Genomic DNA, 120,054 nt, shown 5'->3' with positions numbered 1-120,054 from the left:
GTGACCACCTTCCATCATCAGACGAAGAGTCCTCTTCATTTTGTAATCATTTATCTTTGTATAATTTATCTGTGTCATTCACCTTTTAATAATTTTCCTGTCCTTTTTATTTTCCTCTTTATTTCCACCTTTAATAACTTGGTCTCTTTTTTTCTCTAATTTGTTGTTTTTCTTTCAAAGCTTTACTTCTGTCTTCCTGCTAGATTTTAATCTCACAATTCCCTCGAGCTATGGGAGTTGACCTTCCCCCTCCCTTTCTATCTCTCTCTTTCTCTCCTTCTCCCTTTGAGCATTTCTTTGTCTGTTAATTATCTCCTCTTATCTTTCATTAGTTTATATTTTTATTTAATTGTATTTCTCCTCACACAATGCCACATCAAATGTTTCCTCATTTGAACTCCAATTATTTTATTTTCTAATTCTCCACACAACAATTGTTTAATCCTTATTTTTTCATTAATATGACTGCCATAATCTTTTCTTTGCAATATAACACACCTTATATTTTATAATTATTTCTCATTTAACCACTTCACAAACTTTTTATTTATCCAATTTATATATTCTCCAAATAATTACTTAGATTTCCAATGTGTCTTTAAAATAAAATTTCCTTTATAATATTTTGTAGTGTTTTGTCAAATAGAATCAAATACCATCACCAACATCTGTCCTTTTTTGGACTAGCAATCTTTTCCTATTGAGCACAATTTTTTTATTTTAATCAATCATTTAAACGAATTATTTAATTTCTAGAATTAGCTGTAAACTTCACTGTAATAACTAATATTTTTGGCTACAATACCTCAGAACCACAATGTCTTCAATTCTAATCTTTAATACCCAGCATTTATAACTGTCTCTTATTCATACTCTTACTCATATTTTCAAACTTTATCTCCTTTTTTTATAGTTTTAAACAATCTTCACTCCTGTAACACAACACCTCTCTGTGGGCTCTCCACAGAGCAGCAGAAGAAAGACACACCCACTGCTCACTCAGCCCCCACTCTTTCCATCTCATACATTCACACACACAGACTCTTTCTAGCACAGACACATTGCATTCTCACACAAATAAAATAAAACAACTCTATCTAGACTACCTGTCCAAATTCATCTTTCCACTACACTTCAGTCGACATGGAAAAGATTCACTTACACAATTTACTAATCCGACATGACAAATAAAACAAAAACAATATCTTTCATCAGCCCGGGCCTTCCAAAACAACAAAACAAATAACACATAGACCGTACCTGACCTGCAGGACTTAATAACTCTTTTCTCCGAACCCCAACGTGTCTGCCCCGACACGGTAACACTCAGGTTCGTGAAACTTCTTAGGCATTTTCTCAACTTAACATTAAATCTTTATCCAAGCCACTCAACGACAAAAATAAAACAATAAAACTCATTCACACAACAAACCATCATCTGTCCTAGCACACATTCCTTTTGAAAATGAAACCCTTTATTCTTATAATTTAATCTCGTAATCTTTAATTTCCCCTTTTTATTCTTAAATTTGGAAGAGCATTTGTGATTTGACCAGCACTTGTGATTTGACCACCCCGAGCCATCTCAGGTGAACAATACAATCTTTTAACAAGCAAAACTGCTCATCTCTGTAGGTGGCCACCTGATTGCATTGTCCATTGAGAAAGCCAGCTGTGGTCTCAGGTTCTGCGCTCTTTTTGATGTCCCATCTGGTGTCAATTATTTTTACCAAACCTTACATTTCAAATGTATGTTTGATAACTTATAAACCAAATTGTTAACCCAACCATTTTTCAGTAATAACCCATTAGCATTTATTTATTTATTTATTTATTTTTTAGGGCTCATTCTTCCCCACTCTAACACAGTAGTCATCCCCCATACACTCAAAGGACAGCACTTACACCCCCCTTAACAGCCCACAGAGAGACTGCCTAAGGGAAACTGTCTCCCTGCCTGCCAGATTCACGTTCACATTTCTCTCACTAACAAACAAAATTCTGCAGCTGCATACATACACACTCAAACACAAATTATTAAATAAATACACAATCGTCAGTGCACCTCCCCGACGTGACGACTTTTGCGTGTTCTTTTTTGTTTACATTAACCAATTAAACAATCATTACTGCACCTCCATCAACGTAATGATTTAAAATTTTAACTTCAAATTAAACCAAATTAAACTTCCTCGACAAACGTAGCATATGCAACCTTGCATACAAAACTCTTACACGTTCTCTTAACTTAAACCTCTACGTCATCCTTTTCCCCGATAGACGCAGCATATGCAACCTTGCATACAAAACTCTTACGCGTTCTCTTTTACTTAAACCTCTACGTCATCCTTTTCCCCGATAGACGCAGCATATGCAACCTTGCATACAAAACTCTTACGCGTTCTCTTCACTTAAAATCTGTTTCAATTCACCTTGATCATCAAAGCCAAAGTAACAGATTCCTGCATGCATGCCTTAATTAGATTGTACCCTTGAAATCAAAACCCAGTTCACATCTATGGTTCTTAAATTTAGAAGAGCTTAAATTTCTCACCACGTTGAGCAAAGTCTGCCAAACAACACAAACCTAATTTAATAAGCAAAAAGTGCTTACCTTCTGTATATGGCCATACGCTGTTTGTGTTGCTCGTCAGATTTGCCCAGGCGGTGTGACTGTCCAGCTCTTTTCTATCCCGGGTTTCGGCACCAAATGTTGTGGTTTTCCTTTTCCTCAAATGAAACAATCTTCAGTCTTAGGTTCTGATTTCAAGAGATAGACTTTTATTTTCCGGACAAAATAATAAGCCGAGCCTGCCTGATGAATCTCCCCAGAACCCGAGTGAAGTTCTGGGGACATTCTCCAAATCAGTCTGAAGCTCTGAGCCAGGCTTGGTAAATATATATGGTCTTTCTCCCTCCCCTCCATATGCTTTAACAATATGTTTCTGTTCAGGCTTGTAACTTGAAGAATCACATGACAGTCCCCAGACCAGACCAGTGTCTCCTTTCCTTGACCTATTTGACCCTTGGCTATTTGCTAATACTAAAATCCTTTGTGCCCTGAAACATGAAGACACACAGCTGGGTTCCAATAGCAATCCCATGGCAAACAAACTCCTGATCCACAACATAACACATGACCTGCATAACTTCATAGTAAACAAATTACGTGTGATTATAATGGTAAACTCATATTCATCATATTAATGTAGATTGGGATTAAAATAAAACTTCTTCACTCTCAGCTTTATACTGCCTGTTTATCCAGTCCCGGCGCCATGGGCGGTCTCCCTTCACCTGTTCACCAGCTCCATGTTTTTATCAATAGGCCACTGTTATTAATTAAAAGTTATTGTTTTGTACACATATAACTCATGAATAAAAATAAAAATGTGTTTGGTCTGATTTAAAAAAATATATATATTTTAAACGAATTTGATTGGTTTGTCAGTAGTGAGCGCGGAAATGTTTGGTTGTTTGCTAAGCGCGCCACCGCTTAATGTTAAGACACATTTGAGTGCTGCCTGCAGTGAGACTGACACGTTATGGATCTGCTGTTATCTTTCACTATTTTCGCTGCTGAAACAACAAAAACAGTCAACATTGCGTCTAAAATGTAAGTGGTCAATATTAATTACTTGTAGTGAACTGTCATTAAATCTGTCACATTTTCAACCGTGATATGATGCTGCTTAACTGTATCATGTTATTAAACAATCCACATTTTTACCGCAGTACGTTTAACCCACTTTGTTAACACACTTTGTGTTTGCTGTGCTTATTTGTTTAACTTTGCGTTTTTACATTATGGACTTTCGGTCGCCTTTGATTAAAGGATGCAGAATCATCATCCTGTTTTGGTGATTGTTATTGGCGTTTTTTTAATCAGACTAGGCTACTTGTTCGGTCGAGCAAGTAAAATTCTCTTTCACTTGGCCTTTTAAAAAATCCACTTGTCTCTGATATTAACCGGACAAGCGTTGATGTCGAGCCCTGCAACGTGTTTTATTTGCGTTTAGATTGCTTCAGTAAGCTAGGTCCAATCTTTACGACTTCTCCGTATTGCGTTAATGGAGAGGTATGTTAGTTCTTCCTCGCTTTTTTGTCCACTTAATGCATAACTAATGATATTATGCATTGCAGTGACGTTGCTCTCATTTGTGCCCCCCCTAAAAAATGAAATGCCCGTCCGTGAATTTGTGTCTGGCGCCGGGTCTGTGTTTATCAGCACCAGCAAGTTCATGAACTTTCCAGGTAATACCACATTCATCCACTGGGTGGAGCATAGACTGAGTTCATGACATCAAAACAGTGAGGCGTCATATTAAAACATATTAACCTTAAACAAGTAAACTATTTATTTATTTAAAAATGTATATTGCTTTTGTGGCATGTAGAGATCGGGAGGTCATTATTGGGTATTAGTTTATTCATTGGTTGGGGCCGATAGAGGGGGTTGGATTACGCATATATAAACAGCATACGTGTGTGTGACCCAGACGAGCGTCACTTCCCGGTATCCCGTTTCGCTTCCGGCGTATGGACTGAGGGCTGTTGTTATCTTGGGTATGTGAAACTATTACCGCTATGTGCATCTCTTTAAAACATGGATTATACATGTCGGTTTTCTGCAGCTGTGCAGGACGATTGCTGCAACTGTAAACATCTCTGTGGCTGCAGATATTGTGGCTTTGACTTGTCGGCAGCGTGTCTCATCTGTTTATGCAATCACATTCAGGTAACGTTGTGTTCTAATGGCGTGTTGACTGACTTGCATTTCATTAGTAACTTATGCCTTTATCATAGTCAATTCGATGCTGCGTATGGGCGGATGACGACTGTATACGCCAAGTTATTCTCCTTGTGTATCCTGAGCTCCACCAGCTGAGTGATTAAACTGAAACTAAAACTTTGCATTGCCACTATGGAGTATTATCTTCACCTCCACTGATTCCCGGGTCCCTGTGCCTGTTATTCGGTATGTCTCACTCATGTGGGTTTATTACAGAAATGTATTGTGACGACTGATTAACATGATTAGTTTTCCCCTATGTTATAGAGTGATAGGGGTATGCAGTGACGTCACCGCTGTCTTGTTCCGGGTTGAATATTCGCGTTCGTGAACGTGAATCTCATTTTGATACGTTTGTGAATCCGCTAATGCGGTGGGAGTGCTTTTGCACTTATATGGTCCAGTTATGTTTTCAGTTGATTTACTTGTTGTTTTGGGTTAATTTTTGTATTATTGCCAGCGTACTGGCGTGAACATGTTTTCTTTCTGTTTGTTTCAGTGACAATTGGTTTTGTTTCTTTATTCTTTAATTCAATTTAATTTGGTTAATTTTGTTATTGTGTGTTTGACAGGCATTAAGTGTCAGCTGTGTTGCCTGCCTGAATTTTGTAAATCCTTTTTGTTTCTGTTTGAGTGTGTGTGTGTGTGTGTGTGTGCTGTGTTGTTTTGTTTTACAGGAGCTGCAGACCTTTGATGAAGAGCAGGGCTAAATAAAGTCTTTCTTTAGGTGGTGATGGTGTTTCCTCACGGAGTGCTGTGATTTGCCGTGTGCACTGGGGCTTTTGGAGTGGTGTGAGTTTGCAGTGTACGTAGAGGCTGCAGCTCCTTGTGTCGTCCTTCTGGACCATTTGTGTGATTATGGTCCCAGTTTATGCATCTTGTGAATACATTTTAAATTTCTTCTGACTTTGCAAATACAATAAATACTCTATTTTTATACCAGTACCTCTGTCTCCATTGCCTATTTGCCACAGAGTGGGGAACCTGTGCATAATGTTTTCAATCAATTCCTTGGGTGAGATTCCCAGGGTGGCGTAGTCAGGCATTATTAACCCTTTGGGTAATTAACTTATTCAAATTTATTTAATTCATATCTTCCCTCTGCCATCTGGCCACAAACTGGCGTAGTCGGCAGGGTCCTGCTTTTGTGGTTTTTCTTGTTTTGGAGACATTGGTATTGGTTGGGTTTAGTGTGTATATGTGTATTTGTTTTTGTAACGTGTATGTAGGAACAAGACAGCGGTATATGTTCAACTGTTTTCTCAAATCTTATTTTTGCAGGCAATTTAATTGTTTGCTTACTGTTCAAGATGGAGGGAGAATTGCAGGAGCTACGGGACCTGGTGACTCAGTTGAGAGTGGAGAATGAGAGGTTAAAGCAGGAACAACCTTCAGTAAGTTCCCTAGCGAGTAACACCACACAGCAGCGGTTAGGCCTACTTTGCCAGGTGCTGGTGCCACATCAGCAGATAGGTTTGTTTTTGTCCCTAGAGACTGGAAATGTCCAAAATTTAGTGGAACGTCAGGTATAGGTATTGATGAATGGGTCGAAGAGGCACAGGCTTGTATCCTGGCCCATCGCTTAGAGGGTGAGGCTCGGGAGGAAATTAGGCATCGTTCTGACGCCGATAGAAGTAATCCAACTCTTATAGTCGAGGCCCTACGTGAATTGTATGGCTGTTCGTTGTCATATGTGGCTTTGCAAGAGGCCTTTTTCTCACGGAGGCAGCGGGAGGGGGAGACCCTTTTGGAGTTCTCCCTTGCCCTGATGGGCCTCCAGGAGAAAGTTAAGCAGCAGTCGTCCTCCGCCATGCCAAATGCAGAAATATTGTTGCGCGACCAATTTGTTGAATTTGTGTTAGATCCGGCATTGCGTCGTGAACTTAAAAAATTGGTGCGCCGGCAGCCATTATGTACCTTTTTGGATGTCCGGGGTGAGGCGATACGTTGGGAACGGGAAGGGATGCCCGGGGGAACGAGACCTAGGAGCCAATCACTTCCGGTAGCATATGGGTTTCAGTGTGGGTTACAAGGGGAGCCACAAGCTGAAAGCAGTAGTTCACGTTCAGAATTTGCAGAATTGCGCGAGATGCTTAAGTTGCAGCAAGAGCAAATAGGTCAGCTTACACAAGGGCTTGCCCGATTACAGAGCTTTCAGTCCCGAAATGCCTCTCCTCGTCGTGGTCCAGTAATATGTCGGCGATGCCAACGTGAGGGTCATTTTGCTAGGGACTGCGATGGACAGCGTGCTCCCCCTAGGTCGAGGCCTTCTTCCAGGTTTGTGCCTGCAACCCGGGAAGAACCAGCTCATTCTGTACAGCAGTCGGAAAACTAGTACCCACCGAACTGCAGAGCCACTGTTCGGTTGGGGAGTTTGATGGCTCTATTTTTACTTCCGTGCCTCAGTTAGTTTCGTCTTGCCCTCATCTCGTTGCCCTTTTTGGGGGTGTTTCAGTTCCCTGTTTGGTGGACACTGGATCGATGGTGTCCACCATAACAGAGAGCTGTTTACGTGAGTATAGCGACCAGTGGGGACAGGGAGGGATGAAGACATATCACTGGTTACAACTTCGTGCCGCTAATGGTCTTGCAATACCATACGTCGGGTATATTGAGTTGGATGTGGAGCTGTGCGGTAGGCTGGTACCAAAGTGCGGGGTCCTGGTGGTCAGGGATCCTTCGGGTGGGCCGTGCACTAGAGTCCCAGGAGTGTTAGGGATGAATATCCTACGGCGCTGCTACCAGGAGCTCTTTGGGCAGCATGGCCCTGCCTTATTCAGCTTGCCGTCAGTTTCACAAGCCCCAAGTATTATGGTTCAGGCCCTTCAGCATTGTCAGCAAGCTAGTACCCAGCCCAGTGAGAGTAGTGTGGGCAAGGTTAGAGTGCGTGGCCGTCGCACATGTCGTATCCCTGGTGGTACTATAAAGTTAGTGGCTGCAACATGTTCTAGGCAGTTTGCAGATACCACTGTGCTTTTCGAACCCTTGGAGGAGGGTTTGCCTTCTGGATTGTTGGCCTCTCCTGCGTTGATAAAAGTCATTCATGGTACGGTTTATGTACCTGTAGTGAATGTAGGGACGCTGGATGTGTTGCTTTACCCTCGTAGCATTTTGGGTAGTCTGAATAGTGTCTTGGTGGTTAGCTTGCCCACTGAGGTGGTAGAGGTACAGTCTGTTGCTGCCACTGATGCCCAGGGCTCCCAAGTGCTCTCTGCTAGTGGTCAGGGCTCTCAGGTAAGTGCCGTATTAGATCAGATTGAAGCCATTGACTTATCTATGCTCAGGTGTGAGGAAGTCAGTCAGGTTAAGGCACTGCTTTGGAACTATCATTCAGTGTTTTCTGCACACGAGGGTGATCTGGGGTGTACCAATTTGATTACCCATGAGATCCCTCTGGTTGACGATATCCCAGTGAGACAGCGTTATCGACGAATACCTCCTTCAGAGTATGAGGTTGTTAAAGCCCATATAAATCAGCTGCTTGAGGCACAAGTGATCAAAGAGAGCAGTAGCCCTTATGCCTCGCCAATAGTGTTGGTGAAGAAAAAGGACGGTAGTCTACGCATGTGTGTAGACTACCGTCAGTTGAATTCAAAGACTCGTAAGGATGCATTTCCTTTACCGCGCATTGAGGAGTCTTTAGATTCCCTAACTGGGGACCGCTGGTTTTCCACCATGGATTTAGCCAGCGGGTACAATCAAGTCCCGATGGCTGTGAGAGATCAACCCAAGACTGCTTTTTGTACCCCCTTCGGATTATTCGAATACAACCGTATGCCCTTTGGGCTTTGTAATGCCCCTAGCACTTTTCAGCGGCTGATGCAACGATTATTTGGTGATCAGCAAGGTCAATCGCTGCTGTTATATCTTGATGACATTGTTGTGTTCTCGTCATCTGTGGCCCAACATCTGATGCGGTTGGAAGTTGTTTTGAGTCGATTAGAACGGGAGGGGTTAAAGGCTAGGTTGGAGAAATGCTCGTTTTTCCAGAAGTCGGTAAAATACCTTGGGCATGTGATCTCCTCTGAAGGGGTGTCTACAGACCCCAGTAAAGTGGAGGCAGTGTCACAGTGGCGTCAACCAGAGACTGTTGGTGAGTTGCGTTCCTTTCTCGGGTTCGCAAGTTACTATCGTCGATTTGTCGAGGGCTTTGCAAAATTTGCCGCTCCATTACATCGGCTAGTCGCTGAATTTGCAGAGGTAAGGCCCAGAAAGCGAGCTTCCCAGGACTTCAGGGCGGCATGGACCGATCAGTGCCAACAGAGTTTTGAGGGGCTGAAAAGTAAACTTACATCAGCACCCGTTTTGGCATATGCAGACTTCTCCCAGCCTTTTATCCTGGAAGTGGATGCCAGTCATGCAGGACTGGGGGCTGTCCTTTCCCAGGAGCAGGGAGGCCAGGTGCGGCCCATTGCCTACGCCAGTCGCAGTCTTCGGCCCACTGAGCGCAATATGTCAAATTACAGCTCAATGAAATTGGAGTTCCTTGCGCTCAAGTAGGCCATGACTGAAAAATTTAGGGAATACCTATTAGGGCAGAAATGTGTCGTGTTTACAGACAACAACCCCCTAAGTCATTTGGCGTCAGCTAAACTTGGCGCTACAGAGCAGCGCTGGGCTGCACAACTGGCCTCCTTTGATTTTGAGATCCGGTATAGGTCAGGGAGAAGTAATAAGAACGCAGATGCCCTCTCATGACAGAACCCACCATGCTCCCTTAATTGGGGTTTGGGTATTGAGACTTTGGGCACTAGTGTGCCTGTGGAGGTACATCAGGCTTTGGAAGATAGGGTGGTCCTTCCGGTTACTCAGGCTGTTATGATGTCTTTTCCCAGTTATTTAGATGAGGAGATGCAGTCTTTACAGAGGACTGACCCTGTGTTTAGTGAAGTCCTGGGGTTGTGGGAAAGTAAGAGGTTCCCTAGTGGGGAAGAGCGCAGACTGCTGTCAAAGCCAGCCTTAGCTCTCCTTTGTCAGTGGGATAGGTTAGTGGAACAGGATGGGGTAGTCTATCGTCGAGTTCTCCGTCCTAATGGTGGGGAGGAGTTCCTGCAGGTATTGCTACCTAGCGCACTGCGTATGGAGGTGCTGGCCATCAAGGAATTGAGCGCACCACGGAGCTAGTCAGGCAGCGCTGTTATTGGCCTAGTTTGGCTTTGGAGGTAGCTCAGTGGTGTAGGGAGTGCGAGCAATGCCAAGTGGCTAAGGACACACAGCCCGCTGCCCGGAGCTTCATGGGTCATTTACTGGCATCTAGGCCTAACGAGATTTTGGCAATCGATTTCACGGTCCTTGAGCCGTCTCGGACCGGGATAGAAAATGTATTGGTGATGACGTCTTCACCAAATACAGTATGGCTGACCCTACTCGGGACCAGAGGGCCGAGACCGTTGTTGGAACATTGGTGGTGGAGTGGTTTTACAAGTTTGGGGTTCCTGGTCGGATTCATTCAGACCCGGGCCGCAATTTTGAGTCTTGTCTAATGCAACAGCAGTGTGCCTAGTATAACATTCAAAAGTCTCGCACTACACCTTATCACCCAGCGGGAAACGGTCAGTGCGAGAGATTTAACCGTACGTTGCATAATCTCTTGGGTACCCTCCCAGTGTCATAGAAACGAGATTGGGTGTCTTGTCTTCCACAACTGTTGTTCTGTTATAATTCCACTCCCCACCAGTCCACCGGTGAAACGCCCTATTTCTTGATGTTTGGGCAGGAACCCCGGCTCCCTGTGGATTTCCTCCTTGGTAGGGTCCAGGTACTGTACATGACTGGGTGGTGGAACACCAAGCCCGACTTAAGGTAGCTTTTGAGGGGGCTCGTGAACGGTTAAGGCAGGCTGCGGACCGCCGTAAGGCCAATTATGATCAAGGTGTTCATGATGTCCCGTTAAAGGAAGGCCAGCTGGTGTACCTCCGAGATTATGCTAAGAGGGGTCGTCAGAAAATTCAGGATTTGTGGAGCTCTGTTGTATATCGGGTAGTGAAAACACCCAAGGCGAGCGGCGCTGTCTATTCAGTAGCACCACTGGGTGAGCCAGACAGGGTTAAACATGTTCACCGGTCCTCATTAAAGGCATGTGTTCAGAGGGAGTCACTGGTATTTGAGGGTAATCAGACCCATCAAGGTTCTGAAATTAACCCTCCACTGGAACAAACGAGTGTGCAAGAGGACGAGTCTGAACCAGAATGGTTGTTGGTTATTCCAGGGGGAAACCAGGTACCAGGAGTATCACATTCTGCTGAACTAGCTTGTGTAGAACCATCGTCCATAGGTTTGTTAGCACCTTCAGGAGTTGTGCCAACATCTTCCGTTGCGCCTGATTTAGGGGTAAGAGAAGCCAGTGAGTTATCTGCAGACTTGTTGGTAAGCGTTCCGTCTGTTAGGGATGAGAATGAGGGTCGACGGCCGCGACGAACCACCGCTGGCCACCACTCTAATGTTTACCGCCTTCCTCGGCCTGTAGGTAGGATGGTGTCGGAGGCCCATACAGCTTCTACTGTAGCCTCAGCAATTTTTAGGCCATGGGATTAAGTTGATCGTCGGGGCGACGATGCAAGACCTTGGGGGTGGACTGTGGCATGTAGAGATCGGGAGGTCATTATTGGGTATTAGTTTATTCATTGGTTGGGGCCGATAGAGGGGGTTGGATTACGCATATATAAACAACATACGTGTGTCTGACCCAGACGAGCGTCACTTCCCGGTATCCCGTTTCGCTTCCGGCGTATGGACTGAGGGCTGTTGTTATCTTGGGTATGTGAAACTATTACCGCTATGTGCATCTCTTTAAAACATGGATTATACATGTCGGTTTTCTGCAGCTGTGCAGGACGATTGCTGCAACTGTAAACATCTCTGTGGCTGCAGATATTGTGGCTTTGACTTGTCGGCGGCGTGTCTCATCTGTTTATGCGATCACATTCAGGTAACGTTGTGTTCTAATGGCGTGTTGACTGACTTGCATTTCATTAGTAACTTATGCCTTTATCATAGTCAATATGATGCTGCGTATGGGCGGATGACGACTGTATACGCCAAGTTATTCTCCTTGTGTATCCTGAGCTCCACCAGCTGAGTGATTAAACTGAAACTAAAACTTTGCATTGCCACTATGGAGTATTATCTTCACCTCCACTGATTCCCGGGTCCCTGTGCCTGTTATTCGGTATGTCTCACTCATGTGGGTTTATTACAGAAATGTATTGTGACGACTGATTAACATGATTAGTTTTCCCCTATGTTATAGAGTGATAGGGGTATGCAGTGACGTCACCGCTGTCTTGTTCCGGGTTGAATATTCACGTTCGTGAACGTGAATCCAATTTTGATACGTTGGTGAATCCGCTAATGCGGTGGGAGTGCTTTTGCACTTATATGGTCCAGTTATGTTTTCAGTTGATTTACTTGTTGTTTTGGGTTAATTTTTGTATTATTGCCAGCGTACTGGTGTGAACATGTTTTCTTTCTGTTTGTTTCAGTGACAATTGGTTTTGTTTCTTTATTCTTTAATTCAATTTAATTTGGTTAATTTTGTTATTGTGTGTTTGACAGGCATTAAGTGTCAGCTGTGTTGCCTGCCTGAATTTTGTAAATCCTTTTTGTTTCTGTTTGAGTGTGTGTGTTTGTGTGTGTGCTGTGTTGTTTTGTTTTACAGGAGCTGCAGACCTTTGATGAAGAGCAGGGCTAAATAAAGTCTTTCTTTAGGTGGTGATGGTGTTTCCTCACGGAGTGTTGTGATTTGCCGTGTGCACTGGGGCTTTTGGAGTGGTGTGAGTTTGCAGTGTACGTAGAGTAAAGGCCTGTACGGCCGGTCATTTAGCCGAGGCTGCAGCTCCTTGTGTCGTCCTTCTGGACCATTTGTGTGATTGTGGTCCCAGTTTATGCATCTTGTGAATACATTTTAAATTTCTTCTGACTTTGCAAATACAATAAATACTCTATTTTTATACCAGTACCTCTGTCTCCATTGCCTATTTGCCACAGAGTGGGGAACCTGTGCGTAATGTTTTCAATCAATTCCTTGGGTGAGATTCCCAGGGTGGCGTAGTCAAGCATTATTAACCCTTTGGGTAATTAACTTATTCAAATTTATTTAATTCATATCTTCCCTCTGCCATCTGGCCACACTTTGATGGACAGTACTAAAATGTTGGTCTATATTTTTATTGTTGAGCATTTAGAGTGCCAAATTACCTTTTGGACAAATAGTGCAAGTCAATATGAAACGCACAAAAAATAGCATACCGGAAGATTCGTCAGTGGTAAGGCGCGAAGATTGACAGGACTGAATGTTTAGGCTTCTCCCGAACCTACGTTTAGAAGTAGGCCTACATTTAAATAAGTATTTAGCAAAAAGTTTTTTTCACATTAAATTCTAAAACATCCCAGTAATATTTCAATCATGATTTCTTTTTTTAAACAAGTTGCTACATGTGACTACAGATGTTGTTGTAAGGAACTTTAAATGTCAAAAAAAAAAGACTATATGACTTTAAACTGTGGATATTATTTGGAGGTTATGATGGAGATAAAAATCCTCTACATTTTAAACTGAACCTAGCGAAACTCACTCCCTGGACTGCTGATCTTCTGTATATTCATGTGATCTTCAATGCATTTTCAAAGGTCTTAAGTTGTCATGAATTACATTACATCATAACTTGTTTCTATACCCTGTGAAACTGCTTTCTATAAATACCTTTAAATGCACGCCAACTTTTGCAGCTTGATCACACTTTGACCACTGAAACATCTTATGATGGTGTTATCTTTGCTGATGAAACAGAAGAACAAAACAGCAACCTTAACAAACCAAACTGAAGCACTGGCACTAACCTACAGCACTGGCACTGTGTTAAATTATTCGACATTAAGAGATTAAAGATGTGTGAGGTTATTTATTATGATATGATCAGACCTGAGACTCTGAACATGGACAGAGGAGAAAGAGAGGAGATGATGGTAAACATCTATGAAGATTAGATTCAGTAAGAAGTGATGTAGTGATGATAAACACAGAGAAGATCAGAACAGAGAGACAGCGAGCGCTTCAACATACAGGTACACACATTCATTTATCAGTTGATTTATTGAAGTGAGACAGAAAAGACAAATAATCTGATGTGTGTGATTTTCAGGAAGAGTCTCAGTGAAGAACAGAAGACACAGATCAGTTCAAGTGTGTTTGTGTTTACTGTCTGTTCTTCTGTTCACTGCTGTAATAGTCATCTGTGTCTATTTCAACAATGAAAGAAAACAACTACTAACACACAACTATAACTTGACTAATGGAAGAGAAGAATTACATACAAAATGCAGTAAGATACTAAACCAGAACAAAATCTTGACTGAAGAACGAGACCAGTTCAAAAACAAGATGGATGAACTCTTCAATGCCTTAACAGGTAACATTTATTTATTATCTCTTAAACATTAGAAAATATTATTAATTATTATGAAACCTGAATTAGTAAACGATAACCAACAAATAAGGTAAATAAAGATAAAACTGCAGAAAAAGAAATACTTTCTTTTTTATCCAAAAACTGCTTTAGGATAAAAATGTATGTATGTGATTTAGAACATAAAGTAAATACAGAAGCTATTTATCATTTACATTATATTTATACATTTGGCAGACGCTTTTATCCAAAGTGACTTACAGCGCATTATAAGATATACATTTTTCAACAGTATGTGTTCCCTGGGTTACGAACCCATGACCTATCACTTTATTTAAACCTAATAAACAAATGTACCGCAAAGTTAAGTGTCTTGCTTGAGATACATTAAATACATTTTTACTTTTGCTGTTGAACTTTTCAATAGTAAATTTTCTGTTTCCCCAACATTGCTTGTAGGTAATAATTGATCAGTATTAAGGCATTAACTAGAAAAAAATATTTTAACACTTGAATGTAAGTACAACATGAAATAAACATTTATGTTTTGTGCATAAATCAAACTAACAAACCAACTGGTTGTATTAACAGATTTGCACTTCAATAGCTCTACATGGATTTACTACAAGTTCAGTTTTTATTACATTTCATCCGATTATAAGAGCTGGAGTGACAGCAGACGAGACTGTAAAGAGAAAGGAGCAGATCTGCTTATAATAAACAACGAAGAGGAAGAAGTGAGTAAAAGAAAATCATTAGATGTCTATACACACTATAATAAATTGAGCTAAAGTGGATCAATGGCTCGTAATCATTGGGGATCCACTTTAAGTGTTATATAGCTTTTATTTTAGTCAAATGGTGCTGTGTAGATTCATAAGTGGTTGTGCTATAGCATCACTTATAGATCCCCTATGATAACAAGCCAATGAACAACTTTTAGTGATATCAAGCACCATTTTTAGATTGCAGTGTAATTTGACACAAGTAAGTATGTTTGTGTCTGTTTCTATCTGGTCAGCAGAATGTGGTTTGTTAACATTTATTGTCATTTATAGCTTAATTGTGTTATTGTTTCAGGTGTTTTTGCGTAGGCGTACTGGTTATAATATTTGGATCGGTCTGACAAAAGAACAGGGAGTCTGGAAATGGGTTGATGGCACCACACTGACATCTGGGTAAGAAATCATTGAATTTAAAGGATTAGTTTATTTTCTTAAAAAAAAATCCAATTTAGGGACCGTTCGTTATTTATGGAAGGGGCCACCGGAGGAAAATATGAGAGGGTCATGTCTTTTTCTCTTTGTTGAGGGGAGGGTCATCCAAATTCTTTTAGTCTATGGGGAGGGTCACTCAAAACATAAAAATTTCAAAGTGGCTTGTTCAGTGCATATTTATGTAGCTCGACGTATCTCCCTCAGTCCCCCCTCCATCTCTAGCAAATGGGTCTTTATAAATAATATTTTTTAAAGGAACAGTATGTAGGATTGTGGCCAAAACTGGTATTGCAATCACAAAACTTGTGGCTAAAACTGGTACTGCAATCACAAAACTTGTGGCCAATACACAACATGACAACATAAACATCAGTTGAGGGCTGCAACTCCACTTTTTAAATGACAATGTCCTGGCCAGACCGTTGCTGTCAGTGATATAAGTATTTGAAAAGAAAATGATTTCTTAATGTCTAGAGACATATCAGGGCCATTTAATGATTAATTGATATACTTTTCTTACATACTGTTCCTTTAATAATAATAGTATTGATAATATTATTAAACTTTGAATAGAATTACACTGAAAAATCTTTTTTAAATACATGCAAAATAAATACTCCATATGTCACATGACCCACATACAATGAATCAGCTCGTCACTCAGAAAAAGTTTGAAAACCATTTGAGAGCAGCAAATAGCGAATGTGATTTCTGGCGCCAATATGTAGGCAACTCTTTAAATATCTTTTCTGTCCCGGTGATTTGAAATTGTGCAAACGACAACATTTTCGTGGCATTTGAGAAGAAACTGGATGCAAGTTCCCAAATTTACACTTTTCTGAGTTCTGGATAATGTTCAGCTTCGGCAGCTTTTAAAGGTAATAGCTGATATAATAAAATGCTAAAATATACAATGACTGAGGAAGCCTAGTGACGAGTCTATAGCAACCAAATGTGTTGAGTTATACCCACTCCCTGCTGAAAAAAAACAGCATCAAACCAGCATGGACCAGCATGGGAATTATGCTGGTCTATGCTGGTTTAGCTGGTGGTCACCAGAATACCAGCACCAAAACATGCTGGTCTTGCTGGTATGACCAGCATGGGATGTTGGTGCTCATGCTGGTTTGTTGTTGGTTTAGCTGGTGTTCACTGGTAAACCAGCACCAAAACACAACATATGCTGGTCTTGCTGGTATGCTGTTTTTTTCAGCAGGGCACTGTGCTTTGTTAAATGGTTTCAATGTTTAATTGTTATATTTCATGTGAACACTAGTCAACGTTAGATGAGGAGTAACTGCAGGAAGTTTGGCTTTATAACGGCCTCATACACACTGCAAACTTTCGGGCGTGACAACCACATTTAAATGCGGGAGTGAATGCCCTAAATGTTCATTTCATGTATGTACAGGACATAACGAAAATCTGATGATTGACACAAAGATAACCTAAGCAAGGTTCTGCCGTCTCGCATGCTTATAACTCACAGCTTTGACCAAAATAATTTGTATAATAACAGGTAAATTATCTTTTTTTTTTTTTTAAAAAAAGAAAATGTACTAATCCTTTAACCAAACAAAGTTTTCTAAGACTTAGTTTCATGTATTAACACATCATTATTTTTTTTTCGAAATCTCATTGCTGCTGCAGCTACTGGGCGTTTGGATATCCCCAAAATTATGATTGTGCAGTCATGACTGCATTTGGATGGATTAATAATCCGTGTTATCCAAAGTATAGATGGATATGTGAAAGAAGAATTCCTTAAATATGTCATGATATAATGATGTTTATATAAATAAACCATGTAGATATGTTTGTTTAATATGGCAGTAAATTAATTCGCTAAGAGTTCATATTTTAAGTTTTGACCATAACTGTCATATTCATAACATTGGATTTGTCCACTGATTGTAAATGTATTCATAAACTGAAGTTTAACAAACACACAACATTATAACGATGTGTGACCATATATTGTTATTGGTGTCATAACTAAATCAAGTTGGGTAAAAAATAGCTCTTGCATTTCCTAGTATGTGTGTGGTGAAGTTACCAACTCTGAGCTCATTGTGGTTTTATCTGTTGTATGCCAGCGGATGTAAAAAATAAATTGTGAAAATGACAAGCGGATAATATACCCAGAAAACATCAAACTATTTCTAACATTCATGCTGATTATGTATGTATGTGTATGTGTTAAGCTTGTGTCAAATGATTATAGCAGCTTTGGGATCAGGGCCTCTGCAGATTTAAGCTGATTATAAACTTTTTAATGATTAATGAATATTAATGATATGATGCTACAGTCACACGGTTGTTCTTGCTAAAGGTAGATAAATAAACATGTTTTCTGAATTATTCTATGATGAGCTTTAGATGTATTTTGATGCTTTGTTCCTATAAATTGTTTTGTACTCTTTCAAAACATGCAAGTATTAACTTTACAGAAAATAATGTTTGTTGTTTACACGGTTTTTACTGTTTTCTTTTGTACATTTATAGCAGCCTGTTTTGCTGTAATACCACATTAAACTCTGAATATAATACTGCAGTTTATCATGGCTCTCTCTCTCTCTGAGAAATTCAACTACAGTGCCCATCAAAACAATACGTAAGGAATAATTGACGACGGGCCATTGAATTATAAGAAAATAATGCACACCAAGGTGGCAATGCGGCACGACGCGAAGCGGAGGTGTGCATTATTTTCAAATAATTCAAAGGAGTCAATTATTCCGCTTATACCACGGTTACCACAGACATTGCTCTGGTAGCAATTTTTAAGACATTTGACAAGTTAGGTGTGCGGTTTACAGAAAAATAATCAACACCCATAGAACATTTCTCAGCCAATCAGAATGCAGCATTCAACAGACCCGTGGTATAATGTACAATATTTCAAATAATAAGCAAGAATATAAGTAAATAAATAGATTTCTGTTAGGTGATTAAGTTCAGAGTTGATTCTTCATTATACAAAATTTGAAAGCATATGATGTGACATCATCCCCTCAGTCCACGCGGCCACCATTCAAGCTTTGTCCATCAAATAAATTCAAGCTTTGTCCATCAAATAAATTAGTTAAGTTAAAAAGTTAAGTAAACACTAAATAGCTAAATAAAAAATAAAAAAAACGGCAAAGTCAGTTCAGAGTTGATGCGTCATTTCACAGAAAGACACTGGTGTGACGTGTGAACACTCAAAAAAATGATTCATTGGATAAACTCAATAAAATTGTGGGCAGGATTTCCATCCAATATGAATGTGTACACCTAACTCATAAAAAATCGCTTTACACAATTAAAATAAATTGAGTTAGTCTAACTCAATTTAAATTAAATGGCAATCCTCTATTAGTTGCCTCAACTCAATTTAGTTTAGTCTGAATAACTCAATTTAGCGTAGTTTGAATAACTCAATGTAGTGTAGTCTGAATAACGTCTCGGTTACGTATGTAACCCTCGTTCCCTGAAGGAAGGGAACGGAGACGTCACGTCGTGACCGACGAATTGGGAACCGCTTCGCGGGTGACCTATCTACTTCGAGAACTATCAGAAACGCCAATGAACTTGGCATGCAGGTATTTGCATAATGCCGGCGCCGCCCCGCCAGGTGCGTATATAAGGCGCAGGTGCATAATACCAAATCAGCTATATTATTGCTGAGAAGCCGAGCAACAGTGACCGGCCTGAAAACAGCAATGGAACAGCAAACTGTGGCGACGGGACGTGACGTCTCCGTTCCCTTCCTTCAGGGAACGAGGGTTACATACGTAACCGAGACGTTCCCTTTCAGTCGGTCACTACGACGTCACGTCGTGACCGACGAATTGGGAATCCCTACCAAAACGCCACTGCAGCTGAACCCTTCCAGTGCCTGCAAAAGCCCTCTGCCCTCCACATAAAGGGGCGGAACCTAAGGCAAAATGCAGAAGGCCGGTCACTACCTGTTCCTTAACCCACGATAGTGAAGCAGCGAACTGGGCAAGCGTCTAAACTGAGCGGAGCTAGAACACTGCGGAAGCCATCCCCTAAGAAGGTTAAATGGATGACATAAAAATATATGAAACAACCGACAGGTTGCTCAAAAAGTCTCTGAACAATACATGGTATGTTGAGAGATGCAGAGCAGGCTCTGCTAAGGAAAAACGTGGAGGATTAGAACCCCACGGACTTTACACACAAATGAACCCCACGTAGGGGACAAATGTGGACGCCTAGCCTACACAGGTTTACAGAAATACATCAGTGATAGGTTGACAGCGGATGCTCCGCAACACCAGCTATCAGGGCGGTGGAGGAGAGGCAAAAACAGTTTTTGTGACGTTTTTGCCCCGATGGCCTTCCATATTGGTGCAAATGTACAGCACCAAAATAGAGGCTCCAAGCCGACACACGAGCCGACCCTCGGCATTCTTAACTAGTTAGTAGAAAGAACCCGAGTGGAAACCGGTTCGACACGAACACTATAGAATCGTGTGAACGTATTAGGTGTCGCCCACCCTGCAGCTCTACAAATATCTGTTAGCGAGGAACCGCGAGCCAGTGCCCAAGATGATGCCACACTGCGTGTAGAGTGAGCATGTAAATTAAATGGACAAGGCACATTCTGCTTTTGATATGCAAGGGCTATAGTATCCACAATCCAATGGGACATCCTCTGCTTGGTGACAGCTTTTCCTTTCTGCTGACCACCGTAACAAACAAAGAGCTGATCTGAGGTCCTAAAACTTTGCGTCCTGTCTATATACACACGTAGTGCACGAACAGGGCATAACAAAGCCATGGCTGGGTCTGCACAATGAGGCTCACCGGAGGGAACGCGTATTTGCGCATGTTTCGCGGCCAGCTGTGTGCCAATGCATCCACGCCGAGCGAGTCGTCGGCTAGTGAATAGAACAGGCGACAATGGGTCGTCTCTGGGGAAGCAAACAGATCTATCTGCGCTTTGCCGAAACGTCTTCAAATCTGCTGAACCGCAATGGGGTGGAGCCGCCATTCGCCGGGACGCGCAGCCCGAGAGAGCGCATCCGCCTCTACATTGAGCGTGCCCGGAATGTAAATGGCACGAAGAGACCTCAAATTCTTCTGACTCCAAGTGAGGAGGTGACGGGCGAGATGCGACAGGTGACGCAAGCGTAAACCGCCTTGACGATTGATGTACGCCACGGTCGCAGTGTTGACCGTGCGAACTAATACATCTTTGCCGCGTAACTCGTTGCTGAAACGGACGAGCGCAAGATATACAGCCCACATTTCCCAGCAGTTTATGTGCCAATGCAGCTGGGGTGTCGTCCAGACCCCCGAAGCCGCAAGCCCATCGTACGTGGCCCCCCACCCCGTGTACGAAGTATCTGTGCATACTATTGCATGCCTGGAGACCTGTCTCAGAGGCACACCGGCTCGGAGAAACGCACGGTGCGACGACACGCAGGTGTAATGATAACACGGTGAATGCCGCGCAGCCACGCTCTCCTCGGGACTCGATCGTGAAGCCAATGCTGAAGCGGTCGCATATGAAGCAGTCCGAGCGGAGTTACGGCTGCGGCTGCTGCCATATGCCCCAGGAGCTTCTGAAATTGTTTCAGCGGGACCACGCTCTTGCTCTTGAATGTATTCAGGCAAGCCAGAATTGACTGTACACGCGCTTCTGTTAGACGAGCTGTCAAATCGATCGAGTCCAGTTCTATCCCGAGAAAAGAGATACTCTGCACGGGGCAAAGCTTGCTCTTTTCCCAGTTGACCCGAAGACCCAAACGAGCGAGGTGTTTTAAAGTTAAATCTCTGTGATCGCACAGCGTCTGACGTGTTTGAGCTATTATTAGCCAATCGTCCAGATATGCGAGAATGTGCACACCTCTCTCTCTCAGGGGTTTTAAAGCCTCCTCCACTACTTTGGTGAATACACGGGGCGACAGAGAGAGCCCGAATGGGAGGACTTTGTACTGGTATGCTCGCCCCTCGAACGTAAAGCGGAGAAACGGCCTGTGCCGGGGGAGAATCGATACGTGAAAGTACGCGTCCTTCAGGTCGATAGATGCGAACCAATCGTTTGGACGAATGCATGGAAATATGCGTTTGGGCGTCAGCATTTTGAACGGCATTCTGTGAAGTGCACGGTTCAGCGAACGCAGGTCCAGGATCGGTCGCAAGCCGCCGCTTTTCTTGGGTACAATAAAGTAAGGGCTGTAAAACCAGCAGTGTTGTGTGTGATAACACTCACCTGAGTCCGTTGCTGGGTGGTTGAGTAAGGGAGGCTCTGCTGAAGACACCTCACACCACTCGATGCACCCTCTGGCGAAGGAGGAGGGAGACGATGGGTTATGAGCCCGTAGCTGTCTCCTACCGACTGAGAAGTTGGAGAGCGCGGTGGGGTTATGAGCCCGTGCGTCGCTCTCGTTCTCCTCTGATAAGTCGGAGAACGAGGGGGGGTTATGAGCCCGCTCGTGTCTCCGGCGCTCATCTGAAGACCTAGAGATGGAAGTGGAATTTGCTCTTTTTGTGAAATTGTGGGTGCCGACTGAAAAGTCGGCGGAACAGAAAATTGAAACAAAAGATTCCCCAACCGGCCCTCCTCCGGTGGGGGGAGTGGTGCCTTCACCATCTCCCGAAGAGCGATCCCCTCCATCTCTAGGTCGCCTGTCTCAGGGCCGCTTAGATCTTCTTTTTCCACCCTTTGAAGCGGGCTGAGCGGGCGGGGCGGGCTGCTGACGACCGGTTCCTCGCTTCTTAGAAGAGCCCCGGGGAGGAACGGAGCCGGCCGCCGCAGGACGCCCTCGGCGAGGAGCAGGCTGAGGCGCCGACGTGGACGGGGCAGGCGCAGGACGCTTCCGACGTGGCATGATCTGAGCGATGGCCTCAGTCTGCTTCTTGGCCGCGGAGAATTGCTGCGCAAACTCCTCGACCATCTCGCCGAACAGGCCGGTCTGGGAAACCGGAGCATTCAGGAGCCGGGTTTTATCGGCGTCCTTCATGTCCGCCAGACACAGCCAGAGATGGCGTTCCTGGACTACCAGGGTAGACATCGCACGCCCGACGGCGTGTGCGGTGACCTTGGTCGCACGAAGCGCCAGATCCGTAGCCGCACGCAGTTCGGAGAACTCCGCCGAGTGGTGACCTCCCGCGTGCAGGTCCCTCAGTGCCTTAGCCTGGTGAACCTGCAGCAATGCCATGGCATGCAGGGCAGAGGCTGCCTCCCCACAAGCCTTGTAAGCAGCACCGGACAGCGCCGAAGACTTACAGGCCCGTGAGGGGAGAGTAGGCTGGTCCCGCCAGGAGGAAGCGACACCGGCCGGACACAACTGCATTGCGACCAACCGCTCCACTGACGGGATACCAGTGTACCCCTTGGCATCTCCACCCTCGAGAGAGGTGAGGGGTGAAGGCTGAAATGGCCGGTTCCGGGCGGAAAACGGGGTTTTCCACGACCGCGTCAGGTCTTCATGCACCTCGGGGAAGAAAGGCACCGGGGGCGAGGACTGAGAAGCCCTGGCACCCCCGAAGAACCAATCATCAAGGCGGGACGGTTCGGGTGGGGGAGGTTTAGTCCACTCCAAGCCGACCGCCTCCGCCGCCCGAGCGAGCATGGCTGCCATCTCAGGGTCGAACGCAGAACCCGCAACCTGGCCCGAAGGCGGGAGCGGATCCGGATCGACTTCCGAGGCTGACAACCCCCCCTCCGACGTTACGGTGGACATCGCATCAGGTGGAGGCTCGACAGAGCGCGAGGACACCGTAGAACACGGGGCGCTCGTCTCCATCGGGACCTTCGCTGGCAACGAATCAGGGCGCTGGGAGCTACTGGACGAACCAGCAGACCGACCCAGCACTGTTATACGGAGGTCATCCTTCGCAAGTTTGGTAGCTGCGCCCTTAGCAACACCAGACTTGGAAGGCGGGGGCCGTTGCCGGAGGAACGACACCCGTCTCCGCAGATCCGCCATAGTCATGCCCTCGCAGACGGAGCATGAACTATCACGCAACGCTGCCTCTGCGTGCTGGAGCCCCAGACACGAAAGACAACGCTCGTGGCCATCCCGGGGGGCGATGAACACACCGCATCCAGAAACGGAGCACGGACGGAATTCCATCTTTAAAAAGACGAACCCGACCGTGACACGAATGAGTGGCTGTCTTTAAAAAGACACAAAGCTCAAACGTGCTGCTCTTTTAGGGAAATCACTCGTTATGCAAGCTGGTGAAACACACAGGGAGAGGCAAACGCACTCACTCGAACTCAAGTCCTAAATTAAAGAGACAGAGAGAGAGAGAGAGAGAGAAAGGGTGGAAAAAACACTGCGAGCCTCCGCTGAGGTGTCTTTGCCCAACCAACTTCAGCAAGCTGAGATCTTATTTTCTTCCCTTCACAGAACAGGATCTACGAAGATCAGTTTAAAAAGCTTCTCGAGAGCAGATGTCTGCCGGCTTCGAAGCAATAAAGCTGATTTGGTATTATGCACCTGCGCCTTATATACCCACCTGGCGGGGCGGCGCCGGCATTATGCAAATACCTGCATGCCAAGTTCATTGGCGTTTCTGATAGTTCTCGAAGTAGATAGGTCACCCGCGAAGCGGTTCCCAATTCGTCGGTCACGACGTGACGTCGTAGTGACCGACTGAAAGGGAACTCAATTCTTTTATTTCATATAAAACGTTTTTGTATCATACTAATTAGCATAAGCACATGTTAGCATGCTAATAATAATAATATATGATACTTTGGATGAGCATGTGAGAAAAGACTGATCTCCAAACAGGCATTAACACAGTTAGTGCTCATTGAGAGAAATATGTCACATCCACAACCTAACCACAAGCGCCACTCTTCTGCATGATGGTAACCAAACAATTTAAAAAAATATAACACAAACGCTTCTAAATCAATAAGATTAACGGACATTAAACACTATTAAGTCTTTCTCTTTACCTAAAAATGCATAAAATAACACCTAATTAAAAAAAAATACTCTCCAAAAGCAGTTGCATGCAAAGCATGCTGGGAAATTATTTTTCCAGAACCAAAACTCAAACTAATTGTGTTAACACAATTAGAAAGAAATCAATAGATTATAGTACATTTTCATTTTGTGTTAGACTAATTAAATATATATACTTATTGCTCTTAAAGAGGTATTTTACATTAATTGAACACAATATTAATGTGTCACTTCTAAGAAGGGCTTGAATCATTTTTTTGAGTGAACTCAGTCTACGCTCCACCCAGTGGATAAATGTGGTATTACCTGGAAAGTTCATGAACTTGCTGGTGCTGATAAACAGGCAGTATAGAGACAGAGCGCAGTTATGCAAATTTGAAAACCACGCCCACCGGGGGGGAATTCAATCCAACCGTCTCCATTGACTTTGTATTGCGAGAAGCCGCCTCCTTGTCATTTCTGGCTTATAACAAAAAAAAACGAATAATGCCTAAAAGCTGCTGTGTGACAATATGTGCAGCTAACAGGCCAAGGAACCCAGAAATACGTTTTTATAAGCTGTCGAGCCGTAAAACCCAGCCTTTAAGGAGAATAAAGTGGATCGCCGACTACGTTTCCCCCTAGTGGACGCAGTTCTACTAATAGAAGTACTATGATAAGTTGCCTGTATCCATTTTTGTGTCTTTAAACGCTCGTTTTTTGGGGTCGACAGCTTATAAAAACTTATTTACAGATTAAACTTAAAAACAGAATAATACCTAAAAGCTTCTGTGTGACAAGGTGTACATCTAACACGCCAAAAAAATAAATAAATAATTTTTTATAAGCTGTCGACTTCAAAAAACGAGCGTTTAGACACAGAAATGGAAACAGGCAACTTTTCATAGTACTCCTATTAGTAAAACTGCGTCCAATAGGGGGAAACGTAGTCGGCGATCCACTTTATTCTCCTTAAAGGCTGGGTTTTACGGCTCGACAGCTTATAAAAACGTATTTCTGTGTTCTTTGGCTTGTTAGCTGTACATACTGTCACACAGCAGCTTTTAGGCATTATTCAGTTTTTTGTTATAAGCCAGAAATGACAAAGAGGCGGCCTTTTGCAATACAAAGTCAATGGAGACTGTTGGATTGCTTTCCCCCACGGTGGGCGTGGTTTTCAGGTTGTGACGTGCTGCGCTCTGTCTCTATAAAGTAGAGTTCATGACGTCACACCACTTGCTTTCTAATTCTGTGTAATGAATCATCATTCCCCCCAAACTCGCTCCTCAGACATAAAGGCTAATCTTTTGTATATTCATGTGATCTAGACTGTACATTTCATATATCAATCACAATGTCTATTTTCTGTTCAGGAAGATTTTCAAAGGTCTTGAGTTAACATAAATTCCATTACATCATAACATGTTTGTAGACCCTGTGAAACTGCTTTCTATAAATACCGTTAAATACACGCCAACTTTTGCGGCATGATCACACTTTGACCACTGAAACATCTTTTGATGTGGTTTTATCTTTGCTGATGAAACAGAAGAACAAAACAGCAACCTTAACAAACCAAACTAAAGCACTGGCACTAACCTACAACACTGGCACAGTGTTATATTGTTTGACTTTAAGAGATCAGAGATGTGTGAGGTTATTTATAATAATGTGATCAGACCTGAGACTCTGAACATGGACAGAGGAGAGAGAGAGGAGATAACAATGGTCATCTATGAAGATTTAGATTTAGTAAAAAATGAACTCATAAACACAGAGAAGAGGAGTACAGAGAGACAGCAAGCACTTCAACATACAGGTACTCACATTCATTTATCAGTTGATTTATTGAAGTGAGAAAGAAAAGACAAATGTAATCTGATGTGTGTGATTTCAGGAAGAGTCTCAGTGAAGAACAGAAGACACAGATCAGTTCAAGTGTGTTTGTGTTTACTGTCTGTTCTTCTGTTCACTGCTGTAATAGTCATCTGTGTCTATTTCAACGAGACAAACCAACTAACACACAACTATAGCAAAATCTTGACTGAAGAACAAGACCAGTTCAAAAACAAGAGTGATGAACTCAACGATGTCTTAACAGGTAACATTTATTTATTCTCTCTCATACATTACAAAATATTATTCATGATTATGAAACCCGAATTAATAAAAAATATCCAACAACTATAAGGTGACTAAAAATTAAACGGCAGAAAAAGGAAAACTTACAAACAAAAACTGCTGTAGGATAAAAAAACTAAAAGTACAAATTAAAAGAAGTAAAAGAACAAAAGTAAATAGAAGCCATTTATCATTTACATTATATTTATACATTTGGCAGACACTTTTATCCAAAGTGAATTACAGCGCATTATAAGATATTTTTAGCAGCATTTGTTCCCTGGGTTATGAACCAATGACCTTCTGCATAGCTATAGAGGAGCATTTATCACCTTATTATTTGAACCTTATAAACAAATGTACTACAGACTCAAGCGTCTTGCTTGAGATACATTAAATGCATTTTCTTTTGCTGTTGAACTTTTCAATTGTACATGCGTACAAATGACACGCAGTGTGATTATCGTGCAATAGATAATGGAGTTGGGTTAGGATGTCATTTTTATATAACAAAAAGTTGTTCTAACCCTAAACTCAAGCGACAATGGGAAAAAAAACAGAAAACAAATGAGAAAACAATAAATAAAACGACACGAAACGATTCGCCATATAAGTGAATGGGAAGGACTGGCGTATCATATGCACGCAAAATTGGAATTTGGCGTATTGCACGACAATCACACTGCGTGTCATTTGTACGCTTTTTGGTGCGAATGAGTTGACATTTTCTGTTTCCCCAACATTGCTTGTATGAACTAATTGATCAGCATTTTTTTAACATTTGTATGTATGTACAGCAAACTAACAAACAAACTGATTGTTTTAACAGATTTACACTTCAGTAACTTTACATGGATTTACTACAAGTTGAGTTTTTATTACATTTCATCTGATTATAAGAGCTGGAGTGACAGCAGACAAGACTGTAAAGAGAAAGGAGCAGATCTGCTGATTATAAACAACAAAGACGAAGAAGTAAGTGAAAAAAAAATCATTAGATGTCTATACTACACTCTCTTAAATGTTGCTAAATATCATTAAAAGTGGTTCATTGGCTCGTAATCAGGGATCCACTTTAAGTGCTATTGTATATAGCTCCTATCTTAAGTCAAATCCTGTAGATTCATAAGTGGTGTTATAGTCGTGTATCACTCATGGATTTCTATGATTAACCAAATCTCAATGCTACTGAGCACCATTTTTAGACTGCAGTGTAACTTGACACGAGTGTGTTTACTTGTTTGTGTCTGATACACGGGCGGCAGTGGCTCAGTGGTTCATGTAGGTTGTCTACAAACCGGAAGGTTGGTGGTTCAATCCCCGGCTCCACCGGACCAAGTGTCGAGGTGTCCTTGAGCAAGGCACCTAACCCCAGCTGCTCCCGATGAGCTGGCTGGCACCTTGCATGGCTGACACCGCCATCGGTATATGAATGAGTGTGTGAATGGGTGAATGTGAGGCTAATTGTAAAGCGCTTTGGATGGCCATAGGTCTGTTAAAAAGCGCTATATAAATGCAGTCCATTTACCATTTACCATTTTCTCTGAACTGGTGAGCAGAATGTGGTTTGTTGACATTTGTTATTGTCATGTATAATTTAATTATGTTATTGTTTCAGGTGTTTTTGCGTATGCATACTGGTTTTAACATTTGGATTGGTCTGACAAAAGAACAGGGTGTCTGGAAATGGGTTGATGGCACCACACTGACATCTGGGTAAGAAATCATTGAATTTAACCAGTCAAAGTTTTCTAAAATTTAGTTTCATATATTAACACATCATTCATTTTATTCAAAATCTCATTGCTGTTTCAGCTACTGGAAAGGTGGATATCCCCAAAATTTTTATTGTGCACTCATGACTGCCTCTGGATGGATTAATGATCTGTGTTCTGATGCAAAGTATAGATGGATATGTGAAAGAAGAATTGCTTAAATCTCTCATGATATGATAATGTTTATTTAAATAAACCATGTAGGTATGTTTGTTCAATATGGTAATAAATTCATTGTTTATATTTTCTTTTGTGACAAAAAAACAAACGGTGCTATATAGCACCAAAACTGTTGCTTTGGATCGTGACCGTGGAGGAGCCGTTTTTGGTGCCGTGTGGCACCGGTGAGGCACCAGTGACGCACCTGTGTAGAACCATATAGGGGCCATATAGCACCACTATAGCACCAAATATGGTTCTACATAGCACTATTATGGTTCTAGCTCCAACCCTGATTAAACCTCACCTGTCTGAAGGTTTCTAGTAACTCTTTAGACCTTGATTACCTGTTCAGGTGTGTTTGATTCGAGCTGGAGCTAAACTCTGCAGGACTGCGGCTCTCCAGGACCAACGTTCACCACCCCTGATCTATAGTTTTAGGCCAGTGTATGTTAAATGTGTTCATTAACTTCAGCTTAATAAACACAACAGTACAATGATGTTTGACCATATAATGTTGTTTTTCTTGTCATAACTACAAATCAAGTTGGGTAAAAAATAGCTTTTGCATTTTCTAGTATGTGTGTGGTGAAGTTGCCAACTCTGAGCTCATTGTGGTTTTATTTGTTGTATGCCAGCGGATGTTAAAATAAACTCTTAAAATGACAAGTAGATAAACAAAAAAACTTTTTATATTCATGCAGACCGTATAATACATATATATACTCACCTTCCTAAAAAACATTATATAAAATAAGAAGTAATTTTTTCACAATTTTTTTTTTTTTTGCATAAGTCATCTCCTCATGATCCTGGCCACGTCTGGTAAAATTGTCCACGTCCTCATTTGAACAGATCATGCTATTCTACCCCTGTAGGATAATATATTAAATTGGTATTTGACAAATAAGTTTGGGTTACTTTTTTGTTATATGATTAATTCTGTTAAAGATAATAAACATGTTTACTGAATATATGATGATGATCTTTAGATATATTTTGATGTTTTGTTCCTAATAATTGTTATGTACTCCTTGAAAACATGTAAATGTAAAACAACAAACATTATTTTTGCATAGTTAATTGTGTTTTTTCTGAATTAGATAAAATGCTTAACATGAGATTTCTTCTTTTATACATTTATAGCAGCCTATTTGGCTGTAATACAGATTTGGATTCTGAATTTAACCAAAACTTTCCTATTTTTTTCATGTCTTTCGCTCTGAGAAATCATCTACACTGTCCATCAAAACAGTTATATAATTGTAAGCGTATAAATAAATAAATAAATGTGTTTTTCTGTTAGGTGATTAAGTTCAGAGTTGATTCTTCTTTACATAAAAATAGAAAGCAACTGGTGTGACGTCATCAGCTCAGTCCACGCGGCCACCCAGTGGATAAATCTGGTATTAACTGGAAAGTTCATGAACTTAAACATACAGTACTGATATTAATAAAATATTTCTTGCATTGTTTCCTAAATATCACTGTAAAAGTTATGAAAATGGGAAAAATAAAAAAGAAATCATGATAAATATTTTCGTATATGCCTCCTTTTACAAATATGCACACATCACATGGAAACCAAAGTTTTGTGTAAATTACGTTATTTTAATGTTACACCTAAAAATTATGGAGTAAATTATTTACAATAATTGTAAAGGTTGATATAAAGAAAAGCTTAGTATTTTAGGAGTAACTTAATTTAATATAGGCTTTCATCAATCAAGCTTTGTCTATCAAATAAATAAAAATATTTTACATAAATAAGTCAGTGAAATTATTAAATCATAACTAAATAGATAAGTATAAGTATTATTTTTTCTGCTAGGTGAGTTCAGAGTTGATGCCTCATTTCACACAAAGCAACTGGTGTGACGTCATGAACCCAGTTTATGCTCCACCCAGTGGATGAATGTGGTATTACCTGGAAAGTTCATGAACTTGCTGGTGCTGATAAACAGGCAGTATAAAGCTGAGAGACTCACAGCACTCGAGTCAAACCTAAACACACAACCAGAGAGAGACACAGAGAGATTAAGAAGCAAAACAACAACAGAGAAGACACTGAAAATGTTGAGCCTGCATGAATTTCAGCCTTCCCTCCTCACTCCATTCATGAGGATTCACTGGCCAGTGTGCAGTCTGTGGCCGGAGATCAAACCTCTTTACAGACACACTGACCTACTGCAGGAGATGAAAAAACTTCAGCACAAGATCTCTGAGGAGATCCAGCAAATGTCAAACTCTGAGGAGATCCAGCCGCTCACCTGTACAGTGCAGGAGAAAGAGGGAAGTGGCTTTGCGTTGACACTGGACACTAAAGACTTTTCCCCAGAAGAACTGTCAGTCAAACAGGTGGGCAGGAAGCTGCAGGTGAGCGGAAAGACAGAGAAGAAGCAGGAGGATGGGAAAGACTCATACTCGTACAGAATCCAAGAGTTCAGACGTGTGTTTGATCTGCCTGAAGGAGTGAATCCTGAGACAGTGACCTGCTCCATGACTGATGGAAAGCTCTACATACAGGCATCAGTCAATCAGATATCTGAAACACCTGAGAGGATGCTGCACATTCACTGCCCTCAAACTGTGAAGACAACACAGACAGAGACTGAAAAGATTCAAAACAACACCACTGAAACACACAAGACTGATCAGCAATCTTAAAAACTCTCAACAGAAGATCAACTCAACAGATTTGGACTGTGTGATTTAATTTATTACACTTCGGGATGAACTTTAGCTTTATATTACTAATCTTTATATAATAATTGTTTTGTACTTTTTAAATAATATGTAAATACAACAACAACAATATTTTGTACAATTAAATGTATTTTTATGTACTGAGCTGGATAAAATAAAATGGCCTAACAAGAACTTTCTTTTTGTTTTGTATTTTTCGTCATTCTTTAATTAGAGACTGGATTTGTAAAAATGCTTCCTTTTGAAAATGACAGTATATATAATTTATGTGTAGTGAACAGCAGACAATCAGGCATACCAGGACCCCAAGCTTTATGGTGGGGCTCCTCTCCAATTGCCAGTCAGACACTAACTATAAATATATTATTTTAATTAAATAAGATGATTGAAATAACAAATAGATTGTGTGACTTTATATGTTACTGCTATAGACCTTCAACATACATGTAATGTGTACATCTTTAATATTGGGAAGTATCCAAAAACAGTATATCAATAAACAGATCTGTGTGTCCCTCATTTCAGTCCCTCATTTCAGTAAAGTCTGTTCACACTTCTGAATGGCTGCTGCTGTCAGTATGTAATATGACAGAGGTGTAAAGTACTTGAGTAAATGTACTTCGTTACTGGACTTAAGTATTTTTTGGGCTACTTTGTACTTGTACTAAGTACTTGTTACTGCATACATCTGTGCTGTCCTTCAAGGCCTCTTGTTTTAACCATATGCAATCAGTATCTGGCCCTACAAGTTAGGGCATACACTTGATCTTGTACTATCCTTTGGTTTTTCATCAAAGACATTTATACGGTAGCCTTGAAGGGCAAAAATAAATTACAATGGTAAATTACTTATTTACAAGATTAAAAACAAATTTACAAGTTTTTTTATGAAATTTACAAGTTTTTACCACATTTACAAGTTTTTTAACAAATTTTACAAAATTTACAATGAGCGAACAAAATTACAAGTTTTTTTTAACAAATCTTCAATACGTGAAAAAATGTACAAGTTTTTTTTTTAAACAAATTTACAAGTATTTAAACAAATTTACAATGAGCGAACAAAATTACAGGTTTTAAAACAAATTCACAATCTCAAATTTACAAACTCGTCACTCTTCCCTGTTTCAGTCTATGTAACCCCGGGAGCAAACGAACAATGCAGTCCTGATTAAAAAGTTTAGAGTACCCAAACATTAGTAATCTAATGAGAAAGTCAGTGAATTATTTTGATAACTGCCATCCAAAACATGTAAAACTTGGAAAGCTACCGTTAGCTAACTAAAGCTATTTCACTTACCTGAAAATCCCTTTGAGTCACTCGGGAAGCGATGAAAAGATATATATATATATATATATATATATATATATATATATATATATATATATATATATATATATATATATATATATTATACAACAGTTCTTTCTGGTTCTTGAATCTGATTGGCTAAGAGGCGTGCAATATTCTACTGATAACGGCACAGTAACCGCTTCACCTTTCGTATCATTCCGCCACCTATTGAATGGAGGTCCTCTAAACAGGCTCATCTCTGAATGGAAAAACTGCAGACACACACAACCGCGCTGTTTTGAATCACTCTCCGTGTGTCTCATTAGTTCACTAACTCATAAATCAGTCTGTGAATCCCCAATCGGAAGTTATTATTCCGTCAAAGATCAGCGCTCTTGGATGTTACGTTAAAGTTAATGGGAGTAATGTCTTGTCACATCGTGTGGACGATTAACACTTGGAAAGAGGAATATAAACACTCATTTTTTTTCTGGAGCTATATCTGTTATCAGAACGCGAAAACACCGTGGAACTGCAGGTAAGCACCGCAGCTTTTAAATGTGGACATTGATCATTTATTTAATCGCGATGTGACTATTAAAACATGTTATGAGATATCGCCACTGGTATATTTATTAGAGTTGTTCCGATTCCAATATCAGTATCGGAAATGCGGCCGATACCACAAAAAATTCTGGCATCGGAATCGGCGAGTAGGCTACTTGAACCCATGTACCGATCCGATACCATTTTCCTAATAAACCTAGTTATGCCCGTTATAGCTAACACTAAAGCTAACGCTGCAAAGCGAAACTCATTTCTTCTTCGCTGCTCTGAATGCGAACACCAGGAAGTTACCACACGCGTGACGCAACCATTGTTTACTTAGAGCGGCAAAGGAATGAAAGCATGCAGCCGTATGTCCGCTGTTTGTAAGTTTTTCAGACTAATAAAACATTGACATGTCTCAACGGAATACACGCCCGCAGATTTCCACGGAGAACTCCGCAGATTTAATGCCCGTGATTGACAAGCACACATACCCCGCGCTTGAGATTTGAGATGTCATTGACAACAAGCACACATACCCTGAATGCGTTTGTGAGCAGCATTGACAAGTACATGAACCCTGCGCGTGCTGTTTGCTGTGATTGTTTTTAATGATAAGAGTATGAACCCTTTGATATATGAGATGAAATAAAACTTACCACTGAGTTTAACCGCAGATCTTACTTGTCTCTGTCGTCTATGTGACGCAAAAGTCAGCACACATCATCATTTCAAATCAGTTTACAAGACTGCTCTTCTTAGTTTACATTGCGTTGTAAAAATGATGAAATTATCTTCATACGTGCTTAATTCATAATAAGAACGTAGTAACACAAGCTTTTATTTTGCTATAATATATATTAACAATAATATATGTCATTTTAGGCTACAAACTATAATTCTATATTGACAAGCACATTATCTGGTTCATGTTGGTCCAGTTTAATTCAGAGGACTCATTGGTTTGGTGTATTAATTTTAATTGTAAGCCTATAAAAAGTAATTATTTTAGATGCAATTTTGTACTATTTAATAGCTTAAATTCTTTAATTTAAAACCATCCCAAAGAATTCCACAGATTTTTCCAATAATTCTAAAACTAAAACAGCCTTTCAGTTTACAGTGTTAGATTTGTGGCTGATTTTCTCATAAGAAAAATAAATATTACTGTTAAATGTCTTTCAGATAATAAAAATACTAGTTCACCGTATGTATTTGTTAATGTTTTATACAGGAATAAGTCTGAAGCACACCATAAAACAGTTATATCCATTCATACAGGGCTAGTAGTATGTACAGCTGTATATTATACAGAGACACACCCAGGTATCGGATCGGTACTCGGTATCGGCCGATACCCTGAGCCCAGGTATCGGAATCGGTATCGGGAAGAGAAAAATAGTATTGGAACATCTCTAATATTAGTTAATTGTTAAAAAAAACGTGTAATTTTTTAAATCTTGTAAATAAGTAATTTACCAATGTAATTTATTTTTGCCCTTCCAGGCCACGGTACACTTATGACAGATACCGGTTTGTCAGATCATTGGCCTGTTGTGTTTGACAGTGAGATTTCTTGCTGCTTCTCTGTATATCAGCCATCTATTTTTCTTGTTCGTCCTTTAAATGTATCTACTGCTATACATTTTAAAGATTTGTTTTTAGCTTTGGCAGCTGATAGTACCATTTTGGCCTCACATGGCATGGATGTTGAGGACATGGTTATCAATTTTAATGCAACTTGTACTGATGTATTAAATGCAGTTGCTCCTCTTAAAGTTTAGAAAACTAAATAAAATAACAGCCCTGGCTAAATGAAGATATTAGAACTATAAGGAAAAATGTAGAAGAGCAGAAAGAATATGGAAATGAGACAAACTGCAAATTTCTTACTAACTTTTGCAAGCTAGTATGTTTCAATATCAGGAAGCTTTTTCTTTATTAGAGCCAACTATTTTTCCAGCCTAGTTGCAAAAAAACTCCCATTGTCTGAAGATTTTATTTTTTGATAAATCCTCATTTTATTTGGTTTAGTAGCACGTGCAGATCTGTGTGAGAAGTTTTGCAGATTCTTTATAGACAAGATTATTGGTGGTATTCGATGATTTCATCATCTTCATCTAAAAGTTGTTATATTTTACAGAGTTCTTCTAATCTTTATGCCTTTCACACTATGGGCCCTATCTTCCACCCAGCGCAATTGACTTTGTCAGTGACACATGCATCATTCGTATTTTGCACCAGCGCACAGCGAGGTTTTTCCCTCCACAGACGCATGTCGGCAAACTAGGGAATGAACTTCAGCGCAAAAGAGGAGGCGTGTTCTGGCGCAAACCATCCCTGATGCTATTTTGCAGTTTCAAAAAACAATTGCGCCACTGACCAAAAAAAAACAACTAGTCTAAAGTCAGTGACGCGTTGCGCGTTGTTCATTATGCTATTTTAAGGGCGCATGCTTGACCATAATGTATAGCATGCACAACGCGCACACAATTTGCTTATCTAATCTACACAGATGCAACAGTTATTTTTGCAAATCATAAATTGTTACAATAAAAAATATTAACACATAAGGGAAATCATAGTGGTGAGCATTGTGGTAATAGTTTTTATTTATTGTGTGGCTGCGTTAAAAAATTCTCATGCAAATAATGGTTAAAATATTTTCATAAGTTTGTTGTGTGGCTGTATTACGTTTATTTTATGTAAATAAAGTAATTAAAATGTTTTCATAAGAAACCTTAATGTATATGAACTTGATTTGCAAGTGTACTTTGTGGTTGGACCTTGCTTGCGTTTCTTGGGTCCGATTTCAAAGCCCCCAAACCCTTTCAGCGGTGAGGGTGGACGCAGCGATGTCCTCTGCTGGCGTCAGGTCCTGTGTAGAAGCACATCCACCTCCCGTTACACGGCGTGCCCGATTTATGCTGGCAAGCTTGGGATTCCCCTGTCTCCTGACATCATTGTAGCCCTTGGCGCAACGATAGGGATGCCAGCTGATGAGACAATTGTGGCTATATTTCCTCTCACGCCTGTTTAACCGACGCTGATTTGGGCGGGTTTCTCCTATCCCCATACAAAACAACTTCTCTGTCTTTGACTGCTCTTACAAGAACGTGGGTCTCCTCGGCTGTGAACTGCTCCTGGCGTGCGCCTGGTAAATCCGTAATCATAATAGCAACCCGCCATGGAACTTGCGCCCTTGCGTTTAAAGGGAATGTTGGATAGCGCTCTGATTGGTTTATTTGACGTTACACCCAAACCACACCTATGAATAATGAACCCACTTCAGACCAGCCCCTTATTGATTTGCGCCTCGCGCAAGAGTCATTTCTCCCGCTGGGAAAATAGCAACAGCGCCCAAGATCCGCCCATAAAGTCACTTGCGCTTTGCGCTTCGCACTTGCGTTTCAGATCGTTAAAATAGGGCCCTATATCTCATTCTGATTTGCTGGCTTTGATTTCAAATATGAAATTAACTACTTGCTCTCTTGATATTATTCCTGCTGCCCTATTTAAGGAGGTATTAGATGCTGTACTACCTAATGTACTTTCCATCATAAATGCCTCTCTGCATAGCAGTACTGTCTCCATTCTGTTTTAAACATGCTGTGGTTAAAAAACGAATCTAGATTATTCTAAACTTCATAACTACAGACCCATTTCTAAGCTGCCCTTTTTGTTGAAAGTCTTGGAAAAAGTGGTGTTAAGTCAACTTATACCATACTTAAATCTTAAATAACATCCGGGATCCCTTTCAGTCTCCATTTAAGGCTAAGCACAGTACTGAGTTTGTCCTATTAAGAGTGGCAAATGATTTTTGCTATCAGTCAACTCTGGAAACTGTGCAGTCCTTGTTCGGCTGGATTTAAGTGCAGCTTTTTTTACAATTTGGACCATCGTATCCTGTTGAAAATATTAAATTGCAAGGCTGGTATCTGTGATGCGGCCTTAGACTGGTTTGAGTCTTACCTTTCAAATAGGACTATATATGTAGAAATTTGAAAATTTTCATAATCCCCAGTGTCAATTACCTGTGGGGTACCACAGGGTTCAATTCTGGGTCCAGTTTTATTTTCTCTTTACATGCTTCCATTGCGCTCGATTTTTGAGTGTTATAAGATCTCCTATCACCTTTATGCAGATGATAACTCTCTTTACCTTTAGACTTGGGTAGTGACTCTGTTTTTCCCTGCTGGCATGTTTAAAGGACAGTAAAGTATGGATGGATGAAAATTTTCTTCAGTTGAATGAAGATGAGACAGAGGTTATCCTGATTGGTTCTATGCTGCAGACTGACATTAAAATGTCCCTTTTCCCAAAAAAAGAGGGACCACATTTCACATAATCAGGCCTCTTTTCATTGACTCCCTGTGAAACAAAGAATTGATTTTAAAGTTTTAACTTACATGTTCAAAGCTCTACATGGACTTATTTATATATCAAAACTTTTAAGTTTTTATTCTCCTCAGAGATCACTTAGATCTTCAGTCCAGCTGTTATTAAACGTTCCAAAATCTTTTTTGGTCTATGCTACATAACTTCAAACACACTTCTTTTTACAATAAGAGCTTCTCCCACATTAAGTGTTTTGAAGCATCAATTAAAACTCAACTCTTTTCTCAGACCTGCTCATAATTGCTTTTTATATTGAATGCATTTCTTTCATCAGTTACTCAACGGTCCATTTGTTTATAAGTGTGAATGCCTCCTAACAACCTTATTTAAAGAGACAAACGAAAAACCGTCGCTAATAGTGCACGCAGCATTAATAATTTCAAAACATAACATTTTAGTATTGTCAGTGTTTGCCAACATTTTAATATTAAAAATTATTCAAACTAAACTGAAATGGTTCCACGAATCCATCCTAATAAATTATGTCTATAATAGTGGTCCCAACATGGTTGCCCACATGTGAGCCTTCCTTTTATCCATTGTAGTATCCCTTGCTTAGAAAAAAGTTGGTTTATAGCATATGTACACTAACATTATATTGCATTGTCATATATTACACATAGGCTACAGTATACAGCATTGCACATACAGTATGGTTTTTTGCATATTATACTCAGTGGTTAAATTGGGCCGGAGCTCACCGGAGCTCAGCTCCGTCTCCTTCAGCAACAGGGTTTAGATTGGACTGGGGCCAAATATTTTTAATGACATTCGGGTCGCGGTCGGTCGGGTTGTTTGAAATAAAGATGCAATTTAAACCTTTGTAATTTTGGATCATGCTTCTCAGAGGTCCACTGTGTTTTTAATCCTGTCCTAATCGGCCATGTCTTTGTTTTTCTCTGCAACCTCTGTAAAAATTCCAGAGCAATTTACCTAATGTTTTTCGCCAAACTCAGAGGTCCTTTGATAAATGTAATCCCGTCCGGATGCAAATGTCTATGTTTGCTCGCAATATCTTTTGAAAATGCAGTTCTTTCGTGTTTTGGCCAACGTGATCTGCCATAGGTCTTGATTCCCATTCATTCAGATTTATGTTTTTTCCATTCTGCAAAATAAAATAATTACAGTTTTTCTCAAATGCCAAAACACATTTCACGAACGTTTCCTCCATGTTCCCCAATGTCTAAACACAACCACACCTTCTCACTTCAAAACTCAAACTTTCACACCAAAAGAGCAGCTCGAAGCTTTCAAAAATGTAAACACTATACACATCATTACACACTACAGCAAAACAATTGAAAACACAATGCTCAATTTGTGAGAAGGTTCTTTGTTTCATAACTGCCAATGCATATTTTTAGAAACTTTACCGTAATGGATGTTCTCAGATCTCTGCAGAGGATTAGGCATTTAGATTTGTGAGTTTCATATGAAGAGTATAAATCTATAGTAAATTTTGCATGTACACTACTGTAACACAACTCAAGGCAAAAACATAATCTATTGCACACAACAATACTCTTGAAAACATGATCAGGGTGGTGTTGTTGGCGGTCCAGGAGGATGTCTTTTAGCTCCTCTAGGAAGGTGAGGAGACGTTGGGTGTTGTAAGACCCAAGAACAACATGCCGGTGGACAAGCCCCTCCAAACCCATGGCCACACAAAGAGTAATATTACCCCCCCCTCCGTTGGCCAGGAACCTCAGTGATGGCTCTTTGGCCAATGATGTTACGGCATCTTTGCCTTCGTTTCTGAGGGGGGAAGCCAGCCTCATCCAGGAAGAGGTACTCATAAGGTCTAAGCATCGTGTCCAATTGTAAAATCCTCTGTGAAAATGTGAAAGTGCACAGGTGTTCAGAACAACAGTCAATCAGGTAGTACAGTATTGTCCAGAAGTAATGTAGGCCACTGAGCGACACAGTATGTCCACTAACTGTACTGTGAACATGGATGTATAATTACTTGCACATACTTGTAACGTAGGTCTTTGTGTCGCGCAGAGTTGCGCTCAAAGGGAACCCTATAGAAGCTGACATTATGCTCTCAAAGTTGACATTATCGGCAATGACTTTGTCTCTGATCTCCCGGAGTCTAATGAGGTTGTTCTCACAAACCATATCCACAATGGGGGTTTCTTGTGCCGCTGTAAATATGGCAACCCTCCAACCTCTATGTGGCATTCTTTCAACTCCAAAGAAAGAAACATGTGTTGTCAATTGACATGCTTTATAATTCAGTAACACCTGATTTGAAACCAATAGACTACTTTCAAAGGCTTGTAAAATTGTATTGTGAAAAGGAAAGCAATAGAGTACAATACCTGTTGTGTTGTCTGAATGCCCTGATAATGGTGGCCACGGTGAACCTACTCAGGTTTTGCTTTTATACATGTAGTCACAGCATTAGCAACAAGTGTCTTCAATATTGAGTCGTTGTGTGTAATGAATGACGCCAGGTGTGTTTATTGTGTTCAAATATTGCTGACTGTGGCAGGCATTTTGCATCACATGAGCTTTCATTTGAGAATATGAGCAGAGTTCTTTTGCAACCTGTGTTTTAGCGAGAAAAATGTGTTAAGATTTATGAGAACAGAGGATTGTGTTTTGTGAATTGTGTCTTCATGTGAAATGTGTTTATCATATTGGGAAATGATGGCTAGATTTAGTAAATGTGTTTAGACAGATGGTCATTTGGTTTAGAGGATTGGATTTTGTGTTTTAGCATTTGAGAAAAACTGTAAACTTATCATAGCTGCAGAACAAAAACGTATATGTTCAGGCAAGAGCCAAAAGCCCGTTATTAAGGCACACTAAAACAGTGGAGTCGGGATGGTCATCCTAATGTTTCACATGGATTTTGTTGTTAATAAAAAGCATGCGGGTGAAAGTCAAGTTCAGGTAAAGTTACACCGGCTGAAACATTCATCCGCGGAGCGGACGCTGCAGATCAACATAGATAAAACCTTTAAAGCTAAAAATATAAAGCTTAAAATGTAAATCACGGTTGTTGGGGTTGCTAGTTATTCTCCGCTGTTTGCTTCTCAGTAGAACTGTACAATACGGGAGTGCGGTTACCGTGACAACCCTAAATCATTTGGTTAAAGCCAGTTGTAGCCATTTGTGATTAACAGCTATTCATCCAGCCCGTCTCCTAGCACGGGATCGATCACACATCCAGATACAGAAGCCACTTTGATGTTGATAAATGTAAACGCGCTGTGTCCTGATATACTGATGATACGCCAGATGTGAAAAATGCGAGATTTCGTATGCAAATAAACCCTTGCCTGAACTTCACCACCTTCCTGTTTCGGTGTCACATGACCAATGGAGCGTAAATGATTAACTGGATGTTGAATGATTTGCTACAGGGATCGATTGCTTTTCCTTGCTTCCCCGGATGTTGACTCTGAATATTTTTAAACTGAATTTTTTGAGACGCTGGTCACAGGTCGGAGCGGACCACAGGTATCGAGAGTCACGCCCCTTCCTAGTTTCCACCTCGAGGAGGTCCTAAGAACACCCCAATGACTAGACACACAGAGAGCGTAAGTATAATTAAAACAGACTTTATTAAATTACTTAAAAAGGGGTAGGGAAAGGGGAAAGGGGTTCGTAACTGGAACTTGGCTGGGACTACAGGTGGACGTACAACACAGTATGCAGACTTTAACCTTTGGCATGCGGTAAATACGAGGTAAGTAAGTGGGCTTTGCTATAACTTCAGACGGGCGTACAACGCAGTATGTTAACTCTGGCTCTTAGCACCAGATGGGTGCTTCACACAACAGAACAATGCGGGGCGGTGGACTTATGGTAAGTATACCAAGGAGCAAAAAGTAAATCAACTCACAGACCTTATGAGGAGATGGACGTCAGGCGTTGACCTACTTTGGGACTTCCACACAAGGCCGTTAGGGAGTGAGAGCTGCTGCGTTGGACCGAACACGGCCTCCGCCGATGTCACCACACAAGTGGGCTTAGATGAGAGGTTACACGCTGGGCGTGCTGCATGGGGTAATAAAACTGTATTACCCCCCCGTTGGCCAGGAACCTCAGTGATGGCTCTTTGGCCAATGATGTTACGGCCTCTTTGCCTTCGTTTCTGCAGGTTGAAGCCAGCCTGATCCAGAAAGAGGTACTCATGAGGTCTGGCCATCGCGTCCAACTGTAATATCCTCTGTGAAAATGTGAAAGTGCACAGGTCTTCGGAACAACAGTCAATCAGGTAGCACAGTATTGTGCAGAAGTAACATTACATTGACATTATCGGCAATGACTTTGTCTCTGATCTCCCAGAGTCTGATGAGATTGTTCTCACGAACCATATCCACAATGAGGGTTTCTTGTGCCGCTGTAATTATGGCAACCCTACCACCTCTATGTGGCATTCTTTCAACTCTAAAGAAAAAAACTTGTGTTGTCAATTGACATGTTTTACAATACAGTAACAACTGATTTGAAACCATTAGACTACTTTCAAAGGCTTGTAAAATTGTATTGTGAAAAAGAAAGCAATATAGTACAATACCTGTTGTGTTGTCTGAATGCCCTGATAATGGTGGCCAGGGTGAACCTACTCAGGACTCCTCCTGCTTCAGCCATTGTAATGCCACGGACAATGACATGGTCAATGACTGTTGCTCGCATCTCGTCCGTAATGATGGTGCGAGGTTGTCTTGCTCTCCCTCCTAGACCTTCTCCTCTCCCTTGTTGGCCTCCTCCTCTCCCTTGTTGGCCTCCTCCTCTCCCTTGTTGGCCTCCTCCTCTCCCTTGTTGGCCTCTTCATCTCCCTTGTTGGCCTCCTCCTCATCTTCCTCCTCTGATTTGAACTCCTCTCCCTCGTAGGCCTGCTCCTCTTCTTCCATGGCCAGCTCTTCTCCCTCCTCTGACTCGAATTCCTCTGCCTTTATCTATTGTGTTTGTTTGGAATCTTCAGCAAACTGTGCACTCTGAACTTGCTTTTATACTTGCTCTTACATGTGGTCACAGCATTAGCAACAAGTGTCTTCAATTTTGAGTCATTGAGTGTAATGAATGACGCCAGGTGTGTTCATTGTGTTCAAATATTGCTGACTGTGGCAAGCATTTTGCATCACATGAGCTTTCATTTGAGAACATGAGCAGAGTTCTTTTGCAACTTGTGTTTTAGTAAAGAAAAACGTGTTAAGATTTATGAGAACGGAGGATTGTTTTTGTGAATTGTGTCTTCATGTGAAATGTGTTTATGATATTGGAAAATGATGGCTAGATTTAGTAAATGTGTTTAGACAACTGGTCATTTGGTTTAGAGGATTGGCTTTTGTGTTTTAGCACTTACGGAAAACTGTAACACTGAATTTCATTTTGCATCTAAATCAGACTTTGAATTTTAAAAGCCATCGAATTTCTAGCACTGCTTTTTTGCCTATGACATTTTTTTCAATGTTTTAAAAAAATTAAGTGTAAAAAAAATTCAATGTCTAAAAAAATTCAGTGTAAAAAAATTCAATGTCTCAAAAGATTCGATGTAAAAAAATTCAATGTCTCAAAAATTTCAGTGCAAAATAATTCAGCGTGTCACGGAGTGACTTTCTAGGAACTAAAGGGACGGAGATTGGTTCCGCCCGGACCGAAATTCCCAAACACCAGCAACTTCCGGGAACTCCGGGCAAATGAAATCAGGGTTTTATCAATCAGAGGTGTACAGATGAGCGTGGCAATCGCGGATTGGGCAAATCAGAGAAGAGGAGGCGTATAAAAGAGGCATCCGGGGAACAGCAAGAGGAAGCGGATTCGGGAGCCGTTTCCGGCGGTCGTGTTTCTGCCGCTCGCGCTGGGCGGCTGTGGGGATGCAGGGAGAGTGAGATGCCGCAGGCCGAACACCCGAACACCGAACGCCGCAGCTGTGTGTGACGCCAAGGGCGAACCGGAAAAAGGACGGGGCCGAAGAGAAACTACGATAGCGCGCATCCGGTGAGAGAGTCAAGTGTTTGGGCAAGTACAGAGGTAAGAAGGCGAAAGCTATCATTGACTGGGTGAAGGAAGATTTCGGAGTGCAGTGACTGGGCTGAGTATAAAAACGTTGAATGCTTACTTGTGTAGCAAACCATGCAACGTATACCAAATTCTGAGTGATTGCAAAACAGGAGTACTCAGTGGAAGCGTCATCGAGGGAGGCCATCCGGCGAGTGATACTCGATAGTGGGGAGGTTACCCGGCAGCTGGAAAGAAGAGGAGACAAAGGATTAGTATTACCGCTGTGTGTGAGTACCGGAAAGCATTGTGCAGTCAATAATAACGTTGGAGAGTAAATCATTGAGCGAGTTCTGTGAGTTCTAGCGTTGCATGTGAGCGGCCCCACAGTGGAAAGGAGTTGTAGGTGAGCCGGAAGTAACGAGTAGAGGAAGACGCTGGGGTGTCGCGGCGGCGACGGCTGCATCTTGACCCTTCGCTGCATCAGTGGCCAGTGAATCCCAGGACGAATTCCCAGTCAGTCGTGGTTGTGACCCTATTTCACCTAGAGTGTGTGGAGTGCAGTGGGTGAGTCTTTGTCCTTGCTGTAAGTGTATACACCTAAAAAATTTGCAGTGTTGTGCTGTGTCTGTGTTGTCAGTAGCCACCTCTAGGCTGGATGAGCCCTGGCGAAGGAAGTGGACATTGAGGCTGGTGAAACAAACATCTACATTTACATGCCATTCGCGACATCCTGAATTGACATCCTGAATTGACATCCTGAAGTTTCCTCTCCCCACGGAGGCGGTGGTGAAGCAATTAAAACTGAGAGCCAGCATATTGTGTGTACGCCCGCCTGTAAGCCCAAGTAAAGCCCCAGTTATCTGCAATATACTCACCTTATGCCAAAAGCTATTAGCCTGCATATTGTGTTGTATGCCCGCCTGTATGCCCAAGCAGAGATCTAATGCCCCCCCTCCCCGTCATGTTATGGGAAACTGAGGACTGAGACCTTTTTTTAATATTTAATCTCCCCATATATGTCTTTTTAACATTTAACCTCTTGAAAAGCACCCCCATTCTGGCCCCAAACCATGAAAATACCTACTTTCACTAAAAGGGCTGTTTTTACTAAACCATTTATAGTATAAGCATAACTGGTATCATTAGATAGAAGACACTTTGAGCTTCATTTTCCATGTTTCAAAATTATTTTAAGATAAAAAGTAAAAAAGTTAGAGAGGCTGAAGTACATTGTAATAATTTTTTTTGCATAACATCTTTTTTAACACTAAAAATCTTAATGATAAATATATGTGTGAAACCTAGAAATGCAATGATGCCAAAGCCACAAGTCTAAAGAAGTTATATTTCACGTTTGAAGTCAATAGACCCAAAAATGAGGTTCTTGCAAGAGTTTTTGTAAGACTAGTGCCTTTTCTAAGTGCCAGTCAGCCACAAAATAAAAGTCTTTTGTTTACATGCATACACGTTTATTCTTTTTATTGTTTATCCTTATATAAGCATATAAAATGCCATATCCACACCAGGAAATAAAGCTTCACCCAAAGATCGTTGAAATCGTTATCTAATTGGCTACACGTTCTGTCTATCAATATTTTCCATGAAGTCATTGGAGGAACGCGCGAGTCAGATGACGTCACGATATTTGACAGCGCTGTTTGGATATTATGTATTATACTCCCGCCTACTTTTAATAACAAAGTTTGTCCGCTGGTTTTGAACGTGAGTGTAATCTCATATACAAGTGTTACGTTGTGAATAGTCCTCAGATTGTATATTATAATCTATTACAAGACGTGCATGTGAAATCTGATGTAAACAATGGACAATATATTATATTTCACGGATTATACGCATTTGTGGACAAAAATGGTCATTGGATGTACTTTGTTGGAGAGTTTTTATGAGTTATTCACACATCTGAAACAGACTGGATTCGATTCACGTTCCTTATACCAGCACAAAGGTAAGGAGTCATCTTATTGGCAGCATTAAAAAAAACTGACGTCTTTCCGTCCAAGAGCTAGTGCGCGTCGAGAGGTTAATAAAAGTTGTTATTTTTTATTCCTTTGTCTGCCTGGTCATTGGGGTGTTTTGCGACCTCCTCTGGGTGGAAGTGAAGGAGGAACACGAACCACGACAAGGGTGGTCCGCTCCCACCTGTGACAGATTTTGGCGTATATGGCAGGATTCCACCTCGGGTTGAGTGACCAAAATTCCCCAATGGCCATCAAACGTTTTAAAGACCCCAGTCATGCCCGTTTGGCGGGGGAGGATGTCACGGAGTGACTTTCTAGGGTGGAACTAGAGTGACGGAGATTGGTTCCGCCTGGACCGAAATCTCTGAACACCAGTTACTTCTGGGAGAAGAAATCAGGGCTTCATTGAATACAGGTGCATAGATGAGCGTGGCGATCGTGGATTGGGCAAATCAGAGAAGAGGAGGCATATAAAGGAGGGGAACAGGAGGGGAGAAGTGGATTCGGGAGCCGTTTCCGGCGGTCTTGTTTCTGCCGCTCGCGCTGGGTGGATGCAGGGAGAGTGAGAAGCCGCAGACCGAACGCCCGAACACCAAACGCCGCAGCCGTGTGTGACGCCAAGGGCGTGTAAACTGCACGAGAGCGAACCGGAAAGAGAACGGAGCCGAATAGGAACGACAATAGCGGGCAGTTATACTAGCCGATCCGGTGAGAGAGTTCGAGTGTTTGGGCGAGTACAGTGGTAATAAGGCAGAAGATATTACTGACTGGGCAAAGAAGGATTGAGGAACACAGTGATTGTGCTGAGTATAAAATGTTGAATGATTACTTGTGTAGCAAACCATGCGAACGTATACTAAATTCTGAGTGATTGCAAAACAGGAGTACTCACCGGAAGTGTCATCGATTTACTTTCTGCTCCTTGGTATACTTACTGTAAGTCCACCGCCCCGCATTGTTTTGTTGTGTGAAGCACCCATCTGGTGCTAAGAGCCAGAGTTAACATACTGCGTTGTACGCCCGTCTGAAGTTATAGCAAAGCCCACTTACTTACCTCGTATTTACCGCATGCCAAAGGTTAAAGTCTGCATACTGTGTTGTACGTCCACCTGTAGTCCCAGCCAAGTTCCAGTTACGAACCCCTTTCCCCTTTCCCTACCCCTTTTTAAGTAATTTAATAAAGTCTGTTTTAATTATACTTACGCTCTCTGTGTGTCTAGTCATTGGGGTGTTCTTAGGACCTCCTCGAGGTGGAAACTAGGAAGGGGCGTGACTCACGATACCTGTGGTCCGCTCCGACCTGTGACAAGCGTCTCAAAAAATTCAGTTTAAAAATATTCAGAGTCAACATCCAGGGAAGCAAGGAAAAGCAATCGATCCCTGTAGCAAATCATTCAACATCCAGCCAATCATTTACGCTCCATTGGTCATGTGACACCGAAACAGGAAGGTGGTGAAGTTCAGGCAAAGGGTTTATTTGCATACGAAATCTTGCATTTTTCACATCTGGCGTATCATCAGTATATCAGGACACAGCGCGTTTACATTTATCAACATCAAAGTGGCTTCTGTATCTGGATGTGTGATCGATCCCGTGCTAGGAGACGGGCTGGATGAATAGCTGTCAATCACAAATGGCTACAACTGGCTTTAACCAAATGATTTAGGGTTGTCGCGGTAACCGCACTCCCGTATTGTACAGTTCTACTGAGAAGCAAACAGCGGAGAATAACTAGCAACCCCAACAACCGTGATTTACATTTTAAGCTTTATATTTTTAGCTTTAAAGGTTTTATGTAGATCTGCAGTGTCAACCCATCCTCACCCCATGTCGTCAATATTTGACGACACTTGACCATTCGTCAATATGTGACGGGGAGGGTATACCTTTCGCGTCATTTTTTGACGAACTGGGGACTTCAATACTATTACGTCCGTTGCATTCTCTTTCCTATTTTCTTACCATTTTCGCGTCGGTTTAGGGTTAGATTTACATAATGACATCCCTACCCAAACCTAACTCTAACCCCAACGCCAGGTGACAACTGTCGTACCTAACTCTAACCCCAACGCCAGGTGACAACTGTTTAATTTCGCGTACACTGTTTAATTTAGCGTAATCTAACCCTAAACCGACGCGAAAATGGTAAGAAAATAGGAAAGAGAATGCAACGGACGTAATAGTATTGAAGTCCCCAGTTCGTCAAAAAATGACGCGAAAGGTATACCCTCCCCGTCACATATTGACGAATGGTCAAGTGTCGTCAAATATTGACGACATGGGGTGAGGATGTGTTGGCAGTGTCCGCACCGCGGATGAATGTTTCAGCCGGTGTAACTTTACCTGAACTTGACTTTCACCCGCATGCTTTTTATTAACAACAAAATCCATGTGAAACATTAGGATGACCATCCAGACTCTGTTCACTGTTTTAGTGTGCCTTAATAACGGGCTTTTGGCTCTTGCCTGAACATATACGTTTTTGTTCTGCAGCTATGATAAGTTTACAGTTTTTCTCAAATGCTAAAACACAAAATCCAATCCTCTAAACCAAATGACCATCTGTCTAAACACATTTACTAAATCTAGCCATCATTTCCCAATATGATAAACACATTTCACATGAAGACACAATTCACAAAACACAATCCTCTGTTCTCATAAATCTTAACACATTTTTCTTTGCTAAAACACAGGTTGCAAAAGAACTCTGCTCATATTCTCAAATGAAAGCTCATGTGATCCAAAATGCCTGCCACAGTCAGCAATATTTGAACACAATAAACACACCTGGCGTCATTCATTACACACAACGACTCAATATTGAAGACACTTGTTGCTAATGCTGTGACTACATGTATAAAAGCAAAACCTGAGTAGGTTCACCGTGGCCACCATTATCAGGGCATTCAGACAACACAACAGGTATTGTACTCTATTGCTTTCCTTTTCACAATACAATTTTACAAGCCTTTGAAAGTAGTCTATTGGTTTCAAATCAGGTGTTACTGAATTATAAAGCATGTCAATTGACAACACATGTTTCTTTCTTTGGAGTTGAAAGAATGCCACATAGAGGTTGGAGGGTTGCCATATTTACAGCGGCACACGTTTAGTTTAGTTTAGTTTAGTTTCTTTATTTGTCTCCCTTGGGAGAAATTTGTCTTGGACAGAGAGTCTGCCGCACAGGATGTACAAAAAAGACACTTACATTTACATATATGTGTAAAGCAATACTTTGAGGTGCAATACAATTTATACAGATAAACCTATACAAACACAACCCCCCCCCCCCTCGATCCACCCACCACCCACACACACATTCATTTTGTACTGTTTAAATGTTTAACTGACAATGGGATAAAGGAGAATTTGTACCTGTTGTACCTACACAAAGGTACCCTAAATCTCCTTCCTGAGTTCATCAAACTATATTCAGAGTAAAGCACATGTGTGGTGTCCGATATAATACATTTTGCTTGTCTCTTTATGGCTTGGTCAAACAGCTCCTGTGGAGAAAGGGGATGGGTACCCATAATTTTCTTCGCCGTTTTAACCAAGCTGGAATTCTGTGCTTTTGATTTGACTGTAACATTTGCAAACCAACTACATATACCATACCTCAGGATTGATTCAATCATTGCTCTGTAAAAAATCACCATAATACTTTTACACACACCAAAAAGTCTTAGTCTCCGCAAGAAATGAAGACGCTGGTGAATTCTGGTGCAGACACTTGTCACATGAGTATGCCAACTTAGATCTCTATCAATGTTGACCCCCAGATATTTAAAGGAGCTCACCTGTTTGATCTCATGGCCATGGATGGCCACAGGTTCATAATTTCCCACTGAACCAGGATCCACCAGCATCTCCACAGTCTTATTTGTATTAATCTCCAGTTTATTTGCGTCACACCAAGCCACCAGACTTTCTACCGCTGCACAGTAGGTGTTCAGATTGGATCCTTTTGTTTGCAGACTAAGTAGGACGGTATCATCAGAAAATTTCACAATATATTGATTTGGCTCAGTACTAACACAGTCATTTGTATAGAATGTAAACAAGAAAGGTGAAGATACACATCCCTGAGGGGCACCAGTACTACATACTGCCATTTCAGATAACTCAGATAAGAGTTAAATCTTACCTGCTGTTGCCTTTTTAGCAGAAAAGAGCAATACCATTTTACTAAAAAAGGAGGTAACACTTTATTTTACGACCCGCAAAGTACCGCGTAATTAAACCGAATTTACAGCGTACCTATTTGTAACAACAGGGTACCTATACAGTACGTACTTGTAGGTATAAGGTAATAATATTTTAAGTTTGGGGTAATAAGGGGGCAAGAACATGAAGAATTATAAACTATTTACACTCTAAGTATTTCATAACTACAGGGCACCCACTGCAATATTACGTGGTATGTATGACTTTGTCAAGTCTATGGGGAAATTATGTTTTATTTTTTTATTGTGAATTTTTCATATTGACTACTGAATGTTGTATACAGTCAATGTCTACGAGCCACATCGGCAAATAAATATAACAGCTCATCATTTTTATTTTAGTAGCCTATATTACTTGCTTTTAATAACAAAAGTCCAGCTGATTTAATGTGGTTATCTTTTTTTTTAGGTATAGCAACTTATTCCCTATTTACCAGGAAACTCCTACATTTGCGGACATATTTGAAGTGGTGCTTTGCGGACATATTTGAAGTGGTGCTTTGCAATTTATTTACTGTAAACACAAGTATTTTAGCCAAATATAATTTATGCAATGGCAAACCAGAATGAAACAACAGCAGATATCAGCTCCCGCTAAAGCAAAAGACGACTACATGCGTAGGCTACTGTGCAGGTGTAAAGCGCGCGGCCGTCTGCAGGAGGTTTGCTGGAACGCGATCCTGAGGTGAAATTTCTTTAAGAGGTTTTAGAAACGTTCTACACTGTGGAGTACGGCTGCGAGTGATGTTAGCAGGATCCGCATGCTGGATAAGGTGACTTTTGTTACATGACTCACGCATTTCAAACAATGTTTTTTCAAGAAAGTTGCCAACGGTAGCAGGTTAGCTAGCACATAAGTTAGCCTTAAATTAACGTAACTGGCTCAGAAAACTCTGTTTCTGTCAAGGCACAGTGAAGAAACATTTACTGAAGGCTTTCATTTATGTTTTTTATATGTAATGCAGAACAGCATTTGTGAGACGACATCAACTCATCATCCGAGTGGACAAGAACACCAACAGAAGAAGCCAAGCCGCAAAAACAATAAAAAATTGTCATGATTTTTTATTTTAAATAAAAGTTATGTGATAATAAACATTAAGTGTTGGCTTAATTATAGTGTTTTAAAGATGTTTTGAAATAAGTTGTTTTAAAACAAAAATAACAATATTCTGTATGTTTATGGTATTTACCCTATAACATTTATAACAAGAGGTGAACAAAGCACCACTTTAGTTTACAGCCCGCAAATATGAGAGTTACCTAGTACATACACAGAACAAGCGGGGAATAAGCCCAACTTTAGTTTACAGCCCGCAAATATAAGAGTTACTTGGTACATACACAGAACAAGCGGGGAATAAGCCCCACTTTAATTTACAGCCCGCAAATATAAGAGTTACCTCGTAACTGCTGTATACATATACAGATCAAAGAGGTACAAGTTGCTATTATTTGTATTGTGTGTTATATTTTATTTGCCGACGTGGCTTGTAGACATCAACTGTAGGCTATACAAAACACTTCATCAGGTAAGTAGCAAATATGAAGAAAAAAAACATATTACACATAGACCATATTACCCATAGACGTAAGTCATACATACCACGTAATATTACAATAGGTACCCTGTAGTTATGAAATACTTAGAGAATAATTTTCCATATATTCTTACCCCCTTATTACCCCAAACTTAAAATATTGTTCCCTTATACCTACAAGTACATACTGTAGAGGTACTCTGTTGTTACAAATAGGTACGCTGTAAATTCGGTTTAATTACGCTGTACTTTGCGGGTTGTAAAATAAAGTGTTACCAAAAAGGATTTACCCCTGCTATGCTCAGTTTACGTAAGAGAATGTGTGGCTGTATTAAGTTAAAAGCCGAACTGAAATCCATAAAGAGTAATCTAGCATATGCAGTTGGACATTCAAGATGCTTCAACATAAGATCTGTTATTGTTACAATTGCATCACTTGTGCTGCGATTTTTTGTATCAGCAAACTGATATCTGTCCAACATTGGCTCTACCTCTGTACGTAGCTTTTCCAACATAATCCTCTCGAACGCTTTAAATACATTTGAGGTAAGTGTCACCGGCCTGTAGTCATTATCCTCGACAGGGCACCCTTTTTTGGGTACAGGGATGATGACAGATTTCCGCCCCAGTATCGGCACAGTATGCGTATCAATAGAGAACTGAAATAGTTTATACCAGGCAAAAGACAGCTCTTCAGCGAAAGTCTTTAACACAAAAGCGGACATATTATCCGGTCCTGTGGCTTTGTTTGTATGCATTGGTTTAAACACCTTAGTAACAGCTTGTGGTTCAATTAAGATTCTGTCTAAGTTCAAATCACAGTTAACATTTTCCAGAACTTCCATACATTTCTTAACATTATCATTTTCCTTATCAAAACGCAAATAAAAGTTGTTCAGCTCATTTGCCCTACTAGTGTCATTTAAGGCAAATAGCGGCTTCCTTTTTCTGTCCATATTTGTCATCTGCCTCATTGAATTCCACAGTCTCCTCGTATTAGATGTGGACAATTCCAGTTCAGCCTTCTCCCTAAAATTACTTCTCGCCTCTCTCATTTGTAAGTTAAGATCCTTTTGGGCATTTCGAACACCTGCCCGATCACCAGATGTGAATGCAGCCCCCTTTCTCCTAATAGATTCCCGGATACCTTCCGTTATATACGGTTTATTATTTGGGTATCGCTTTCTGGGGAATAATAGAGTCAACACAGAACGAGATGTAATCTGTAATTAATTCCGCTGCCCTGTCAATACTGGCATCCTCAAAGAAGATATCCCAGTCCGTACAGAGGAAACAGCCCTTCAGCTCCTCTGTTTTTTCCAGTGACCAAATCTTCATCTTTTGTATTTCAGGCTTGGAGGTCTTAAAAACTGACCGATAAATTGGGAGCAGATGGATGACATTATGGGTCAGAGTTACAGAGGGGTGGTCTGATTTTTGCTGTATAGGCATCCCTAATATTCCTGTAACACTTATCGAGGATGTTGTTATTCCTAGTGTTACCTTTTACATACTGGTAAAAGCCAGGCAGTGTTTTTGTCAAACTGCAGTGATTGAAGTCCCCAAGTATCAGCATAGGTGCGTCTGGTTTACTCTGGAGGAGGTGGTGAACGCAGTCTGTGATCTGCTTCGCTGCTCTGTTTGCATTTCCACTCGGTGGAATATATACAAGGCACACAAAGATGTTTGAGAATTCTCTGGGCAGGTAATGCGGTCGCAGAGTAACGCAAAGCAGTTTGAGGTCGGGATTACATATTTTCTTTCTGGTTGCAATATTTTGACACCAGCTATCCCTTACGTATAAACACACAACCCCTCCTTTGGTTTTACCTGAATTTTCGTCTCTGTCCAGTCGTACATGGGAAAACCCCTCGATTTGTACAAGATTGTCCGGTACGTCCTCTCCAAACCAGGTTTCCGTAAAGGCCATTAAACCGGAATCACGAAATTCATAGCAGGCTCCCACCTGCTGCCGCAGGTCATCCATCTTATTTTTTAAAGAACGAGAGTTGCAAAGAATCATAGGTGGCAACGGCAATCTGCCCGCTCTCCGCACCCGTTGTCTGATGCCGCCCCTCCGCCCTCTCTTCCTGGGTTTTTCCCGACGATAGCCGCCTGGTGCGTCGGTGCTCCGAAGCAGCTCTCGTGGAACGTTGTTCAGAAAACCGGGCAGCGACGGTAATCCACTGTGCTGTAGTTCTAACAGCTCACTCGCACTGTATGTTAATTGTCCGCTGTTCGTAGGCCCTCCGGCACAGCCCCGGATGACCCAGTCCGACAAGACTAGCCATGCTAGTCCTAGCAAAAGGCCTCGTTTTCCTTTCCTTGGCCTCTCGTGTCTCTCATAGTTCGCAGAGCGTGTCCCGTCCCGCAGATACACTGTGCGAAAAGTTCCCCCGAAATAAACAAGGCATTGCAGGCTCCCAAACACCATTAACAAACAAACAAACAAGACACACAGTGCAGACACAACCAGTGCAGTACCTCTTCCTGGATGAGGCTGGCTTCCCCCCTCAGAAACGAAGGCAAAGAGGCCGTAACATCATTGGCCAAAGAGCCATCACTGAGGTTCCTGGCCAACGGAGGGGGGGGGGTAATATTACTCTTTGTGTGGCCATGGGTTTGGAGGGGCTTGTCCACCGGCATGTTGTTCTTGGGTCTTACAACACCCAACGTCTCCTCACCTTCCTAGAGGAGCTAAAAGACATCCTCCTGGACCGCCAACAACACCACCCTGATCATGTTTTCAAGAGTATTGTTGTGTGCAATAGATTATGTTTTTGCCTTGAGTTGTGTTACAGTAGTGTACATGCAAAATATACTATAGATTTATACTCTTCATATGAAACTCACAAATCTAAATGCCTAATCCTCTGCAGAGATCTAAGAACATCCGTTACTGTAAAGTTTCTAAAAATATGCATTGGGAGTTATGAAACAAAGAACCTTCTCACAAATTGAGCATTGTGTTTTCAATTGTTTGGCTGTAGTGTGTAATGATGTGTATAGTGTTTACATTTTTGAAAGCTTCGAGCTGCTCTTTTGGTGTGAAAGTTTGAGTTTTGAAGTAAGAAGGTGTGGTTGTGTTTATGTAGCTTTAGAAAAGGATGTTGTGTTTAGACATTGGGGAACATGGAGGAAACATTTGTGAAATGTGTTTTAGCATTTGAGAAAAACTGTAAAAATTTGATGTAAAAAAATTCAGTGCTGAAAATTTGAATTCAAAATCCAATGGCACAGATTTCCTTCCATAATATTGATCCTATCCAAACAGTGAGGGTAAAATCCTCTTGCATGATCCACCCCTGGCATTCATCTACTGATATGTCGATATGTATGGAAGGCAATTTTACAGTTTTTCTGAATTGCTAAAACACATTTTTTGAAATCATTACTAACTTTCTCAAAACCTTAAACACAAATCCCAAATTTACAGAACCCCTGACTCTTCTAGCAAAATCAAACAATTCCTTCAAAACCATTTCACTTGTACTCAAAATCAAACTAAGCTTTCAAATCATACACACACAAGTCTATAATATAAAACACTACAAAGCATCCATTAGACATACCTTAAAAAATGGAAAACACAACATTCAGACATCTGCTTACAGGAAAAATACATGTTTATTGTACATAACAACACACTTGACAAATACTGTTAAAAAAATCTATATTACTGTAATCACAAGTTTAGTTCAGTGAATATAGTGAATACTTTACTGTAAGTACTGCAAGTAATAGTACGTTTTCAATATTACTGTAAGCAGCACTTGTATTTTGTAAAAAGTCAGCAATCTAACTGCAAATTTTGCCAATTGCATCGTCTTTGGTGTCCTTTTCTTCCTCATACTCTTCATCTGCCTCTCAGACTGTTTACAATTCACACCATTGGTAAAAAATACCATTAGATAAAAGTGTGTAGAATTTTAAGTTGTTGTGTTTACTCAATGATAACGGTGTTGTAGTTGTGTTCAACTTTTGCCTGCCTGTGTTTAGCATTTATAAAACAAGTTCATTGCAGTGTGAAATGTGTGTTTTAGTGAGAAGTTTGTGTGTAGAATTTTGCAAAAATAGTGCATGATTTGACAACTGGGTTTAGGTCACTATGAATTTGGTTCAGAGATTGGGGTTTAGTGTTTTAGCAATTGAGACAAACTGCAATAAAAATGTGCTAATGCATACATTGATTGTGTCTTTTTTGGTCATGTTAAAAGGTTTTTGAGGGGGAGAACCACAGGCAACTTTCCAGTTTTGGATATATTGTTTTGATTTTATTGCACCAGTGTTTAACACTATGTTGTAGTGTGTGTGTTTTTGAAAGCTTGTGTGTGATGTCTGAGGGAAAACTTTGGTTTTTCAGGAAGAGTGAATGGTTTTGAGTGTAGAGCTTCATTTTGACTTGAAAATATGATGTTTGGAGAATTGGGTGAGATGTTATGGATGTCTGTTTACTGTTTTGAGAATATGAGGCATAGTTTTAAGAAATGTGTTTAAGCAACCGAGAAAAACTGAAATAACTTAAACCCCATTCACACAGACCTTTGGTCCCAGAAAAAACCCATAAAATTGCCAGACAAGCGTCTGTGTGAACACAAACTCGTCCAGTTGATCTTCTGGGATTGTTGCCGGAAAGAGGACCTAGTCAGATATACGGAAAACCCTCTGTGTGAACAAAAAGCCGAAAGAATGCCGTAATGGGCGTGTCGTAGTGAGGACGCGCATGTCATCACAACAAAAGTTATGGTTCAGCTCTTTAAAACGAGAGATAACATGCATATAAACATTCACCACGAGAAATGTTGCAAACTAGATTGAAGCAGTTATCAGGAAATTATAAATGAGACGCATAAACAATGACGCACGTGCCGTAGTCAGGATGCGTGTGTCATGGCAACATGAAGTTGGTTCAGCTCTTTAAAATGAGGGATTTACAATATTCACGACGTGAAATATCAGCAAACTGGACTGAAGCAGATATCAGGTAAGTTAGCTCGTCACTTACTGCGTTGAAACGGAGATCATTCAGCAGCATAAAAGAATATCGCGTCATGTGCTCATTTGAGCTATAATAAACGAAAATACCCACGCGTCATCCCAACAAGATATATCGTTCAGCTCCTCAAAATGCGGGTTTTAACCCTCTGGGGTCTAAGGGGTTTTTAGGGCCCTGGGGAAGTTTTGACATGCACTGACATTTGTGCTTTTTTCAGTTGCTTAAAAACATATAAATGGCAACAATCTCATAACACTGCGTTCAGCACAAACTGGGCTACAATATTATATGATCAACATGTATGTACATTTTTGTATTTTTGAGACAAAAATGTTTATGCGTGGTTTTTGAAAAAGCAAAAATTTTAAGTCACTGTTATAAGTCCACAAAACTAATTCTAAACATGTTTTCCCAAGACTTTTCAAAACAGGATCTAGTAGTCTAGAGTTTTTTCTACAAAATGATGTGAAAATCATTCTGCCTACTCGTTCACATAAAGCAATACATTGATTTACAATTTCTAAGACACTTTTTCCTGGGAAAGGCTGTATGCGTGGAGGTGGGATAGCTCCTGAATAATCAGAGATTGACAGCTGAGGAACAAAAGAGTTGCATAATGAGCCACATAATGAGCCTTGTTGGGATGTTCAACAGGAATGTAACATTCTCTGTAGTAAAACCATGATAAGGTTTACTTGGGAATTTATAACAAAAAATTATATATATAATGTGTGTATATATATATAGAAATATTTTCTATTAATTTCACAAGTATACCTTTAAAAACCATAGTAATCATAGTAAAGGTACTGTTTAGGCCATCGTAAAAATGAACACAGGGTAGTGTTTGGTTGGCCAACGAGAGTTTTACTTTTGTGCAGTAAACAGCTCAAAATAAAACTGCCTATCGTTGTCTGGACTCTTATTTGTGTTTTTGTTATCATTATAGTAGAAACACAACAAGGGACAAGCGTGGAAAAACGTATCAATGTTTGTTTACAGCCGCCGCCATTACTCCCTCACGTGTTGATTATGAAAGCAGTATGTGTGCACACGCGAGTGATCCTGTGTTTAACAAACTTGCTGTGCGGAGATACACGCTTAGATGCAACTAAATAAGGATTGTATTGTTTGCAATTGCGTATTTTATAAGAATACCAAAAACCGCGTCGAGTTTCCTGACTCGTGTGTTTGTTTATGCATGTTCCCCTCGCGTGAAATGTTTGACGGAAGAACAAAGAAAACACTCGCGTCTGGAGATACTGACACACATACACAAGTAAATAAGGATTTAGATGTCGTGTTTGGTGCATTCGGATGAAACAACAAGGAATGGAGAGACTGGATTGTGAATTGCGTATCCATTGACTGCAGGAGGCACGAGTTATGCACATGGATTTTTCTGCTCGTTCACTTCAATGGCGCGGGGGTGTGGTGATCTCATCTCATTACAGATAATCAGGTAACAAGAGAGAGACGGGACTTGTCCTCCTTCTTATACAGTCTTATACGAATGACAATATATGTTTTCGATCTCACTTACATAATTTAAAAGCTGACATTCCAAGCATTATGTAGACATTTATCTTTTGTTTCTATGACATGTATTCGTTAAGTTACAGTTTATTTTTCTGACGCGTTTGAGAAAGGACACTCAGGGAGAGAGAACAAAATGCGCATCATGTTTATTTTCTTAATTTTGCAAAAAGCACAACATTCTGTTTTTATTGGGAGTGGGCAGAAAAAAAGACACTTTAACGTTTTAAATGATGTATAAATCATATCTGTATGTCCAAAATCAGCAGAGTTATCTAAGTCTCTTTGCGGAGTAAATGAAAAATAAAGAGCTTGCGGCGCCCGCGCCGCAGTCGACCCCAGAGTGTTAAATGCATATAAACAATCACGATGAGAAATGTCTGAAAACTGTATTAAAGCAGAGATCAGGGAGCTCGTCAAATATCCACTCTGAAGCTGAGATCATTCACCAGCATAGAACTGTGCGTTCACGCGCTCCTTTATAGTCATATCATAAACAAAAATGCACGCTAGTGATTTCTGGAGAGAGGAATAATAAATAATTTGCAAACTTCAGACGCTGCGTAGAAGAGAGGACGGGACTTTCAACAGGTCACTGGTCTTTCCGGGATCATCAGATGCCGGGTAATCATGGCAGTGTGAATGAACAAAAAATGTAACGATTCCGGAAAAATCCAGGATGCCTTTCCCATGTATTTTACAGAATGGCTGTGTGAAAAGGCCTTTAAGCTAATTCAACTTTTATTTTAATATATAGCAATTCCTCAGTAGTCAAGAAAGTTATTTTTTTGCACATTTAAGTGCAACAAGGATTTTTTTTGTGTAATTTTATTATCCACTGCCTTAGATTTGTAATATGGTCAACCAAAAGACAAACTATAGAGTTAGATTGTCTGTGGTAGATTATTATGTGTAGGCCTATTGTTAAATTTTAAAAATACTTTAACTTTTGTCAACATTTAAGGCGTGGTGCTGTTTTTAAGCTGAAGGTTCATTGTCATTACTATATATTCCTTACCCTCTCACTGCTGTCATATATCATTAAAATAACAATGTATGAAAAACAGATTCCATTGAAGAGTAATATGTTCTATGATCAGCACAAAGAACATGACTCCTAAACAAATTATCTTTCAAAGCATCAACTGCAGTTTCCTAAATGTCATGTGATTACCTGGAAATCTCAGCAATAGTTTCTTTCTGATTGGCTGACATATGTATGACTACAAAAAGCACACCAGAACAGATAAAAACCAAAGAACAGAGTGTGACTACATTTTAAAAAATAGACAGAGAACTTTGGTGTGTGGAAACCGGAATCGCTCACAGGTTTGACTCAATTACATGTATCTGTTTATTTAACACTTTTATTTAAATGTGGAAGAGCAAAGTGTAATTTCAAAAGAGTAGAAAGAGGAGAGAAAAGTTGTGTCTTTATTACACAGAAACAGTGTTATATTGTAAAAAATGCTCAAAGTGTTTTTTCAAAAGTTGGTGATGGTTTAGCTGATTGTGCTGAAGGTTAGAATAGGAAGGTAAAAGCAAGGTAAATCCGTAGCAAAATGTGAGAGTTTGTAGATTTGAATTTGAGAACTTTCAAATATTTAGTATGCTAAAATGTACACTGACAGCCCCTAATGTAAAAATTTGCACCTGACCTAATAATCTACCCTCCATCCTCACTGTCCGATGTATTTAATTTGAACAATTCTAGGTTATTTAAGCAGATGACAGCTATGGAGATGTGCACCAATGTAAATATGAGAAGATCTGAGTCATCATATTCATCATACTTAAACAACACGAGTAAGATTATACAGACATGTCCAATATGCTCTATAACAGTATTAGTATTTTACAGTGTTTGTTTTTCCTAACGCTCTTATTCTTTCCGTCATTACAGTGGCAGGAGCAGAAACTTTGCAGTTACCCTTGTCAGCAACAACTTGGAAGCAAGCAACACTAACGATAGCAGTAATAACAGCAGCTGTCGCAGTAGTAGTAAATGTTGCAGGAAGAGCAGCAGCAGCAGCAGGTGTAGCCATTTTACGATTGCTAAAATGGGCTATAGATAAGCTACAATGGGCAATAAGTCTAATAGGAAGAGCAGTACAGTGGGTGGTAAATATTCCTAAATTATCAGTAGTATCGAATGCACCAAGACCAGCAGTAAAAGCAGGAAGAACGTCTGGATTAGGAGCAGCAGGAATGGTGGAAAAAGCAGGATCACAACAGGGAGCACAATCAAAGACACAAGCACCAAGAATGGTAAGAGGACAGATTTTACTAAAATAACTTATAACATTATTGATAATAATCTTCATACACATTGAGAAAAACAAAAATAAAAAATACATACATTTTACATTAAAAACAACAAAAAACACAACATTCTTAAAATTACCTAATGACAGTGGTTTAACTTTGTCATGGTAACACACAGATAGTAAAGTTGCCTAATCACAAGGCCAGGGCTGGGTTTCCCAATAACGATTGAACTTAGCACTTAAAAGCGCTTTCTACAAGCTACTTAACTTTGCAATCCTGCTATATTTTGCAAAAACGCCTAAAAAAAACATACCCAAAGTAAATTGCATACTGTTCTTGAAGTATTTGGAGTATATGCATGGTTTTGATGTCTTTTGAAAGGTGAGACTCTGAGGTTTGTTTCTATACAGTCAGAATCACTGCAGGTCTTACTGTTATAAAGTAATAGAATTTTAAACACACTGAAAGAGAGGAAAAAAATATTCCGCCTACTTTTTTTTTGTAAACAGTTGCCTGCAGAGGACTAATAATGGGGAGCTATTAGCTGGAAAACACATTGGGATCATAGCATGAAGCCTTACAAAGCTTTACCAAGCAAATTTGATTACAATATCTTAGAAAATGTGTCTTTTTCACATGTTTATCCAAGTTTATGTCTAGGCGGCCTTCTATAAAGGGCACTTGGAGACACCAAATGGCCCTTTGTAACCATTGACATAAAATGCTGTTTTTCTTGAATGCTTCAATGTACAATCATATGTTTGGGCTCTAATGAAAGTTTACACTTAGAGCTACTCTATTTCATGTCCAAATTCACTGTCAATAATTGCTGACACATAGTAAATGAAGCATAAACACTTTATAGTGTTGAAAAAAACTATATTCTTGAAACTATACTTGTAAAAATAAAGATACAAAACAAGTTCTATAGTAATAAAATACTTTTAATATTAGAAAAACCACAATCTAAATATATAAATGTATATAAAAAACTATTTAGAAATTTTACAATATTACAGGTTATTGGCAACATGCCACTCGTTATTACAATCACGGCTTGGCAAAAAGCACAAAGGCTCATCACATGAAGAACATTTTACAGTAGTCTTTGCATGGCAGTGCCTGCACCTTAGACGAACTGTGGTGCCGTCTCCACTAATATGCAAAGGCTTGTGATGTGCTCTGTGTGAAGTGGGCGATGGAGCGGGTATGTCAGCAACCGCTGCCAGCTACTCACTAGTGTCTCCCTAAATGCCTTCTGGTGCATTGGCACCTCCCCTTTACCTTTTGTGATATGCTTGTAAATCAGTAAGGCATTCACAGTGGCAATGTCTTAGAAATGATAAAAAAGGTCTTATACCAATTCTGGGTTTTGTGGATCAGTTTATAATAGCTGATTAGGGCATTGGAAAGGTCCACTCCAGCATGCACCTGTAAGACAGATACAACAACATTGAGTCACATATTTTTTTCATTTATAATCTATATTCTACTATTTTACTTGCATAAAGTAACGTAGAAGCACAGGAACACACACACACGCGCAAATACGGGCACAAATACCTGTGCATGAGCGCATACAAACACACTCTTGCAAGAGCCCACCTAACAAAACACGCATCCACACTCAAACCTCAGTACCAACAGTAAAATGTTTCATAATACAATAAAGCACTTACTTATAATCTATATTCTACTATTTTACTTGCATAAAGTAACGCAGCAGCACACAAAGACACACACGCAAATACGGGCACTAATACCTGTGCATGAGCGCATACACACTCGTGCAGGGGCTCACCAAACAAAACACGCATCCAAACTCAAACCTCAGTACCAACAGTAAAATATGTTTTATAATAGAGCACTTACTTATAATCTATATGTAACGGCATGAATGAGGTAAGTGGTGGTGAGTGACACCCGTGATGACCAATCAGCAATGAGTATCGGCTATATTAGAGCTGGTTGGCTTTAGCTTGGTATGCGTCACGTCCGGACCCTCCCCTTGTCGCTGTGTTGATGGTGGCTTACGGTATGTGTTGTTGTTGTTACGTAGCATGCTGCTAACTCTTCACTGTACATATAACACTAACGATTTGCGCGCTATATTGCAGCTTGGCTTTCCATCCGTGCAGTGGTTTTGTTGCTACAATCTAGCCCTCCTGTTCTTCTTGATGTAGTTTTACGGTTGCTTTAGCGAGGAGCTGTTGACTGCCCTTTCCGGTAAGTGAGCGCTGTTTTTGTATCACAAGGTCAGGTTTATTTAAAAAGGGCTGGATGATTAAAGGGTGGGTTTTTGGTAATGTGTAGTCCCTGTATTCCAGCGTAACCGTGGGTGATCTGAATGCTGTGCATGCTTGGCCGTGGCTTGATACTGAAGCCTACCTAAAACTTTTTATCTATCTGCTTGTGGTAAGTCGAGGTAAGGGTATTAGTGGGGAATTTTAATTGAAATCTGGGATCTGCAATGATACAGGCTATGTTTGTTTATATTTTGTAGGATTCTCCCTTTCACTTTGGCTGATTATACATTTCAGCTTTAGTTTCATTTTCTACCGCCGCTGTGTGCTGCATAAACTTTGCTAAGTTGCACAGTATTATGCTGGGAACTGTTGCTGCTGTCTGGTTTCTGTAAAGTGTTCAGTTATATGAAAACGTCCTGCTGAGCGGAGAATCGCGTAGCATACTCGAGCTAAGCGTCTGTGTTGTCGGTCTCAATTGTAGCCTTACTGCTGCTGCTTAACTTTTGTTTTCTTTTCTTTTTTTCTGAATAATTGTATGTGGATTTTTGCATTCGTTATTAGTTAGTTTAAATTGTATTTCTTTATTTTGTTCTTGTTTAAATATTTGTGTAATGGAGTGTGTTGTGACTTTTGTGATTTATTTTGTGTATGTCTGACCAATATTATTTTTGATATTTATTTTGTGTTTAATTTTCTTTCAGGAGCTGAGGTCCCCACGGGTGAAGGATCTGGTGGTGGTGGTTGTACTATCCCAACATTTGCTGTGTTACACCTTTTTGGAGTGTATGATTTGTAATCTAAGTTCACGGTGTGGTGTGTATATGAAGTGTGCTCTTTGACAACGTGCGCCGGTGATCACTCCTGTGGGTAACCTCAGCCCTGTTTTGTTATATTTGTTTTGATTTATTCTGTATCCAGCTGCCACTTACCGCATCATTTGCAGTAAGAATATTGTTGAGATCTGAAGTGATGCGATCCATCTTGTCTCGACATTGAACTGATTGGAGGTGTAACATACTCCTTTTAAAGAAAAATTAACTGTTCTATTTTTTATTACTGATTAATACATTTTGTATTTTTGATACTCATGTTCTCTGCCTGCCTTTAATTATATATGAGAAGTGAACCTGTGTGACCTAGGGGTCATTTTTGTTTCCTGGGTAGTTCCCAGGTGGCGTAGTCAAATTCCCCTGCAAGTAGGTGAACTTGCATTGATAGCAGTAGAGCGACCTCGCCACATTTGGCGTAGTCTCGGCAGGGTCTCTATTGTGTAGTGCAGAGACGTGAGTATCATTTTGTGGTTAGTATTGGTATTTTGTGTGTCTGTCTTTTTTTTCTCTTTCTTTTACAGAAACCAGGCAGCAGTATTCTATTTTGTGAGTTAATGTGAGGAGCATCCCCACTGGGTCTTGTCTTTTCATCGTTAGTGGTGAGTGCTTGTGCGTTTTACCAATATGGATGATGAATTGCGTGAGTTGAGAGAATTAGTAGCCCAGTTAAGGGCAGATAATGAAAGATTGCGACAGGAACCAGTGGCGAGTGCTCTGCCTGGCCCCTCTAATGTACCAATTCCAGCCACCGGAGATCCCCCACTCACTGGTGCGGGTGCATCAGCGACGGATCGATTTGTCTTTGTCCCTCGGGATCGTAAGTGCCCAAAATTTAATGGTAGGTCAGGCATTACGATCGATGAATGGGTAGAAGAGGCTGAGGCCTGTATGCGACTTCGCCATCTCTCTACAACTGATCAGGCATTTTTTCTGGCTGATCATTTGGAGGGTGAGGCGAGAGAGGAGATTCGTTATCGGCCTAGGGATGAGAGGGAGGATCCAAACAAAATTATTCAAGCGTTGCGTGAGTTGTATGGTTGCACGAGTTCTTATGTGGCTCTTCAGGAGTCCTTTTTTTCCAGGAAACAACAGGATGGGGAGACCTTGTTAGAGTTCTCCCTGGCCCTGTTGAATCTCCTGGAAAAGGTGAAAACTCAATCACCCCATGGTATGCCAAATGCAGACATTTTATTGCGGGATCAATTTGTGGAACATGTGAGTGATGGTGCTTTACGACGTGAGCTGAAACAATTAGTCTGTCGCCAACCCACTATTAAATTACTGGATGTTCGCAGTGAAGCTATGCGTTGGGAACGTGAGGGAATGCCTGGGGGGTCACGCGGTCGAAGTCAATCGGTTCCATCTGCGTATGGCATTCAGTATGGGGTACAGGGACATCAGCATACCCATAGTAATATCTCGTCGACTTCTGAATTGAGTGAATTGCGTGAAATGCTAAAAAAGCAGCAGCAACAATTAAATCAATTAACTCAAAGTGTGGCTCAGATTCAAAATCCCCCTGCACGGTCGCAAGCATCTAGGCTGAGTCAGATTATTTGTAGAAGGTGTCAGCAGCCTGGTCATTTTGCCAGAGATTGCGATCGGGAACGGAGGCCTTCCCATTTTCCCGCCTCACGTGTAGATACAGCATCAACTAGGGGTGGGCAGTCACAGTCCAGGCAACCGTCGGAAAACTAGTTCCCGCTGAGCTGCAGAGCCACAGCTCGGTCGGGGAAAGGACAGGCTCGGGTGCTTTTGGTAATTTAGATTTTATGTCTCGTCTCATGTCAAAGTGTCCGCAACTCGACGTGCGTATGGGTGGGGTGAGTGTACCTTGCCTGGTGGACACTGGCTCTATGGTGTCCACCATTACGGAGAGTTGTTTCGTGACAAATTTTGGGTCGAGGGGTCAAGAACAACTTAGGTCGTGCCATTGGTTACAGCTTCGGGCCGCCAACGGTCTCTCAATTCCTTACATTGGTTATTTGGAACTTGACGTACAGCTTTGTGGGCGGGTAATTTTGGGTTGTGGAGTGCTGGTTGTCAAAGATCCTCCAGGTAGTTTGTGTGCTCGGGTTCCTGGGGTTCTTGGAATGAATGTCCTGAGCCGCTGCTACCGGGAGCTCTTTGGCCAACATGGCCCAAGTCTTTTTGATTTACCCGGTGTGTCACAGGCCCCCACTTCGGTTTTTCAGGCACTACAGTATTGCCATCGCGTTGAAATTCAATCAAGTCCAAATCAGGGGGGTCGAGTTAAGGTGCGGGGACATCGGACGTGTCGCATCCCAGGGGGCACCATGAAATTGGTTGCCGTAACATGCTCTGCGCAATACTCAAGTGCTACGGTACTTTTTGAGCCACCAGATACTGGTCTTCCAGCCGGTTTGTTGGCATCTCCTGCTTTGGTACAAGTGGACCGGGGTACAGCCTATGTGCCTGTGGTTAATGTAGGCACAATGGATGTAATGATGTATGCTAGTACAGTTATAGGCACTATTAATCACGTTTACGTGGTTAGTTTACCCCCAGGGGTCACTGAGGTTCAGGAAGTCTCGGCTAGGGTGAGTTCTCAATTAGTGGAGGCGTCCCCTTCGGTGCAGGAGCAGATTAATGAAATCGATTTATCTGTGCTGTCAGTGGAGGAGCAATCCAAGGTAAAGACCCTATTGCATAAGTACTCATCTGTGTTTTCCTTGCATGATGGGGATTTAGGATGTACCAATCTTATTTCACACGAGATCCCTTTGTTTGATGAAGTCCCTGTGCGGCAGCGATACAGGCGTATTCCCCCCTCTGAGTACGAGGTAGTGAAGGCACACATTAACCAGTTGTTGGAAGCTCGCATAATTCGCGAAAGCTGTAGTCCTTACGCTTCACCTATCGTTTTGGTTAAGAAAAAAGACGGTAGTCTACGCATGTGCGTGGACTACCGTCATTTAAATTCAAAGACACGGAAGGATGCCTTCCCCCTGCCCCGTATTGAGGAGACGTTGGACTCGCTGGCAGGGGCCTGTTGGTTCTCCACCATGGACCTTGCCAGCGGGTACAATCAGGTCCCGGTAAGTGAGGTAGACCGCCCAAAGACAGCTTTCTGCACTCCGTTCGGGCTTTTTGAATGGAATCGGATGCCATTCGGGCTGTGCAACGCCCCCAGCACCTTCCAGAGATTGATGGAACGGTTGTTTGGGGACCAACAGTGCCAGTCCCTCCTTTTGTACCTTGATGATATTGTTGTGTTTTCCTCCTCAGTTGACCAACATTTAGCTCGAATGGAGGTAGTTTTACATCGGTTGTGCAGGGAAGGGTTGAAGGCCAAATTGTCAAAGTGTGCCTTTTTCAGACGAGAGGTGCAGTACTTGGGTCATGTGATCTCGTCAGAAGGGGTCTCCACAGACCCAGGTAAGATTGAGGCAGTTTCTCAGTGGCCGCTGCCGACTAGTGTGTCAGGGTTGCGGTCATTTTTGGGGTTTGCTAGCTATTACCGCCGATTTGTGGAGGGGTTTGCGAAGTTGGCCGCCCCCCTCCACAGATTGGTGGCTGAGCTGGCAACTCCAAGGCGGACAAAGCGTGAGTCTCAGGAGTTTTCGGAGGCGTGGTCTACTGAGTGCCAGAGTAGCTTTGAGGAGTTAAAGTGTAGACTGACAACAGCCCCTGTACTTGCCTATGCTGACTTTACACTCCCTTTTATTTTGGAGGTAGATGCCAGCCATGGAGGGTTGGGGGCAGTTCTTTCACAAGAACAACAAGGTAAGGTGCGTCCCATCGCTTATGGTAGTCGAGGTTTGAGGCCCACTGAGCGCAATACTTCTAATTACAGTTCTATGAAACTGGAATTTCTTGCGCTCAAGTGGGCCATGACCGAAAAATTTCGTGAATATCTATTAGGACAGAAGTGTATAGTCTACACTGACAATAACCCCCTTAGCTACCTGACCTCAGCCAAGTTGGGTGCCATGGAACAGCGTTGGGCTGCCCAGTTGGCTGCTTTTGACTTCGAGCTGAAATATAGTTCAGGCAAGAGCAATCGCAATGCTGATGCTCTGTCCCGTCAAAACCCCCCTGGGGTAGCAGAAATGCAGGATTGGTACCTGGGTGCTGCTGTTCCAGCTGCCTTGCCTCAAGCTGGCCAAGAGGGATTGGTGACTCAGGTAAATCAAATTGTATCATTTCCCGGTAATTCCACTAGTGATATGTCCATTAAGCAGCAGGCCGATTTGGTTATTGGAGAGATTCTGGTGTTCTGGAGGCGTAAATTGCCACCTAGTTCTGAAGAACGTAGGAAACTGTCTAGGGCTACGGTGATCTTGTTGCGGCAGTGGAGCCGCCTGGTGGAGATTGAGGGTGTGCTTTATCGTCGGGTGTATCGCCCAGATGGTGGGGAAGAGGTCCTGCAGGTGCTATTACCGGCGGCCATGAAGCCTGAGGTGTTGACGCAGCTGCACCAGCTGCATGGGCACCAGGGGGTGGAGCGCACCACGCAGTTGGTGTGGCAACGGTGCTACTGGCCCGGGATGTCGGTGGATATTGCTCAGTGGTGTCAGGAGTGCGAGCGGTGCCAGTGTGCCAAAGGGGTTCAGCATGCCCCCGCTGCCTTCATGGGGCATCTGTTGGCCGCACGGCCAAATGAGATCCTAGCATTGGATTTCACAGTGTTAGAGCCCTCGAGCTCTGGTCTGGAGAATGTGTTGGTCATGACCGACATTTTCACTAAATATACCTTGGCTGTACCCACCAGGGACCAACGAGCGGAGACGGTGGCGCAGGTTTTGGTAAATGAATGGTTTTGCAGGTTAGGTGTACCGAGTCGCATCCATTCAGACCAGGGCCGTAACTTCGAGTCGGCTCTCATTCAGCAGCTTTGTGGTTTATACGGAGTGGAAAAATCGCGCACTACACCATACCACCCGGCTGGTAACGGCCAGTGTGAACGTTTTAATAGGACGTTGCACGATTTGTTGCGCACTTTACCAGTGGCGAAAAAAAGGGATTGGCCATCTTGTCTCCCTCAGGTTTTGTTTGCGTATAATACTACCCCTCACCAAACCACAGGAGAATGCCCTTACTACTTGATGTTCGGGCAGGAGCCTAGACTTCCGGTTGACTTCCTGCTTGGTAGGGTTGAGGAACCGCTGGCTGGTAGTGTCCATCGGTGGGTCCTGGAGCACCAGGATCGGTTGCAGGTGGCTTTTGAGGGTGCTCGTGAGCGGTTGGGGGTTGCAGCCAATCGCCGAAAAGCACGGCATGATCTACAGGTACGAGAATCTTTACTGAAGGAGGGTCAGTTGGTATATCTCCGCGATTACAGCGTGAGAGGTCGAAACAAAATCCATGACCAGTGGAGCTCTGTGTTGCATCAGGTCATCAAGGCACCCACAGAGGGAGGTGTGGTGTACACCATTGCCCCTACTACAGATTTAGATAAATTGAAGCATGTGCACCGATCTTTATTAAAGCCACAGATTGGTAGGAGCCATTTCCCTGTCCCGCAGGATGTGCCATTAGTGGAACCTGTGCGGCTACGGGAGGACGACTTGGATGAGGGTGATTTATTTGTTTTGGTGTCTGAAACTGCTCTGGGTACTAGTGGTTCAGCACCGCCGGGTACGGTCCAGCCTGCCCCTCAAGAGTCTGTGGTAGCTCCGGAAGTAGAAGGAATTTCTGGGACAGGGGTAACCATGCAGCCAGTACTGAATCCCCTGTTAAGTTCTGGGGATCCTCCTGTAAGTTCTGTGGTAGCAGGGGAAAGTGTGGTGAGGAGGACTGGAAGGCGTACTGCCGGGCAGCACTCTAATGTACAACATCTCCCACGGTCAGTGGGGTAAGATACTGTGTCTAGTATCGTGAGTAGTGCAGTTGTTGCTCTGTTTCGTCCATGGGATTGAAGTGTTAGAGAGCAGGTTTTTGCGTAACTCATCGTCGGGGCAACGATGCAGAAGCTGGGGGTGGATTATAACACTATGAATGAGGTAAGTGGTGGTGAGTGACACCCGTGATGACCAATCAGCAGTGAGTATCGGCTATATTAGAGCTGGTTGGCTTTAGCTTGGTATGCGTCACGTCCGGACCCTCCCCTTGTCGCTGTGTTGATGGTGGCTTACGGTATGTGTTGTTGTTGTTACGTAGCATGCTGCTAACTCTTCACTGTACATATAACACTAACGATTTGCGCGCTATATTGCAGCTTGGCTTTCCATCCGTGCAGTGGTTTTGTTGCTACAATCTAGCCCTCCTGTTCTTCTTGATGTAGTTTTACGGTTGCTTTAGCGAGGAGCTGTTGACTGCCCTTTCCGGTAAGTGAGCGCTGTTTTTGTATCACAAGGTCAGGTTTATTTAAAAAGGGCTGGATGATTAAAGGGTGGGTTTTTGGTAATGTGTAGTCCCTGTATTCCAGCGTAACCGTGGGTGATCTGAATGCTGTGCATGCTTGGCCGTGGCTTGATACTGAAGCCTACCTAAAACTTTTTATCTATCCGCTTGTGGTAAGTCGAGGTAAGGGTATTAGTGGGGAATTTTAATTGTAATCTGGGATCTGCAATGATACAGGCTATGTTTGTTTATATTTTGTAGGATTCTCCCTTTCACTTTGGCTGATTATACATTTCAGCTTTAGTTTCATTTTCTACCGCCGCTGTGTGCTGCATAAACTTTGCTAAGTTGCACAGTATTATGCTGGGAACTGTTGCTGCTGTCTGGTTTCTGTAAAGTGTTCAGTTATATGAAAACGTCCTGCTGAGCGGAGAATCGCGTAGCATACTCGAGCTAAGCGTCTGTGTTTGTCGGTCTCAATTGTAGCCTTACTGCTGCTGCTTAACTTTTGTTTTCTTTTCTTTTTTTCTGAATAATTGTATGTGGATTTTTGCATTCGTTATTAGTTAGTTTAAATTGTATTTCTTTATTTTGTTCTTGTTTAAATATTTGTGTAATGGAGTGTGTTGTGACTTTTGTGATTTATTTTGTGTATGTCTGACCAATATTATTTTTGATATTTATTTTGTGTTTAATTTTCTTTCAGGAGCTGAGGTCCCCACGGGTGAAGGATCTGGTGGTGGTGGTTGTACTATCCCAACATTTGCTGTGTTACACCTTTTTGGAGTGTATGATTTGTAATCTAAGTTCACGGTGTGGTGTGTATATGAAGTGTGCTCTTTGACAACGTGCGCCGGTGATCACTCCTGTGGGTAACCTCAGCCCTGTTTTGTTATATTTGTTTTGATTTATTCTGTATCCAGCTGCCACTTACCGCATCATTTGCAGTAAGAATATTGTTGAGATCTGAAGTGATGCGATCCATCTTGTCTCGACATTGAACTGATTGGAGGTGTAACATACTCCTTTTAAAGAAAAATTAACTGTTCTATTTTTTATTACTGATTAATAAATTTTGTATTTTTGATACTCATGTTCTCTGCCTGCCTTTAATTATATATGAGAAGTGAACCTGTGTGACCTAGGGGTCATTTTTGTTTCCTGGGTAGTTCCCAGGTGGCGTAGTCAAATTCCCCTGCAAGTAGGTGAACTTGCATTGATAGCAGTAGAGCGACCTCGCCACATATATACTACTATTTTACTTGCATAAAGTAACGCAGAAGCACACACAGACACACACATGCAAACATGGGCACAGATACCTGTGCATGAGCGCATACAAACACACTCATGCAGGGGCTCACCAAACAAAACACGCATCCAAACTCAAACCTCAGTACCAACAGTAAAATATGTTTTATAATACAATAAAGCACTTACTTGTCGAGAGTGACGTCTCCCCCATCCAAAAAATCTCTTCCGCTACTGAGTCGACGGAGGAAACGCTCTCTTCGTCTGAAACGTCTTCCTCCAACAAATCACTCTCACGCCTGGTACACTGCTCGACAACTTCTTCAAGTGAAAAGTTTATTTTACTTGCTCTTTTCGACATTGTAAAACTTTTTAGACGCTCAATGCTTTCCTAGCACAGCGTTAGCAGCTTTAGCGCACGGCCGCTAGTCACTGTTGGGATTTACGCACACAGAGCGCACCAAACAAGTGTATGTTTGTGCACGACCAATCGGGTTACAGGTTGAATCTTTCTAGGGAAGCTTTGTGTCAATCTTTTCAGAATCTTATTGGCTATCAGATACGCCCGTCATTTGCAAACTTTGACGCGACAGGATCAATCTATTGTCAATCAAATAGGGGAAGGTCCCATCCTCGCGCAAGGGCGTTCCTTGCGTATTCTTGCCTGTTGTCACCTCTGAGAAGCACCTATTCGCTCAAATGAGGTGTCAATCAAAAGGGCAGAGTTCAGCGGCCATTTTGACATCAACACATCTGCAATGTTTACAAGTGAAGAGACGCTACACGACCGAATGCGTCGAAAACTTGGTGGCTTTGTCGGCTATTTATAAATGATACTACTATGTTCCTTGGATGTTTATTGACATATACATGTGCTGTGGACTAAATATTTCACTGAATTGGATTAACTGGACCCTTCAGAGTGTAACTACACCGTTTTTGTTGGAATTTTATGGATCTTTGGACTACAAGAAGGCGTTATAGTCAGTTTACTCATTTTCATACCCTGTTTGTAAGCTGGTTTTTTGGTTGTTGGTTGTTTGACAAACACTCTGATTGCACTGACTGTGTTGACTGTATCTTAAAATGGTTTACATCGTTCGAATCACAAGAATCTCAGCTTTTTAATGATATATGATGTGTTTAGGTTTGTCTTTTTTAAGTTGTTGTATTTCCCAATGTTATCAACCAAAACACACGCAGTGTGCCGCAGACGGTACACCGGATTCGGATCAGGTTAACGAACATACATTGTTCATTTAGGTGCGTTTCCCAAAGATGCACATATAATGATCGCTTGCACCTGGGTTTTAAGTGCTACTTAAGAGTCGCTATCCGTTTGTCAAGTGCTGAAATGTCACCAATAGAATGACTCGAAATCGTAGCAGACGCTTGTTTAGGCTAATGATCTGTAGCCGATGTGCACTAATATTTTTAATAATATTTTTTTTATTATTGTTCAATGACTTTTCAAATGTTTTAAAATTGTTCATAATGAAATATTATTTTCCGTATTTAGTTAGGACTCGTCCCACTGCAAAATGCCTTTTGCATTTTATATTATAGTTTAGATTATTATTATTTGTTGACGTTTATTATCTATGTTTATGTATTATTATGGATTATTACATTGTACCGTAAAAATTTTTTTGGTTTCTTTAATCAAATGCCATACCCTTCAAAATATTTTTTTTTACTGTAGCCTAGATGAATTATAGCAGCAATTAGTAGGAACCATTTATCAATTTGCTATACCAACTTTTACCAAAATTGTACCAAATACGTTTCCCTCCTTTATTAAAGTATGTTTAGTCACTTAAATTTGATTTCTCATTTGAATTTTAAATATATTAAAGTAATTTAAACAAAGAAAACCCCAATAAATAAATATACATTTAAAACATTACATTATCGTTATTGCAGGAGTGCAATTTGCTGGTTGTCCTGCAGGTGACCTTGTAACACTGTTGTCTTACGATGCACTTATGAATGAACGATTACTCCAGAGCACTCGTACATATACGATGATTTTCAAGTGCTACTTAAGCTACAAAGCTTTTGGGAAACGGCCCGTAATTCTAAGATGATTTGTACGATCGTTTTAACGATCTACTTAGCCTTACAGTGCTTTTGGGAAACGCGGCCCTGTATGTTTAATTTTGCTTTAATTGCACAGCATAAGCAGTTTCCTCACAACAGACAACTAGGGCCACATTAATGCACATGCTTACCTGGGCAGGGCTGGGGGGCCCAGTGATGCTTGAAAAAATAACAATTTAATAATTACTGAACTTACTGAACCCTGCAATCATTAGGAGCTTTATTTAAATTTCTGCCTGAAATCCAATAAAAATATATTTTGGAAACAACTTTCTGATAAAGTTGAACACAAGTGCCTTTCAGGTGATGAACGGAGACAAAACTGACGATACATTTTTTTCTCTTTTTTTTGTCATTGAAAGGCAATGTGTATAAACATTTGTTAAATGATTCCTCGTAACATTTTATAGCCATGATGTACAGAACGTCACCCAAAGATATAACAAAAACATTTTTGATAACTAAACCTAATAAATAACAAATGCGATGCTGCCACGGCTCAGCTCAGCGATCTTATTTAATTTTGAGATTTAGCACTTTTTCACATTTTATTTGCAAATCATTATTATTATAGGCTGTATTTATATATTGAGAGAAAGCTGTTGTGAAATAGGATAATGTACAGTGCACCCTTATACAATATTTGAATCAGATTTGAAATCTGATTAGTTAATGCAATTCATTAATTGCCAATTATCTTAAGGTGAAGACCCCAGTACTGAAAATCCTAAAGGCCTATGAAGATTTCTTTGACCATGACATCACATGATCTCAGCCGCTGGCTGAAATATGATTGGATAAATGCTCTATCATAAATGTAAACTAAGAGGCAGTGCAGCCGAGAGAGAAGCTATGAGATGAAGATAATAGACTATTATTGGATTCATTTAATACACATTCACGGAAAAATATAATTAATTATAATAGCAGAGAAGGCTTTGCAGGCCCTCACGGCCCACCACTGTTGCAGGTCTACTTGAATTTTGATCCCTTATGGTTTCAGTATTTTGTAATTCCATTTATTCCAGCAAAATTAAAGCCTGACAACTTGCACTTTGTGATTATTAAGATTGTGTGAATGTTTCAACCGCTGCATGGGTAAAAATCTACCCATTGCTGGATTGTTTTAACACAAATGTTGGATTATTATAATCCATGGTTGCATAACAACAACAACCCAACATTGGGTTATTTTTAACCCAGCGTGTGTTCTGTCCAATATTTACCCATTAGGGGTCAAAAATAACCATTTTTACAGTGACAGAACTTGTGTTATTTATTTTATAACAAAATCAACACAAAATGACACATAATGTGTGAAAATGACCTCTTCCCAGGCTAAGTCATAGAATAATATTATAATGTTGAGTGCTAACAAATATTGCTAACTTTCCACAGTGTAGGCCTATTACAGTTTTTCTCGATTGCTAAAACACTATAACCAGGCTTTTGAACTAAAATTTCAAAACCATAATGCAATTTTTCCAAGAAGCACAACCATTTTGCGGAACTATAAACACTACTCCCCTGCTTTAACACATGAGTCAGATTTGGTGAACTGTTACTTCAAAACTCTAACACAAATCCCTACATTTCTCAGTGCTTACACCATCTGGTCATATGAAAAGCACTAGCATTCAATACTGTTAACTTAAGTCAGCACAGCTTAGGCTCAATTACCAAACAATTAGCAAGGTGGAAACATTAAGAGTTAAAATGAAACACACATCAATCAGATCCTTCAATAGATAGATAAAAAGGCCTGAATCAGTTCACTGAGCTTTGGAACATTGGATCCACAGAGAAATGAAGTAAAAGGTCGAGGAGGAGGACGGGGGAGAGGAGGCAGAGAAGAAGGGAAAGAAAGAGGACATGGTAAAGGAGGAGGGAGAGGAGGAGGATGTGGTGAAGGATGAGGAAGAGGACATGGTGAAGGAGGAGGGAGAGGACATGGTGAGGGAGGAGGAAGCAGACATGGGGACTTGTGACTTGGACTCAATCAACTCGAGTCGCTATTTTTGTGACTTGTGACTTGACAAAAAATAAAATACTTGAGACTCGACTCGGACTTGGAAGTCTAAGGCTCGGGATTTGACTTGAGACACAATGGGCCCTATTTTAACGATCTAAGCGCATTGTCTAAAGCGCACAGCTCAACGTCTAAATGGGCGTGTCCGAATCCACTTTTGCTAATTTAACGACGGGAAAAATGGTTTGTGCGCCGAGCGCATGGTCGAAAAGGGTTGGTCCTATTGTAATGAGAGTATTTTGGGCATAAAGTGCAATAAACCAATGAGAGTCTCAGCTCTCATCCCCTTTAAAAGCCACTTGCGCTGGCGCTACGTCTAATCCCTATTTAGATGACAGACTTTGTAAACTGAAAAACTAAGCGGAGGAAGAAGATCCCCAGTTTAAGATTAATGTTAAATAATTGTGGTTTTTTTTCACTTGTATTGAAATTGTTATTTTTTATTAAAACCTTTAAAAATCGTTTTCTTTTAGTCATGGAAGTAAAAAGTAGGCTTGTAATTGCCTTAAATGTATGGCTATCCAATATCATCAAAAAAATAATTTATATATTTATATTTATATATTTATAATAAAATATATAAATTATTTTAAAAAATAAAGTTGACCCAGCTGGAGCGCAGGATGAGAATGGCGTTGTCATGACTGAATCACGACACTATCATCAGTCATGCCCTCTCGTATACGCACACCACGGCTGGTGGGGTACCGATCGTCATCGCTTTCGGCTTCAACAAGATGGCAAAAGACGAACAGTACGTTGCAAGACATACAACATTAAAATCACGGGCAGCCATATGACAGAGAGAGAGAGAGAGAGAGTGTGTGTGTGTGTGTGTGTGTGTGTGTGTGTAAGAGAGAGAGAGAGAGAGAGAGAGAGAGAGAGAGAGAGAGAGAGAGTACCGGGTAATTATCAAGTTGAGGGGACCAATTGTCCCCATGACCCATGAGGTCTTTATATGAGGTCTAAAAATGGCATTTATTTTTAGTCATATTGTAGTCATCTGGGTTGTTTTTGTTTTAATCGACTAAATATCTACAAAAGATTGTGTGCATCTCACCTCAATATCACACAAAACGTCTCGGTTACATATGTAACCCTCGTTCCCTGAATTGGAAATCCCTACCAAATGCGCCACTGAAGCTGACCCTTCCAGTGCCTGCTTAAACCCTCCGACTCTCCTCTTTTAGGGAGACGGAAATGGGGTTGAAGCAGAGGCCGGTCACTACTTGTTCCTTAACCCACGATAGTGACTAGGCGAACTGGGAAGCGAACTTGTCAGGCGGGACTAAGATTGCTGCAGAAAGAAAAAACTAGTGATGCACCGATGTATCGGCCGCCGATATTTATCGGCCGATATTTGATGATTTTGAAACCATCGACATATCGGTAATAGCACGAGAAAGGCCGATACCGATTGTTTTTTTAATTAACCACATAAAGTTGTCTGTGCGAACTAATACATCTTTGCCTCTCAACATGTCTGTTGTTCAATTAAAATGATTTAACCTTTGTTGAGCTGGCTCAAATGTCTTGGACAATAAAAGAAACAGACTGCACTTTAGTGGGGGAAAAGAAGTCCAACTTTTTTTGAAGTTGCAATAGGACTGGCATTATTTATGTTTATTAAAGAAATCCATTATATATAAAAAACGAGTTAATGTTGTTAATAAAAGAAATACTGAATAGCAAAAACCACCTTTGAAGGTTGTCATGTTGTCGTCTTATATTTGTTTTAGCTTAATTTGTGCCTCTCTTATTATGTTGGTCAGTTGAATGTTAATTAGATCCAATCCATGTTCAGTAAAAATAATTTGATGCAGAAATAAACTAGCTAATAGACCAACTGTATAGTATTGTATACAAGTGTTTCATATCGGTATCGGCATCGGCATCGGTATCGGCCAGAAAGTGTCTTTTTAAATCGGTATCGGCCCAAAAAAAATCTATCGGTGCATCCCTAGAAAAAACCCTCTGCTGCTGTGTTGAGTGACTCCGGGATGTGAATAGCACGAAGAGACCTCAGATTCTTCTGACTCCAAAAGAGGAGATGGCGGGCGAGATGCGACATGTGACGAGAGCGCACTCCGGCTTGGCGATTGATATACGCAACAGTCGCAATGTTGTCTGTGCGAACTAATACATCTTTGCCTCTCAACTCGCTGCTGAAGCTGACGAGCGCAAGATATACAGCCCATAGTTCTCGGCAATTTATGTGCCAATGCAGCTGAGGTGATGTCCACACTCCTGAAGCTGCAAGCTCGCCGTACATGGCTCCCCACCCTGTGTTGGAGGCATCTGTGCATACTATTGCATGTTTGGAGACCTGTCTCAGTGGCTGAAATTGTTTCAGAGGGACCGCAGTCTTGCCCGAAAACGTATTCAAGCAAGCCAGAATCGACTGAGCGCGCACCTTTGTGAGACGTGCTGTGAGATTGACCGAATCCAATTCCATGCCGAGAAAAGAGATCCTCTGTGTAGGGCACAGTTTGCTCTTTTCTCGGTTGACCTGAAGACCGAGACAGGCGAGGTGTTTGAGCATCCGATCTAAATGAGTGCAAAGCATTTGACGCGACTGTGCTATAATGAGCCAATCGTCGAGATATGCCAAGATGCGAACACCGCTCTCTCTGAGGGGCTTTAAAGCCCCCTCTGCAACTTTCGTGAAGACGCGGGGAGAGAGAGAGAGCCCGAACGGTAAGACTTTGTACTGATACGCTCGTCCCTCGAACGCAAAGTGGAGAAATGACCTGTGTCGGGGAAGTATCGAGACATGAAAGTACGCGTCCTTCAGGTCGATGGCTGCAAACCAATCCTGTGGGCGAATGCATTGAAATATGCTCTTCTGCGTAAGCATTTTGAATGGCATCTTGTGAAGTGCTCGATTTAGAACGCGCAGATCCAGGATCGGTCGCAACCCGCCGCTTTTCTTGGGTACGGTAAAGTAAGGGCTGTAAAACCCTGACCTCATCTCGGCTGGAGGAACCGGCTCGATCGGGTCCTTCGCCAATAGGACAGCAATCTCTGCACTTAGTATGTGCGCATCGGCGGGTTTCACTATAGTGAAACGACTGCTCGTAAATTTGGAAGGTCGCCGGGCGATTGTATCGCATAGCCGAGACGGATCGTGCGTAAAAGCCAGTGGGCGAATTGTATCGCATAGCCGAGACGGATCGTGCGTAAAAGCCAGCGCGACGGACTGAGAAGTTGCTGCCAAGCTTCCAGATACCGGGCGAGGGGAATTAACGGCACAATCGTAGTACCCGCGGCGAGCGGAACAGCGGTGCTCGATGACGCGCTCTCTTGGGCTGCGTTGACATGTGTATTGTGTGAATGAGCACTCACCTGACTCCGCTGATGGATGGCTACGCGTAGAAGACTCTGATGAAGATGTCCCGGTGCGCTCGACACATCCGCTGGCGAGAGAGGAGAGGGAGAAACGCCACACGACCCCGCAGATCCCCAAGAGTCAGGCTCTCGCAAGCGGAGCATGTCCCTCCCACGAAAGCCACCTCAGCGTGCTGGAGACCCAATCATGAGAGACAGCGATTGTGTCCATCACGAGGACCCATGTATTTGCCGCATCCAGGAGTCGAACACGGATGAAAAAACATCTTTAAAAAGACGCTTTAACGCCCGTGAGCAGTAAACGGCTGTCTTTAAAAAGACGCAAGTTCAACTGCAGCTCTTTTAGGGGAAATCACTCTTTTAGCTGTGTAGTTGATGAAGCACACAGGGAGGAGAACGCACACACTCAACTAAAAGTGTGAAAGAGATCACTTAGATCAAAAGAAAAAGGTGGAAACACTCGCGAGCCCCGCTGTGTTGCCTTTGCCCAACCAACTGACACGCAGAGATCTATTCCTTTTCAAAAGAAAGAGCAGCTTCTCGTGAGCAGTGTCACTGCCAGCTTTCAAAGCTAAAAAGCTGATTTGATAACTGCACCTGCCGCTCATTAAATACCTGTGCAATTATCTGCATTCCAAGCTCATTGGTGTTTTAAAGGTTTCTCGAAGCAGATAGGTCACCCGCAAAGCAGTTCCCAATTCCCAATTCGTCGGTCATAACGTGACGTCGTAGTGACCGACTGAAAGCGAACCTATTTGACTGATCACATGACATTAAAATATTTTTTTGATTTGGAACATTCATGTCATAACTGTTACTCTTTGTAATTCTTTGTTGTCTGTCCTTTTTACTGTGAAGATATGATTCCTTTAAAAGCTAAATATTTAATTATGTATTATAGTGTTGATTCACTAAGAACACACGAAAGAAATGTATGGTTTGAATGCACTGTAAGTTGCTTTGAATAAATATTTCTGCCAAATGTATAAATGCAAATGTTTTAATGTAACTCACACTATCTTCCACCAGTGTTTTCAGACTGATGGATTTCCACAGACAACTGAATTTCCGCAATCAGGTGGATTTCTGAAGACAGATGGATCTTTACAGACAGACAATTCTAAAAAGACAAACAGATCTCTGCAGACATACAGATTATGGACTGAATGGGAAACAGAAGAATCTGTTATAGTGCCAGGTAAAACCTGACGTAAAAAATTATATATTTTTTAAAAACCCGACCAAAGACAAATCCAAAAAATTAGACCCGAGTCCGACCTGACTGGTTGGCTTTTTTTACCAGACTGGACCCGAATGTCGCTGTCACCGATGCAGCCCTGCATGCACCAGTCAAGCAGGACAATCTAATTTGTCCGGCTTCTCCATTTACTCTCTGTTTTTATTAACTTATTTACATTTTTATTGTATTGCCTGTCAGATGCACACCTGTCTTACAGTTGTGACCAATGGATTTTACAACTCAATAAGTTAAAGGACAAGTTCGGTATTTTACACTTAATTATACACTTCGGTATTTTTACACTGTTTTCAGATTGTTTATGGTGAAGTAGAACTTTTTTTTTTCTGAAATTTCGACATATGCGGCTGCCCCGAGAATTTTCGGGTGTTTGTGTTTCACCTCCCACCTCTACAATGGGTTTATAGGTGCACTGGAACAATCCTTTCTAAAATGCATGAAACTTTCATTTACAAAGACGTGAAACTCACCGAGTGGTCAGGGGTGTTCACTGATATGCTCACACAAAAATCGCTGCAAAAGATGCTTTGGATCCGGACCCGAAGGGACTTTGATCCAGACCATAATCATTAAACATATTCTTTATTATCATGAAAATACCTGAAAAGGTTTGAAAACAGCAATATAAATATATCCTTAAGACATTTCCTGGAGCTGCGTTTGTATGATTATTTGTCTGCAGCACGCATTGAATTTCTGCACGAGAGCACCCTCTGGCTTTTGGATGTAGCAGCATTTATTCGTAATTCATTGAGAAGCATAACAAGCATCATCGGCCAATTTATAGGTGCACCCCTAATTTAGGTCAGTGGCTGTGTCCCAATTCAAAGGCTGCGACCTTCTAAGGTCGTATTTTAAGACCGATTGTGTCACAGCAGCGCGACTTGAGGCTGGTAAGGACGTCCCAATTCAAAGGATGCTAAGAATGAAGCCTCAAAATGCGTCCTCATTTCTCTGCGATGTTAAGGATAGAACGAATGGATCCTTAACAGCCGAGGATATCCCAAGATTCATTGCGCGCCTGCAACGGCTGCACATATCGGCTGGATATTCTAAATTAAACAATTAAAACCTTCATTAAATAAAAGTGTGTATTTATCAAAAAAAAAGTTTGTCCCTGTTTTAGTATTATAAGTTATGTTTTGTGTTAATATTATTATTTTTATGATGCATATATTTCTAAGGTTGATTAATTTAATATACTGTTGAATAGTTTAATCTACATCAACGTGTCATATTTTCTAATCTAAATTAATATTTTTCTGATTTAATATTTATTTTAATAAGTCAGAAATGTTTCCGCTATGTCCTGCTGACAGGCGCGTGCAGCAGGTGACGCCAATTATGGGTCGTCCGAAGGTTAGACCGTCTCATTTCAGTTCTCTTCGCGAACTTCTGAGGCTGCCACCTTGAAAGACCGAGTGCTCATCTTTAAGGTCCCATGCTTATAAGGTCGCAGCCCTTGAATTGGGACACAGCTAGTGTCTCCATCTACCAACCACTCCTTTTTGCCACGGTTTATGCATCTGACGGAAGACAAACTGTGCCATTTCTCTAATTAGGTTGCTGTGTATTTTGCACCTGGTTACTTTTGGCATACTTCTTGTGTTTCAATTTTTTTTTAACTTTAAATGCAAAATACACTTGTTATGATTGTACTTTAATAGAAAATATGTTTGTTGATTTGTTATATAAACACATTATTTACATAAAGTTATTACCATGCTTGACAATTTTGTAAAAACCAGTTTTCCAGACCCATGAAAATTATGAGAATTTAGTTTTGGACCTTTGAATGTAAACTTTGAGAACCCCTGCTTTAGACCTTTCATGGGATACAAAAGGTGAAGTTTAGTATCATTTAGTAATGTTATTATGTAAAAATAATAATTTGATCTTCTTCATCTCTGTTTTTCAGATTCCGCTGAAAACAAAGTAAAGATGATAACAGGGAACAGCATCCCTGAGCAAACAGTTAAAGATTCTAAATTACATGATTTACTAAAGGTGAGAGGTCACAGAAATATTTCAAAAATATGTGGTTTTAGAAATTATTTGTATAAATTTTGACCGAATTTTTCACAGCACACTTCAGTATCCTTTAAAAAAAGCACAATTTCAGAAAGCAAACTAACCTGAAAATTATTAGGAGTACATTTTCAGATAAATGTAGAAAAGCTGTCATTGTGGCGGTACCCCTTTAAAAGTACACCTATATACCTAAAAAGAGCATGTTAGTACATTCAAAGGTACATACTGGTACCAAATGTATACATATACACTCTTAAAAATAAAGGTACTTAAAAGGTTCTTTACAGCGATGGGAAGGGGGAAAGTGACGTGATTGTCATACTTGAAATTTAGAGGTGACATTTTTCCTGTGTTTTTGAAGATTTGATTGTGTTTGCAGTGCACATTACAACATGTTTTCATGTTTCCTGTGTAAAAAAGCTAAGTATTTTTCACACAATTAATTTTTCCCCCATGTTGTGAAGTCCCTCCTTCAGAAATAACGAGTTTTGATTGTGTGGCTGGTATAGTATAATTTTGTGATTCGACAGCAGCTTAGTGCACGTTGTCTGGAAAGGTCACGCCACATTGAGGAAGCCAAAACACTCTACTAATGCAACTCTTCCTCTTCTATGTCGAAGCAGAACAAAGTCACACACTTTTTTGCCGTGTTCCTGTGGGTGGAGGTTAGTCAAATACTGTCGTCATATACCTGGGATGTAGAGGGCTGTGGTCCAAACCAGCCGTTCCTTATAGTCTTTGAAAAGCAAATTCTTTTAAAGAAAATATAGTGCTTGGCATTGAACTTTGAGCTTTTGCAGATATTAGTAATGCTCTAACAGTAACATTACACAGTATCTAAAGTTAGAAAAATGGGATCATGAAAAATGTCACCTTTAACCTCACACACTAACTGCAGCACCCAGAGAGCAACAGTTTTTTCAAATGTGGGTCCAGCTGACGTTTCAGGGATAAGCCATACGTATCACTTCTTTATATGGGCACTTCCCCCAGAAAACCACGCCCACACATCAATCAGCGGAAGAGCAAGAATGCTAGAACTCACAGGCATAACTTATGTTGGAAATAGGTGTAAGTGCATATTATATAAATGACACGACCATGTAGTGAATCATACATTTAACAGTGCTATATAAAGTGTTGCATGACTTGTAACTCCTCCTTCCGAATTTTTTCATATCGGAGAGAATTGGTAAAGCTAATCTGTCTCTGTCGGAGATATGAATGATGTAACACTACTCTATAGGTACATGTTCTTCCTGATCCTATTTTTTTAAACCCTAGTTAGTGTTTAATGTTGCTATAATAGCATTAATAATACCTGTAAAATGATAAAGCTCAAAGTTCACTGCCAGGCGATTTATTTTCTTTAACAGAATTCGCCTTTCAAAGCCTACAGCAAACGGACGATTTGTACTACACCCCCCCCCCCCCCCCCCAGTTTGAATGACGTCAAAGCGAGAGTGTTTAACTAAACTCCACCCACAGGAATACGTCAGTCGCCACCTAAGCTAACAGCAAGTTAAGCTGCTGTCGAATCACAACACAATAAACAAACTACACAGTCAGAACTCGATAGGTATTTCTGAAGGAGGGACTGCATAGAACAAGGAAAACATCAGCACGTTTTGAGGACAGTGAAAACAGCGCTATTCATGGGTACCAAAGACGTCACTTCTGCCATACCCGCCTCCATATTTGTGTCCGTCTCGGCAACGCACACAGCATATTAAATGCACTAAATGGTCACGTTTATTAGTTCAATTCAGGGCTTACCAGAGACAAAATACTCATTTTACAATCTGGAGTTAGATGTGAGCTGCCAGCGAGTCCCTCCAGTTGTTTCGCGATCGCGGAAGAGCGCAAAATTAACAAAATGTCGAATTTTGGGGATCCTGTATTATTGTTCATATTCTGCATTAAATATTTCCAGAAATTAAAAATGTCTAATAAAATTAATTAAATATAAATCCGATGACACAGTGATGTCACGTGGTCCTGATGAATAGAGATAAGTAAATTCTGTAAAAAATACTGCGTTTTTTACATGTGAACCATGAACACATGTTATATTGTGCACTGTTAACACAATCAAAGCTTCAAAAACACAGAAAGAATGGGACCTTTAACATCAGGATGCAGAAACAGCTTGTGTTATGGAAGCTTTAAATGTTAGTGGTTATTTATGGAACCATGCAGACAAAAATTATTTTTTAAAAAACAGAAAGGTTCTTTAAATGTAAGCGGTTATTTATGGAACCATGCAGCCAAAAATAGTTTGTAAAAACAGAAAGTTTATTTAAATGTTAGTAGTTCTTTATGGCAGTGGTTCTCAAACTGGGGGCCCTGGGGGTGCCGCGAGATGGTGCCATTTTATAAAATAAATTAATTTATCATGAATTCTGTGGAATTAAACCTAAAAAAAAATAAGGTGACTAACCAACAGCACTACTTTGTATCATTCAATATGTTTTGTTTAAAATAAAAGTTGAGTTTTAGAACAGTTTTTTGTCATAAATTTTCTTTGGGAGGGCGCAAAGAAATGCGCCGTACTGTACACAAGGGGGGCTTCACGCTAAAAAAGTTTGAGAACCACTGCCTTATGGAACCAAGCAGCCAAAAATGGTTCTTCTACTTCATTGTGAATTACCTTTATTTTTAAGAATGGAATTAATATGCAAATGGCTATTTTAGAATTCATAGTGTTTTACACCTTTTTTGTTTAGTTTGTTGTCATTCTTCATAGTTGTGTTAAGGGTCCCACAAGAATTGTTTTGTCTGTTTAACAGCAAGAAAATGAAAACTTTGGGACAGCTGGAGTCAGACCAAATCAACACCTACACCAGGAAAAGACTGAAATAGAACTTCTATTTCACAAACTTCATCTTGAATGCAGAAACCACAAACCGAGAGCTGCTGATGTTCTTCAGATAACTGCACATTCATTACAGTGTCATGAGTCTTGTGCTGAGGCAGAGCTGGAAAATAATTATCTACAACAACTACTAATGATGAACTACAGAGCAAGATATATTAAAATAAAAGAGATTAATGAACAGAATCACACACATCAACAACAAGACAATGACTTGTCAGATGATGAGGGAGATTTTTTCAAAAAAATGTCTTTGTCTTACAAAGAATCAAGTAAACCAGACCCTGTTCACCCAATGGATGTTCAGATGGCTGTGTTTCATTGTGCTGATGGTTTTCTTAAGCAGCTGATGGTAACTAAACTCTCACAGTGTCAGTTTGCTCTTCCTCTGCTTGTTCCTGATCCATTCACACAACAGATCCACTTTCCTCTCTGGACATTCAGACAAATCAACAAGACCTGGAAGATAAGAAATTCTGACAATGAAATCATCAGTAAAGTCCAGCCAGTGTACAAAGCCAAAACTCCAATGGTGTCCTTCTTCAGGTTTGGCTCAGTGTCTTCATCCAAATCTCTGCTGATGAACAGTCTGATCAATGAGAAACACAACACGTTCTTTCACAAGAATTGTCCAGGCAGCAGCAGAACCAGACTACTGTTAAATGGATTGGTAGAGATCGCCTGGTTCTGCCCCTCTGGAAAAAACACAGATAAATTTACTGACTGTGTTGCTTTCTGTAATCTTCATGGTGATGCAAGAACCAATGAGAAACAACTGCAGATTCTGACTGAAATGTCTTCAGTCAATGTTGTTTTTCTACCAAACCTTGACAAAAATGACAAAAGCACAGCAACGATTCAAAAGCTGTTCAGGGACAAAAAGCCACTTATTTGTCTTTTTACTGAGGATGAATCTACTGTAATCGAGACAATGAAAGGAAAATACAAAATTGGTCTAAAAGACAGAAATCAGTCTGATGTATCTGAAGAACTCAGAAAAACTATAATTGCTGGTCTGTCATCTTCAGAATCAAATTCCATTTTCATACTTGAAGATGTGTCCAAACACTCAGATATCAGAGTAGACGAGAAAGATGATGAAGACTGCATGACAGAGAAGGACGCAGCACAGCAGATGATGAGTTTACTTGAGAATAAAGGTCTGACAGAAATCAAAGAATCATTTCTGCCCCGTCAGGGGAAACTGTGGCATCTTTGGTGTCAGAAGAGTAAAGAACTTCATCGACCTCAAGGGAATGAGATAGAGCAAGAAGTAAGTAAAAAACAATTTGAAATGAAAATTATTCGTGAACAGCAACACAGATCCCACACAAGTGAGTTTATAAAGTTCTTTATAATACACATGAACTCGCGTGCTACAAATATGGGGTTTTTCCTCAAATGGCTCAGTATCCTCCTGGATGAATTTTCTTCACCTGAACTTACTGCTCTACATCATAAGTATGATGAAAAATGGTCAACAGTCTTGAAACTAAAAGAGAACAATGACAAATCTGATCAACTTAAGAGGCATCAAATGGAACTTGAGAGAATATCTGAGGAACTTCAAGCTGCAACTATTGGCTTGGAGCATGTCCTGAGAGAGATCAGTCAGATGTATGAATCATGTTTATCTGTGAAAACGATCAAGGGAGGTCAGAATTTTAACATCTCCTCTCTGCTGACTTTTGCAGCAAATATGATGATTGCTGGATTTCCACTGGAACTTATGGATGGAGATGCTGCTCATGTTCCTCTGATCTGGATTACTGGTGTTTTAGATAAACTAATAAAAATACTGGGAGACCAGAGGGTCTTTGTGCTTTCAGTTTTAGGGATTCAGAGCTCTGGAAAATCCACCATGCTGAATGCCATGTTTGGACTTCAGTTTGCAGTCAGTGCTGGCCGGTGCACAAGGGGAGCTTTTATGCAGCTGGTCAAAGTGTCAGAGGAGATGAAACAACAACTAAAGTTTGACTATATTCTGGTTGTTGATACTGAGGGTCTTCGTGCTTTAGAACTGGCTGGAAGATCCACAAGACACCATGACAATGAATTGGCCACATTTGTTGTTGGTCTTGGTAATCTTACCTTGATCAACATCTTTGGAGAAAACCCCTCTGAGATGCAGGATATTCTTCAGATTGTTGTTCAGGCCTTTCTTAGGATGAAGAAGGTCAAACTGAATCCCAGCTGCATGTTCGTGCATCAGAACGTTTCAGAAGTCACAGCTGGAGAGAAAAACATGGAGGGACGGAGACGACTGCAGGAGACACTGGATGAGATGACAAAACTCGCTGCTACAGATGAAGTCTGTGAAGCAGAATGTTTTAATGATGTCATTGCCTTTGATGTACGTAATGATGTGAAGTATTTTTCTCAGCTTTGGGAGGGAAGCCCACCCATGGCACCACCAAACCCAAACTACTGTGAGAATGTCCAAGAACTAAAGGAAACTATTGTTTCACGTGCTTCAAAATCAGATGGAATTATGTTGAATCACCTAAAAAAGCGTATTCAAGACCTCTGGGAAGCTTTATTGAATGAACGATTTGTGTTCAGTTTCAGAAATTCTCTGGAGATTTCAGCATACAGGAAACTGGAGACAGAATACAGCAAGTGGACCTGGACTCTTCGCAGTGCCATTTTGGAAATTGAGAACAAACTACACAACAAAATAGAAAATGAAGTCACTAATGAGATTGAGGAAAGAGGTCTTCAAAGAGAACTAAAGGATAAAAGTGAAGAAGTTAAAAAATCCATGTCAGAATTCTTTGAGAAAGATCCAGATAAAGATATCCTGATTCAGTGGAAAGCCTCATTTGAAATAAAAATTAAAGAACTTCAGGAAAACATAATAAGAAAAACAAAGAAGAAATTAAATGACATTCTTAAGCAGAGAGACCTGAAGAAAAAGATTGATTTTCAAAAGACATATCATGAAAATACTCTTTTAGAAAAGAGCAAAGAACTTGCTTTAAAACACAAAGATAAATCAAATGATGATGAAATACTGAAAACAGAATTTGATTTGTTTTGGAAAAAATGTGTTAAGAAGATCATTAGAAACATTCCTCAAATCAAAGACATTGACATACTGAGAGGTGTGAAAGAGATCCTCAGTGACAACTATGAAATTGTCCTTATAGACACCTGGAATGACATCAATAATATTTTCACTGTGCAGAGTTATTCAGATTATGTATTAATAAAGAAAAACATTGAAATTAAACAAGCTTTCAGACATCCCTATAGCTCAGCTCAAAAGATGTTTGGGTCTGTTCTATCTAAAGAGGATGAAACACAAATAAGAACCTTCGTCACAGATGTTGGTCACCAAGCAGACGAGATGATCAAGTCATTTAACATTTCCAAGCTGGGCTACAACACCAATTACATTCAACATGTTACAGATTACATCAAAGCAAGAAAAATAGACTATGAGGAAAAGTCTGAGAGATTTTTGTTCAAGAAAGAATTCTTCATCGATTTGGTATTTTCGATATTTAAAAGAGCAAATAGCACATTCACTGACCAACACAGAATGTTCAGGGATGCCAATGATCCTGTTTGCTATTTGGAAAAGAAGAGAGGAGAATACTATAGTATTTTTCAGAAATACTGTCAAGGAGCAACATCAACAGCTGTTTTTGGTGAGATCATCTGTCAGAAACTAAAAGAACCCATTGAGCAGAACATCTACAAACACACTGCCAGAGATTTAGCAGATGAAATAAAATCAAACTGTCCATCACTGAATGGAAACAGATCAAATATGGAGAAACACATTCTTAGAAAACTGGCAGAGGAGCTGATATTTGACAAATACATGAACTACATAAAAAATCCCAGAGATCACTTTAAGAGCTTCATCAAAGATGAAGTCAGTCAGTACATCAGTAATAAGTTCGGTGTCAGTGTACAGCCCAAGATGAAACAGAACAATAAACTTCTACTGAAGAAGATCATTACAGCAGCAAATGAATCTACTGAACATGCTCAAGCGAACAGTGGAAATGTTGAGATGTGGTTAAAGTATTTCACACAGAAGCTCTCTGATGTTTTGATATTCTCTATAAGTGACCTTAGCGGAGTCAAACATGATGATGTTGATGATTTTAAACTCCTAGAAGATGTGATAAGGAGTGAACTTCCTTCTATAATGTCTGATATCAGCAGTAAATTCAGCATTGACACATTTGATGAAAAATTGGATCTCAGCAACAGACCAGATGAGATTCTGATTGATCACTTCTGTCAGTGCTGTTGGGTTCAATGTCCATTCTGTGGAGCCATCTGCACCAACACACTAGAAGACCATGATGGAGATCACAGTGTTCCTTTTCACAGAGTGGATGGACTCAAAGGATGGCATTACCATAGAAGATTAGATCTGAGTGTTGATTTATGCACAACTCTAGTTACAAGTAATACACATTTCCGTGTATCAGATCAGTCGTTTCCATACACAGAATATAGAAAAGCAGGAGGAGTTTATGCAAAGTGGAACATCACCCCTGACCTCTCTGAGCTTCCCTACTGGAAGTGGTTTGTGTGCAGATTCCAGGAAGATCTAGAAAAACATTACAATAAAAAATTCCAGGGTGCTGGTAAAATTCCAGATGAATGGAGAAAATACACAAAGCAGAGTGCTATAGAAAGTCTTGATAAAAACTTTTAATGAATATAAATTAATTGCGCAAATATTGCATGTTGTTTTCTAATCAAAATATTTAGTGCAAATATATGCTGACGTTTCATTTACATCATTTTATATTTTTCTCCGGAAAAGTACAAAGATTATATAAATCTGTAGATCAAATAGTTCAATAATTACAATTATTTTTCAGACTTATTTTCAGGCTTTTGCTTTCAAAAAATCTGGATTAAGTAAATTGCTGTTGTAAATACAGTAATGTGGGGTTACAATTGTTTTATATTCCTATATAATTGAACAAATAAAAGCTGTTTTCAAAGCAAGAACAAAATCCTGTGACTGTGCACTCTGTGTAAGATGGAACCTCAAGCTTTTAATTCATTTTACTTATGAGAGAGCGATTAATTGCATTTTTTTTAAACATTTTACTTTATTAAACATTTGATTACAAAACATTTATTTACTAATTAAAGGATATGCCTCAAATGGACCCTCATAGAAATGTTAGTTTTGTTTTTTGTTTTTACAAAATTTTTATTGTTGTTTTGATACCTTTTAACTCACACAATGACGAAGACAAACACTCCGTAATTACAACAGTAAGGGAAGAAACTTTTAATTTTGTTATTCTTTTTCCACCATTGTGTATATGGCAGCCCATAGAAGCATATAGTAAAAAGTTAGAGGACAGATAATTACCACATCAACTTTCAAAATTTCACTTACTTAAATTTCACTAAACTTCGATGTATGTCTTAGAAACAAAATTACTTTTTTTCAACTAAATCCTTGGCTCTTAACGATTCAATTGCACCATATGATGCAATTTTCCATCATAAAACATTTGCCCACCATTTTGAAATATTTGAAAAGACTACTTTTTCAAACTCCTAAAGCATTTGTCCGATTTGCACAAAATTTGGTACGTAGCATCTGGAGGTACTCAGGACTTCTAAGTTAGTAAATGATTTTTCATACACCAGTCTATTGTCATATACTATGTCACCAATCCCCCCAAGGAATATCACACCATGTCGAGAAAATGCTATTCAATCGAGGGATGTCAGAAAACTAAATCATTGCACAGGCTTCTTAAAAACATGAATACTGAAAAACGATGACTTACCTGAAATGAAGTTAGCACTACAAACACAAGCCTCTTTGATCTTTGCATTGTCCCAGTCTGCATGTTTAATTGCTTGCAGCCACAGATGTTGAATTTTTTGTTTTTGAGATTCTGCAGGAATCCCGAAAAACTTAACAGCAGACCTGGTGCGATTTTCAAAACCCACGACGCAAGTAGGCATTTTTGACGATGCCGAATAATACAAAAGTCAATCTGCTTTAATGACTTTTCTGACCCCGACATGCGCAGTGGGAACCGCCTGTGACGTGAACTGTAAAGGGGTCTATAGTGCAGCCCTAATTTTAAGTTACATTATAGAGCCAGAGAAAATTGAAACAATATATTGTAAATAGTTATGCAATGCTAACGTGATGCTACAGTTTTACTAACTTGATGCTTACATGTTGTTTTGTAACATTACAGTCTTTGGTAGCCAGCAGTTTTGATAGAATAACTGTTGGAAACCAATCTTTAAAGGCATGTTTGTTTCCTGATTTAACGCTGCATATGGTTTGCCTTGCGCCACATGTGTTACTTCCCTACATGTAAACCTGTGGGTGAGGCAAGAAAAGCAGTCATTGCCATTTCACTTTGGATGTAGTGGTTAAAATCTCTTGTCATAGATTCATACATTCCTGGGGCCTCATTTATCAACCGTGCAAACGAACAGAAGTGTGCGTAGGAACAGTTTTACGCAAAGTGTGAAATATATACGATAATTTAATGTCAAACCACTTTTTTATTTCTAGAAGTGTTCTCATACCTAATGGAGTTAAACTCACTGGTAACATGTTCCCATGCAGATTTGTTTTTTTTTTGTAAGTCATTCCTCCCGCACTAAGTGAACCAAACAGGATGTGTTATTAGGATTTAACCTCATCCACCAGCAACTCAAATTCTGTGTCTGTAAAGTTCCTCTTATACGCTCTCTTTGCCATTATTGCGATGAGGGAAAAAGCACAACCACGTGACTTATAACGGGAGGTTTTGTCACCATATATGGTTCATTGGAGGCGTTTCGGAATGCAAATGACCATGAACGTGCACGAGCATGGTGCTTAAGAACACATGGGATTTATCATCAAGGATTACTTACTGATATGTGTAAGTAGTATTAGTAACCCTGTATATGTCAAAATATGATTGATTTATGACCCTGTTTGACAGGGGGCGGGACTATCAATCAAAAGCTGCACAAGCTGTCTAGTTTTGACAATCGTATTTATGGCTTTTAGACAGCGGCTGTCCGGTCTGTGCGTGTTTTATGACGTGTCAATTAACGCGTTGTTATTTCCTGCGTGTGTTTTTTGTCAAGCGAAGGTTGTCATGTTTATTGCTGTCAAAAAAGTGTAATGTTTTAGGCTGTCCAGTTTCTGGACTGTCAGTTTTTATGACCGGTGCTTCTCCGTCCTGTTTGCTCTCTCTCTTCCAGCCGTTCCTTAACCCGCAGCCCCCAGCGCGTCTCTCAACGGGGTGCCCCTTGCAAACGAGCAAAGATTTCTAAAACTCAATGTTGGTAAAATAAAGAGTAATTTGCCCTCACGTTGACAAAAAGTAAAGGTTTATTTTAGATTTAGGGATTTTAGCCTTTCAGCTGAAATTGCAATCAGCAGTGTTTGAAAGGCACAATGCTGAATTATTTTCTGTTTTGAATGTGTGGTTCACAGTTTTGACAGCAGTGTTTTAGCATTTGAACAAAGTGCTGTAAATCCACAGTGTTGTGCAGGTTGTGTTTAAAGTCATGGGATAAGTGTGTAGAGTTTTGAAAACTGTGTTCAAGCAATGAAAAATGAACTAGAGTTTGGTCCACATGAACTGCTGCTGTGCAGACTGTAGTTAGAGTTTTGCACATGTGACTCCAGTTGTGCCCACTGATGTTTAGCAATTGAAAAAAACTGTAATAAATGTAATTCTGTCCGCTCTGGCAAAATAAAGGTTTATTTTAGATTTAGGGAATTCTTTAACCAAGTCTCTGATTAAAACACGTTACTGCTTAGGGCAATAAAGCACATGCACTCACATATCTGTGGGTTTAAAAATAAACTTGTTAATAACTACCGGGAAATAAGCCCCAACAGTGTGATCAGGACCCGACGCGAAGCGGAGGGTCTTGTATCACACTGAAGGGGCTTATTTCCCAATAACTACCGGCTGCCTCTACATTATCCCGCTTATTACACGGCTACTTGTCACATAAGAAAAAAACGGACATGAATATGAATTTGAAACATTTTATTGGCATATTTGTTTTAAATTAACATTTTTATCCTTCCGCGAAACTTTGCACAGATGCATAAAATGGTCGTAATACCTTATTAAGATCCTCTGCTTCATACTTGTCTGTCTCCATTTTTTTCTCTTTTAGGCAGTCTTTGAGAAGTTTTAATGCCCATTCTGTATTTTTTGTGTGTGTTGGCTTCGTAGCTGTCATGCTCTATTTTGTCAAGTTCAGTCTCAGTAAGCTGTCTGTGTCTTGTCGTGGTTGTCCAGTGTTTGTCACAAGATGGCGCCAAACAGTAATCTTTATTGATCTTTATTGGCGCGGAGCGATTTTACTCGTACAAGTAGTACCGGCTATGCGTTATTACTTTGGAGCGGTTATTATTTGAAAAGAACGAACCTGCAAATGTCTCAACTGACCAATCAGAATCAAGCATTCCAGAGAGCCGTGTAATAAGTAAATCTAAAACATACTACACAGCGTTGCTGCGTTCCCTTAATCTTCTAGCAACAATTTTTCAAGAGATTACCAACATGTATGATGTACTAACTGTCAGGGGATCTGAGATATTATTTTCTGAAGTAAATAAAAAGTTAACTATCTAATGCCTACTGCGCAATTTACTGTTACATAACCTATAGAAACGAAACAAACTTAATTACAAAGTCACTGACATAAGGTTTACACTTGCAAAGAAACCAAAACATGCAGATGTTTAAAGTGAATTTGTTACACCCAGAGAGGTATGTCCTTAACTCCAGGACCCCATGCCCCCGCCTATTACAGTCATTAAAACGACCCCCAGTTTGGTTCATTCAACACATTCGCCTAACAGGTTTCAAGAAACTATGCTACACCAACACATTCGCGCTACCCACACCAGAGCATTATGAAGATGAGAGAACCTACAGCTGGACCTGTGCCCTCAAGAAGGCCCCTGCAATGCCTGATGACAATGCTACACCCTACAACAACAACACCCTTTGTACGGTTCCAGTAATGTCTGGTGATGTTCCAATTGGTTTTTACTGAATCAGATTAAATAAAAATGCTTAACATGAGATATTTTCTTTTGTACATTTATAGCAGCCTGTTTTGCTGTAATACCACATTAAACTCTGAATAGAACCAACACTGCAGTTTTTCATGTCTCTCTCTCTCTCTCTCTCTCTCTCTCTCTCTCTCTCTCTCTCTCTGAGAAATTCACCTACATTGCCCATCAAAACAATACGGTACCAATATTTAAAATAATAGACAAGAATATAAATAAATAAATACATTTCTGTTAGTTGAATAAGTTCAGAGTTGATTCTTCTTTACACAAAATTAGAAAGCATGTGATGTGACGTCATCGGCTCAGTCCACGCGGCCACCCAGTGAATAAATCTGGTATTACCTGGAAAGTTCATGAACTTTAACGTACAGTACTGATACTAATAAAATATTTCTTGCAATGTTTCCTAGCTAACACTATAAATGGTGTGAAAATGGTAAACAGTTAAAAAGAAATCAACTATGATGAATATTTTCGTATGTTTTACAAATATGCACACATCAAATGGAAATCAAAGTTTGTGTAACTGATATTATTTACAGTTTTTAATGGTAATAATGATTATGCAAATTATTTTCAATAATTAGGTTGACATAACGAAAAGCTTATGTAACTTAAGAGTAATTTAGAGTATAGAGTTAGTAATATAAAGCTTCATCATTCAAGCTTTGTCCATCAAATAAATTAGTTAAGTTAAAAAGTAAACACCAAATAGCTAAATAAAAAAAAATCGGCAAGGTCAGTTCAGAGTTGATGCCTCATTTCACAGAAAGCAACTGGTGTGACGTCATGAACTCAGTTTATGCTCCACCCAGTGGATGAATGTGGTATTACCTGGAAAGTTCATGAACTTGCTGGTGCTGATAAACAGGCAGTATAAAGCTGAGAGACTCACAGCACTCGAGTAAAACCTAAACACACAACCAGAGAGAGACACAGAGAGATTGAGAAGCAAAACAACAACAAAGAAAACACTGAAAATGTTGAGCCTTCATGGATTTCAGCCTTCCCTCCTCACTCCATTCATGAGGATTCACTGGCCAGTCTGCAGTCTGTGGCCGGAGATCAAACCTCTTTACAGACACACTGACCTACTGCAGGAGATGAAGAAACTTCAGCACAAGATCTCTGAGGAGATCCAGCAAATGTCAAACTCTGAGGAGATCCAGCCGCTCACCTGTACAGTGCAGGAGAAAGAGGGAAGTGGCTTTGCGTTAACACTGGACACTAAAGACTTTTCTCCAGAAGAACTGTCAGTCAAACAGGTGGGCAGGAAGCTGCAGGTGAGCGGAAAGACAGAGAAGAAGCAGGAGGATGGGAAAGACTCGTACTCGTACAGAATCCAAGAGTTCAGACGTGTGTTTGATCTGCCTGAAGGAGTGAATCCTGAGACAGTGACCTGCTCCATGACTGATGGAAAGCTCTACATACAGGCATCAGTCAATCAGATATCTGAAACACCTGAGAGGATGCTGCACATTCACTGCCCTCAAACTGTGAAGACAACACAGACAGAGACTGAAAAGATTCAAAACAACATCACTGAAACACACAAGACTGATCAGCAATCTTAAAAACTCTCAACACAAGATCAACTCAACAGATTTGGACTGTGTGATTTAATTTACCTTACAATTTGGGATGAACTTTAGCTTCGTATTACTAATCTTTTAAATAATAATTGTTTTGTACTCTTTAAATAATATATGAATACAACAACAAAAATATTTTTGTACAATTAAATGTATTTTTATGTACTGAGCTGAATAAAATAAAATGACCTAACAAGAACTTTCATTTTGTTTTGTATTTTTTGTCATTCTTTAATTGGAGACCAGATCTCAGGGGCTGTTTACACTTGGTATTAAGATGTGTTTTCGTCGATCGGATCACAAGTGGACGAGAGAGAAACATTACGTTTACACCTGGTATTTAAATCTGTCTCTTTTGTCCACTTTCGAGCGCTTCTGTGCTGAATACTATGAGGGGGTGGTCTGTGAGACGTGGGCGAGTCTCTCTGCTGTCATTCAAACCCGAGCGGGAGTAATTATGAGTTTATATGGACGCAAACTAATATTACGTCAGAGTGCACTGCTTGTTTAGCAAGTAAACATGCTGCACAGTGTTTTGTACATGAGTATGTAAGAGCTTTCTCTGAATTTTCAGCGCAATTGATGAAATAGGATCGCGCAACTTTCACACGCTTTCAAAACGAAACTACGGAGATCAGCCGCTTTAGATTTATCAATGAAAGGCTAAAAATAGCGCTGTTCACTGAATGTTCACGCCAGGAGTCAAAAAAGACGTAAAACTTGTGTTTAATACCTCAGATTAGATAAATGGACGGAGAGAAGGTGGTCGCGTGTGGCTGTTCGAACGCATTCAACCACATGTGCGTTCCGCAACTCCAAAGCGATCCGATCGAAAGTGGTTTCGACCACCTCTGGATGTGGTTAAAAGTGGTCGAAAGTGGACGAGCTCAAAACGTTTTGAACACTGTTTACACCTGGCATTAACGTCGTCCACTTGTGATCCGATCGACGAAAACACATGTTAATGCCAAGTGTAAACAGCCTCTCTGACAGTATAGCGTTAATGGATGCCCCCTAAACAAAGCAGCCCCTCGCACTTATAATCAGCGTTTCGCCCCTAGCCCCCACATGTGTTACTTCCCTACACGCAAACCTGTGGGCGGGGCTACAAAAGTAATCGTTTCCATTAGGTGGTGTTTAAAATCTCTACGACGTCACAAATAGGCACATTCCTGCATCAACTGTTTTTTTGGCTTGGTTCCAAAAACTGTTATATTTCAGTTAAAGTTGATGTATGTTTGTTTAATTATGATAACCTCTTATATAACAAAACATCAAGTTAAAATTGATTCTTTGATTCACCGCTCCTTAAATAAACTGAGTCAAGTCATTAAAAGCTATTTTGGCATTTCAATCATATAGGACAATAGCATTAATAAGGGCTTAAGGGCACCTAAGTCACAATCTGCCAGCCGTGAGACTCGAACCATCGGGTAAACTTTCATAATCTGGCAAAATTTTTAAAATCCTGTAGTGTGAGCCCAGCTATATTTATCACTGTGGACGATTTACTCCACTAGTGGCCATCACTGTTCCTCTTTACACCTCAGTCTATACAAATAACATTTGAAGATGGACTAGGCCTTAATTATTTTAGGACATTTAAATAGTTTTTACAAACATACCTTTGAAAAAAAAAACATTATTGGTGTGCATTTTGAGACAAAACAATGGCACTGATATATGTTAAGATAAGTAAGTGCAAGGTGTTTTTAAATTAAAACAGTTCATTCATGCATTTTAGTCGGGGGCTAGGATAAGTCCTGTCCAGAAACTACACCCAAGTGTTCATTTAAGCTAATGTTGATTAATCAGATTTTACACAAACAACACACACATCTTTGCTACAAAAATCACTTTATTTCCAGAACCGGCTGATCTCATTCAATTACACCCAAAGTGAAAGAGGTGCAAACGTTACAATTTACCCATGGGTATATATCTGTAAATAAGATGGAAATTATTTGTGCATCTGCCAATAAAATATCTATTCATATGTTCATCATGGATGGATAAGTAAAGTTGTGAAATAATTGGTTGCTTCGTCAATTATGTTCTCTGACATTGTAATTAATGTTTATTTTATCCAGTTCCGTAAAAACAGTTAAATACAAAATAATCTTTGTTTTACATTTACATACTTTTCAAAAAGTGAAGAAAAAACAATTATTACGAATATATCAGTAAAATAAAGGTAAAGTTTATCTGATTTTTTAAATTAAATCCCACCACACTGTCCAAATCTGTTGAGTTGATCTTCTGTTGAGAGTTTTTAAGATTGCTGATCAGTTTTGTGTGTTTCAGTGGTGTTGTTTTGAAACTTTTCAGTCTCTGTCTGTCATATCGAAAGATTGAGCTGGTAAAGCGTGGAGACTGGCCCACTTATGATTGACAAGACTGAATGTTTAGGCTCCTCCCGAGCATACATTTAGAAGTACATTGAAATAAATGTTTAGAACAAACTTTTTCCCCATTGTATTCTATTGCAGAAAACATCCCAATAATATTTCAATCGTGTTTTTTTTTAAACAAGTTGCTAGGACCACAGATGTTGTTGTAATTAAGGAACTTTTAATGTCAAAAATAAGGCTATGTAATTTTAAACTGTGGAAATAATTTGGAGATTATGATGGAGATAAAAATCCTCTACATTTTGAACTGAACCAAGTTGACATAAATTACATACATCATAACTTGTTTGTAGACCTGTGAAACTGCTTTCTATAAATACCTTTTGCAGCATGATCACACTTTGACCACTGAAACACCTTTTGATGGTTTTATCTTTGCTGATGAAACAGAAGAACAAAACAGCAACCTTAATAAACCAAACTGAAGCACTGGCACTAACCTACAGCACTGGCACAGTGTTATATTGTTTGACTTTAAGAGATCAGAGATGTGTGAGGTTATTTATAAGGATGTGATCAGGGACAGAGGCGAAAGAGAGGAGATGATGGTAAACATCTATGAAGATTTAGATTCAGTAAGAAGTGATGAAGTGATAATAAACACAGAGAAGATCAGAACAGAGAGCCAGCAAGCACTTCAACATACAGGTACTCACATTAATTTATCAGTTGATTTATTGAAGTGAGAAGGAAAAGACAAATGTAATCTGATGTGTGTGATTTTCAGGAAGAGTCTCAGTGAAGAACAGAAGACACAGATCAGTTAAAATATGTTTGTGTTTACTGTCTGTTCTTCTCTTCACTGCTGTAATTGTCATTTGTGTCTATTTCAACAATGAAAGAAACCAACTGCTAACACACAACTATAACTTGACTAAAGAAAGAGAAGAGTTGCTAACAAACAACTATAACTTGACTAAAGAAAGAGAAGTGTTACTAACACACAACTATAACTTGACTAATGGAAGAGAAGAATTATTTACAAAATACAGTAAGATTCTAAACCAGAACAAAATCTTGACTGAAGAACGAGACCAGTTCAAAAACAAGACTGATGAACTCTTCAATGCCTTAACAGGTAGCATTTATTTATTTACTCTCAAACATTAGAAAATATTATTAATTATTATGAAACCTGAATTTGTAAACAATAACCAACAAATAAGGTAACTAAAACTTACAAACAAAAATGCCGTAGGAGAAAAAATTTAAGCTAAATCACTTTATTTAAACCTAATAAACAAATGTACTACATACAAGGTCAAGCGTCTTGCATGAGATACATTAAATACATTTTTACTTTTGCTGTTGAACTTTTCAATAGTACATTTTCTGTTTTCCCAGCTTTGCATGTAGGTAATAATTGATCAGCATTAAGGCATATGTATACAGCATAAAATAAACATTTATGTTTTGTGTGGATAAATCAAACTAATAAACAAACTGATTGTATTAACAGATTTGCACTTCAATAGCTTTACATGGATTTACTACAAGTTCAGTTTGTACTACATTTCATCTGATTATAAGAACTGGAGTGACAGCAGACGAGACTGTAAAGAGAAAGGAGCAGATCTGCTGATTATAAACAACAAAGAGGAAGAAGTGAGTGAAAGAAAATCATTAGATGTCTATATTACACTTTTTAAAATTGTGCTAAAGTGGATCACTGGCTCGTAATCACAGGGGATCCACTTTAAGTGTTATGTAGCTTTTATCTTTAGTCAAATAGTGTTGTGTAGATTCATAAGTGGTCGTGCTATAAGCTGCTATAGCATCAGTTTGGATCCCTTATGATAACAAGCCAATGAACAACTTTTAGTGATATCAAGCACAATTTTTAGATTGCAGTGTAATTTGACACAAGTAAGTTTGTTTGTGTCTGTTTCTATCTGGTCAGCAGGATGTGGTTTGTTGACATTTGTTATTGTAATTTATAGCTTAATTGTGTTATTGTTTTTAGGTGTTTTTGCGTATGCGTACTGGTTATGACATTTGGATTGGTCTGACAAAAGAACAGGGAGTCTGGAAATGGGTTGATGGCACCACACTGACATCTGGGTAAGAAATTACTAAATTTAACCAAAAAAGTTTTAGTTTAGACTTAATTTCATATATTATCACATCATTCATTTTATTCAAAATCTCATTGCTGTTTCAGCTACTGGGCGTATGAATATCCCCTAAATTATAATTGTGCAGTCATGACTGCATTTGGATGGATTAATAATCCGTGTTATCCAAAGTATAGATGGATATGTGAAAGAAGAATTGCTTAAATCTGTCATGATATGATGTTTATTGAAATAAACCATGTAGATATGTTTGTTTAATATCATAATAAATTAGTTCTCTAAGAGTTCATATTTTAAGTTTTGACCATAACTGTCATATTCATAACATTGGATTTGCCAATTGTAGGCAAGTGTATGATAAATGTCTTTATACACTTCAGCTTAATAAACACACAACAGTATAATGAAGTTTGACCATATAATGTTATTGGTGTCATAACTAAATCAAGTTGGGTAAAAATTGCATTTCCTATTATGTGTGTGGTGAAGTTACCAACTCTGAGCTTATTGTGGTTTTATTTGTTGTCTGCCAGCGGATGTAAACTAAAATAACCTGTGAGAATGACAAGCGGATAATATACCCAGAAAACATCAAACTATTTCTAACATTCATGCTGATTATGTAAATATGTGTGTATGTTGTTATGATGCTTGTGTCACATGATAATAGCAGCTTGGATTGGGGCCTTTGTAGATTTAAGATAATTATAAACTTTATGGTAACACTTTACAATAAGGTTCATTAGTTAACATTAGTTAGCTGCATTAGTTAACATGAACTAATAATGAACTGCACTTACACAGCATTTATTAATCTTTGTTAATGTTAATTTCAACAATTACTAATACTTTATTAAAATCTTGTTAACATTAGTTAATGCACTCTGAACTAACATGAACAAACAATTAAAGCTTAATTTTTATTAAGTAACATTAACAAAGATGAATAAATACAGTAACAAATGTATTGCTCATGGTTTGTTCAAGTTAGTTAATACATTAACTAATGTTAACTAATCAACCTTATTGTAAAGTGTTACCAACTTTATTAATGATATGATGCTACAGTCATACAGTTGTTCTTGCTAAAACTAGATAAATAAACATGTTTTCTGAATGTATATGATGAACATTAAATGTATTTTGATGTTTTGTTCCTATAAATTGTTTTGTACTCTTTCAAAACATGCAAGTATTATTAACTATACAAAAATAACGCTTGTTGCTTACACGGTTTTTACTGAATCAGATTAAATAAAAATGCTTAACATGAGATTTTTTCTTTTGTACATTTATAGCAGCCGGTTTTGCTGTAATACCACATTAAACGAAATATAACCAATTCTGCAGTTTATAATGTCTCTCTCTCTCTGAGAAATTCACCTACATTGCCCATAAAAACAATACTGTACCAATATTTAAAATAATAAGCAAGAATATAAATAAATAGATTTCTTATAGGTGATTAAGTTCAGAGTTGATTCTTCATTACACAAAATTAGAAACATATGATGTGACGTCATCAGCTCAGTCCACGCGGCAAGGCAAGGTCAGTTCAGAGTTGATGCCTCATTTCACAGAAAGCAAGTGGTGTGACGTGTGAACTCAGTCTATGCTCCACCCAGTGGATGAATGTGGTATTACCTGGAAAGTTCATGAACTTGCTGGTGCTGATAAACAGGCAGTATAAAGACTCGCAGCACTCGAGTCAAACCTAAACACACAACCAGAGAGAGAGACAGAGAGATTGAGAAGCAAAACAACAACCGAGAAGACACTGAAAATGTTGAGCCTGCATGAATTTCAGCCTTCCCTCCTCACTCCATTCATGAGGATTCACTGGCCAGTCTGCAGTCTGTGGCCGGAGATCAAACCTCTTTACAGACACACTGACCTACTGCAGGAGATAAAGAAACTTCAGCACAAGATCTCTGAGGAGATCCAGCAAATGTCAAACTCTGAGGAGATCCAGCCGCTCACCTCTACAGTGCAGGAGAAAGAGGGAAGTGGCTTTGCGTTGACACTGGACACTAAAGACTTTTCCCCAGAAGAACTGTCAGTCAAACAGGTGGGCAGGAAGCTGCAGGTGAGCGGAAAGACAGAGAAGAAGCAGGAGGATGGGAAAGACTCGTACTCGTACAGAATCCAAGAGTTCAGACGTGTGTTTGATCTTCCTGAAGGAGTGAATCCTGAGACAGTGACCTGCTCCATGACTGATGGAAAGCTCTACATACAGGCATCAGTCAATCAGATATCTGAAACACCTGAGAGGAAGCTGCACATTCACTGCCCTCAAACTGTGAAGACAACACAGACAGAGACTGAAAAGATTCAAAACAACATCACTGAAACACACAAGACTGATCAGCAATCTTAAAAACTCTCAACAGAAGATCAACTCAACAGATTTGGACTGTGTGATTTAATTTACCTTACATTTCGGGATGAACTTTAGCTCTATATTACTAATATTTTCATAATAATTGTTTTGTACCCTTTAAATGATATGTAAATACAAAAATATTTTGTACAATTAAATGTTTTTTTTAATGTACTGAGCTGGATAAAATAAAATGTCCTTACAATAACTTTCTTTTTGTTTTGTATTTTTTTCATTCTTTAATTGGAGATCGAATTTGTAAAAATGCTTACTCTTGAAAATTACAGTATATATAAGTTATGTGTAGTAAACAGTGAACAATCAGGCATACCAGGACCCTAAGCATTATGGTGGGGTTCCTCCCCAACTGCCGGTCAGACAATAACTATAAATAAATTATTTTAATTAAATAAGATGATTGAAATAACGAATAGATTGTGTGACTTTATATGTTACATACAGACTTTCAGCATTCAAGTACTGTCCATCTTTTATTTTTATATTGAACAGTATCCAAAAACAGTATATCAATAAACAGACCTGTGTGTCCTCAGTCCCTCATTTCAGCAAAGTCTGTTCACACTTCTGAATGGCTGCTGCTGTCAGTATGTTATCATGCTAATAATCAAACAACAAAATGCATATTTAACAAAGATTAATCTATATTAATTTTATACAGTGAATACCAGGCTTATTTTACATAATTTTTTTATTTATTTATTTTAAACAGCTAAGTTCAACATTAATAACTAGAAAATGCATTTCTGGAGGAACTGCAAAAGTGTGCTTGCTCTGATGTATACTTGAACCAGTTAATCAAAGTCTTTGTGACCTTCTTAAAACATCCAGGCAGGTGTGTTGGGGTATGTTGAACTTGGAACTAATCTCAGTACTGTAGACCTCCAGAAACATGGATTGGAGACCTGTGACATAAAGCATTAGCATTATAACAGCCTTGAACTTGAAGATTCCAGCATATTCTACAAAACGTTTGTATCGTGCACGTTTCAAACAAATGTCTGTTTAAACACAATAATCTAAAAACTTTACAAAAAGAAGAACCACTTGCATGTTTATCCTTTTGAACTTCAGTTTATGCAATATACTGTCACTAGATACAATAAGTGCTTGCTGTAATTTAACCTTCATAAAGTTAATTCACAGTGATCTGGCAAAGGGAAACTAAGAGAGACTGCAAGAGACAACAAAATGGGGGGAACGGGGGTGGACGAAGTCCGGGGAGTGAATAAAACTTAATAGCATTTAAAATGACTCCACATTATGAGTTTTTTATTGCAATTATTATTTTGTAATGCATCATCAAGCTTGCGACATGACACTTCACAATCACAATGGCACAAAATATTTGCATACTCACAAAAAATAAAATCAGCATTCTGAGCTTTCCCAAAGTCCTATGACTTTGTTGATTGCTTGCTTCGCCACCTGCTTCATCACCAGACGGGCTAAATAAAAGTGCAAATGATCTCTGACAGTAGATTAACAGCAGAAAAATAGCGTTTACCATGGTTACCCTTCTGAACAAAGCAGCCCCTTGAACTTATAAACAGCCAGGGTTGCCAGGTCCAAGAAAATTTTCCAGCCCAATGACAACTTAAAACCTGCCCAAAAGGAATAAAAACTAGCCCAATTTTTACATTTGTTCAATCACAGTTGAAAACTCCAGGATTACAACAAAGGCTCTAAAATAAACTCTTACTATTGCTTTTAATGTACTTTCCATGCAGATGAAAATTTTCTTAATGCACTTAAAGTGCTCTATTTTCACACACTATTCTGTTCTAAACAAAAAAAATCTACTTTAGATTCTTCAGATTATACTTTTTAAGATTATTTTAAGAACATCTAAGTGTACCCAACAGTGCCATTTTGAGACAGTATGAACTCTGCCCTTTTAACATACTATATACGTATTTAAAATGTTCTATTTAACTTGAAAAGATCATACAAAGATGGGTTCACATGGTCTGTAAATATCCTCTCAGTATAAACATAACTCCTTACGTAAGGTAATTTCTTGTTTCTGACGTGATATTAAAAGCAAAACGCAACCACTCACCTTTCCACTGACTTCCTGATGCTGCAGCTGTCCTTGGGTTGACAGGTATTGCTTATGGGATTAATGCACATTAGGAGAATTATGAACGTTCATTTTACAAGTCTACAGATAAACATTTTCGTGGCCGCTGTACATTATAAAACTAGCCCAAAAAAAAAAAAAAAAACGCAACCCGCTGCTCCGAAATTTTTCCCACAACTGTATTGTCAAAATAGCCCAATTTTGAGGAAAAACTGCAAACCTGGCAACACTTTAAACAGCGCTTCACCCCTATCCCCCATGTGTTACTTCCCTACACGTGAACCTGTGGGCGGGGCCAGTGCCGGGTTATGCCTTTGTGAGGCCCTGGGCTAACGCTGGTTTGAGGCCCCCCCAATATACACTGAAAAAAATTAAGGCTGGATTTACTAAGTGCCCCATTGCGTAAATTTTTTTAGTAAAACTTACTAAAAAAAGGGGGATGCAAAAACGATGCACTGTCTATATTTTTTAGTAAATCCAGTGTTTTTTACAGCGTATGTGCAACATTAAATGGCTAAAATTATTTAAATAAATTAAACAATATTATCAAATAATTTTACAATCAGAAATAGCCCAGAAAATAACATTTATTCAATAAAACTTACAACAAAAAGTGCTTCTTTCTGCTCTTCTTTAAGAGAATTATTCAATTAAATTATTAAAATCAAGTTGACGCAAAAGTAGGCTGAAATTATTTAAATAAATTAAACAATATTATCAAGTAATAATTTTACAATCAGAAACAGCCCAGAAAATAACATTTATTAAATGCAACTCACAACTAAAAGTGCTTCTGTCTGTTCTTCTATAAATATAATTGCTTAATAAAATTATTAAAATCAAGTTGACGCAAAAGTAGTAGAGTCCAGAATTCTCATCCCGAGTCCGACCCGAGTCCGAACTTTTTAATTCTCCCCATTAGGAATCTGTTTCCGCAGATATAGTTACTGCATCGCGTATGTTTGTGAGTAGAAGTCTGTGCTGTCTGCAGTGAGGTTTTTATGAGAGCGGCACAAACTTTTTAATAGTCTATTTAATATGTAAAACTTTAATAAAATGTATAATATGTTATAAAATATTTTATTTTTTGTAATATTCACAGCGCACATTCTCTCGGATCGTTTTAAAACATTTTAAATCATTCTGCAAAATTCCGCATAGATTTTGCAAAAGAAATCCGCAGAAATAGCAAAAAAAACCTGCTTACACAGCTTGTACAGCTGTACTCTTGCAGCAATTAAAGCAGTTCAGTTTTGTTTTAAATTGCAAAATAGTTATATTTCTTTTTTATTTACATTTTAGAGCAGTTTTTGTTTGTTAAAGTTTTTATGATAACTAGTGGTTAGCGGCCGACAGCAAGTTGACGACATGTATGATGAATTGAGCCTCTCAAATCAACACTTCACTTGCCTATAATAACAACTATTTAAAATTTTCAGCATATCACAATGTTAGTTTAAACGTTTATTATCAACACACACTATTTTTAAAAAGCGAAGGCAGGTTGCTCTGCTGCTCGCAGTTGCAACGGGTGCAGAAATAAAAAAAATGAAACGAAATAAACATGAAACAGAACAGTGGCGGAACTAGAATTTTTTTAATGGGGTGGCCAGGGGGTGGTCAAAGCTACTTTAGGGGGTCCATAGTCCATAAAAGAAAATGACGTGTAACCATGTGTCAAGAAAGCATAAATGAATCTTTTGATCGCATTAGATGTAAACATAATAAGGGTGAATTTTAAATCTTTCTACTGTATTTCTTACATCTGATTTACTGTCTGTTAAAGGGATTCACCCAAAAATGAAGATATTGTCATCATTTACTCACCCTCATGTTGTTCTAAACCTGTATTTTATTTTAATAAACACAAAAGAAGATATTTTGATAAATGATGGTAAGCATACAATTAATGGTATATCCATTGAATTCCATCATGTTGTTTTTATTCCTACTATGGAAGTCAATGGTTACAGCTGTGTGCATACCATCATTTATCAAAGTATCTTCTTTTGTGTTCATCAGAAAAAAAGTTATACGTACGGGTTTGGAAAAACATGGGGATGTAAAAATGATGACAGGATTTTCATTTAGTGAACTATCCCTTTAATGAAGCAAAAGATCAGGAAATCTAAACTCCATGATAAACCTTAAACTTACTTTAAATAGCAGAGCTCAACACAAAAGATGTTTGGATTAATCTTTATTTACGAAGATACAGAAGATGCAAAAGTTTTCTTTTTTCTTTTGATATTTAATTAACTTTAATGACAGAGAGACTTCAACAGGTTAGGCTAAGACCGAATGCAATAAAATATTTATTTGTTTAAGACGTACAGTAACCAAATGTTTAGTATGAAAATCACCAGCCATTTTGACATATGAGCATTTGTCCGTTTAAGCCAAAAAGACGCGAACAGTCGTTTAAGCTCTGGCTGTGCATGAGCACGGATATGCGCGTCGCGCTGTCAAGTTCAATGTGGCAATCCAGTCGAATTAACAATCATACAGTAGCCTATAAAGATCACGTCAAGAATGAAAACACGGTTCTGGGTTTTGTTGTAAAAAGAATTGGCAATCTTAGACTTTATTCAGTCCACAAGACAATTACCACACTTCCAGCATATACGGTGATATCATGTATTAGCAATGTACGACTTCACTTACATAATTTTAAAGAGATTCCAAGCATTATGTAGACATTACATTTATCTTCTGATGGTATAAAAAGTATTTGTTAAGTTACAGTAATTTTTCTGACGCGTTTTTGAAAAGACGTCACTGATGGAGAGATAACAGAACGCGCATTATGTATTTCTTAATTTTGTGAAAACAAACATTCAGTTTTTATAGACACACAAAAAATGACACTTTAACGTTTTAAATGATGTATAAATCATATCTGTATGTCCAAAACCAAGTCTCTTTGCGCATTGATTGAAAAATAAAGAGTTTGCGCCGCGACCGCAGGGAGGGTTAATATTCATAATGTTTGTTTTTAACAATGTGCTGCGCTGCCGCACGTCGAAAATAAAGAAAGTGAAAGTAGCGCATTAAATTTGGGGTGGCACACGGGGTGGCCAGTGACATGTCAAGGGTGTCCAGTGCCACCCTGGACACCCCTCTTGCTCCGCCACTGAAACAGAATAAACATGCATGTTGCCTTATCTTACAACTTCGCTTTTGCATATACATTTTTTTAATGTAAGGACTTACCACAGAAGATGGCTATTCATGTATCCATCCAACAGTTAAACTAAGAAAAAAGTCGATCCATACACAAACAAGAAATAAAGACACAGCCTTCTTACACGAAATTAATACAGGGAGAAGTCTTTAATAGATTATGTCTTGGATGCTGTCTGCATAGATTATGTACAGTATCCAAGGTTTTAATCTAGTACTCCATTTATAATTTTTCAACCAGTACTATACTCAAACTCTAAAAACAGCAATGTGATTGCCGATGCGCTGAGAGAGAGAGAGAGAGAGAGAGAGAGAGAGAGAGAGAGAGAGAGAGAGAAAGAAAGAGAGAGAGAGACCGCGGCCTTGTACAAGAGTGGAAATGATCGATGTTATTTGAAGTCGGCTCTTAAAGGACAAAATATCCCATAAGCTATTACGTAGCTATTATACAATTATTTTCAGAACATTCTTGTGACCCAGTGGTTGGGGGCCTCTGCTCTAGGTAGCACTTACGCATAATTACGTCAATCAAAATGTTTTTAAAAACTCAAAATAGAATTGTCTCGGAGGCCCCCTAGTGTTCGGGGCCCTGGGCTGCAGCCCATGTTGCCCATTAGGATAACGTGGCCTCGGGCGGGGCAACAAAAGTAATAGTTTCCATTAGAATTTGTGCTGTTTAAGATTTCTACAATGTCACACATTGGCACATTCCTGGACTGACTGTTATATTTCAGTAACAAGGACGTTTTCAGTTCTGAAACTTGCAGGATGTTCGTTTAAGTACGATAACCTCTTATATAAAAACATTGCTGATGTGCAGTTTGAGACAAAACAATGGCACTGATATATGTTAAGATATGAGTGCAAGGTGTTAAAAATGTCAGTTTTTTAACTTTTCAGGTCCAAAGGCAGGGGAGAGACGCTGCATAAACTAATGCTTTTGGTTTTGACTTAAAAATATGTTGATTAATCAGATTTTACACAAGCAACACACACATCTCTGCTACAAAAGAAACACTTCAAGTTTATTTCCAGAACCGGCTGATCTCATTCAATTACACCCAAAGTGAAAGAGGTGCAAACGTTACAATTTACGCATGGGTATATATCTGTAAATAAGATGGAAATTATTTGTGCATCTGCCTATACAAGATCTATTTATATGTTCATCATGGATGGATACGTAAAGATGTGAAGTAATTGGTTGCTCAGTCAATTATGTCCTCTGACATTGTTATTAATTTTATTTTATCCAGTTCTGTAAAAGGTAATTACAAAATAATATTTGTTTTACATTTATATACTATTCAAAAAGTAGAGAAAAAACAACTATTATGAATATATCAGTAATATAAAGCTAAAGTTTATCTGATATTTTTAGTTAAATCCCACCACACAGTCCAAATCTGTTGAGTTGATCTTCTGTTGAGAGTTTTTAAGATTGCTGATCAGTCTTGTGTGTTTCAGTGGTGTTGTTTTGAATCTTTGAATCTGACCGGCAATTGGAGAGGAGCCCCACCATAATGCTTGGGGTCCTGGTATGCCTGATTGTCCGCTGTTTACTACACATAAATTATATATACTGTAATTTTCAAGAGGAAGCGTTTTTACAAATCCAGTCTCTAATTAAAGAATGACAAAAAATACAAAACAAAAAGAAAGTTCTTGTTAGGCCATTTTATTTCATCCAGCTCAGTACATAAAAAAGCATTTAATTGTACAAAAATATTTTTGTATTTACATATCATTTAAAGGGTACAAAACAATTATTATGAAAAGATTAGTAATATAAAGCTAAAGTTCATCCCGAATTGTAAGGTAAATTAAATCACACAGTCCAAATCTGTTGAGTTGATCTTGTGTTGAGAGTTTTTAAGATTGCTGATCAGTCTTGTGTGTTTCAGTGGTGTTGTTTTGAATCTTTTCAGTCTCTGTCTGTGTTGTCTTCACAGTTTGAGGGCAGTGAATGTGCAGCATCCTCTCAGGTGTTTCAGATATCTGATTGACTGATGCCTGTATGTAGAGCTTTCCACCAGTCATGGAGCAGGTCACTGTCTCAGGATTCACTCCTTCAGGCAGATCAAACACACGTCTGAACTCTTGGATTCTGTACGAGTATGAATCTTTCCCATCCTCCTGCTTCTTCTCTGTCTTTCCGCTCACCTGCAGCTTCCTGCCCACCTGTTTGACTGACAGTTCTTCTGGGGAAAAGTCTTTAGTGTCCAGTGTCAAAGCAAAGCCACTTCCCTCTTTCTCCTGCACTGTACAGGTGAGCGGCTGGATCTCCTCAGAGTTTGACATTTGCTGGATCTCCTCAGAGATCTTGTGCTGAAGTTTCTCTATCTCCTGCAGTAGGTCAGTGTGTCTGTAAAGAGGTTTGATCTCAGGCCACAGACTGCAGACTGGCCAGTGAATCCCCATGAATGGAGTGAGGAGGGAAGGCTGAAATCCATGCAGGCTCAACATTTTCAGTGTCTTCTCTGTTGTTGTTTTGCTTCTCAATCTCGCTGTGTCTCTCTCTGGTTGTGTGTTTAGGTTTGACTCGAGTGCTGTGAGTCTCTCAGCTTTATACTGCCTGTTTATCAGCACCAGCAAGTTCATGAACTTTCCAGGTAATACCACATTCATCCACTGGGTGGAGCATAGACTGAGTTCATCACGTCACACCAGTTTTGGTTTTGCTAAAGAGTTTAATTTGAAAAGTGAACTTGCATTTGCTGTCTTTGGAATATTAACATTTTTTTGTACTTCTTCACTATTATTGTTAATTGTGTACAGCCTATAAGTATTGTATATTTCAAACCAATGTAATTTTTGTGTTTATTTGTCTTGTTTTAATTGTATATGTTTTGTTTCCTTATAATAAAACACCATAAACTCTGAACTAACTCTCCTTGCAGAAAAAATAATACATTTGTTTATTTAGCTAATATTCTATTTAATAATTTCGCCGACTTATTTATTTATGTAAAATATTGTTAATTATTTGATGGATAAAACTGGAATGATAAAGGTCAATATTGAATTACTTTTAATAATTTAAGTCACACAATTCATTATTTCAACATTTATATTTATTAAAGATAATTTACTCATCAAAACTTTAATTTCCATGTAATGTGTGTGTGAATGTAAAAGTATTCGAAAATATTCATAATGGTTGACAATAATTTTGCTTATTTTTATAACCTTTATATGAAAGAATGCAAGAATATTTTACTTTACATGAAAGTTCAAGAATTTTCCAGGTAATACCACATTCATCCACTGGGTGGCCACGTGGACAGAGCTGATGAAGTCACGTCATATGCTTTTGTAACGTGTGTAATCCAAAATATGAAATGAGGCAGGATCTAAATGCAGATGGTGACTTTAATAAACCATACTATAAACATAAATCCAAGATAAGACAATAAACCAGACAAGGCAATAACCAACAAGAGACAATGTTAACGAGGGCTTATAAAGGGGCAGTGGACCAATCAAAACATGACACATCAGGAAATAGGGGCTGCGTCCGAAAACTCTAAATTGCTGCCTCCTGAGGCAGCTTTCCAAGGCAGGATTGGGAAGGCATCAAGGCATGTCCGAATGCAATGTTAGGTCTACTTCCTGTCTCATGTGAGGCCTATTCGTGGGCGTACAATAAGAATGTGATTGGTTGAGCCTGGTCGAGTTCAAAAAATAAAATGCCGGCCAAGGAAGCACCTGGAGCACAAATTTAGTGTAAATAAAGGTATATTTTCACTTTTTGCACCTTTTAATTGCATTTCTAGCGAGAAATTGGTATTGTAGTTTTCAAATATGTGATTAGTTAAGGCGCTCTCTGTTTATATTTCAAACACGCTGCCTTTGAAGTGTGTCCGAAAGTCTTTCCCTGAGCTGCCTTCATGCCTCCGAAGTCATTTCCTCATGAGGCAGCATGAGTCACTGCCTTGAGTTTTCGGACGCAGCCAGGGAAACCTGACATGATAAGATAAGATTTCAAAATAAAAGACATGAGCATGAAATAAAAGACATGAACAAGACAGGACAAAACCCTTACAGCGTTCTAATTTTGTGAAATGAAAAATCAACCCTGAACTTAACATAAAAACAAATGTATTAATTTATTTATAAACTTGTTTACTTTTTAACATTTGTATTATTTTGATGGGCATTGAATGTGAATTTATAAAAGAGAAAGCCATGAAAACCGGCAGCAATGTAGTATTGGTTATATTCAGAGTCTTACACTGTATTACTGGCTGCTACACTGTAAAAATAGTATTGCACTTAAATTTTTAAGTTTAATCAACATGAAATTACACTTAATTTTCTTGACTAGTAAAAATAAAGTTAAACAAACTTTAAGCTATTCAATTTCATTTTTATAATTTAATTTTTATAAACTCGGCACAGTAAAACTTTCCCTCTCATTATGAGAGGGAGAAGGGGAGCGGATTTTTCAGGCGTGACTTTTTACTGCGCCGAGTCAAAGTACTCCCAAAAGTGCTATTCCGCCATACATTATAGTTTTTAACCCGCTTAGAAAAGCGCCAGGTTTTATTTTGTGCCACCATATTTGATCATATAACTACTCGTTTTAAATAGGGAAAACGTTAATGTGTTTGGTCATTTCTAATTTCATCTCTGTTGGTACCATTGAATGAACTGGGCTAAGCTAAGTGCTATCAAAGTGTCACAGTGCACCACAGCGCTTCAGTGCACGCACTAAGATGATAGAGGTATGTATCAACTCTTATTAGTTACGGTAATAACATATGACAAAACGATGGAGTATCCCTTTAAGCTTCAGTTTATGAACACATTCCACATACACTGGCCTAAAACTATAGATGGACAAATCCAGTGTTATGAATCTGACATTTCTGGTCAAAACTTAAAATATAAACTTTAAGGGGTGGTTTCCCAGACACAGCTTATCCAGTCACAGACTAAAATGCATGTTTGAGCTGCCTTAAAGGGATAGTTCACTTTAAAATGAAAATTCTGTCATCATTTACTCACCCCATCATCTCATGTTGTTCTAAACCTGTATAAATTTATTTTTTTCTAATGAACACAAAAGAAGATATTTTGAGAAATGATGGTAAACACACAGCAGACCATTACTTCGAACTATCCCTTTAATTTGAAAATTTTTGAGAACCTAGTCCTGGATTAATCTAAACCCTGTCCGGGATACCGCCATGTAGGCAGATAAGGCCATTTAGTTTTCAGATTAGGCCAGGTAGGCCTTAGTTATATTAGGACTTTTAAGTGGTTTGTACAAACATACCTTACAAAAAACATTACAGGTGTGTATCTTTAGACAAATCGATGTTAGTCATATATTTTAAGATACGTCACAAGTTGTTTTCAGTTGAGACTGACATGCATGTTGGCATTTTGTCAGGAAATATGCTTAAGTCCAGAAACTGCCCCTTATATGAATTTATTACATATTAAACAAACATATCTACATGGTTTATTTAAATAAACATCATCATGAGAGATTTAAGCAATTCTTCTTTCACATATCCATTTATACTTTGAAGAACACAGATTATTATTCCATCCAGATGCAGTCATGAGTGCACAATCAGAGATATTCATCTTATCATATAGGGGATATTCATACGCCCAGTATAGCTGAAAAAGCAATGAGATTTTGAATAAAATGAATGATGTGTTAATATATGAAACTAAGTCTAAACTAAAACTTTGATTGGTTAAATTTAATGATCTCTTACCCAGATGTCAGTGTGGTGCCATCAACCCATTTCCAGACTCCCTGTTCTTTTGTCAGACCAATCCAAATGTTAGAACCAGTACGGCCAAAAATATATATATATATATTTTTAAATATATAGTAAATACATTTTGTAGAACGTAAAGACTGATAAAATATTTTAATATATTTAAATTAAAAATATATTTAGTTTTAGCCTTCATATATCAACTTATATTTCAAAATGTATTTGAAGAGCAAGTAAAAACATTTTAAATTTTACAATCTATATGGAAAAAATGTATTCTTGGCCAAAATATATTTTAAATATATATATGCTAAATACAAGTTAATTTTATAAAGTATATTTTTTAGGTTGAAAATATATTTAAATTTAACCTATTCAAACCTGTTATTTTAAAAGTTTTGTAACAAATTATCTTCCAATGCAGTGTGAATATATTTCCTTGGTTTGAAGTATATAGAGGGCAAAATAAATGCTGTAAAAAATATTTGTTTTTAAAATATATTTCAAAATATACCAAAAAAAATGGCACAAAATAAATTGGTAAAAAATATATTTTTGTTAACATATTCCAAAATATTTTTTGGCCATTTGTTGTACTTTAAAATATATTTAAAAATATATTTATTTTGTCGTATGGGAAGCAACATTTTAAAGTGTGTAGTATAGACATCTAATGATTTTCTTTTACTCACTTCTTCCTCTTGGTTGTTTATTATCATCAGATCTGCTTCTTTCTCTTCACAGTCTCGTCTGCTGTCACTCCAGCTCTTATAATCAGATGAAATGTAATAAAAACTCAAGTTGTAAATCCATGTACTAAAGCGCAAATCTGTTAATATAATCAGTTTGTTTGTTAGTTTGGTTTATAAAACATAAATGTTTGTTTCATTTATGTATTTCACATACAAGTTTTTAAATATTTTTCCAGTTAATGCCTTAATGCTGATCAATTAGTTACAAGCAATGTTGGGGAAACAGAAAATTTCCTATTGAAAAGTTCAACAGCAAAACAATTTTTATTTAATATATCTCAAGCAAGACACTTGAATTTTGGCTGACTTTTGGCTTTATATGGAACCGGAAGTACTAAAATGTGACAGCAGGGCAAAACAGCAACACTATCAGCACGATCAATGTTGAACTCTTCAGGTAGCAGCAGATTAATTCACTGGTTAGTGGAAATACTGAGTTTATGAGCTCACGCCATTTCTTTCTATCTCTCTGAACACTGAAACTGACAGAAATAAAAATATATTTATTTAAGAACTTGTTACAAATATTGTTTTAATAGAGTATAGTTGTAATTTCAATTATCTTATTTAATTAAAATAATTTATTTATAGTCAGTGTCCGATGGGCTGGGGGAAGAGCCCCACCATAAAGCTTGGGGTTTCACAGGGTCTACAAACAGGTTATGATGTAGGCCTAATGTAATTTATGTAAACTCAAAACCTTTGAATATCTTCTTAAACAGATTGACATTGAGACTGCTGTAATGAAATGTACAGATCATGTAAATACATAGAACGTCAGTATTTATGTCCGAGGAGCGAGTTTTGAGAGGATGATGATTCATTACACAGAATTAGAAAGCAACTGGTGTGACGTCATGAACTCAGTCTATGCTCCACCCAGTGGATGAATGTGGTAATACCTGGAAAGTTCATGAACTTGCTGGTGTTGATAAACAGGCAGTATAAAGACTCGCAGCACTCGAGTCAAACCTAAACACACAACCAGAGAGAGAGACAGAGAGATTGAGAAGCAAAACAACAACAAAGAAAACACTGAAAATGTTGAGCCTGCATGAATTTCAGCCTTCCCTCCTCACTCCATTCATGAGGATTCACTGGCCAGTGTGCAGTCTGTGGCCGGAGATCAAACCTCTTTACAGACACACTGACCTACTTCAGGAAATGAAGAAACTTCAGCACAAGATCTCTGAGGAGATCCAGCAAATGTCAAACTCTGAGGAGATCCAGCCGCTCACCTGTACAGTGCAGGAGAAAGAGGGAAGTGGCTTTGCGTTGACACTGGACACTAAAGACTTTTCCCCAGAAGAACTGTCAGTCAAACAGGTGGGCAGGAAGCTGCAGGTGAGCGGAAAGACAGAGAAGAAGCAGGAGGATGGGAAAGACTCGTTCTCGTACAGAATCCAAGAGTTCAGACGTGTGTTTGATCTGCCTGAAGGAGTGAATCCTGCGACAGTGACCTGCTTTATGACTGATGGAAAGCTCTACATACAGGCATCAGTCAATCAGATATCTGAAACACCTGAGAGGATGCTGCACATTCACTGCCCTCAAACTGTGAAGACAACACAGACAGAGACTGAAAAGATTCAAAACAACACCACTAAAACACAAAAGACTGATCAGCAATCTTAAAAACTCTCAACACAAGATCAACTCAACAGATTTGGACAGTGTGAGGCAATTTGTATATTGTACGTGATTAACTTTTGCTGTTCATTATAATTGTTTTGTACTCTTTGAATAATATATAAATGTGAAATGTTATTTTTGTAAAGTAAATAGTTTTTTTACTAAATTGGGTAAAATAAAAAAGTTTAACATTCAATTTCTTCTTGTTTTGTCATTTCTTCAGAATTGCTTACAGTCAGTTGGGTAACTCTAAGTAGTAAATGAGATGTTTGTTGTTGATAACTTGGACATCAGTGATATATGTCAATAAAAACTCAGATACTAAGAAATGAATAGCTTTATTTTACTTCTACTAAGAAATAAATAGGTTAATAAATACATTTTATCATGACAAAAAAAAGGGTATGTGCTTCACAAGACATGAAATGCACCATAATGTAGTATGCTGATAGCATGTAAATCAGTGTATCTTCTGATCATTCCATATCAGTTCAAAAATGCAATATATAATTTCCATTCATAAAATGAAAAAGAAAACTGGGACTTGAATTTTTTTTTTCTATATTTAGTTAATCAGTCTTAATTAGAAAAGTCTTACTGTGGCAGGGGAATCAGACATGGCAATGCTATCTTTAACAGGGCACGCAGATATAAGCATTAACGTGATTACTTATCATATAACTTATAAAACTTTTTCTACACAACGTTCCCAGATGGATGTACAAAAATGCTCTGCAATGAGTGTTTGCATATTTTGGAGAAAACATAATGTGGAAAGACATAGAGTGGCCAGCAATATCAATGAGGTATGGAGTATTTTTTTAAGTTTATTATTAATGTTTGTCAATGTTATGTAAGGGGAGATGTGTTATGAATACAGCAAAATCATTAACCTGCAAAAGCAAATTGTTTTTACCGATGATGTTCAGTATGGCTGGACCTTGAAAGGTTCTAGAATGGGTTACGGCATCAAATTTTCTCTGCAACCCCCCCCCCCCCAAATCATCCCAATGATCAGAGGTGGTAACGAATTACATTTACTTCGTTACATTTACTTGAGTACATTTTTGGGGTAACTAGTACTTTTAGAGTAAATTTAAGGATGGGTACTTTTTACTCTTACTCAAGTACATTTCTAGTGAAAAACTTTACTTTTACTTCGCTACATTCGGCTGCGCTACTGCCAAATGGTAATAATTAATGAATATATATATTTTTTAAAGTTTATAGGGCGTGTTCGAAAGTTTCGCGAAACAAGCCGCGTCACCCTTTAGCGCGCGACCGCGCGGTCACCCTGTATTAGCGCGACCGCGCGTAGATGATAGGAGAAGCAGATGAGGTCGCGTGTGCGTTGTGTGAGATATCGGAGGCAGGTATGCGTGGCTTCAAGTTTGGTTTATGTTTTCACTCCAAGAGATCAAAAAGAATAATGCGATGCATGCTTTATTCAATAAACGAGCTGACGTCTCAGTGTACAGGAATTCAAGATTCAACCTGAAGTAAGTGTCACAGTAATGTCTATTTGAACACTATTAATGGTCATTTAACACACTGTCCGAGTTTTTTTGCCATATGCACTCTTGTGCAAGTGATGACAAAACCTAGTGTAAGTTAAACCATAAAAACAGAACGTTCACATCTGCCCATGTCCATATCATTTCCCCACAAAACTAAACAAACTGAACAGCATAATGTAAGGACGTCTTGCATTTATACACAAACCGGACACCTCACTAATGTGTAGAAAATACATTCAAATAAAAATGGGATTGTGTTTTATTTAAATCCTTCCTAAAGAGTGAATGCATAAAATAATAAAGTTTGTTTTTAAAGAAACATGTATTATATATTATAATAAATGTAGAGCTGATTTGCACAAACAGGTAAGTTCCATATGAAATTCTAAAATGATAATTTTTTTTAAGCTCCTGTTTATCTTCAGTAATTGCACTTTAATGGCAATGAAAATAACATATTTATATAAAAACATGATAACAAACAGACACACACGTTCTTTTTTGTCAACTGTTTGCATGTTTAAAGGCAGATGCTGACAAGTTTGTGTTGTGAAGTGTGAACATGAAAATAAATACAGAGTCTGTGTGTGTGTTTGAGATTTTTTCTCAAATGACACGTTATGTGATGTTAATGTACCCATTGCAGGACTGAGATAGGCTGCTTTACTTGTATATAAGCAGAACAATGAGACTTTTAAGGAGAGGTTTGTGAAAACCCTCCAAGTAGTCTGAAATTCAGTGCTTTTGCGCTACTTCTCTATCAGATCGGAAGTAACGAGTAACTAACTACTTGAGTAGTTTTTTCATCTAGTACTTTTTTACTCTTACTCAAGTAAGTAAATAATTAGATTGATACTTTTACTTTTACTTGAGTACATTTTTGTATAAGTACTTGTACTTTTACTTGAGTACAGTTTTTCGGTACTCTACCCACCTCTGCCAATGATACACTTCCAGCATGGACCACCGGTTACATTTGTGACCGTGTCTTTTTCTTATTTCTGAAAGCTCTAAAAGTGTTGACGTTGGCTCTGGACAAGAAATTAAATTTTTAAATAAAACAATAGATTGTCTTGATTAAAATGTATCAATGTCATGTGACTAGGGTGAAAGGTCACATGACCAGATCAGTTTACTTCCTGCTTGCACATCTAGAAGAAGATGTCTACCTCAGACTACTACAAAAAGAAGTAAAACATCTTAATTAACAAATAGAACTATCAATTTTGTAGGTGGGGTCTCCTACAGATATATTTTTTAATGGTCACAATTGTGACCGGTAGTATAACACACTGTTTCTAATGTAAATATGTCTCATTGAATTTCAATGAAGTCCGGCTATGATGTTTCCCACCGGTCACTTTTGTAACCGAGTATAAAACCTAATATTTCACTAACTTAACCAACATAAAATCAAAGAAGGCATAAAGTTTGTGTGTTAGGGAGGTCTAAGGAGTAAATTGCATGTATTCAAATTCCAAGAAAAAAATTGGGATTAAATTGGGTTAACTTAGAAATGTACTTCTAAATAAGAGAAAAATAACAATAGTTATTTATAATGATTATACATTTATTAATATTATACTCTAAATTAGATTACTTTGTAATATTGACTACAATTACATTGGATACGGTTAAATCACATGACAGTTCACATAGTTCAGTGCATGGGGCTTACAGCATCAAAGTTGTGGGATCGATCTGGTTTGATACCAAGAATTTATTTTTTCATTTTCACCCCCACCATTTTTGGAGATCATATTTGACCATTTAAGAAGATTCATACAATGAATACAGACACACAAATGCACAAATTAAATTATAACATTAAAAAAACAAAGCTTATAAAAAATTGAATAAAGCCTGAGCTTTGGTCAGTGCATGAAGTGTATTAATGCTTGCTTGCCACATGATGGTGCTAAGAGCATTTCTTTCACTCATTGTTTTTGATAATAAATTATATACAGAGTATAATCTTTATTATTGTATTGTCGTGTTTTGTGTAGTCAAATTGAAGTCAACGTAATGTAAGCTAAGGTCATTTTAAGAATAGCATATTGCATAATGTTGCTGAGGTATACAGGTAAACAAACTCTTAAGGTTACAGTCTCATTCTGCATTAACCCTAACTTTAACCCTAACCCTAAATTAAAACATGGGAAATGTGTTGTGACTGAAAATTTCCAAAATGTTATATTTCATCTTTAACACCTTAAGACCCCCATTTTTTGTTGTTTGCACCATAATACTTAATTCTGTGTAACTGCAACCTGTTGTACACAAATGTGGACAATTACACTGCAGTGCTTCATGTTCAAAGAAAAATATTTGGTTTTATATTTATTGGTTCTTCCTAACCCCAAATAGCTGAAAAAATCTCAAATGTAAGCCAAACCAAAGCTTGGGTCTTAGGAGGATAAATTAGCAAAGAAATTAAAGTCTTGGCATTATATCAGGTCTCACCTTGTGATGCTTTTTTAAAACATTTAATTTACATTTATTCTGGGCTCTTTTTTCATTATTTTATCCAAGTAATTTTAATACAATTTTTGTTTTATAATGAAAAAAGGTAATATTTCGGCATAATTATATTTATCTTCACATTCATTTCATACATACATCCTCTAAACCAGCTGTATCTTCTGCAGGGTCACAGAGGGCAGGATGCTATCCCATCATCTTGATCCACAGGCAGGGTCCACCCAGGATAGATGACCGGTTCATCGCAGGGCACATTCAGACATATAACTAAAAAAAATGAATAAGGGACTTGGACTAGTAAACAACCACAGCAAACAACTTCAATCACTAAAACACCCCTGCATTGTGGCTGAGACTTTTTCACAAACATGCACCAATTAATAATGTAGTTAGTGATTTTAACTGTATAATATTTACAGGGTAAGATGTTTTTTTTTTCCCCTATTAGCAGAGAGAAGGCACGGACCATTTCCTCTCCCTCTGGAATACACATGAGAGGATAAATGATTTCTCAAGAGAGGACACAGTAATATACAGGTCAAAGAGTCAGAGAGATGGAGTGGACTCTGTGCCATATTTAAGACTAATTCCTTGCAAGATTTAAACTTTTATTATTATTTCTGGAAGTATTAAACTCCTAAACTGCTTAAAGGGGCCGTTTTCGTGATCCCATTTTTCAAAGTTGGTGTGTAATGTTGCTGTTAGAGCATAAATAATACCTGTAAAATGATAAAGCTCAAAGTTTAATGCCAAGCGTTATATTTTCTTGAATAGAATTCGCTTTTCAAGGACTACAGAGAACGACCAGTTTGGACTACAGCCCCCTACTTCCCGGATATACGACTTCAATATTCAGATTTTTTAACGAAACTCCGCCCACAGGAATGAGCCAAGCGCTAAGCTGCTGTTGAATCACAACACACTGGACCAGCTACACAATCAAAACTCGTTACATATTTTTAAAGGAGGGACTTCATCGAACAAGGAAGACATCAGCCCAGACAGTGAAAACA

At 39.4% G+C, this 120,054-nt stretch overlaps 7 protein-coding genes and 2 long non-coding RNA genes across 15 annotated transcripts; 7 read left to right on the top strand and 2 right to left on the bottom strand.

The window, feature by feature from the left end:
• Window positions 1–13,935: 13,935 nt before the first annotated feature.
• LOC129447474 (asialoglycoprotein receptor 1-like) lies at window positions 13,936–29,909 on the top strand. Of its 7 annotated transcripts, none has more exons than XM_073874737.1 (5): window positions 13,936–14,199; window positions 14,788–14,933; window positions 15,277–15,374; window positions 28,268–28,278; window positions 29,693–29,909. In XM_073874737.1, the coding sequence occupies exons 1-5, from the start codon at window positions 14,172–14,174 to the stop codon at window positions 29,698–29,700; spliced, it is 291 nt and encodes a 96-aa protein (XP_073730838.1). In that variant the 5' UTR covers window positions 13,936–14,171; the 3' UTR covers window positions 29,701–29,909. The 7 variants fall into 7 exon arrangements, 3 of the variants coding, with proteins under 3 accessions (XP_073730838.1, XP_073730836.1, XP_073730837.1); XR_012372763.1 differs by lacking the exons at window positions 13,936–14,199; window positions 14,788–14,933; window positions 15,277–15,374 and adding exons at window positions 27,055–27,159; window positions 27,282–27,427; window positions 28,071–28,168; XM_073874735.1 differs by lacking the exon at window positions 29,693–29,909 and having other exon boundaries at window positions 28,268–28,444.
• A 373-nt stretch (window positions 29,910–30,282) lies between these two features.
• On the top strand, window positions 30,283–31,266 carry LOC141369187 (heat shock protein 30-like). The gene has a single exon (XM_073874733.1). The coding sequence runs from the start codon at window positions 30,298–30,300 to the stop codon at window positions 31,051–31,053; it is 756 nt and encodes a 251-aa protein (XP_073730834.1). The 5' UTR covers window positions 30,283–30,297; the 3' UTR covers window positions 31,054–31,266.
• An 18,719-nt stretch (window positions 31,267–49,985) lies between these two features.
• Window positions 49,986–50,601, top strand: LOC141369186 (uncharacterized). The gene is made up of 2 exons (XR_012372759.1): window positions 49,986–50,276; window positions 50,469–50,601. It is a non-coding gene; the product is annotated as an uncharacterized lncRNA (long non-coding RNA).
• Window positions 50,602–58,755: 8,154 nt separating this feature from the next.
• Window positions 58,756–89,090, top strand: LOC129447319 (interferon-induced very large GTPase 1-like). Its single transcript, XM_073874046.1, has 6 exons — window positions 58,756–58,905; window positions 59,291–59,382; window positions 59,480–59,844; window positions 78,984–79,152; window positions 81,131–81,219; window positions 84,033–89,090. Exons 2-6 carry the CDS (start codon window positions 59,304–59,306, stop codon window positions 88,797–88,799), a joined length of 5,469 nt encoding a protein of 1,822 aa, XP_073730147.1. The 5' UTR covers window positions 58,756–58,905; window positions 59,291–59,303; the 3' UTR covers window positions 88,800–89,090.
• On the bottom strand, window positions 60,768–71,319 carry LOC129449254 (uncharacterized). The gene is made up of 2 exons (XR_012372528.1): window positions 70,470–71,319; window positions 60,768–61,530 (listed from the first exon to the last, which is right to left on the bottom strand). It is a non-coding gene; the product is annotated as an uncharacterized lncRNA (long non-coding RNA).
• A 4,900-nt stretch (window positions 89,091–93,990) lies between the features above and the next one.
• LOC129447337 (heat shock protein 30-like) lies at window positions 93,991–94,957 on the top strand. Its single transcript, XM_055209030.2, has one exon. The coding sequence runs from the start codon at window positions 94,157–94,159 to the stop codon at window positions 94,748–94,750; it is 594 nt and encodes a 197-aa protein (XP_055065005.2). The 5' UTR covers window positions 93,991–94,156; the 3' UTR covers window positions 94,751–94,957.
• Window positions 94,958–100,966: 6,009 nt separating this feature from the next.
• LOC129447339 (heat shock protein 30) lies at window positions 100,967–101,813 on the top strand. The gene has a single exon (XM_055209032.2). It carries the CDS (start codon window positions 101,038–101,040, stop codon window positions 101,629–101,631), a length of 594 nt encoding a protein of 197 aa, XP_055065007.2. The 5' UTR covers window positions 100,967–101,037; the 3' UTR covers window positions 101,632–101,813.
• Window positions 101,814–108,586: 6,773 nt separating this feature from the next.
• Window positions 108,587–109,527, bottom strand: LOC129447342 (heat shock protein 30-like). Its single transcript, XM_055209035.2, has one exon. The coding sequence runs from the start codon at window positions 109,517–109,519 to the stop codon at window positions 108,791–108,793; it is 729 nt and encodes a 242-aa protein (XP_055065010.2). The 5' UTR covers window positions 109,520–109,527; the 3' UTR covers window positions 108,587–108,790.
• Window positions 109,528–114,119: 4,592 nt separating this feature from the next.
• LOC129447346 (heat shock protein 30-like) lies at window positions 114,120–115,243 on the top strand. Its single transcript, XM_055209040.2, has one exon. The coding sequence runs from the start codon at window positions 114,453–114,455 to the stop codon at window positions 115,044–115,046; it is 594 nt and encodes a 197-aa protein (XP_055065015.2). The 5' UTR covers window positions 114,120–114,452; the 3' UTR covers window positions 115,047–115,243.
• The last annotated feature ends 4,811 nt before the right edge of the window (window positions 115,244–120,054 follow it).

Source organism: Misgurnus anguillicaudatus, chromosome 12 (assembly GCF_027580225.2).
Source record: "Misgurnus anguillicaudatus chromosome 12, ASM2758022v2, whole genome shotgun sequence".
Lineage (NCBI taxonomy): Eukaryota > Metazoa > Chordata > Actinopteri > Cypriniformes > Cobitidae > Misgurnus > Misgurnus anguillicaudatus.
The sequence above is the reverse complement of the archived record's forward strand: the minus strand, read 5'-3'. Positions and strand labels throughout refer to the sequence as shown.

Bases quoted from the DNA above. Each gene is read 5' to 3' on its own strand.
- LOC129447339 (XM_055209032.2), top strand. From the start codon at position 101,038: ATGTTGAGCCTGCATGAATTTCAGCCTTCCCTCCTCACTCCATTCATG.
- LOC141369187 (XM_073874733.1), top strand. From the start codon at position 30,298: ATGAATGTGGTATTACCTGGAAAGTTCATGAACTTGCTGGTGCTGATA.
- LOC129447319 (XM_073874046.1), top strand. From the start codon at position 59,304: ATGACAGCTATGGAGATGTGCACCAATGTAAATATGAGAAGATCTGAG. The intron at 59,383-59,479 runs GTAAGATTATAC...CCGTCATTACAG, and splicing joins ATCATACTTAAACAACACGA to TGGCAGGAGCAGAAACTTTG. The intron at 79,153-81,130 runs GTAAAACCTGAC...TCTGTTTTTCAG, and splicing joins AGAATCTGTTATAGTGCCAG to ATTCCGCTGAAAACAAAGTA.
- LOC129447346 (XM_055209040.2), top strand. From the start codon at position 114,453: ATGTTGAGCCTGCATGAATTTCAGCCTTCCCTCCTCACTCCATTCATG.
- LOC129447337 (XM_055209030.2), top strand. From the start codon at position 94,157: ATGTTGAGCCTTCATGGATTTCAGCCTTCCCTCCTCACTCCATTCATG.
- LOC129447474 (XM_073874735.1), top strand. From the start codon at position 14,172: ATGGATGAACTCTTCAATGCCTTAACAG. The intron at 14,200-14,787 runs GTAACATTTATT...TTGTATTAACAG, and splicing joins ACTCTTCAATGCCTTAACAG to ATTTGCACTTCAATAGCTCT. The intron at 15,375-28,267 runs GTAAGAAATCAT...TTGCTGTTTCAG, and splicing joins GGCACCACACTGACATCTGG to CTACTGGAAAGGTGGATATC.
- LOC129447342 (XM_055209035.2), bottom strand. From the start codon at position 109,519: ATGAACTTGCTGGTGCTGATAAACAGGCAGTATAAAGCTGAGAGACTC.